The sequence below is a fragment of the Drosophila elegans genome, unplaced genomic scaffold (genome assembly GCF_018152505.1).
Source record: "Drosophila elegans isolate 14027-0461.03 unplaced genomic scaffold, ASM1815250v1 contig_149, whole genome shotgun sequence".
NCBI classification, from domain to species: Eukaryota; Metazoa; Arthropoda; class Insecta; order Diptera; family Drosophilidae; genus Drosophila; species Drosophila elegans.
This window is the reverse complement of record NW_024545513.1, coordinates 9,421,244-9,535,964: the sequence shown is the minus strand read 5'-3', so window position 1 is coordinate 9,535,964 and position 114,721 is coordinate 9,421,244. Positions and strand designations below refer to the sequence as shown.

General features: G+C 40.5%; 19 protein-coding genes across 37 annotated transcripts; 9 read left to right on the top strand and 10 right to left on the bottom strand.

The window, feature by feature from the left end:
• Window positions 1-1,961: 1,961 nt before the first annotated feature.
• Window positions 1,962-14,943, bottom strand: LOC108136502 (DENN domain-containing protein Crag). 2 transcript variants are annotated; one of them, XM_017257737.2, is made up of 14 exons: window positions 14,406-14,943; window positions 13,018-13,334; window positions 11,523-12,069; window positions 11,310-11,460; window positions 10,970-11,241; window positions 10,690-10,903; window positions 10,311-10,631; window positions 8,283-9,766; window positions 7,635-7,934; window positions 7,127-7,207; window positions 5,418-5,865; window positions 4,447-4,962; window positions 3,777-3,961; window positions 1,962-3,703 (listed from the first exon to the last, which is right to left on the bottom strand). In XM_017257737.2, exons 2-14 carry the CDS (start codon window positions 13,316-13,318, stop codon window positions 3,385-3,387), a joined length of 5,139 nt encoding a protein of 1,712 aa, XP_017113226.1. In that variant the 5' UTR covers window positions 13,319-13,334; window positions 14,406-14,943; the 3' UTR covers window positions 1,962-3,384. The 2 variants fall into 2 exon arrangements, with proteins under 2 accessions (XP_017113226.1, XP_017113227.1); XM_017257738.2 differs by lacking the exon at window positions 7,127-7,207.
• Window positions 14,944-15,429: 486 nt separating this feature from the next.
• Window positions 15,430-16,306, top strand: LOC108136630 (INO80 complex subunit C). The gene is made up of 2 exons (XM_017257948.2): window positions 15,430-15,598; window positions 15,667-16,306. Exons 1-2 carry the CDS (start codon window positions 15,472-15,474, stop codon window positions 15,864-15,866), a joined length of 327 nt encoding a protein of 108 aa, XP_017113437.1. The 5' UTR covers window positions 15,430-15,471; the 3' UTR covers window positions 15,867-16,306.
• Window positions 16,307-16,458: 152 nt separating this feature from the next.
• LOC108136629 (kelch domain-containing protein 3) lies at window positions 16,459-18,315 on the bottom strand. Its single transcript, XM_017257947.2, has one exon. The coding sequence runs from the start codon at window positions 18,029-18,031 to the stop codon at window positions 16,823-16,825; it is 1,209 nt and encodes a 402-aa protein (XP_017113436.1). The 5' UTR covers window positions 18,032-18,315; the 3' UTR covers window positions 16,459-16,822.
• Window positions 18,316-18,794: 479 nt separating this feature from the next.
• LOC108136533 lies at window positions 18,795-33,668 on the bottom strand. Of its 7 annotated transcripts, none has more exons than XM_017257821.2 (10): window positions 33,586-33,668; window positions 32,348-32,478; window positions 23,843-24,550; window positions 23,528-23,647; window positions 23,140-23,220; window positions 21,850-21,958; window positions 21,356-21,615; window positions 20,973-21,029; window positions 19,807-20,074; window positions 18,795-19,665 (listed from the first exon to the last, which is right to left on the bottom strand). In XM_017257821.2, the coding sequence occupies exons 3-10, from the start codon at window positions 24,405-24,407 to the stop codon at window positions 19,086-19,088; spliced, it is 2,040 nt and encodes a 679-aa protein (XP_017113310.1). In that variant the 5' UTR covers window positions 24,408-24,550; window positions 32,348-32,478; window positions 33,586-33,668; the 3' UTR covers window positions 18,795-19,085. The 7 variants fall into 7 exon arrangements, with proteins under 7 accessions (XP_017113310.1, XP_017113308.1, XP_017113307.1 ...); XM_017257819.2 differs by having other exon boundaries at window positions 32,348-32,483; window positions 33,586-33,667; XM_017257818.2 differs by having other exon boundaries at window positions 33,529-33,648.
• A 481-nt stretch (window positions 33,669-34,149) lies between these two features.
• On the top strand, window positions 34,150-38,561 carry LOC108136639 (serine protease snake). Of its 2 annotated transcripts, XM_041707729.1 has the most exons (6): window positions 34,288-34,317; window positions 34,398-34,491; window positions 34,937-35,170; window positions 35,815-36,150; window positions 36,705-36,924; window positions 37,450-38,561. In XM_041707729.1, the coding sequence occupies exons 1-6, from the start codon at window positions 34,303-34,305 to the stop codon at window positions 38,087-38,089; spliced, it is 1,539 nt and encodes a 512-aa protein (XP_041563663.1). In that variant the 5' UTR covers window positions 34,288-34,302; the 3' UTR covers window positions 38,090-38,561. The 2 variants fall into 2 exon arrangements, with proteins under 2 accessions (XP_017113447.1, XP_041563663.1); XM_017257958.2 differs by lacking the exons at window positions 34,288-34,317; window positions 34,398-34,491 and adding an exon at window positions 34,150-34,171.
• Window positions 38,562-38,601: 40 nt separating this feature from the next.
• On the top strand, window positions 38,602-39,819 carry LOC108136516 (C-type lectin 37Da). 2 transcript variants are annotated; one of them, XM_017257776.2, is made up of 2 exons: window positions 38,602-38,875; window positions 39,312-39,819. In XM_017257776.2, the coding sequence occupies exons 1-2, from the start codon at window positions 38,764-38,766 to the stop codon at window positions 39,764-39,766; spliced, it is 567 nt and encodes a 188-aa protein (XP_017113265.1). In that variant the 5' UTR covers window positions 38,602-38,763; the 3' UTR covers window positions 39,767-39,819. The 2 variants fall into 2 exon arrangements, with proteins under 2 accessions (XP_017113265.1, XP_041563673.1); XM_041707739.1 differs by lacking the exon at window positions 38,602-38,875 and adding an exon at window positions 38,910-39,047.
• A 2,894-nt stretch (window positions 39,820-42,713) lies between these two features.
• LOC108136515 (non-canonical poly(A) RNA polymerase protein Trf4-1) lies at window positions 42,714-49,863 on the bottom strand. Its single transcript, XM_017257775.2, has 5 exons — window positions 49,688-49,863; window positions 46,295-47,523; window positions 45,507-46,187; window positions 44,084-44,844; window positions 42,714-43,837 (listed from the first exon to the last, which is right to left on the bottom strand). Exons 2-5 carry the CDS (start codon window positions 47,316-47,318, stop codon window positions 43,097-43,099), a joined length of 3,207 nt encoding a protein of 1,068 aa, XP_017113264.1. The 5' UTR covers window positions 47,319-47,523; window positions 49,688-49,863; the 3' UTR covers window positions 42,714-43,096.
• A 143-nt stretch (window positions 49,864-50,006) lies between these two features.
• Window positions 50,007-59,238, bottom strand: LOC108136580. 3 transcript variants are annotated; one of them, XM_041709611.1, is made up of 5 exons: window positions 59,039-59,238; window positions 58,854-58,978; window positions 51,723-51,801; window positions 50,926-51,055; window positions 50,007-50,623 (listed from the first exon to the last, which is right to left on the bottom strand). In XM_041709611.1, the coding sequence occupies exons 3-5, from the start codon at window positions 51,796-51,798 to the stop codon at window positions 50,437-50,439; spliced, it is 393 nt and encodes a 130-aa protein (XP_041565545.1). In that variant the 5' UTR covers window positions 51,799-51,801; window positions 58,854-58,978; window positions 59,039-59,238; the 3' UTR covers window positions 50,007-50,436. The 3 variants fall into 3 exon arrangements, with proteins under 3 accessions (XP_041565545.1, XP_017113379.1, XP_017113378.1); XM_017257890.2 differs by lacking the exon at window positions 58,854-58,978; XM_017257889.2 differs by lacking the exons at window positions 58,854-58,978; window positions 59,039-59,238 and adding an exon at window positions 54,725-54,857.
• Window positions 58,902-64,355, top strand: LOC108136577 (protein singles bar). Its single transcript, XM_017257887.2, has 4 exons — window positions 58,902-58,983; window positions 62,994-63,395; window positions 64,056-64,196; window positions 64,262-64,355. The coding sequence occupies exons 1-4, from the start codon at window positions 58,945-58,947 to the stop codon at window positions 64,337-64,339; spliced, it is 660 nt and encodes a 219-aa protein (XP_017113376.1). The 5' UTR covers window positions 58,902-58,944; the 3' UTR covers window positions 64,340-64,355.
• Window positions 61,481-62,261, bottom strand: LOC108136579 (probable endopeptidase p60). Its single transcript, XM_017257888.2, has one exon. It carries the CDS (start codon window positions 62,074-62,076, stop codon window positions 61,648-61,650), a length of 429 nt encoding a protein of 142 aa, XP_017113377.1. The 5' UTR covers window positions 62,077-62,261; the 3' UTR covers window positions 61,481-61,647.
• A 13-nt stretch (window positions 64,356-64,368) lies between the features above and the next one.
• On the bottom strand, window positions 64,369-68,471 carry LOC108136576 (anoctamin-10). Its single transcript, XM_017257886.2, has 8 exons — window positions 68,017-68,471; window positions 67,751-67,899; window positions 67,572-67,678; window positions 66,602-66,872; window positions 66,319-66,531; window positions 64,917-65,887; window positions 64,657-64,833; window positions 64,369-64,591 (listed from the first exon to the last, which is right to left on the bottom strand). Exons 1-8 carry the CDS (start codon window positions 68,033-68,035, stop codon window positions 64,558-64,560), a joined length of 1,941 nt encoding a protein of 646 aa, XP_017113375.1. The 5' UTR covers window positions 68,036-68,471; the 3' UTR covers window positions 64,369-64,557.
• A 535-nt stretch (window positions 68,472-69,006) lies between these two features.
• On the top strand, window positions 69,007-72,107 carry LOC108136452 (mitoguardin). The gene is made up of 3 exons (XM_017257634.2): window positions 69,007-69,579; window positions 69,693-70,901; window positions 70,971-72,107. Exons 1-3 carry the CDS (start codon window positions 69,505-69,507, stop codon window positions 71,277-71,279), a joined length of 1,593 nt encoding a protein of 530 aa, XP_017113123.1. The 5' UTR covers window positions 69,007-69,504; the 3' UTR covers window positions 71,280-72,107.
• A 70-nt stretch (window positions 72,108-72,177) lies between these two features.
• Window positions 72,178-73,375, top strand: LOC108136453. The gene is made up of 3 exons (XM_017257635.2): window positions 72,178-72,249; window positions 72,335-72,625; window positions 72,686-73,375. The coding sequence occupies exons 1-3, from the start codon at window positions 72,199-72,201 to the stop codon at window positions 72,884-72,886; spliced, it is 543 nt and encodes a 180-aa protein (XP_017113124.1). The 5' UTR covers window positions 72,178-72,198; the 3' UTR covers window positions 72,887-73,375.
• Window positions 73,376-73,910: 535 nt separating this feature from the next.
• On the bottom strand, window positions 73,911-82,220 carry LOC108136450 (ankyrin repeat and KH domain-containing protein mask). The gene is made up of 5 exons (XM_017257629.2): window positions 78,730-82,220; window positions 78,401-78,659; window positions 76,966-78,335; window positions 76,371-76,578; window positions 73,911-76,294 (listed from the first exon to the last, which is right to left on the bottom strand). The coding sequence occupies exons 1-3, from the start codon at window positions 79,708-79,710 to the stop codon at window positions 77,395-77,397; spliced, it is 2,181 nt and encodes a 726-aa protein (XP_017113118.1). The 5' UTR covers window positions 79,711-82,220; the 3' UTR covers window positions 73,911-76,294; window positions 76,371-76,578; window positions 76,966-77,394.
• LOC108136375 (clumping factor B-like) lies at window positions 79,769-81,419 on the bottom strand. The gene is made up of 4 exons (XM_041709002.1): window positions 81,401-81,419; window positions 81,207-81,341; window positions 79,886-80,441; window positions 79,769-79,850 (listed from the first exon to the last, which is right to left on the bottom strand). The coding sequence occupies exons 1-4, from the start codon at window positions 81,417-81,419 to the stop codon at window positions 79,769-79,771; spliced, it is 792 nt and encodes a 263-aa protein (XP_041564936.1).
• Window positions 82,221-93,716: 11,496 nt separating the features above from the next.
• LOC108136454 lies at window positions 93,717-97,602 on the top strand. Of its 8 annotated transcripts, XR_005977678.1 has the most exons (5): window positions 95,673-95,687; window positions 96,518-96,544; window positions 96,665-97,038; window positions 97,195-97,323; window positions 97,390-97,602. XR_005977678.1 is itself a non-coding variant. In XM_041709462.1 (4 exons), exon 1 carries the CDS (start codon window positions 95,435-95,437, stop codon window positions 95,591-95,593), a length of 159 nt encoding a protein of 52 aa, XP_041565396.1. In that variant the 5' UTR covers window positions 93,769-95,434; the 3' UTR covers window positions 95,594-95,687; window positions 96,665-97,038; window positions 97,195-97,323; window positions 97,390-97,602. The 8 variants fall into 8 exon arrangements, 3 of the variants coding, with proteins under 3 accessions (XP_041565397.1, XP_041565394.1, XP_041565396.1); XR_001773965.2 differs by lacking the exons at window positions 95,673-95,687; window positions 96,518-96,544 and adding an exon at window positions 93,717-93,731; XM_041709462.1 differs by lacking the exon at window positions 96,518-96,544 and having other exon boundaries at window positions 93,769-95,687.
• A 2,753-nt stretch (window positions 97,603-100,355) lies between these two features.
• On the top strand, window positions 100,356-103,576 carry LOC108136608 (GPI transamidase component PIG-T). The gene is made up of 2 exons (XM_017257926.2): window positions 100,356-100,698; window positions 101,693-103,576. The coding sequence occupies exons 1-2, from the start codon at window positions 100,518-100,520 to the stop codon at window positions 103,450-103,452; spliced, it is 1,941 nt and encodes a 646-aa protein (XP_017113415.1). The 5' UTR covers window positions 100,356-100,517; the 3' UTR covers window positions 103,453-103,576.
• A 2,461-nt stretch (window positions 103,577-106,037) lies between these two features.
• Window positions 106,038-111,226, bottom strand: LOC108136570 (trithorax group protein osa). Its single transcript, XM_041709889.1, has 3 exons — window positions 109,945-111,226; window positions 108,549-109,107; window positions 106,038-107,793 (listed from the first exon to the last, which is right to left on the bottom strand). The coding sequence occupies exons 1-3, from the start codon at window positions 110,566-110,568 to the stop codon at window positions 106,142-106,144; spliced, it is 2,835 nt and encodes a 944-aa protein (XP_041565823.1). The 5' UTR covers window positions 110,569-111,226; the 3' UTR covers window positions 106,038-106,141.
• A 314-nt stretch (window positions 111,227-111,540) lies between these two features.
• Window positions 111,541-113,328, top strand: LOC108136397 (zinc finger protein 510-like). Its single transcript, XM_017257507.2, has 2 exons — window positions 111,541-111,777; window positions 111,836-113,328. Coding segments are annotated over exons 1-2 (1,383 nt in total). The 5' UTR covers window positions 111,541-111,775; the 3' UTR covers window positions 113,217-113,328.
• Window positions 113,329-114,721: the final 1,393 nt, after the last annotated feature.

Genomic DNA, 114,721 nt, shown 5'->3' with positions numbered 1-114,721 from the left:
TCACAGCCAAAAATTTTTAATCTGACCAAATTTTGGCAAAAAATGATGATGTACCCCCTTAAAAAAAATGCAGAAACTTGGACAAAAATAATTTTTTTAAAAAACGTCTTTCTAAATTCTGTTTTTGTGTCAAAACAAAATTTATTGTCTTAAATCGATCGGGGACGGATGGTATAGGTTGCTAGCTCTTCAAAATAGCAATTCTTTTGACTTTGGGTCTTATTTTGGCAAAGTTACAACAAAAAGACTCTTCAGAAATAATTTTGATTGAAAAATCGCCAAAAATCACAAAAAACACATTAAAAACTTGGTTTTTGTGTCAAAACCCTGGGAAATAATGGTCAAAATGTGGAATGTCATACACCGTTGAATTTGTAACAAAATTTCCAATCGAATGGCATTCACAGTTAAAATTTTTTCAGATTTTCAAATTTCTGCAAAAAATGATGATGTACCCCCTTATGAAAAAAGCGAAATTTGGGCATTTTTAAGAGAACGGCTTTCAAAAATCGATTTTTATACCAAAACAAAATTATTTTTTCTAGAAATCGATCGAGATGGATTTTATTGGACGCCAGCTGTACAAAACAGTCATTCTTATGACTGTGCGTTATATTTTGTCCAAGTTACATCAAAAAGACTCTCTGGAAATGTTTAATTTTCTTAATTCTCCAAAAACCCAAAAAACCACGGTAAAAAATCAGTTTTTGTACCAAAACTCTAGGAAATAATGGTCCCAAGTTAGAATGTCATGCATCGTTGGATTCGTCATAAAATTTCTAATAAAATGGCATTCACAGCCAAAAATTTTTAATCTGACCAAATTTTGGCAAAAAATGATGATGTACCCCCTTAAAAAAAATGCAGAAACTTGGACAAAAATAATTTTTTTAAAAAACGTCTTTCTAAATTCTGTTTTTGTGTCAAAACAAAATTTATTGTCTTAAATCGATCGGGGACGGATGGTATAGGTTGCTAGCTCTTCAAAATAGCAACTCTTTTGACTTTGGGTCTTATTTTGGCAAAGTTACAACAAAAAGACTCTTCAGAAATAATTTTGATTGAAAAATCGCCAAAAATCACAAAAAACACATTAAAAACTTGGTTTTTGTGTCAAAACCCTGGGAAATAATGGTCAAAATGTGGAATGTCATACACCGTTGAATTTGTAACAAAATTTCCAATCGAATGGCATTCACAGTTAAAATTTTTTCAGATTTTCAAATTTCTGCAAAAAATGATGATGTACCCCCTTATGAAAAAAGCGAAATTTGGGCATTTTTAAGAGAACGGCTTTCAAAAATCGATTTTTATACCAAAACAAAATTATTTTTTCTAGAAATCGATCGAGATGGATTTTATTGGACGCCAGCTGTACAAAACAGTCATTCTTATGACTGTGCGTTATATTTTGTCCAAGTTACATCAAAAAGACTCTCTGGAAATGTTTAATTTTCTTAATTCTCCAAAAACCCAAAAAACCACGGTAAAAAATCAGTTTTTGTACCAAAACTCTAGGAAATAATGGTCCCAAGTTAGAATGTCATGCATCGTTGGATTCGTCATAAAATTTCTAATAAAATGGCATTCACAGCTAAAAATTTTTAATCTGACCAAATTTTGGCAAAAAATGATGATGTATCCCCTTATCAAAAATGAAAAAATGGCCAAAAAAAGCTTTTTAAAAATATGAAAACAACGAATTTTTATAAATCGACCGTTGGTGGATTTAATAGGTCGCCGGCTGTACAGGACAAATTACAATTGTATTTATTGTATTTCGGCAGTATCATAAAAAACCCACCAGCATAGAAATCGGTACTTTACCTGGAATTTGCCAACCTCTACTATAACAATACATTTTTAAAAATCGAACACCTTTAAGTTGTTTTTATAAATATGATAAATAAAAACAGATTTTAAATTTATTTTTAAAACTTGTTTGTTTATTCTTTTTTCCCTTTTTGATTTTTTTTTCATTAATTAAATTAATTATTAAATATACATTCAGTTAAGATTCCCGAAAAAAAAGTACTGTGGCTGCATTATTTAAGTGAACGTGTCGTGTTTGGGTGTTGTCTTTAAAAACGTGGACGTGAATGTGTGTGGTACAATTAGATCTGCAAGAGTTCTCCCATCTACATTTATATACGATTATCCATTAGTTATTGCTATTGTAATCGTTGTTTCTTTTTTACTGCCCTCGATATTGATTAACCGCTTGACCCGCCCCCCAACTACCCTTCCCCGCCGAAAAGTTCGCTTAGCTAACTAAAAAACCCGAGCATTGTGAGGAAATCTCAATATAAAAAAGTGCGAGTAGAGGTTATTTTTGAAATAACCGATTGGTGAAGGGGGTAATTTCAGAGGGGAGGAGGTTCCAATTTCGATTCCGGTTCCGCTCACAATGCTGATTTACAAGACGCACATTTAGCTCTGTATATACACAAATTTGTATCGTTATATTATATATAATAAGGCAAATATGACGAGGGTCAATGAAAAGTGGAATACACATCTTGTGGAGCATCTTCATTTTCTGGAGAGACGGTGCATTTCAGTTGAGTAAGGCCAAGTAAATATACTTTATGCGTTTTAAAGGCGAACTTAATGGAAACTTAGTGGTTTCAGAAAAGGCAGTTATTAAAGAAAGAAACTTGGGAGTAAGTTCGATGTATTAAATAAAAACTGAGCATTTCCATTTAAAAATTTCATTGCTATTACACCTATGAAACGCACTGTCCGAACGTATTTATGTATTGTCACAGAAACCAGTCATTCATGTGTATGTGTGTGTGTATTATTTGATTAAGTTTTAACATCGAAAAAAAATCGTTAAGTACTTAAAAGTTTAGATCAAGTTGTTTACAAAATCATTTGCATGTTTTCACAAATTAAACATATGTCAAGTTTATGTTTTTTTCTTTTTAGTATCAGTTTTAGGGAAGGCCGAAAGAAAAAAAGAAATTAAAAATGTAGGCATGGGTGCAAATAAATTGAGGACAATAATAAATGAGGACAATATAAAAACTATTAATTTGAAAATATAATAACATCTCGAATTAAATATTTTTCATTTGAAACAATCATATTTTCATAGCCTACTAGGAATAGTTCCGAAATACCGCCCTTTTCATTTGTCATATTTTAATAAGAGCTTTGATTTCCAAGTCAAATTAGTTTACCATTGTCCAAACTATAAAATCGACCCAGCCCAAAGTGTCTGTGTGTGTGTGATAAGCGTTTTGTTGTCGTTTAAGTTTCCCTTCGTTCCCTCTTTTGTTTTATGAAATTTTTTGGTCGTCTTGTCTTTTAGGTTTCCGGATCGCCTGAAGCTCCTTCCTCGCCGCCCGCCTCCTCCGTTACCAGCTGGGAGCCACTGCGTCAGGGCAGCAGGAGCGGGCGGAAGTAGGCGCGGCAGAAGATCGTCGATGCCGAGGGCGGCAGATCCTGGTTGCGGTAGTACATGTTGCACTCGCGCTCCGTCAGCTTGTCAAACACGGCCGCATAGTCGCGATGGAATGTGGCCAGGTCCACGTTGCTCCTGCCGATGGCGGTCAGGGCCAGGAAGAGGATGTCGCGGTAGAACGAGTGCGACCGCTCCACTCCATTGCTCTTCAGCTTGTGCCGCTCGTTGGCCAAACGCTTCAGCGGCGTGGCGAAGTCGTTCACCCGGATGGCCGAAATGATTTGCTGAATGACACTGCAATGGAACACAAAGCAATTTCCCAATTAAAATCAAATCAAAATCAAAACTTCGAGGGACAACCACTCACTTCTTGTTGATCTGCGCCTGATCGGTGAGCAGCGCCTTCAAGAGCGGACTCGTCGGCTGGGTCTCCCTGTACAGGATGTACATCGGCGGGCCACTGGCCTCGCTGTGCAGGCCGAGATTGTCCCACAGACACTGGATGTGCACCGTCTTCACCTTGCTCAGGGGGTCAATGTGCTCCTTGTCGCTCTGCAAAATGGACAAGAAAACATTGAGTTGTCTATTTGAATAAATATTAGGCACTATTTACTCAGAAAAGTTAATTTAGAAATCGTATAGTAATAATTATAATAGCTAACTGCTGCAAACTAATTTTGAAATCACTCAATTTAATGGAAGTATTCTTTATCAACTATTGTTTTGAATTAATGGACTTTATTCACATTTTAGACATTATTTTAAAATTATTTGTTCTAAAAAGTTAGCCTATAAATTCTATAACTCTTATATAAGCTATAAAAAACTACTTTTTTAAATCGCTAAATTTACAGAACTTTATTAATCAATAACTAATGTTTTGAATTTAGCAATAAACTATTTCTTTTAAATCAATATTTGTATAGGAGCTATTATTTTAAGAAGTTTAAACTCTTAATTTAAAATTTTGTTCATAAACTAATAACTCTCATTGGAAAGTCAGTATTTTAATTATTATTAGTTAATTATTTACTTACCGGGACAGGCAGACAGAGCTCCGGCAGATGCGTCTTGCTCTCGATGCGCTCCATCAGCCAGAGCAGGTTCCAGTAGATGATCGGGTGCTCCTCGACGAACTCCGGCTTGATCAGCGCGATGTCGCCCTCCTGGGTGAGTATGTTCTCCAGCTCCTTGCGCAGCACCAGCGGATTCAGATACGGCACGGTCAGGCTGGACTTGTGGCTGGTGCCGTTGGCTGGCTGCTCCTTCTTGCCCCCATTCTCCTCCGACTGATTCGTCTGATCCGGATGATCCGGCTGATCCGACTGATCTGGCTGATCCAACTGAACTGACTCCTCCACCTGCCGCTCGATCTGGACACTGAGGAAGGGCACGGTGAGCTTGTTGCAGGCGTGGCAGGTGGTGTTCAGATTGGAGTCCTCCGCCGTCCAGCCACTCATGATCTCCTCGTCGTAGACGAGCACCGAGCAGTTGTGGCATTGCGAGCAGGTCGTCAGCTGGATGAGCACATCGCAATCACGATCCGCGGTGCTCTACGGGGATCGAAAGGTTATCCCGTCAGTATATAGAACAAGAAGGAACACTATACTCGAGTGCCACGACTGTAAAGCACTCGTAACTCAGCTAATTTCTAAAATATGCAATCCTGCTTGAGTGGCGCCATCTGACGAATGGCAGCTAACCAATTTCAAAATAAATATTCCCCAAAAATTCATCCCGTTTTAGGTGGCGCCATCTGTCGAACTGTAGTGGCAACACTACACACTAAGAGTGAGCTGTCGCCCACCTAATGAAAAAAAAATTACTCAAAAAATAGTTTAAAGTTTTTTGCGCTGCTTAGGCATAACTAGCGTCTGCATTTTAAGTTCCCAATCTCTGTTTTTATATATATATAAATGTATAATAGTATATAATATCATATACCTTTTTCATTCTACTAGTAACAGTAATAATTAAGTTTGAATTCGGGTTCAAACCGCCAACTCACCTCGCCAATCACACTGTAGAGGTTGTCGGGCAGAGCGGGAAAGGCGTGCATGTGCAGGGCGCCGGTGGAACTGTTCTCGCCCAGCGGCACCAGGTTGTTGTAGCTGGACTTGCGCGACTCACTGAGCCTGCCCCAGGGGTCCAGGTCGCTGGAGACGCGCCGCAACTTGCCCTCCTCGTGGACGGCGGCATCGTGCTCCTCCTGCTCCGGATTGCCGGCCTGCGGATGATGGTGGTGCGGATGCGCATGGTGATGCGCATGGTGATGCGGATGGTGCAGCCCATGGTGCGGATGGCCGTGCCCGTTGTTCGTCTTCGTCGGCGTCGAGTTGGCCGAGATCACGCCCTTGATCTCGTCGAACTTCTTGGTCAGCGAACTGGCCGCCGACTTGATGCTGCTCAGGCTCCCCTGGATCAACTCGTTCGACTTCTTGCCCGTCAGGCTGGGACTGTGTTTTGTACAAATATCGTGAATTAATCGACTTGCTATACACCGGACACTCATTAGATCTACAACGAAACGAGAATGAAGTGGAGCCAACAACAGCTGATTTCAAGGGAGAATAGTCAAAGTCGTGGCTAAGTATGAGCAATGTTTAAGTTCTGTATTATTATCTGCATAAGTTCTTTAAACAGAAAAACGAGTCTAAGAAAAAATTAAAAAAAAAACATTAAAAACTTCTATAAAATTAAACTTTAATCATCAGAAACTAGTGTAATTGTAATATTTATCACGTTTACATTTAATTAAATTTTAATTATTTTAATTTTTTGTCTCTTTTTTGTAAGTTATTATGTTTTAAAGAGATTTTCGCTTTGACTGTTTGGTTTAATAAAATTTAGAATCCAGGAAATCAACTGCTGGTGGTGCTGCCATATATGGTGGTGCGGTGCTTGTGGATGGCCGTCGTTAGTTTGATTAATTCGAGTTAGTGTGGATGCTATGCGTGGCTTTTGTCAAACCTTGAATTGCCCGCCACCAACGAAGATTTAGAAGGGGACTTTTAACTTGAAACCGTAACCGTAACCAAAGACGAAATTTTGTGGAACAGCATTTCGGGGTGTGGAACTTATGTGAAACACAAAACAAAAACAAGAGGTTAGGTCTCTGTTGTGGGTGTTTTCTTGTTCCGATGTGTGTTAATTGCCGCTGTCCACTTATTATAATACGCTAAGAAATATATGCAGCATAAACAGCCTTGATTTAAGCGTTATGATGTTAAAATGCTAAACATAAATTATTTGCTTATTTTTTAATGCAAGTACATAAACATAGACAAACAAAAATAATGTTGAAAGAGGCATTTGAATTTGATTTTATAAAAAACTTTTTAAAAACATTTTTTTAATTGATATTGAACATATATGTATAGGACTATATTTTTATTTCTTTTAAAATTGAAAACTTTTTGTGGAACCCAAGTGGAATCTATGTGTCAAAATAATTATTCACAGAGGACATTACGTGGACAATAAAATACACTTAAACATAACACTGTAAAATTTGGATTTATAATCGAAGATAAATTATGTAATATGTACTATATATTATTATTAGGACATAACCATTTAAATCACTCCCTTCACCTTGTAAATATAAATTAGTCATTGAATGCTAGGTGGATCTTGTGGAAAGCAGCACAACACACAATTGGGTGTAGTTTTCGGGTATGTGTGTCTAGAAGATCTCTAAGAAAGGTCTCCACTTACCTTATGCTCGATATATTTTCTATAATATTGGCGGGCAATTTCAAGTCTTTCTTAAGGGACAATCGTGCGGGTGAATAACGTCTAAGATATAATTATATATATATATATGTAAATAAATCATAAAACGAATGTGGCACAAAAAAGAGTTGGATTTAGAGAGAGGTAGATAAATAGAGAGTAGAATACATAGGGCTTTTCCAGATTTGCAGATCACTTTCTTAAATTCGATTAATTGATTTGGATTCATATCCCTAGTAAACTAAGTTTTGACCAGCAAATGATGTGAAAGCTGGAAAAGCCCCGTAGGATAAAGTTGAAAAACGGGGATCACTAATCCGCTTGCTTTGGTGAGTGGACGTGGAATGCATGTGGAAACTGTGTGTTCAGATGATACGAAAATCGAAAATCAAAAGGAGACACAAAGTAAGAAAGTGAGGGGGGAACGGAGGAGAAGAAGGATGAAAATGAAAATAAAAATGGACTGTGGTCTGTGGAACGCCGGAGTTACCCGAACGTCAACTTCAGCGAGGATCCGATGTTGGCCAGGCTGTTGGTCACCCCGCTGCTGGCCACCGGCATCGTCTCCGAGCGGTGCATGCTCTTCCCGATCTGCGTCGACTCGTCGAAGGTGGCGCTCCGTGGGCCGCGGAACAGGATCGGCTTGTCGCTGTATATGTTGCTGTCGATCTGCGACTGCTGCAGCTGCTGCTGCTGCTCCTGCTGCGTGGGCGTGGCACTGGCGACGGACTCCTCCTCGTTCAAGGCGCCCAGCGGATCGTTCTGGGTCACGGGCGTGCGTGGCGAGATTCTGGGGAGTGCGGAAAGGGAAGAGTATTATTTAAATATCAATAAAACAAGATTTGAATTTAAAGCAAGGTCTGCAAATAACGATTAAAAATTATTAACTTATTTTAATAAAAAATAGCCAATCACTTTTACATTTTAAAAAAATGCTTTAATATTAATAAATATTTTTGAGTAATTAGTAAAATAATTTTTTTTTAATAATAAATGTTCTTCAAGAGTATATATATAAAACAAAAAAAAAAAAAAACAATATATTATAATCATTATTTGGCGATTTTCAAATTAGAACTTATAATGATTATCGTACTGCTTCACAGAAATGGATGATTGCAAGCATTTGGAAACTCACTTGGTTGGACTCTGCACCCGCTGCCGTGCCCGCTGGGCGGCCACATGCTCGTCGACCTCGTCCTCGTCCTCGTCGTCCTCCTCGTCCGCCTCGTAGTCGCCACCAGCACCGCCGGTGTATGCCAGCCCATCGGCGCCCGCCTCCAATTGCTTTTGCGGCGTGCTCGGCGATCCGGCCGTGTACTCGTCATCGTCCTCCTCCTCCTCCTCATCCTCGTCCTCGTCGTCGTCGCCGCCGCCTATGCTCATGATCTGCTTGCGCGGCTGCTGCTGCTGGAGGGCCTTGGCCAGGATCTCGGTGTCGCCGCCATAGGTGGGCGTGTTGGGGGCACTCCGCTCGCCGGGGATAAGCAGTCCGGCGGCGCTGTTGGCCACGCCCTCGTCGTTGGCCTCGCTGCTGCCGCCCGTGACCGTCTGGCGGACAATGCTGCCCAGCTTGTAGCGCAGCCGGTCGAAGGCGGCGAAGTCGAGCAGCCCATGGCCGCCGCCATCGCCGGTGGAGGAGGCCAGACTGGTGCGCGACTGCCCGTCCACCGTCTCCAGTGTGCTGAGGTTCTGATCCTGCGAGGCGCTCAGCGACTTGTTCACCTTGGAGGCGGCCCGCTGCCGGCCGGCGCGTCGGAACTGGGCCGCCCCCAGCACCACGTTCTTGATGCGGTTCCAGCGGATCTGGCTGAGTGTGGTGCTGTCGCTGGGCCACTGGGACTCCAGCACGCAGCGGTTGTAGAAGCCATAGGTCAGGGCGTTGGCCTGGACGCCCGAGCGCTTCATCAGGTAGTGCAGACGGACGGCCAGCACCGGCAGATTGTGGATGCCGCACAGCTGCATCATGATGCGGTAGCAGAACTCGTCGCAGGTGATCTTCAGGCGACTGGCCCGCACCAGGACGTCGTAGGCGGCGCGCAGGATGTCCGGCTCCTTGCCCGCGTGCCGCGGGTCCAGCACCATCGAGGGCAGGATGAGGAAGTACAGCGAGTAGCAGGTGGCCAGCAGGTACTTGGACCACGCCTCCGGATGCTGCTGGCACCGGCTGGCCATCTTCTGCGACAGCTTGATCTCGTGCTTGGTGCGCCGCGCAATCGGCGATCCCGGCGAGAGCGAGGCGTTCAGCTGCAGCTGCAGGAACTTCGACAGCGCTGTCTTCTTGGTGCTCTGCAGCAGCTCCGGCTGCAGCGTAAAGTTCTCATAGTTGTAGGCCAGTCCGGCTCCACTTCCTGCTCCTGCTCCTCCGGATCCACCTCCTCCTCCGCCTGCCGGCGTCACGCTGTCCGGCGGAAAGATGTACTTGGTGCGCTCACTGTTCTGGCCCGTGTCCCAGTCCACCAAATGCAGCTGGGCGGGCGTCTCGTCGTAGTTGCCCACCTTTTCCGCACACTCGTCAAAGAAGCTGAGGCCATGGTCGCCGTCGGAGACGAAGGAGCGCTCCTCAATGAACCGGATGAACATCTGGGTCTTCATCATCAGCTCGAAGAACTTCTGGTGCGACTGTTTTTCGGCGGAAAGTTAATGCTCATTTAGAATCTTACATGCCAATGTTGAGTTTTTAAAATATCATTATCAATCCCTTCGTCTTAACGATCAATAAATCTTTTATACAGCTCTAGTTTCTACTTATCCCTTACCTTAGTATAATTTAATTTAAATTCTGAAATGCAATTACTGACTTTTACTTGCTTCTATTGTTTAGCTATTTAATTTTAAACTGAAATTCGTACACTAGACAGATATATACTGTTCTGTTAATATCAATGGTTGGTGTTATATTATATATCAGATATATATCTATATAATACCTCCACTTCCTTGTAAACTACTTAAAGTCTTTGATTTTTATAAATCTTATAACTGTTATGTGCTGTTTTAGCTTTTAACAATCAACTAACTTATCTGTTGATACAACTAGCGTTTCTAGTTGCTCCTAACCTTCATTAAATTTAATTAAAATTATAATTCAATTCAATCACTTCGACTTTAAGATGCTCCTAAGGATCTACTAGATCTACAACCCTAGTTCCTAGCTATGCCTTACCTTATCGCGCGACCGCAAGAAGGCCTTCAGCTGGAAGAGGGCACTCGGATCGGTGGCTCCCACGGAGGGCGCTTTGGAAATGGGCACCAGGAAGTCCCTGTAGCCGCGCAAAATGCTGGCCATGAAGAGCAGAAAGGCCTCCTGGATGCGCTGCTCCAGCACCAGCTCCCGCTTCCGCTTCCGGATGTCGCGGTCCAGACTGTTCGTGGAGTCATAGCTGATGGGCTTGGCGTTCTCCAGTTCGGTGAGCGTCTGGCGGAGCAGGCGGGCTGCCCGTTTTGGCAGCAGTTTGGGCGACAAGTGGCGCTGCGATTCGCACAACTGCAAAATGCAAGGTATTTAAGCGATTTGCAATCATAAAGGTTAGCCCCAAACTCACGCTTATGTTGTTGGTGTCCAGATCAATGCAGGTGACATCCGTGGGCGGCTCGTACAGATCGAAGAAGCGCGAGTCCACGCCAATCAGGTAGGGCAACGGGGCATGCAGCACCTCCGCCAATCCCAGTGGACAGAGCGGGATGTACGGACACTGCCACTTGAAGGGGAACAGCAGGGACACAATGGCCTCGGCCACAGCAGTCAACGTGGCAGGTCTACGGAGGAGATTACATCAAGCACATTGAAGGGGTTTCGAGAAGGGAATCATTTGGGATAGCAACCTGAGTGAGTGGATGAGTATCTTCTGTTCGGTGAGGGCCAGCAGCAGCACATGCAGACAGTTGTCGGTGCCCAGGTTCTGGAGCAGCATGTGGAAGCCGGCGCCACTTCGCGGCAGCGGCGAATCCTCCGGCTGGGTGAGCAGGATGCGATCGTTGGACTCGCTGGACAGCTGCAGGTGGATGCTGGGCGCCGGAAATGGGACCTCGTCCAGCAGCTGGGTGATGTAGCGTTCCACGGGAATGGGAATATTGACGCCATACAACACCATGCGCTGGAAAGAGAGTGGTTCACATTGGGATCATACTGATCAGACCGAAATGGAGGGGTAAACAAACTCACATGGAGATACTTGAGCCACTTGTCGAAGGTGTCACCGAAGGGATGGTGCGACAGCAGGCAAATGGCCTTGATCATGTGCAGCGAGTGCTGGCCGCCGAACTCCTCGTTCCAACCGAGCAGCTCCTTCTGCTCCGCCGACAACTGTGACTCACTAAAAAGAGTAGTTCATAGATGCATTAATTTCCACAAACAATCAGTGCAGTGGCCACCTACTCATAGTCCTCGTAGAAAGTCAAAGCGGATCCGTAAACCTTATAGGTGCCATCGTTGACCGTCAGCACAAAGGTGCTGAACACCGGACTGATGGGCTTGCGCTTCTCCGCCCCATTGACGTGGGGCCAGGCCTCCAGGGAGGCGCCCATCGGCAGGCAGAAGAGCGGCACACTCGGACACAGGTTCAGCGGGAAGTCGGTGTGGTCGACGGTGGGGTAGCGCAGCAGGATCTCCGGCTTGTAGCTGATGTGCTTCGGCCGGTACATGGACTTCTTGTAGCACAGGAACACGTCGCTGCCCACGAAGCCCTTGTTCAGGGGCTTGTAGATCAGGCAGAAGGCGTGCGGAGCCCGCTCGCCCTTGCTCTGGACGATGACGCACAGTTCGGTGACCACCAGCTCGTTGCAGGGCATGTCCGCCCGCGCACGGCGGTACGTGAGGAACGTCTTGGCCGACGAGTTGTTCACGTTGGCCACCCGACCCTCGGGCGTCTCCGCCACGATCTCCGCATCGGACATGATCCGCTCGTGGCCATCGTACAGCACACCTGCAAGAGAAGAGTCGGATTAATATATAAACCTTGAAATTGAATAGGTTAATAACCCTGCCTGCAATTCAGTTTTATTTCAATTCTGTGTATATAATCATATATGCCCTACTAAACTAAAAACTTTAGTGGCTGCCTCTGTCAAATGAAGAAATGAGTTAACGAAAGTAATCGCTCATATTTGATTTAAATAAATATCTGTTCGTTGACATTATCACGAGTAGCGACGAGATTAACAACATTAAAGTTTACTTCTGATATCAAGAAAACCAACAGAGCTTTCCTTTGATTGATGGAATCTACTCCAAACAAATATTAGTTTTCAGAAAAAAATCAACGGAAGTTGCAACATATGATTAGAGTTTTTCAAACAAACGACTTCTTCATTGATAAAAAATTTAGATTCCCATTTCCTCATTTAAATTAAGAAATCTTCTTTTGGTTTTGTCATTGCAAAGTAATGACATAAACCTGAAAAAAGTGTCATTTATAAGGCCTTAGTCATCATTTCTTATATGCATTTTTCCAGTTTTGCAGATATACGAAGTAATGAATTCAGATTTGCTCAGATTGATTTCCAGGAAATATATTTTGTTTATTTACCAAATGTTATCAGTCTGTCAGTAAATAAATATACAAAAGAAATAAAATTCTTAAAAATGCTGATAATAATTATGTTTAAAAACGTTTCAAGATTTAAATTCTGAGAGGCCGAGAGATATTTTCGACTTCTTCGGACCAATTGGCACGAATACTAACTGGCATTTATGGGACACCCCCTACTTTGACTGGAATTAGCTACTTCCTGCGATTCACACCCACCTTTGCTCTTAAACACAAGAAAATATAAAATAGTTTACGATGGTCATAAACCCCGATAAGAGCTCAATTTGCAGGAGGAGACGGATACTCTAGCGGTCAGACCTCGTCTCTGAGGTGGTCACCCACCTATGTCCACCAGTGGCGGGCGGTCCTTGCCCCGCCGGAAGTAGATGTAGCAGTCGGTGGTGCGGACCGATCCGTGGTTGAGGTTCGCCTGCAGACCCGTGGGCGTGTGCGAGAGGAGCTCGTATCCCTCGGGAACCTCCTCGCCGAGCAGCGGGAAATAGACACCGATGTCCGTGATCGGCTCGATGGTGCTGGCCGCCCGCAATCTTCCCGAGTCGTTGAAGATGTTCTCCTGCAGCAGCTGCGGATGCTCCGGCATTCCGGCCACCACAAAGTAGTCGGCGATGCGCTTCTCCTCCATGGCGACGCCGTTTCCTCTGCAAGAGACAGCCAAAGACCCGGGTTGAGTGGTTAATTCTTGGGCATGGCGGGTATGGGACTGCGACTTGCAGGACAGATAAGATAAGGCCACAGTGGATACCAGTAGGGGCTGCTCCCAATCCCATATTAATTAATATTTTTCAGTTATCTCCAGTCGGGGGCAAAGTCAATGGGACTTTCGAGGGGAGACTCGATAAGTGGCACAAGTAGTTGTGTGATTCCCATGGCTAGCAGAAATCATGGATCCTTTTTTACGCGAGTAAGTGGTAAATCGAAAAATTGGACTTTAAAAAACCGGTTTGGTATAGCATCTAGTGAAGGCCGCTAAGAATTTAAGAACCTTTGTTATACACCATGCCTTAAATGCGTTAATTTTTAACTAGACTTTTTATAAAAAAATATAAGAACACTTTAATAATGTTGAATTAAATTCAGATTTTAAATTTGCAAAATACTTTTAAGACTAAAAAAACTATTTTGAAAATACAAGGACTGAAATAAATTTTTATGGAATATTAAATAGTTAATAAAATCTAGTTTTAACATATTACATTTGTATTATATGAGATCTATAATAAAATGGTAATTAATGATCGGATTCTATCAATGTAGCTTTCAGTGAATTATGACCGCAATAAATCATAGTCATTTCTGGGTGACCCACTGGCGTAGTCAGACCCCCTTTCGGTGACCCCAGCGAGGGTTCACCGTGCCTTTTTCCGCGTGGCGCAAAATACTTTGTTTACATTGCCCGATGATAAACTGGGATTCGTATTGGAATCGCAGGCACTATGGCTGCGACTCTTATTGGACTTTGTATGCTTCGAATTTCAAATTTGTATGCTCCATAAAAGCAGCAACAATAAATGGAGCTGGGGAAACAAGTTCCGCTTGATGATTCAACTTCCTCCGCTTCCGCTTTGCAGAACAACAACAGCCAAAGTCGCTTTTTGTTTGTGTTGATTGCTGATGCGTTGTTTTTGTTTACAGAAGTCCAATTGGAGGGGGTGGGCGGGGGTTGTTTTCTGTGGGGACAGGGGCGTGGGGAGGAGAAGGGGTTAACTTACTGCACTCCCGTTTCTTGTCCTCCAAGAGGGCGGGGGGCGGAGGGGGCGTGCTGACTTGGGCAACCTTCAGTTGCTTTTGTTGTTCGCCTTGGACTGCAATTGTCGCTTTTCCTTAGCTTTTCTTCTTCTTCACACTACGTTAATTTCCACACACCAACACACACGCACACACACACAGTTGGACTACTTGAGAGTTTTCCTTTACATCATTTTCTCAGGGTTTTCCTTTTGAACTATTTAACTTAACCACCAGATGCGATTAAAGCGCGCATAATTCGTTAACGAATTCCAGCAAAATTAACCTACGTAAATACGTGTGGAGTGCACTGGACAAAAAAGTAAATTAATGTTCATTTAACTAGTCAATGTGTTCGCGACTCTGTGTGACTGGCAAAATGGCCAATCGCCTGTACGCGCGATTTGCGAACTATAATTATTGTCAAATACGAAAAAAACACAGGCACGCGACGACGGAAATTTATAACTATTATTAATAAGTTTTTGGCCTTCCCATTAGGCTTTTTTGTAGTGTTACCAGATACCGCTTAAAAAAAATCCGTTATTTTTACCAGTGCTACCAGATGGAGCTCAATTTTTTATCGATGAGCTTCGAAGCTTGCTATCGCCAAATTGTTTGCGGGCGCGCCTAAGTTGAATTCAACGAACGTAAAAATGTTATGATTAATTTAATAAACCATACTAATGATAGCTTATTTTAGTGCTAAACATAAAAAACATCAAATGCAAATTTCAATATATTTGAATAAATAATTGTTGGCGCTGTCTCCGGCCATAATTTTTTAGCAGATCGGGGTTCCACGGTTGATTGGACATCCAAGGTGGTGTTTTGGTGTCTGGATGTTTATATTTATTTATTTATATTTATCATAAATAACCGCTTTCTTTTACAACAATCACGCATGTTCAAAATGAAGGATTCCGATCTGGAGTGAGACCAAAATGCTATGCACAGTAATTCTATGTTTTCAAAGCTTGAATTTACAATCGATAACAGGCGTTGTCATCTCTAGCACGGTCAGCTGATTTTACCATCTCAATTGAAAAAATGGATGCGAAACCCAAACGATCATTTAAGCGCCCGTTTGCCTTTCCCAAGAACTGTGTGTACCGCCCACTACGGCAGATAAGCAATATGGAGCGGAATCTAAAGCTGCCCGCCGGAAGACCCACCTGTGAGTACCAGGAACAAACATTTTCCAAGGGCTTTTTACCCTACATGTTTGCTATTCGTTTTTCCCAGACTTCACGCTCAATGCACCGCCCTCGTTGGTTCCGGCCAAGAAATATTCGGACATCAGCGGTCTGCCCGCTCCATATGCCGATCCGCACACCAAGCTGAGGTTCGCCAATGCCGATGAGTACGCCTCCATGCAGCACATGCCCTCGGACATCATCAATGGGTACTTAACAGTGCGCGGCTATACGAGCGCCGTGGGATAATGCGTCTATATAGCATATATATCCCATACATACGATGTGTTCCGCCCCTGGAGGCACTGCCCGAGGCCTTGCGATCCGACCACCACTCACAATAGCCAATTACGGAGCTGCTGGCCTTACTTTTACTGGCATTGCGTGTTAGGCTATTGATTTCAAATGTTTGGCTGACTGCTTCCTGGCTGTAACTCTACATTCAAGGGGATAAGCACACTAAGCCACAAGCCACACCAATAATTCCTTCATGCTAGTTTTTGCAACTTTCTTAGCCTTAAATCTTTAGAAATTTGGGTATTTTTGACTGTAACATTGGGTTTCTTAGGTTCAAGGTGGGATTACTACCTTGGGGGTCGAAAATTGTAAAAGTTAACAAAGGAGAAATACCACCTAAGTCATAATGAAAAAATAAACATTTCAACTAGCGATACGTGCAAATTTGAAAATTTTTTGGACTAACTTTGTAGTTAAACAATATCAATTGTACTTTTGCCTTTACGTCTTTCCAGTTTTGAAATAAACATTGAATCAAATGTAATAATTTATTAACAAAATGATTAATCATAAGTTGGGCAAAAGCAAATGGCCCTTTGACAAATAAAGTAATGGAGTTTTTATTTAAGGACATTTATAAACGTTTTACAAACTACATCTCTATCATAATATCATTCGCAAGTATCAATATTATTGTGTATTATTTAGCAGCTATCAGAAGTACCAAAAGCAAGTTTCTAAAACTTTTGTAATTACTGGGGCTTCTCTCTCTTTCTTTCTTTCATTCATTCTACTCTTTTGCCATCTCTCTCGTAAACGTATTTCGAGCTTGCTCCTCCATTGTTTTCAAGTTCCAGGAACCGGACTAGTGGCTCCGCAATGATCCGTGCTTCTCCTCTCCGCCCCCAATTTGTTTTGTGGCAGTCGACTTAGGCTCTTATCCTTTTGGGTTTTATGGTTTTTGGATGCTAGCCGGCTTGGTTGATGGGCCGGCTAATACTGTTCGGCTGCGTGAGCATCTGCAGATCAGAGCGGAAGCTCCGGGGCAGCCCCGAGATGTCCAGCTGATGCTTGAGCACCACCATGGTGGCCAGCGTCTTCAGGGTGGGCTCAAAGTCCAGCACATGCAGATCGCTGTAGTCGATGAGCGCCACGCCCGCAGGAGCACCGCCGGCAGCAGTTGCCTCCTGATTGGTGGGCGAGACAGCTACCGGCGAGCCACTGGCGGTGGCACCACTCCTCGGACTGGTGCCGCCGAACAGGAACATCCTGGTGGCCATCACAATGGCGCATTGCCTTCGCCGCGCCGTCGGCGCCTTGCCGTTGGCCCGTATGAGGTTCCACAGCTTGGTGCGCGGATCGAAGGTATACAGATCGTTGAAATGCTGGTCCAGCAGGCCGTTGTAGCCCCCGAAGACGTAGATCAGTTTGTTGTAGACGAACATGCTGTGGCTGCGCCGGCCCACGGGCACCTTGCCGGCCGTGAATGGCCGGTGCCAGACCTTGGTCTTCATGTCCAGGTAGACGATCTCGTGGCAGTAGGTCTCCTCCTGGCTGTGGTACGGACTGTGCTTGTCCCCCCGGCCGCCGAAGATGTACATGCGCTCCTGCTCGTAGGCCACCGCCGCATGGAAGTCCCTGTAGCTGGGCGGCACCCCGAAGGTCTGCACGTAGCGCCACTCCATTGTGTCCAGATTGAGCGAGTGCACATCGCTGCTGAACTCGTTGATCTCGTCGACGAAGCCGCCGAAGATGAACATGCTGTTGCCAATGACGCAGGCCGAGTGGCCATCGCGAGCGCCGGGCAGGCAGCCAGTGACCGGGGGGCGGGACCACTGCGCCGTCTTGGGATCGAAGCAGTAGAGGGCGTTGCAGAGGTTCTCGTCGTTGCGTCCGCCCCAGATGTAGATGCGATCCTTGTGGGCCACCACCGTGTGGCCGTAGCGCTGGAAGGGCACCAGCGGATACTTGAGCGGCACTCCCGCCGCGTCCAGCTGCTGCGGCACCAGCGTCCAGCGCATTGTGTGCGCATTCAGGACGTGCACGTCGATGGGCTCGTTGTAGCGGTAGTCGTAGCCAGTGCAGTAGCCGCCAAAGCTGTAGATGAAGTCGCCCACGCCCACTGCCGCGTGATTGACCCGCTGCGGCCCACCGTCCAGGTGCACCGTCCACAGCATTTTGGCCACTTGGAAGCGGATTGGCAGCGGAGCACCACTTTGCTTTCGGTGTTGTTTTTTTTGGGTTTTGGGCCAGGCAAACGGGCAGAGCAGATTTGCAGGCACACAAAGGAAAACAAGTGCGCCGCAGTTGCTGCCTGGGCTTTTGGGGATTGGGGAGGAGGGGTGCGAGGTGCAAGGTGCGCGGTGCGAGCGACTGAAGGCCACACAGGTGTAAACGCAACGCTGCTATCAAAAAACCAAACGCTCTGCTCTGCTCCTAAAAAAAAATTAAATCTTTTTTTTGTTGTAGTTGCTTCGTAGAGATGTGAGCGTGACACGAAAATTCGCAAAAGACCCCGTTTCGTGCTTGATATAGCGTTGCCACACTGTCACTTAGCGAATACACCTACCATATTTATAATATCGTGGAATGCCGATGGATTCGTTTTACACTGCATACTTTTGGGCACCTTTATAATGATTTCAAAATAGTTGTATTTTCTGTTGCCCCTTAAAGAAAATTTCTGGTTCTTTCGGAAATTAAAAAAAAAAAAACAGTAATTATCACTTTAATTGATAATCCTTTTACCAAGCTTTTGAAGAGCTAGCTACATTTCATAATCCTTTCTTGCTGTAAAACTGCATTGCATTGAACGCCTATTTTTAAAAGTCCACTTGGGTTCTTATACTATCCTGAATTTTTTATTTTGGAATAATCATCTTTGGTTAAATTCTTATATGTACTATACTGAAATGAAGATAAAAACATACTTTTAGTTAATTTAGTTTTTGCAAGCTTAGTTGCGATATTTATTTACTGTTGTATATATGTGTTTATATACGTCATGTGTTTGTGTGTAAATTAGATTGGTTGTAGTACAAAAGTTATAACAAAATAAATAACAAGAAATCATTTAATACAATATTACGCGAACATACATTATATACGATGCAATCTATGCACATTTTGGTTTTACGAAGGGTGGTCCCAAAGCCCAGCCCCCAGAAAAAAAGGACAAATCAAATGCTAGGATTGCGGGTGGGGGAATGGAGGAGATCGGGATCGGATCCCCTACACATTCGTGGGCGCGTCCATTCCACAGATGACCGACTTGACCACCGACGCCGCCGAAATGGCCGCGAAATTCTGCCACTTCCGGGTGGAAGTGCCGTCCTTGTAGTCGGCAATGCCCTTCACCAGGATGAAGCTCTCCCGGCAGTTGCCAATGATGCTGTCCAGCACACTGCTCATCTCCACATCGGTGGCCAAGAGGCCGTACTTCCTGGCGAACTGGGTGCGCAGCTCGTCGCTCCTCACCAAATCCCTGCCCGATCCAATGGGTCCCAGGTGGAGGCGCAGCCTGGTGATTCCGTCCACCTCGTCGGCGGCTATGGGATGGGCCACCTCGATCACCTCGTTGTTGCCAATGTTCATGAACAGCTTGTCCGTCTTCGCGTCCGGCCGGTTGAAGTCCGCCTCCGTCTTCTGGGCCAGCGCCTGCTGGGCCTGGCTCAAGTAGTCCTCCCACGGCCGCTTCACCTGCATGTTGGCCTGCAGGCTCTCCGCGATCTGCTGCAGCGAGTCGTTCACCGGGAAGTAGGTCTTCACGTCCTCGCCGCTCTTGTACAAGTACACATACGGTTTCTCCTTGCTGCGGGATAAATAATCAAAATTGTGATTCTAAAAATCTAGCTAATGCTAACCTATTATAAAGCTTATTAAGTCCAACTAAATATTTATTTATATTTAAAGAAAAAGTTTAAAAGTATTCCTATTCTTCCGAGATCCTTACCTATTGCTGATCAGCGCCCGCTGCTTGTCCACATACGAGATGACCACGTCGCCCAGCCGCACGTGCTTCTTGTAGTCCGTGTAGTGGGGCACGCCCCCGGCCACGCCCACAATGAAGACGAAGTCGACCTTCTGGAATGTGCCCAAGAGCCGGGTGGTGGTGTTGCCCGTGGCCGTCATCGCCTCCCTGTTACTGCCCACCGATGGGAGCTTGGTGCTCACGATCCTATGCGCCCCGATATTTCCGAGGGTATAAACGTTCGATTCGCCTGCGGAATAGAGAGCAATTGGTGGTCAGTAGGTTGCCAGGGAGACAGGGAATTACGCTCAGTGTACACCAGATAGGGAGGGGTTCAAAAAAAGAAGAGCGATGATGATCAATAAATGAATCAAATAATTTAAAAACAAATAATTTTATATTATTATTTTGTAACAATAAAATTTAGAATTTAAAAACAAATACTTTTATATTATTATTTTGTAACAATAAAATTTAGAATTAAAAAAAAATAATAATTCAGTAAATAAAATTTGTATACTGTTTTGGTAATGTATTGCATTAAGCTCCTTCTCTCAAATCTTTTTTCGTACCCACATCACAGTAAATTAAGATATATGGGTATTATTAATGGTTAACCATTTTATGAACCAGGTGCGTGACGGATCTAATCAATCCGCCTTGATGACAATGGTTACATGTATGTACAATAGAAGGTCATGTCTATCCTAGGACAATCCTTTACCATAACAACAACCAAATAAAATGAAACAAAAAGCCGACGAAACAACACAGACACAAAAAGGACACGAAAGTAACAACAAATCAAATTATTCTAGGCCAAGTTCATAAGTTTATGCCAAGTTTATGGCAAGTCATTTGAGTACAGATGTCACTCGATGGTTGTGAACTCCCCGAGTTCCCCCAACCACAGAGTTTTTACTGCAAACATCGCTAAAAAAGAGTATTACTCTTCAGAGCGTTATAATAAGCTTGTATTGAACAAGTTAATTTAAAATTAAATAGTTCATATAGGATTATAGGAATTTAGTAGTTATATTTTGAAATTTATTTAATTTTAGATATAATTTTTGGGAAAACCCTATGAACTCGACCTTGAATTATGGGTGCGACAGAATTTAGATGTGGGTTCTGGACGTTTAGCTTACCGAATCTTCGTTTCTTTTTGGACTTTCTGAGTGAGTTCGTTAGATTGGGATCGGAATCTGTTACATGGGTTGGTATTTTCGGATTCAGGGGGTAGTAGGTGAAATGTTTTTTTTTTTTTTTTTTTATTGCAGGCAAGCAGACAATCGGCAAAATTGTATGCAAATTCAATCGGTAATGGCAAAATTTGCGTGGTGAAGTTTTTTTATTTTGTTTTTTTTTTTGTCCACCAGAGTTGAGTTTTTGGGGAAAACAGTAAGGGAAAGAGAGAAACAGAGAAAAGATGGTTAGCCAAGGGTTCGATTAGTTAGAGTTGGGGACGAGGCAATGCCAATCGAAAATCGGCAATTGGTTATCGATTAAAAACTGATGAAGATCCACCTACCGACTGTGGTATATCGGACGAAGGTCTCCTTGTTCTCGAGCATCGCGTCCACGGCGAGCTTCTCGCAGTACTGGGCCGTGATGATGGCGATGGTGGGCTGCTTGTTGGAGGCGATCGTGGGCATCTGCTTGACCACCTTGATCTCCTTGTCCTCGTGGTGGATGCGGGTGTACGCGTTGTACTCCATGGACTTGATCAGGCCACGCTCCTGCAGAGATTGGATCACCAGCAGGACATCCTGCTCACTCCAGCCGTAGTCCCTGGAAATTGGTGAAAGATTTTAGTACTCTAATTTAGAAAGTCAATACACTTTAGTTGCAATTTTTTTTTTAGACCTAATTCTTCTTCATTAAATTATTCATGGACTAAGAATATAATATACAACCCCTTTTAAATTGGATTCAGAATTGAGATACAACCCCAAGTTCGACGCCTTTTTTCGCAATATTTTTGTATTGACTAATAATAAATACTCATATATGTTAACTACTCACTTGGCCAGATCCTCGGGGGAGACGGGATTGGGATATGCCTGCTCGATTAGCTCCAGCACCTTCTCCTGGGTCAACGGTGGAGATTCGAACTGGGATTCCTCAAGGGAAACTGGGGGAAGAACAGGGAAGAGAAACACACGATTAAAGCACATGTCGAGGAGTCCCCCTCTTTTGATGGTTATTAATTTAGCCAGGACTTCTGTTAGCGGGCAATGACATCTACTCTGAGCGGTGGGCGTGGCTGGTTAGGCGGTGTCTGTTAGTAAAAAAATACACACACACACACACACGGCTGGGAGGGCGGTCAATTAAGTGCTCAAGCAGCGGATTTTAATTGCAGACGCCAGACAAATTGGACACTTGAGGTGTCGTCAGCACTGCGAGGACAATTGGGTGGGCTGCAAATGTTTAAGGAGGCAGGGTTTGAAAACAACGAAGGCAGTAGTTTGAGGAGCACAGAGTCTATTAAAGTTTGACGAGAACAAAGTTGGGGAGGCACTGCGATATTAAGGACTTTTTAATTGCAAACTTACAGTTTGCATTTACAGTTTTAAAATCATTGTATTTTATAGGTTCTCTATATTTTTTTCATATTTAATCGTTTGTGGTTTCTGGTTTTTGACAACTCGAGGTCAAGTGTCGGTTTAAATCTAAATTTACACCGCGACTTATGTCATGAAGGTTATGTTTTAGCATTTCTACAGAAATTAGAACTGGAACCAATAGTTAGGGATCCAAACTCTTAGTTTTTTGAAAAAGTTTTTCACATCCGGACATCAATCCAAGCAGATAGAAGTCAAAAACTGAAGATCGAGTTTCTAGATGAAAACCCCTTTGGTTTGCAAAGCTCCTTCAAACCTTTACAGTTGGGAAACTATTACAAGAGTATTTGGGGAGCCATTGACTAGCATACAAAGCCATACAGTATGAGAGCCATCTAAGAACCTATACAGTTTGAAATATATTTTATTTCGCCTTTTTTACATTTCTGTTTTTTTTTGGAGTGCACAACACTTTTTATATATTTAAAGCATTTTTTTTTTGTGAGTCTTTAGTGCGTGCATTAGTCAAAAAAAAACGAAAAAAAAAACGAACAACAAAAAAGGCGGAGAGGAAAAGTGCAACGAAGCGGATACAAAACGGAGTTCGTTGAGCGGATTAGATGGTTAGTTGTGGGAGCACGGGATCGCGGTAACCGGGCTGAGAATCGGGGGAATCATTTCCGCCTGGCGCTCAGCTGATCGGTGTACATGTCCAGCCAAATGGCCTTCATCAGGTTGTCGCCGTCACCTGTCTTCCGCTGCGCCATCAGCGCCTCCTCGAACTTCCGGTTGCAGTCGCCGTAGCAGTAGATGATGTACCCATCTCGGGCTGATCGCCGAAAAACCACCCGCACAGCCCAGAGGATAGATGGATATATAGTCAAATAGTTCATCAGATGAGAAGTCAATTATCGATGGTATACAGTATACACGGAAAAGTCAATGAAAAGGCATGGAACTTGATATTAAAGAAAAATACTTTAATTAAGTTATTCAAAAGTATGCCACCATCAATTATATACCGCATTTCCGGAGTTAAATGTATCATAACATTTATAAGTAATTTCAAATCAATTATATTTAATATCAAGTTCCATTTTTACTCAACCCTATAAAGAGGAATAGTTGATACTCACGTGGTCGCGAGGGAGGTGCGGAGGTCTCCTCCAGGATGCGTAATTCAATCTCAATGGACTGGATCTCCGAGTAACCGTGTTGCAGCAGCTTCATTATCTTCTTGATAAATCCCACATAGTCTGAAAAATATAATACAAATAAAAACAAAATAAATCAAGTCTGCTTTTATATTCCTTAAATATGTATTGTTTGGCTTTGTTTCAATTCAACTGGAGTTTCCATAAGAAGTTAAGCTTTGAATTGAATTTCAAGCAACCATTAAGGCTTTTATTTTTTTTGTAAAGGGTTTTGGGCTAAGGAATTATTGCACCTACCTCTGGGAAAGTCCTGCGGACTGACCAGCTCCTTGAAGAAGTCCTGGGCAATGTGGGCCTGCTTCTCTTCGTTGGTCAGCCAGTCGCGGAACCAGAACCTCAGGGTGCGCGACTCCTGCGAATGCTTGCCCGTGTTGGCGCTGACCAGGAAGACCCGGAACTCCAGGGAAAGGGCGGCCGCCTTGCTGGCGCTCTTCTGCCCGGCCACCGTGTCCTTGTTGATGATGATGCCCGTGTGATCGCCGCCAGCGACGTGCACCCGGTCGTTGATCTCGCCGACCAGCTTCCGTTCGATGAGGATCACCGTGCTGTTGGCCGTCTTTCCGCGGGGCGTCATCACGACCTGTTCTGTGCGTGGTGGCGACTGGCTCCTCTGAACGCCGCTCGAGTTCTGAGCCAGCGGCTCCTGGTCTTGGCCTGCGACAATTTTGCCATAGTTTTTATTGCCATTCGCTAGAACCCCGTTGGCATTTCCATTTCCGTTTCCATTGGCTGTCTGCGATTTGTTTGGCTTGGGGGGCGGTGGTGGCGGCGCCATCTGTATGTGACTCCTGCGCTCCGACATGGTGTTCCTGTCCTGCTCCTCCTGCTCCTTCCCTGTGCTCCTGGAACTGCCTGCTCCTTCGATCCGATACGATACGATACGATACGATACGATACGACTACGCTGCTGCTCCGGCGACGTCCTTGAGCCCAAACTTGCTGTTGCTGCCGAAAGAAAAGCAAAAGTCGACTGTCATTAGTGACTGGCAAACAGTGGAGATTGCCTAAGGCGGCGTAAATGTACTAACTAATAAATAATATTGTACGTTCAATTACCTTTATAATTTCGACAATTTTGCCATTTAAAATACACATTTTACAAGTAAAAAGATTTTGATTTCTCAATTTTATTCCCGTATGGTTTCTTCCTATTCAATTATCTTAAAGTTCAAAAAGTTATTATACATAAATAAATTTGTATTTCATTTAATATCCCATATTTAATAAACATTTAAATTATTATATATATTTGTATTTTTATTTAATTAAACGAACGGTGTGCGTTTATTATTGATTATGAATTGAATTTTCTAATCATCAAAACAAACTGGTTCCTAAGTGAGTTTTTTTTCTAGGTTTTCTCTGCTCTTTCTAGGAGCATTCACTGTGGCTGTATTTTTAGCCAGAAATTCGCATTTCCATAGGTCATATCAAATGATACCTGTCCCCCGTCTTTGACTCCTTTCGACGCCTTCTGATTTCGGGGCTTCGGTTCTCGCTGTCTGTCTGGCAATGGGCCAAACAAATTTAGAATTCATAAATAATTGGTGTCATAAATCCAGCCCCCGAACCTCCCCTTTTGCAGCTTACTGCGACCCAGTGACTTGGTTTCGGGCCCACGAAATAATAACAATAAAAGAAACCAAAACAAACCAAGTCGACGGAAGAAAATCAATAGGAACTTGGCAACGCCAAGTGCATGACAACCATAAAAAATGAGGGCTATAATGCGGCGTTTGGGCCAACCATCCCACATCACAAATCCCACCTGCAACCCCCAGCAATTAAAGGCAAAAGCCAACTTCCGGCCAAATGTCACCAAACAGCCCAGCACAGAGAGGTTTTTGAACTCGCCCGGGGAAAAGCGAAAGAGATGGAGGAAAATTGGTAAGAAAAAAAAAAGGGGGAGTGGCCGGAAAATGGGGTTCCTGGGGGTTGACCTGCTGCTAAATTTGCATAGGACAAACAAAAAAACCCCCACGGGAAGGGAGAGGCGAATGAACCGAGTCGGTGAATAGCGGCGAAAAGTGCAGGGGATATGAAAATTTACATTTTTCAAATGCCCGTTCTTGGAATTCGAGGTCCCAAAACAACAATTTAGCGCGGTAATTCACTGTATGGCAACTAAATTCTAAGCTAATGAGGGAAACCATTTCAAAAATACTATATATGTTTGGGTTCCCAAAACAATGGCATTAGTCAAGTCTAATGTAGTCAGTTTGTGTTTACTTTAAGCTGCCAGTTCTTGCTCAAAGTTTTTATTAATTTACCTGCAATGAAATTTATTTTTATACCCCTTACTCATAAAACAAAAAAATATAAACATATTGCAGTGCAAAGTGTTTTATAAACACTAATTCTTAAAGGAACAAATAAAATACAAAAAGCTTAAACCTATATTATATATTTTTTTTAAATCTGGTTCAGGAAAATTTGTGAAACGAGTATTGCATTTTCCATCCCCTGACAGTCTCGAAAAAGTTTATGAGGCATTATTCATTTATTCCACGCACTTAATTAGATTAAAGCGCTTCCTCCCACTTCACTTCACTTTTTTTTTTTGTCAAAGGGTGCACCACTCGAATTTCACGGCCGGAAATTATTTGTCGTCTGCAATTTCAATTAAAACAAAAGGAAAAAAAATATGAGCAGATAAACTGCACCAAAAATGGTACAGTCTACAATCTACAGTCCCGCCCCTGGACACTCCCTTTGGAAATGCATTTCTTCACTTCCGTTGGGCAATATTTTTCGTACAATTTTTGTTGTTTTTATAGTTCGGCGATCTTTGGGGCGTCGTCTGAAACAGAAATGGAAATTCCGATGGCAAGTGCCTGGCGATGCGTAACTCCCGAAGGGGCAAAGGGCTTGGCCCCCGGCGAAAACTCTTTCCGGTTGACAGAGTTCCAGTCACGTGTCTTGACACAAAAAAATATGTACAGACACAGCCACCACACCACACCACAACATAACACAACACAACACAACACAACACAACACACAAAACAAAATCAAATTTCATATTTTGCTGGATAAAAAACACATTCCTAACAGGAGGGATCCGACAGCAATTTCCGTTAGTAGTTTCCTCCGCAGCCCACACAAAAAGCATTCTATTTGATACCCTTCTTTATGGGTTCATAGATTCTAAAGACTAAATAAAAAACGTAAATATAAAACCAAAAAATAAACTTAATGCATAAAAAGAGTATATTATCAACCATCCACACTCAACAATTAAAAAACATTTTCTAGTTTTATAACCTTTTAACCATTTGATTCATTTTAAATTATTTTTATAAAATTCTGAATTAATTTTATTAGGATAGTTTTTAATATTTTGTTAATGAATCAAAAAGTAGTAGTAGTAAATATTCATTTCCAAGCGTTTTTAGAGTATTTTGAGCTTTGTTAAAGAGTTGGCCATGTGTTATGCACAGAGAATCAAAACAACAGAAACGTTAAAGTTTTAAAAATTAAATTTTATTAAAACATTAAAACAATTGCAAACTTTTTAAAGAGCAATAATAATTAAAAAACTTAATGGTTTTAAACTATTATTCTAAAATTTGCATCTTTAACAGCTCATAAACACACTAAATGAATTGTTATTATTGTCATGATTATTCTGAGTGTACCAGCAAAGTGAGGCGTGGACCAAAGCAAGCAAACTCAGTCAGAAAGTGGGTTTTCAGAGGAGCCCACACAGGAAAATATCATATGTAGGCACTAGTTCTCTATCAGCTTCTTTTGCGTGGGGTCTCATTTTTGCCCGAGGAGTTCCACTGCAATTTCTAATCGAAGGATCCACAGATTAGTTTACTTCACCTCACTTTTTTCCCAGACTAACAACACATTGCATATACAATATACAGAGAGAGTGTATAATCTTTTTGGTTTATCTGCTACAGTGTAACAACAGCTAATTACCACATAATTTCAGTTAATTTTCCCTTTGTCGCAATTAGTCGAAGGGGCGAACGTGACTCAAAGTCAAAGTTTTTGAACCGATTCGCCCGACAGACCCATTAAGTAAAGCAAACCCGGGTACTTATTTAGTGACTCACAGCGCAAAACGTGAGTCGATCGAACTTTGTTGATTTACTGCTTAATTGACAATCAACTGCGTTTGTTTGCCCCACTGGATACTGGATATGAAGATATAGGGTGGTAGGAGATTATTATACATAAAGAGGCTTCTCTATAGGGCCACTGTCTCATCCATCTGTTCTGCCCGATTAAGCAATGCAAATAGAGATGTCTGCATCTTGCCCCATCGAGCTCTAAATATACATATACTTGAATGGTCCAACATCTCTGGACATTTTCATAATCTCGTTTCATGTCAAGGTTATCCGAAAATTATTTCTCACCCTGCCTTCAAAATGCCTCAATTGTCTGGCAGTGAATCGCTCTCGGTTGTTTATAAAACAATTTGGAAATTCTTGTAGCCATGTTTTTCGAGGAGCAATATATTTGTGAAAACAAACAAAAAATTTCATTAAATTTGTTAGCTTATTAGGTTTTTATTAAAAGTTCTAGATACTTCTGACAAGTAAAACCCAATAATTAAATTTTTTATTTTATTTTTTTGTTAGAAACAGTTTATTTAAATCGTATGATTTACTTTACTCATTTACTTGTTTTAGATCCAATAATTTCAATCCCTGTTTTATATTAAACTTGAAGACCTCTATAGAGCTATAGCTAATTGAATTAGTTATTCTTGCCGTGAACTTTAATTGTCGATCGAATTTGAATACAAACTCAATCAGAATTTGCATATTTGAATAAAGTTTAGTCGGCTGAATTTGTTTTTCCATTTCGGTTAATTGAGTTCGTTTGGTTTTGTTTTGTTTTGCGGTTTGCGAACCTTATTGAGGTTGGGATTTCTCGAGGAGTCCAAAAGTGCGGTGACGTCAGCCCTTTATATATAGTATAGTATTTCATAATGATGTCTTTTATCGCCCGTGACGTAACTTTTAAGGCATTTGTGATTTTTTAAATCGGCAAACAAGTTGCGAAGTCGGGACCTGACCTTCAAAGCAAACAATCTGAGCTTGGGCAAGAGAACTCGATATCACGAGCATAATTCAAACAAAATACGTTGTGTAAGTGAGTCTTAATCTTGTTTTCTTTAGTTTCGCCACCAAAACTTGTTCATTTCTGTGGTGTTAGTCAGAATATTTCTAGTGCCATGCGTTTTTCTGTTTTGCTGATTCGTTGTCCAAGAGATCATCAAACAACAATTTGTTCCTGTCGTCAGTCTGTCTGGATTTTCCAATCGTCCGGTGATTCACTCCCAGAATGTTGCGCAAATGGGAAAAATATTTATACTCAGATAGCTAGATTTATTTCTTCGTCTTCGAAAAATCTTTCGTCAGATGGCTCACTATGACCAACTATTTATTGAGTCTCTCGTGTGGGCGACGAAAATAATAATGTTCCCTCTCGAATCTTGAATCGGTTGCTGCAATATAGTTGGGGTTTCTTCACAAGTGGCATGCGTCACTTGCCCCCTCCATCGGGCATTAGTTTCGTATTCTATGATTGGATCACTAGATCAATTAGCCGCGGATCAATACTTGATGCAGTGCGTGGGTTCCATTTTCTTCCCTCAGCCCTCGAATGACCAAACTGCACGACCATCATCGAGTTCCCCATCTTCTGGTGGCCAACTTTTTATGCCCTTTGTGCACGGAATAGCTTATTAACCAGAGATTCACTAGATATTCGACTTAGGGATACCCTATAAAATAATAAGCTGGACAAAAGTAGTACTGTCTTAGACTGAAATTAGCTCTATCAGCTCTACTTAATTATTAAATGCTTACCAACCTGACTACATTGTATGAAAATTAATAATTATATGGCTAAAAGTAGTTATAGAAGCGATTATAAAACTGGCTAGACGGCCTTGCTATCAATTTTCAACCCATGTACTCCAAATGCAATCATTAATAAGTAAAGACCAATGCGCATAGTGGACGACAGTTCAAATATGGACACGCAACGCAAGAAAAGAAAAGTCGGCTTTCCTTTGGTTACACAATAGCCGGCAATATTCTTGGAATTAGCGAGGCAAAGTTCAGAGCACACCCCTCTCTTTAAACAAAAGATAAAAAAAAAAAGGAAACCATGGTGGTTGGTGGTTTGGGTGGTGCTCCATAAATTAGAGCAACTTGGCAATATGGCCAGTCGGACAGTTTTATGGCCACGGAACATAGCACATCGAAAATGCAGTTTAGAAATGGTGAAGGCCCCCCCGGAATCCGATTCCACCCCATGCGACAAAGGCAAAGGGGTTTTTCTTTCGGTTTTTGGGGGCATATAGCTCCTTAGTGGGTCACTGGTGGGTGGTGTGGCTTTTGTTAGCTATTTCTCTGCTTCAAGGAGCGCCGATTAGAGGCTGGTTAAAGCGTCATTAAATGACCCACATAGCGGTTAATGATTGGAAATGAGAAAAAAAAAGATTTTAAAAGCCTCAAATATAATAAACAAATGAATAATGACTTAATTTTGAATAATGATATATGATAATATGATATGGGAGGTCGAATACAAGCCTTCTACTCATTAACAGCTGAAAACTATCTGCAAATCCATCCAGATCCAGGTCATATCCACACCAATGAATGGGAATTCGCTCTAGTATTACAAAACAACTTTCAGAAAGACGAGTGAAATTCGCAGCGCATCTCGAATTGCATTTGTTTATCGGCAAACAAAATGAGGTTGAACTCCCCGTCGTCGTCCCGTCGCCAACTCCATCCGTATCACTTTACACCAGTTGCAGCACACTCACGCCTCATTTCATCCATGTAAAAGTCGGCAAGAGATCGAGGGAAATAGTCGTGGTAGAACCAAAATCAAAGCAAGAGGCAGTGGAAATTATTTTTAAATGCCGAGCCGGACGTTTGACCAAGAGACTGGGAATCGGGCGACGAGCAGGAGGAGACATAGAAGGGGTTCCAAGTTGAATGAACCACTCACACCGCACACCGGCTGCAAATATATATCGAACAGATAATTATATGGGCAGCAGATGGTCTCGCCTCGGCTGGCTATATTCGTAAAATAAAAAATAGGTGTCTAGCCAACACTCGGCCGAAGTGGTTATTCTTTTGTTGATTAAACTAAAAACAATAAACATTTTTTGAAGCAAATATTTCTTCAACAGTGTCTGGTTAACCGAAATTGCTCGCCTAGAAGTCATTATACTAAAAAATGTATATGCCTTCTCAAGATTTGTTTTACATAATATTTTTAGAAGATCTTTTATTGTTTTATCTACTTGGACAAACTTTTATATTCAAGTGATTAAAAACAAAACAATTAAGCTGTTTAGCTGTCTTCCTAATTTTACAAGTTACATGTTTTATTCTACAATTGTTGTCCCATATACAAAACATGAACCAAATGTATTCTTTTAAAAACCGAATAGCCAGAAATTGAATAGTAAATCTTTAATGCAGGTTCAACTGCAATAAATGTACGATTCCAACGCCAGAAATCTTTGGTTTCCTTGTAAAAATTATTGTTTTTCCCAAATCCCAATTTGTTTTCAAAATTGCCTCAATAAACTGGAACAAAAAAAGCCGAAAAACGAAAAAAAAAAAAAAAAACTGTGCTCAGCAAGCAACAACAAATTATTCTGCATAGCCAACGAGAATGAGATCATTTCTAGACTTCTCTCACGCTTTTTTTCAGTTTCTTCACTGTGCTCTCTGTTGTATACAATTTTGTTAACCAAATGTTTTTAGCCTCGTAAAAATTGTTCAAATTTCCACCGACTGGAACACCGGACATACAACAAACTACAGAAAAAAGAGGGAAAAATGCAGGCCAAACAAATTATATAGAAACAAAGCAATGGCAATAAACTGCGACAACGACGAAACGTGGAAGCGGAAATGGATTTAGATAAACCCAGTAAGTTACAAAGAACGCAAATAATGTTATCAAAGAAGTACAAAACGTACAAAATACATAAGTAAAAATAGCAAATCCCCAGACTCATAAAGGGTAATCATTCGGTTAGTTTCGTGGAGGTCAATATCGTTATTCTCACTTAGCCTCGCTGCTCAAATTGCTCGAAATGAAATTCAAATGCAGCACGACACCAAATTGTTTATGATACCCTCGGATCGTAATGGTTGTGCACGAATTGAAATTTAAATATCAAGTTATTTGGAATACGAATACATTATTTCGAAGACGAATACATTGTGAGCTGCAAATCACTTTTACCCATGTTTCTTTTTCTTTTAATTTGAAAAATTAAATTAATTGGGAAAAAGCTTAAAACAATTCGTATGAAGTAAGACTATAATTTGATTTAATAACAGGCTAATTTAATTTGTTAGAAACAGCTAATTAGTTAATAAAAGCACAGGACATATAAAATCTTTTAATTTTTATCTACAACAATCAAAAATATTTTAAATGTTTACAAAATAATATGACTCCAAAAATTCTCCATATCTTTTTCATATGAAAATAGTAAATACTAATCATTTACATTAATTTATGGCTAAGTTAATTGGTTAACATAATCTAATCAAGTGAAAAAGAAAAAATATATTTTAAAAAAATGACCAAAAAAGGAAAAATATATAACAAAGCCCGTGTCTTGATTGTCGAGTGGGGTTTAAAAATAGCCCTCATTACGCCGCCAGGTGAAAGTACAATAAACATTGGCACCCACATTTCCCCGCATTGTACTTTGTAATTCAGACTCACCTGTTGCTAGATCGGCGAAAAAATGACGTGTTTTATTTGCCACTTGATTTGCAACCGGTTTTCCTTTTCGGTCACTTCTATTTGCTTAATTTGTTTTATGTTTTCCTTGCTGGTTTGCTTGGTTTATTCCACTACTCTAAAAAAAACGTGTGTGTTAACAACTTTTCACAGAATTCTGATTGATGCACAGCGCAAAAAAAAATATTGTGTGGAAAAAAAAAAGAATGCGAAACACGCGGAGGAAAGAATGTTTATCTTATCTTATCTGCGAGTGGGTGGAAAAGGGGGGAGTTGCGTTGGGCAATTTCTCATTATCAACTGATAGCGCAGACATTGATATTTGCTCTGTTTGTTGTTTGCCCTTGTTGTTGCGTTTTTGTTCCCCTTATTATTTGCTGTAAGTTGTAGTCATCAATTGTTAAGCACTTTGGAGCATTTCTAAATTTGCCCAATGACGTCAGAGGTTGAAAAACATTTACAAAAAAAAGGTAATAGATCAATTCAATTAGTAAGAAATTATCTGTACAAAACAAACGGAAAATGTAAAATTAAATATTACTATTGAAACTTAAATTTCTGCATACTTTGAAAGATCAATTTGATTAATATAATAATTAGCGTTGGATAGTTTTGTACATTTTACATTATTATTACTAATCTGTTTTTTTAAAGGTATTCATTATAGCAAGAATAATATTTTATTAAGTGATCTTCAAAAGATCCCATTTTTTTCAGTGTACCTGAGTCATCTGATCGCAAAAACGGTTTCAGTGACGTCATGAAAATAAATGACAATAGAAGAAAGGGATGGAGATAAAGGGTTGCACTTGAAATAAAGCCAAAAACAACAACAACAACTGGTTCACCTTCAGCTGATCAGCGAGTACTGCCATCTCCCTCCCGCACTCCATTCAAATTTTAAACAATTATTTATTGTTTTTTTTTTTTTGTTCTACACTTGCAAAAACAAAAAGCAAACACGAATTCTGACGAACCAGCCGAAAAGAAGATAAAAACAAAAAACGCACGTTCGCGAACAAAGTCTCTAGGTGTGTGTATTGAATTACGCGCTATTTATATTAATAAATTGCACACAGGCTATATTTTCACCGTTAGTGCGCGCGTCGCTTACGAAAAGGGTGGGAATCGAAGGGCGCGGGAAAAGGAGCGCGTACACTTACGCCAAAACGCCGGCAAAAACAACACCAAAGTCAAAACACGGGGATAAATGACAATACCCTTTCCAAATGCGTCTCTTTGCATCCGTTTCGTTCAAACTTTGCTTTTCGACTGACCAGACTTGGCTTTCGGTTGCGCGGCCAAAAATTCCAAAAGCCACGCGCAGTGTGACCGCCTGCGCAGCGGTACGGAAATGGCAGAAAGCTTACAGGGTCATAAAATGGTCACACTAGCCCAGCGGGAAATATCGATATTATTTATCAGTTTTAAAAAAAGTCAATTGGCAAACATCAAATAATTATAAATTTAGGAAATTTGCTTACTCAGTAAATGTTTATTTAATGTTATTTAAAATAATTCAAATTCCGTATGAACAAATTTAATGAGTAGACAGTAGAGTAGAGTTCGACTGGCATTTTAATTGTATTATTTATTATTATTATTTATTTATTCATAAACAAAACTTCCTTAATAATTGATAAAATTACAATTAAAATTGGATACAAGCTTTGGGACTGCCAACGCATTGCAATAAACTTTTAACGAGGGCTGGATAGCCAGATTCCATGTGTGACCATATCTTATTTGCCCCCCAATTATTTCAAGTTAGTTTTATCTTGGCGCCTTTCAGCAGCCTCACTGCGTGTAAACAATTAATAAGTTTAAAAATAAACCCAATAAAAACAAACGCTAATTAATAATAAAAAATGTCAGATTTCATTCAAGCTGCTTAAATCAGCAATAACAAAATAAACAATGCAAATAATCCGAGTTCAATGAGCCAACACAAAGTGAATAAGTCAATTAAATTAAACAAGAAACCGGTTGTTTATGCATTTATTGTTTTTATTTCATTTTTGGCTACTATCAGAAAAGCCCAAATGATTTGGTGTGTCACAAGTGGAAGTGCCAAGACCGTTTCATCTCATCTGGACAGATAATACTGCTTCGGAAATTGAACAAAAGCAAGCGTTTGTTTTTATTATTATTAATTTTTGGAGGGGCACAGAGAAAGAGCGCGTGCCCGTACAGAAACAAATACGATTTCGAACTGATAATCTCACACTGATAAAAAAATGTAATGTTTTTGGCTTACCAAAAAATACAAATTATTGTTCCTGAACTTGTATTATAAGTAAAGACATCGATGTTTTATTTTCGGTTTTCAATAGTTATTTTGTTAACTAAAAAATCATTTTTTTTTTACCTACCATAAACAGTTTTTTATTGATTTAAAGATATATATATTGACATCGATGGTTTAAAAATGATAAAAATCTTAAACTTTGAATATTTATTACTTCCTTAACCATACACAAATTTAGTTAATTGCTTTTTGAATATTTTCGTAAACACAATTAAATGATTTTGAAAGGCAACTAATTGATTGACACATATGTGTTCGAATAGATTTTTTCAGTGTGTCTGTTGGCTGTTGGCTAATTGACACTTGGAAGTTGCCCGGCTGGTTTCTGCTCAGCGATCTGCGATCTGGGATCGTCGTGCTGACCCCACTGCAGTCCGCATCTGGCGCTGATCAAGAACGGAGGATGAGGATGAGTAGTCGGAGTGAGATTCAGAGTCCCGGTTCCACACCCACCTGTGTGTATCTGCATCTCCTGGTGCTGCTTCCACTGCTGGCAGGTGAGAGAGGATGCCAAATAAACCTAGATCTACCTGAAAATCAGGAAAATCATCAAGTAGAAAACATAGAAAGTTCAAAACTCGATGAGTTTCGGTTAAATTTGATTGTGTTTTTTAATACAACAATTAAGAACACGAAGTTAATAGCATTATTGAACTTAAACTTTATGTTTAATCCCATTAAAAAATGCTCCGTTCAATATTTATAATTTGTTTAAGTTTAAAATAAAATTTGTTTATAATAAAAAAAAATTCAAAAATGTCATTTTTTGGTACGCATTTATTTGTGCCCAATTGATAGAATCTTTAAGTTTAATTTGTTGGATTTGTGATAATTTTGTAGCAAGCTCATTAACAAAAGAACTAATTCTTAGAAAATTGAGTATGATTTTTGTAAGATTTTCAAACTCTTTTTAAAGAAGAACAATTTTAAGCAATTGTGTTGTAACAAAACACACAATCAAGTGAAATGTTTCAAATTTGTTGCTTTAGAAAGCGGTCATCAAAAAAAAAACCCATCAAGAAAGATGTATCATGGTTTTACCCAATTCTGAAGAAAATCTTTTAAGGGGATTGTCTAGATCGCAGATCGTAGTGATTCACACGCACATTTCTCACCTAATGGTTTTTTTTTTGCACCACAGTTGAAGCCACGCCCGCTATAAGTCCACAGTCGCAGCGCGGCATCATCTTCCCCAAGGAGACCTTCGATGACTGCCTCCTGGACGACGTGCTGAGGACGAAGGGCACCTGCCGGCGCATGGAGGAGTGTCCCAGTGCCCTCAAAGGCTGGCTGGAGCGACGGGAGTCGCCCAAGACCTGCTACTTTGTGCGGTTCGATCACTTCGTCTGCTGCGAGCCGGACAAAGAGCTGCCGGAGATCACCACCGGAGTGCCGCCCACGCTGCCAACGCTGCCAACGCTGCCCACCACCCGGAATCCCTTTATCGCTCCCCTGGTCACGCGATCCAGTTTGCAGGGTGAGCAATCCGAATCCATAAACATACAAAACCACTTAAGTCAATCAGAGGTGTAATGATAATGATATTTTTTCATATAGATTTCTTTGATGAAAAATATTAATTCCGAACTTAACAATATTTAGGTATTCTAAAATCAAACAAGCATGCAAACAAATAATATGAAAGAGGTTTTTTGGTTGTATTACAATCATAAATTTTAGATAGTATTTCTTGGTTTTTTCTTTATAAATTTTAAAATTAAAATTTGTTTATAAATTGTGTTAATACATTTTACCATTACCACATTTTTTGTTGTATATAAAAATTGAGGAAGTTTTTCAAAAACCCCTTAGGGGAAATCTTTTGATTATATATTAAATTCACCAGCTTCACAAACATTATTTTGAGCAAGTCATCCTGACTAAATGCGAAAGTAAATTTGCTAACACTTACAGCTCACAATCAAAACGGCTCCAAGTAAAAATCAATTTAAAAAAAATTACCTAATTAATCATGATGTTTTTGCGGGAACCACGTGATGTAATCCATGACAAAACCTTTCTAATTTACAGCCTGCTACGAGAACAACAACGTCCAGCAGGTCAACGAGCGCGATCTGACCTTCGTGGTCTCGGTTGTGGGCGGGAAACCCACCCGGTACCGGGAATTCCCCTTCATGGCGGCCCTCGGCTGGCGCTCAAATTTCGATCAGCGGATATACTATCGCTGCGGCGGCGCCCTCATCTCCAACAACTTTGTTTTGACGGCGGCCCATTGCGCCGACTTGGGCGGGTAAGATACCTTTCTACCTTCTTCAATCTATAAATATACTTGGTTTATCATCACAAAGCGATCAGATTTATGCCGAGGTCAGGTTCATGTCTAAAACCCCTTTAGAATTTCAGAAACATAAGCTGATTATATTTTTAACTAATATGATGTGTTTAAACTATTATTGATATATGACAAGAATGGCTTTGCGATTTTGTACAATCGAAACGTTTGTCATAAATCGTAATAAAACGATTGAAACAACAAAATTCTTAAAGATATAAACAAAAAGAAAAATTGGTTTTCTTAAATTTAAAATAATATAAATATAAATAAACCTGTAGTGGGAAACTATGCTTCGAAAAGCCTAATTTATTAAAATCATTGCCATTTTACAGCCCTTTTTTTTCTAATCAATAAATATTATAAAGATCAAAATCATGGAGGATAACATATGTATAACTTTGCATGCCAACTCTAAGCTCTTTTTGTTTAATTGAAAAAATACATTAATAATCAATTGAATTTAACCCTTATTTCTTGCAGTGAGCCGCCCAGTCAGGTTCGACTTGGTGGCGACAATCTGACCCTTTCCGAGGGCGAGGATTTGTCCATCCGGCGGGTGATCGTGCACCCGGAGTACAGTGCCAGCACTGCCTACAACGACATTGCCCTGCTGGAGCTGGAGACACCGGCCAAGCCGGCCTTTAAGCCCACCTGCATTTGGGGCGAAAAGGAGGTGGCCAACTCGCTGGTCACGGCCATCGGGTACGGACAGACCAGCTTCGCCGGCCTCTCCTCCGCCCAGCTGCTCAAGGTGCCGCTGAAGAGCGTCAGCAACGAGGAGTGCCAGGTGCACTACCAGGTGGACCAGCTGGCCCAGGGCGTACTCGGCACCCAGATGTGTGCCGGCGACATTACCGGCGAACGGGACACATGCCAGGGCGACTCCGGCGGACCCCTGCTCATGCAGGACGGACCGCTGGGCTACATTGTGGGCATCACGTCGCTGGGACAGGGATGCGCCAGTGGACCGCCCTCGGTGTACACCAGGGTGTCCAGCTTCATCGACTGGATCGAGGGCATCGTGTGGCCGCAGGGATTTCAGCCAACGCAGCACACTCCCATCTCCACGACACCCAATGCAATGTCCAGGCTCGATTTCGATCTAAGGGCGGATACCTGAGACCTGAGCTCGATAACTACAAGTATAACTAAAAGAGGATACAGGAAGACATTTAGAAGTTTCTACTTCAATAATTCTATTTATTTTGGATTTTTTTCTTTAAAAAAAAAATACTTGGAAGGACAAGTATTGCCTTTAAAATGTAGGTTATAGGTTTCTAGAAAAATATTAAACCTAAAAACTAAAGGAAAAAAATATTCTAACATTCCGAAAGAGCTGGAAAATTTAGTTGTCGGAAAAAATTGTTAAAAAAAAGGAAAAATAAATATTTTAACAATGCACAAATAATTTATAAAATAAGATTTTTTTATGTATATGACTTTGCCACTCAATGCCATTGTGCCTTAAGCAATTTAAAAAAAATTAAAATTAAATCTTTTTGTCAGATCAGTAATGAAAATGTTAGTATTCTATGGCAACTCAGCAATCATCATTTTCTTCATAAATAGATAAATATTTATACCGTCAAAAAGTCTGCGTAAACTTGGCATTTGTGGGTGTTCCTTTGCAGCGGTTGTGGATCGGGTTTCTACTGTGGAAATATGCGGCTGATTCAGTTGCTTTGCATCGGGTAAACAGTTGTCCGGAATGGAGACACTTGTGATTTGGCGTCGATATAAGAGTCTAGAACTACGGACGCCGGATAGTTGAGCACTGGACACTGACCGCCGAAGATGTACCGCCCAACAACGCTCCTGTTGATCCTCGCAAGCGCCTGGAGTAGTTCCATTGCCTATTTGCCCGATGTAAACATATTCACCAACTACCGCACGGAGGTCTACAATGGTAAGTCTCTAGACTTATTTTGCATTTCATTGAAACTTGCCTTGAATTTAGTGCCAATTATATCATTTTAAAATACGATATACTTTTTTATTCGACAATTTATATATTTTAACCAAAACGGAATAGCGGGAAAAGATCGCTACAAAATAATATTTGCCAATATAGTTTATGGGTGCCAAAAAAAAATTAGTTTTCTTGTCACTCATAATTTTTAAAACGATTGAGAACTACTTTTTTTTATATAGTATTTCCAATTTAAAACATAACACGTTTAAAAAAATAAAATTCGAAGTCAATAATATTGACAATCAAAGCTTTTTGGCATCGAAAAAAAGTTGTTTTCAATCAAAATAAAATTTGTATTTATAAAATTTTTAAACTATGTCTGTTATTGCTATTGTATATCCTTAATAAAATGCCTTGCAATAAATTTCAGGCATTCCCTCTGAGATCGATACTACGCCGTTCGTGCGAATCGGGGACAACTACTACTACATTGAGCCGATGAACAAGGTTAACTGGTTCCAGGCGGCCGGCGCCTGCCGGATGATGAACGCCCACTTGGCCTCCATCGAGGACAAGCCGGAAATGGAGGCGCTGATCAAGTACATGAAGGTCAAGGGGTTCAAGAACAACGACTACTTCTGGATCTCGGGCAACGACCTGGGCACCGAGGGCGCCTTCTACTGGATGTCTAATGGCCGGCCGATGACCTATGCCCCCTGGAATGGCCCCAAGCAAATGCCGGACAACTACGGTGGGAACGAGAACTGTGTCCACATGTTCGCCACCCGGGAAATGATCAACGATGCCAACTGCAAGATCCAGATGCTGTACGTCTGCGAGGCGACGGAGCCCAAAACATTCAAGTTCACCTACATTAAGTGGTAGTTTTCAATTTGAAGGGCGGTATACTAAATAAAAATGAGTAAAAATTAAAGAAATTAAAGATTTTTACATTTTTTCGGGTAAAAAAATATATTTTTTAACAAACCTCATGCTCATTCAAAATCAAAGTAGCACCAAATTTTAGTTTTTGCCGGCTTTTATTTGTCGCATCGTTTTGCTTATCGCTTCCGTTTTCTCTTTTCGCTAATTATACAATCAGTTAGATTTACGATTTTTGCGTACTAAATTGTTACGATTCCGATTCTTACACAGCTATTGAACTCTATCATATACATGTATCGATCGTTTCATTTGATTCACTTGAATTGAATTTAGTTGCGTTAAATGTAGTTAATTAAATTTAATTTAATTTATTAATACCCACTAATATCGCGACGACAAAAAAATGTTTTCGAGTATAATGCATATATATAACAACAACGGCACACAGGACATATGCGTATTATGGAAGGATAGGAGAATATTTTGGGAGTATAAAAAATCGAAACGATAACGCAAACGATAACGAAGGATAAGACGCATGGAATCTAGTAAAGAAATGAGTTAGTTTTACAGTTAGTTCATCGGCTTACTTTCTATGCTAGGCGAACAGTGATCGGATATTGAAAAATCTACGACATAACCTCAACATTCATAGCGATTATGCGCGGGTGTCTGTATTTTTTTAGTGGTGTATCTTGTGTGTGTGGGAGTGCTTACATATGCTCTGGTACACAGTTATGTAGTCTAAGTAGTTGTCGATTTACGATTTACGATTTTCGAGTCTTACATGGCTAGATCGCTAATTCTAAACATTTGTTTGTCCACATTAATCCACAAGTTATGCATATAAATATTGTATATTTATCAATTAGTTAATATTAGTAACTACATACATATAATTCATATAAATATTCAACAGACGAGTGCATAAATTTAATAATTCTTATATGTACGTTACTCTCGGTATCGGTATCGCTATCTCATTCTCACTTACAGCTCCTAGCTTTCTTCAACTTTCTATGCTAACATTACCGTTAAGTGTCCCTCTCTGTTTGTGTGGCTGTGTGGGTGCTAATGCGCCAGTGTGGTGTATGTGGGTGTGATTGTGATGTGAGTGAGCGAGAAAGTGTGTGTAAGGTGGGCTTCAAAGCTCAGCTGCAAGCTTGTAGGAGTCATCGTGCGAAAGGGAGAGAGCACTTTGGCTTTTGCCAACACTGGACATCGCTTATTTGACACTAGGCAACAGAAAAACAAAATATTTAAAAATCTATAAAGTTCCAACTTATTTTTCAAAAACAGTGAGAGTCCTTAAATGTCTGATAAAACAGCTTTCTTCAGGAAGTAAATGGGAAACTGAAATTATTGAGTTTCTGGAAAGCTTCTTTTCAATTGTTCTTATTTGTTAAGGTTTTTACTCTTATCAATAAAAAAAATTTAACTTTATTTAGGTTTTAAACCTCTTAAAGTTCACTCGGACTGAGCGCAATTAACACTTCACACGCTTCCTATTACAACTTTCTTAAACCAGGATCAAAAGAGAAAAGCGGAACAAATTTAAAATGTACAAATTAAATTGATGAAAAAAAAAGAATGCTATCACAACCAATAAATATTCAATATTTTAATATTGCAACCTTATTTTGACGTACAACATTTTAGAGCCGTTTTTTTTCGACATTTACGATCTCATATGCAATAGAAAAAGAAGTTGGACTCTCAAAAGAAAACTTTTATAATTTCCTGCCTAGTGTTAAATATCTGAAATTGAGCTCTATTCAAGACTCGCATATAAAACGATCGACAGACATATTCATTGTCTATTTGAGTGGCTTTACAAGTTTTTTGTTTCTTGTTCGTTTTTTTTTTTTTTTTTTTTTTTTTTTGCTTTCTTTGTTTTCTCTTACAAATGGAAAGAAGAACAGCCTAAAATGTTATACATGTACAAAGTCTAAATGTTCTTTTCTACTCATCTGCTAGCTCCTTTTCGACTTGTTTTTTAAAAACCTTTCTCAAAATGGCAGTGCGTTTAGAGGGGGGCGTGGTGGGCGGGGCGGGGCGGGTGTCAGAGGGGGCGGTAACTAAGTATTTACAGAGCTCTGTGAATTCTGAACTATACAAACAAATGGCAGGAATCTATGCAAAATGCACATTGCATAATCATAATAAACAAATAATAGTAAATTAGATTAAAAAAAAAAGATGGATTTCTTGTTGTAGGTTTGTTTTTTTTTTTTGTCGTTTTTGTGGTGTTTCTTTGTTTTGTTTTTTTTTTTTTGTTTGCTTTTGTTTTAAAACACAATTGCTTTGGGTCTGGGCAAAGTGTTCGTACAATTTTAGTTGGCTCACGAATCTCTAAGCATAGTTATAAAAACTAATAATAATAATCATCGTAAGTATAATAGTGGTACTAATAAAAACATTTACATTTCAGGTATAAAACTAACTCAAAATAATAAAAAGTTATCAGAAGTTACGTGGGAGATGGCGCATTTAAGTTTCGTTTTTGGGTTTCTAGGGAGATGGGATTTTTAGCATTTGGTTATGTTACTTTTTTTTACAGTTTGCGCGCAAATTCACTTAGTAATATTAGCGTTAGAAATGCGCGCAGGATTTCCGTTGTTTTGTTCATTTTTTTTGGGGATGTATGGAGGGAGGATGGGGTAATATTTAGTTTACAAATCACTTGCTTAAAATGTAGAGCATTTTAGAAATTACAAAGTACTTTACAAGTTGTAATGCGTGTGATCATGGGTAAAAGGTAAAAGGGGGGGATGGGGAATATGGAGTTCTAGAGAGATTTGGAAACATGTGTTCGCGGACCTTAAATATGTTAGCAGCTAATTTCATACTTCAGTTTATCGCTCTTTTAAACCATTAAAATCTAATTATGAGTTTACATTTATATTTATACCGTTTTTATCTAATATATATCTATATATATATATATATATATATATATATAATTTTTTTTTTGTTGCTTTCATGTTTATTTTAGAAACAAAATGAAAAACATTTAGCGAAATCAGAGGCAAAGTTCCTAAAATTAAGCTTAGTAGGTTTACTTCGCTCTGCAGCTTAAGCGAGACAGCAATATAAAATAAAATCTAACCATTACGTTTGAGGGATTGTGGAGGAGAGGAGGGTGAAAGGAAGGATAGGGTGTATTAATTAGAAAAATGCAGCATAGTTTGCAGTTAACCTGAGAAAGAAATATAATCCATAAATATTGCTAACTCGTAACTATCTCTTTCTCTCTCTCATTCACAATCTCATATCCTATATATGCTATATCATATCTCTCATATATCATATATCATATATACCCTAATCCTATCGCTCATCCCGCTCGTTCTGCTGCTGGTCCTGTCCGGATCTTGACGAGCTGGAACTGCTGCTGGCAATGGATGACTCTGAGGATATGGAAATGATTGATATAGCCGACGATGAGTTCACCAGCGTGCCCCGCAGTGGCGGCAGGCGGTTGTTGTTGTTGTTGCTGTGGCTGTGGCTGCTGCTGCTACTGTTGCTGCTGTTGCTGCTGCTGTTCGATGCATTGCCGGTACTGATGGTGGGCGATCCGCCCACGGACTTCTGGTAGCGATTGCCGCCGCCGCCGCCCAAACGCAGATGCTGCGGTCGCTGCTGGTGGCTGTGTTGCGGCTGCTGCTGCTGCTGCTGCTGGTGGTGGTGGTGCTGCTGCCGGTGACTGTGGTTGCTATGGCTGTGGCTGTGACTGTGACTGTGATGTTGCTGCTGGTGATAGTTGGAGGAGGAGGAGTTCGAGTTGGACTTGCTCAGCTGCTGCTGCATCGGCGGTGGCACGTAGTACTGCTGGTGGTAGTAGCCGCTAGAATTGTGGCTGCCCCGCTGGTTGTAGGTGCGTCCACCACTGCCGTCTCCCCTGCCAGAACCTGATCCGGATCCGGTTGCAGAGCCGCCACCTCCAGATGTTTCCTGGACCTGTTGACTTTGCTGCTGCTGCTGCTGCTGCTGTTGATGCTGATGCTGATGCTGCTGCACCTCCTCCAGCTCTGGTTCCATGTCCTGGGCAGCGGTGTGGGCGTTTTCCGGCTGTGTTGGTGGTGAAGAGGTTATACATGTGTGCTTGCTGCTGCTGTTGCTTCTTGTCATGCTGGCGGCAGTTGCTCCCAAGGTCTTTGGGTGAAATTTTGTTTGTTGCGCTTTTGGTTTCAGATACAACCGGGGAGATGCAACTGCGGCCAGCATGGGAGCATAGCCGACCACCTGATGCCTGGGCATTAGGCAGCCGGCCACCACCAATCATCATGTTTCAAGGCGGGGGATTGTGTGCATTACCGACGAGCCCGTGGATGAGCTGCTGTTTCCGCTTCCGTTTCCGCTCCCGTTGCCATTGCCATTGCCATTGCCATGGCCGCTCCAACTGCTCGTCGATGGCATGCCGACGGCGAGCACTGGCAGCGGCATAGATATGGAGGAGGAGGAGCTCAGGCCATTCGGCGGCGACAGCGTGATGTCGATGACCTCCGGAGCACCCGACGTCGTCTCGACCACATCGCAGTCTTTGCTATCCTCGGAGTCATCTCCCGACGAGGTGCTGCCACGTCTGTGACGTGACTGCGATTGGTTCTGCGACTGCTGCTGTGCGTGGGAGGAGGAATGGGTCAGTGCGTTCTGTTGCTGCTGCTGTTGCTGCTGATGCTGCTGCTGCTGCTGCTGTTGGGCTCCGACGGCCGTCACGCCCACGCCCCCCACCACCGCCACCGTCGTCGTCGTTGCTCCGGCGGATGTGGAGGACCCGGTCACATACGGCTGGCCCAAATGGCCACCGCCGGGATGCGCGTGCCCGAGGCTATGGCTGTGCGCATGGCTGTGCCCGTGAGCTGTGGGCACCTGCACCGCCGGATGGTGGTACAGCTGCTGGACAACGGCGCCCGAGGGCATGATCACATATTTGGGCGCCCCATTGGAGGTGGCGTACGCAGCGGGAGCGGCAGTGGGCAGCGGCGAGATGCGGTCCACCACCACCAGGTGCTCGAAGTTCTCGCGGATCCATTCGCGATAGTCGATGACGTCGTCGGTGATGTGAATGATCCGACCTGTGGTGGAGGAACAAAGAAAAGCATTACAACACGAACTCGTCTATATACGACCCTATATATATATATATATATATGTGAAAACTGTTTTGTTATCATCGAGATGCTGTTTAATGTGTCAGCAGTAAAAATTTCCTTGCCAGTAATGGGTTCATCAGTCCCGGAAACTAAAATAATCTTTGATTCTAGTTTACATAATTCAAAAATTTTTGTTTTATTAATTTAGTTTAGTTAGAACTTGTTTCAACTTTTTTGCAGTCGCCTTATTACTTGAGTTTCTTTAAATATACTAGCCCTTAAAACAGAAATGGAATAAATAAAAAGTCAGTGCTGTTCATTGTATAGATACAATAAAGAACGAAAATCAATAGCAACACATACAAACAATGTTTACAAATTTCAAATGCCTAGCTAGTAATGTGATATGACTTTAAGTTTTCCCTGTTTGTATAATGTAAATACTGAATTCTGATAAGAAAGACTATAAAAGAATAATATTTAATTTATGTTAAATCCATCATAGCTCAAATGGTGACATTTTTAAAAGTATAATAGATTTTAAAGTCACCAAAATACAATGTACATAATATCTTGTTCCCCTTTCTTGGAATCAGAATAGTTGCCCTGTTTTTTGTAGGCCACAATGTTTTGCAATCACTTACCCAGTATGGAGTTGACGCGCGGATCGATCCCGAGGAGGTTGAGCGGACTGACGGCGAGGGCGAGGACGCGGTAAGCGCACTTGAAGGCCTGCTGCACCTGGAAGACGCCGTAGCTGCTCCGGCCGATATCATTGCCCGGCGTCAGCGGGTCCTCGATGCACAGGAACGAGGGCCGATGTCCGTCGACCATGTCGCGTTGCAGTTCATCCTTGGGCATATAGCGGCCACCGTTCTTTATGGAGATGCCGATTTTCATGTAGTTGAACCTGCGTCCGTATAGCTCGAAGAACTCGAGCAGCAGCACCCCCAGATTGGCTGTGTCATGGTAAATGCCACGCGGATGCATCTGCAGGAAGCTGATGCACATGAGGATCAGCGAGTAGGAGGAGATGCCGCCCGTGAACACCTCGTTGAGATCGCGGAGCAGAAGGAACTGCTTGAGCACCAGCACCAGCTTCCCCAGCACTGGATAGTCGCGCTTAAACTTCTTAATAAGCTCCGCCGACTGCACGCCGCTCTGCATGTTGAACGATATGTCTACCTTCACCTGCGTTTCCCGGTCCGTCAGCTTGATAATGGGCACGGATGCCTTGTCCAGAACGCGCACCGTGCAAGCCTCGGCAATCCCGCGGCTCACCAGCTCGAATTCCAGCGTGCGCAGCGGCAGTTTCTCCCACAAACCTAAGGGATACCAAAAAAAAAATATGATGAGTTACATAAACATATATATGATATTGGGGCTAAAGCCAGCTTTTAAACTGCAGAATTCCATGCCATTGCCAACTCACCTAGCACAACGAGATCAATATCAGAGGTGGGCAGAAAGAGGCCGGTGCGAAAGGAGCCAAAGATCTCGACCACCGCCTGTGGCCAGATGGAATGGACAACGGCCTCGATGCGCTTGACCACCTCGTTGCGGATGGCGTGTTCGCAGGGTGTGGGCAGGACGTACTGGTAGAAGTGCTCGATCTCCTCGTGCAGCCCAATGACGCCCTCGCCGTACGGATAGTCGGCCTTGCGCCAGGGCTCGCCCTTGTACTTGGCGATCATCTCCATGTGGTTGTTCATATAGTAATGGGCACCGCCGACCTTGTTCTCTGGCCGTTTCTTGCGCGACGGATTGTAGTAGATGCTGTTCGTGCGGCTGGCGGGCGTGGTCGTTGTCTGTGGCGGGTTGTTGCTGGTGTCGCTCATACTCGTGGTGCTGGTGGTGGCTGATGGACCAGTCGTGGTCGCAGCTGTGCTTGCCGCTGTGGTCGTCGCCGGGCTATTGGTGCCGGTGCCGTTGCCGTTGCTGTTGCCGGTGACTGTGCCAGTACCTCCTCCAGTTGCTGTTCCTCCTGCTCCTGCTGGTCCGTTGGTGGAAGTGCTACTGTTGACGGGTGAGTTATTGTCCCGATTTGTGGTGGAATCAGCCGAGGAGCTGGTATTGCTACTATTGCCGCTGGTGTTGGTGCCGGTGCCGCTGGTGGTTGAACTGTTGTGGCGCTGCGATACGCCGTTAAGTTGTTGCTGCAGAATCTCCAGAGAATCCGCTCGGAAGTTTAGCACACGACTTAGAGAGCTGTTGGGTCGCGATAAGTAGGATTTGCCCGTTGAATTGTTACCTATGTTGTTAGTGGAGTTGCTGCTGTTGTTGTTACCGCTGCTATTGTTGTTGCCGCTGATGCTGCCGTTGGTCGTCGTCGCCTGCTGTAGCTGCTGATCAAGCAAAGCGCCCATCTCCTGGGCATTCGTCTCCCAAATCTTTAACCATGTGCGCAGCGATGGTCCCTCCTGTTCCTTCTGAAACCAGCCAACAAATGGATCCATTCAAGACGGTTTCACACGGCTGTTGGCTGGGCGGGAAACGAGGGGGGCGCCTTTCTCCTTCGCTTCGTCCTTCCTTCTTCTCCCTGTCCTCTGCGTCCTTGTGTATAAAATATGCGGTCTCAATAAAGATCTACTGTGGTCTGTGCGGCTGTGCGTTCCACCGGGAAAGTGAATTAGCCCCTTCAGTTTTCTCAGCATTCAAAAGCTGCAATATAAAGTTCGTAGACAATATGAAATCAAATGAAATTAGGTTTACTCAGCCTACTGTAATACATTTTATTTTCCTGTCATTTTATATAGTCTGTTTTTGAATCAGTAATAATTCAGTCTTATTTACTCATTTTAATTTCGATCATTGATTTTGATTTGTACTCGTTTTAAATCCCTTAACTAATGTATGACATTAAACGCTCCAGATTCAGAAATGAAAAAAAATGATCACAAAATCAACAAAATTATGTGATTAAATATTATTTATCAATCCTTAAATAAGAAAAAGGTTTGGGAAGTTTAGGTACTTAATAAAAAACTAAGCAAAGTCATAAAGTCCCTAAAATACATTTTTCACCGGTTATTAGTCAAACCGGTCAAGATCAATTTAGCAAATTTTACAAATGAATTCGGTATGCATTATTAAAAATATGTATAGGACATTTTTTATTTATTTGTCCAACAGAGGTCTTTGATGTTTTAAGGATATTCCAAACACTTATTATAATTTATACATGGTAAAACTCCGGAAAGATCAATAAAAATTGGATACGTTAATCCAATGGAAAACAGTCTAATACCGATATACATATAGGTTAAACTGGTGGAGATAAATAAAGAAAGGAGAGGTAAAATAACAATAAATAGTAGTTGTTGTCCAAAAAGGCGTTCGCATGCAGTTCGCATTTCGTTCGAATGGAAAGCGTAAATGGCAAACATTGCAAATTATGCGCTCTTTTCTACAAATAGAAATGTCTCCCTCTTTCACTCTCTATATTTCTCTCTCCCTCTCTCCTTTTTGCAGCCAATTGCAGCTGAAGCGTTTTTAAAGGCGCCAGGCGAAAATTGTTTTTTAGAGCGCAAAAAAAATCGCACACACACACTATGGCAAAAAAACAAAAACAAAAATGGGCCACAACAAAAAGGTTTTTCACATACGAAAAACGAAAAAAAAAAACAGCTCACGAGACTAAATAAATTACTTCCAAGTGATATTATATCTCGCACCAATACACTGACAGTTACTCTAGTTTGCCCTAGTGTGTGTGTGTGTGTGCAAGGGCGTACAGGTGGCCGTAGTATGGGGGTGGGAGTGGGAGCGGGATAGCACACATGCACATGTACCGAAAGGCGGCTTCGATTATGCAAAAAAAAAAAGGGGAAATAACCGTAAAGAAAAAAAAAATCCACAGAAATGCAAAGTAAAAGCTCCACTTAACACACGCACTTATTACATACGATTTTGATTTGTTCACTGAATTTTTCTTACAAATTAAGTTGCATTTTGACAGAGGAAAACTCCCGCACACACACACACATACGCAACATGGCACACATGTACTTGTACATTTTAGGCAAATTAACACTTTCTTAATGCTGGTCAGTGTTGGTCAACGTCTTAAACTGGGCACCCGTGAGAGAGTGGGGGTGATAATGAAACGAGAGGGAGGATTTTTATTGTTTTAACCGGCAAATATATGCTGGTCTTAAATTAGCCTCATTAATTAATTGCAGCGGCTGTCGATAGGCGGGCAGGGTTGCCACCTAACGAATGAAGACTATGCTTTACAGCACTGGCCGGGGTAAATGTAAACATTTAATTTATGCAACCGCTGCAGTAATTAAGCGAAAATCAATTAAGCAGACTACTTCAATCGCCCGCTCTCTCTTGCACGTACACACGTGCGTATGATTTCTCGCGTAATTCCGTTGGAATTTTTCACACACAATTCTTCTGGTTTTTTTTTGCCATTTTACCTTGACGAGTTTTGTTCTCGTTGCGATTGCGTTGTATTTCAAGTTTATCATACATATACGCACACACACGCACACAATCACACGCACTCACCGAAACGTGCACAAAATACACATGTCGGCCATAAAAAAAAAAGCAAAGTTATAGTATGACAGTTGTTTTTTTTTTGCAGCTCAAAACCCGCCCAAAAATTAATGGAAAATTACAGTTGTTGTCGGCGTCGCTGCTTCTTCTTCTAATGTCTCTCTCTCGCTCTTTCGCTATATATCCTTATAAGCTATTTCTCGCTCGTTCTCTCTCACTCCTTGCCTCTATGCCTTTTTATGCACACTCGCACGCAGCGAGACACTCTCACACACACACACAAGCAGACGACTGGTTCTTTCGAGAATCGAATTATTACCGAAATTTGTGGAGTGCAATTATTGCAAAGCAACTTTGCATTATTTCAGATGTATAAAAAGCGACCCGTGCGATTGTCTCTTGCTTTTTTTTTAAATATTTGGCTCAAAAACGACAGCGAAATTGCGATTTGTGTGCGAACACGCGACTAGCAGTGTGACCGTTCCGCGAACGTTCGGGAACACCGTTCTATTGGCCCTAAATTATACCATGTGCTGGAAGAATAGTGGGGTCACACACCATGGGCTCCTTCGTTAGCGCGTACAACCACCCTTTATATTTTCCATTCACCAATTAGCAATTGAAACGATAAAAATCGATTTTTGCTCTACTCAATTATATTGGCTTCGGTAACAATCGGTTTTTAAAAAAGTTTAATTTGTTAATTTCAAATTAATTTAAACTAACTTAACTAACTTGAGGCGGATAGTTGATAGGTACCTGGCTGGGTCAGCTTTTTGAAGCTTGCCGCGATTTAATTTAAATAATGACGATCTTATTTCGAAGTAAGTCAAGTAAGCCAATCATGTCACTATTTTAATATTTCCAACTCCATTAAAACAGTTTACACTTATTCCTATAATAATATATGTATATATATTTAACATATTTTAAAAAGCAAAAAAAAGAGTACCATATACGATAAAAGATGGTGATGGAAATCCTTAGGCTAAGTCTCAGTCTCAAACGTTCACAAAAAACATCACGTGCCCTTCCAGTAGTCCGTGGTTGGGGGATACGCCTTTGGGGCTAATACCGCTGCACCACCACGGAAGTGGGCCGCCACTGGACCTCCTTATCCGTCACCTTGACCTGATCCAAGGTCAGAGTGCTCTCCGCGAACGCGGCGTTCAAGTTTCCGGCCAACTGCGGCTGATCCTGCGGAACACTGGTCATGGCCACATTGGTAGAGGCGTTGCTCTTCCGGTTGTTGTTGCTTTGAGGGGAAAGATATATGTATTTTAGTACTGTCCAAAAATTATTTGGTCATAAGCAAACAATAGCTTTATAATGTTCATCGAAAAACGTATTGGTACAAAGCATGTAATTTTACATACATACATTTACGTATAACATAATATTGTTAAATATTATATTTTAAATAAAAAAAATGTAGGTTTTACTGGATAGACTCTAGAATGTTATTATAAAGCATTCTTTTTTAGATTAAATTTTTTTTTCAAATTTTTAATGTATCTTTATGGTACACCATATTTTGGATTGGGTGGGAAAACTTACCTGCGCTGCTTGCGACATGCCACCATGGACACGAGCACGGCCAGAATGATGATGGCCGCCAAGAGTCCGGACAATCCGGCCACCATTGTCATCATTCCGTGCGGCTCTCCATCGGAAGTCACCTTGGTAACTGCAAAATTGAGGGAAAGCAACAGGTGAGTGGTGATTGGTGAGTGATTGACTGCGGCCTGCTCCAATTTGGCAGGTGTGAAATGTAAATTTACCCAAGGTCAACTGTAAAGCTACAGCAAACACTGAAATTATATGGCTAAATATGTAGTTTGCCTTTTAACTTCACCGCGCTTGACGGCCTTAAATATGTATGTTTAGTTTGGAAAGTTAAACAATATATGTAACAGTAAAATTTATTGACTCACAAAAAAAGGAAACATTTTTTTTTTGGGAAACAATTCTCTTTATGTTGAATGGAAAAGAAAGTTTTAAGACTTTAAAAAACACTTTTTTTGTATCCCTCAAGAACGGAATTTTGAAAATGATATATTTGAATTTTAAATAATTAAATAAGTAACACGAAATTTTAAAAATGTTTGTGTTTTGTCTTTATACAACTTTTTAGAGAATTAGTACCACTTTTTTTTGAGTGACGGTTGACGATAAATTTATGTCTCAGGGGCAACAGCCGTTGAACTTCAACTTGATCGAAATCCGATCTGATCCCATTCGATTCAAAATGCGTGTAGCGGCGGCAGCAGGTTTATTTAACTGCCGACGCCGACGCATTTCCGTGCTTTCTAAACCGGAAGAAAGGGGAACCCCCTCAAGATCAGATCACTCACTCGAATCCTCTACAACAAATCGCTTCGTGTTGGGCCCGGATTGCATGTAACCTCCCAGCTCCATTTTTAGGTCCATGTTCTGGAAAATAAAACCAACACAATTATTGTAAGATATTTATTGATTTAGAAAATTTAAAATTGTTAAATTAGTTATAATTTATAAGCTCCATATGCTATCTTTTTTGTTGCAGTGTTAAAGTTAAGAAAAAACAAGAGGAGGCCGTGAAACATCTGTGTAAATGCAGTTAGCTAACTGCAGCGATCAAACACTAATTAATCTAACGAAATACAGTGGAGCTTTTTTAAATCGAAACACACAAAAATTACATATATTTTTTTTTGACAATATCTGAACATTTTATTTTTTTTGATTTCCTTCATGCTTGTTTTGATGACTTGATGATGCAAAAATTCAGTAAATTAGAAATTAAATTTTTCGAGTTATGAAAGTTCAATTTTTTTATAGATTTAAAAAGATGAATTTTAATATTTTGTAAGCTAAAAAAAAATTTGAAAATAATATTTGACTTATAACAAAAAAAAACAGACTTTACTTCGTGTTAAAGAGTAAATAAATACGATGCTGTAATGTTTTTTTTTCCAAATTATAGATTCAATTTTTATAAATTATGGAACTTCAAGAAATGATCAATTATGGAAGACGTTGATACAATCCTTATATTCTTAATCGAAATTAAGATTTAAAAACTAAATATTAAACAAAAAAAATTGGGTTTTGCTTATGGAATATTGGATACTGAAAGTGCGGCTTCGACAGTTCCAATTATGGAATTTCTACCGTACTGGCCCAGTTGCAGCAACCACAGGCGCACGCGCAGCGGCAGATGAAAAAGCACGGAGCGGAGCACGCTCGACTTCACCGCATCGACATCGAACTGTTGTTGGCCAATCGCCTCTGCCGCTGCCTCTGCCGCTGCCTCTGCTACCGCCTCTGCCTCGGCTACCGCTTCTGCCCGAGTTGGTTATTAATTGGGTGGAGCGCAGCTAAGCGATGTCGCTTATCAGCTGAGGAGAGGGCAATAATTCTGCTCGACTTGAGATGTCAGTGATTTATTTGGCCATAATTAATTTGATTTTATTGTTTACAGACGATTTTCGGCGGCACACCGCTCAAAAGCATTATTCTTTAGTTAATTGTGAGTGACAAGTCACTAACTAGCTGGCAAAAACAGTAAGACTTCCTTATATTTATGTACATATATATATTTTACTTTTCAATGATGCGAATTTCCATGTTACCCTCTCAAGTTTAAGTAAATTTAAATAAATTTAAATAAATTACTATAACAAGTTTCTCTTTAAAGAAAATCTTTAAAAATTGACGAAATGTGTTTGCATTAATTTTGTTACATAAAATGTAAAACAACTTTCATGATTGAAAAATAATACATTTTATTATTCCTATTACGTTTGCATCTTTCCATAAGTCGGAAGCTGAGGAAGTTTGACTGTATATGTGGATAAAAACAACCATTCACCATTTGAAAGCTGTACAAACATTTTATAAATAAATTTAAAAACTAGTTTCCCCTAAAAAATTAAAATATCTTAACAAGTGCGGAAGTAGATTTATGTATATTTTTTTAAGTTCAATGTGTAATAGAAAAACAAGGGTATTTTCTGCATTTTAGCTTAATTTGTTTCACACTCATCATTAGACGTAAGTATATAGAAAGTCATTACATTTATCTAAGGGAATGTATATAACTAGGCTTTTAAGAACTACGACTGTAACTGGTGATATCTCCAAATTGGATAGCAATTTTATCTGGCACGTTTGGCAATTAGTCGAATTCACGATTCGCCGAAAAAATCGAAGAAAAACGTGTCGCAGCACAAGTCTGAAAAATATTTGGAAATAAGATAACCATAAAGCCCTTTTATTGCCATTAGAGGCTGTTAAATGGGGAATATCTCCAGTTGTCACCTATTATTTAAGGGGTTTCGTCTAAACGAGCCATTTGGAGACCCAAAAGGGAGATTGATTTGTTCATGTTTGGAATTAAAAGCTCAGAATGTTTGTTTTTTATTAGGTCCCCACATGATTTGCATGCGAATCGAATAACTATCGAAAACTAAGCAATATAAAGAGAGCTGAAAATTCAAAAAATACACTGAACAAAAATGTTGCAAAAGAAACTATTTTGTGTCATGAAAAGAATTAGTTTTTCAATTTTTTTTTTGCTAAAAATAGCAGTTAAAAAGTGTGTCTACTAAAATCTTCTCGTAAGCCTTAAAACAAATTTAAAGCACTATAGAAAATTCTCATGGTAAAAAAATGTTTCATTAACTGTCATCACTCAGTTATATTACATTTTTTTCTAGAATGAAATTCACATGGTGTTTATTTTTTAATATAATGATGCTGCTTACCCTTGTCAAATGTCAATTGACAGTTTTATTTCCTATTATTTTAAACTAGATTTGTTGAAATTATAACAATTACATTTTAACAACCTAAGCCAAATTTTGTTTGGTAATTTTTTACCGTGTCTATATTTTTAGATTGTGAATTTGTGGCATGGGCCGGAAGGAATGGGCAGTGGAAAGCTGGGATTGCATGCGAAATCGCTGGAGAAATGCGAACACGATTTTTAGCTAGTTTAATATGTACATACATAAAATTCTATGACACTATATAATATATGTAGAGTCGCATCTTCAGTTGTTGTTTTGCCACCACGCCATAAATAATTTAATTAATTTAATCATTTGGTGGTGGCAACAATTTGCAATTTAATGGCACAAATTACGGCATTAGAACGGCGTCGAAATTTTCTCATTAAAATTCGGCAATCATATAAATTTGCACATTAAAATGAATTCAGAACTTGTCTTTTATAGCACTGTCACTTAATTTCGCACTAATCAATATTGATTATCGATGATCATACGGCGAACGGGGAAACCTCAAGAGCCATCAACTCGAGTTGGTGGCTTTGATACATCCATCAAATATTAGGTAAGAACCTCTCACTTACAATATCTCCAAGGTATCTGGTATCTTGCTGATTTCTGTGGCCAAAGCGGGCGATCGTATTTGGGGATAATAAAGTGCTCGAATTTGTGTTTGAGACTCTGAACTAACGCCGCCGACACTCGACGTTCGACTAACGCGATCTACGTAAAGCCCAAACGTAACTTTCGATTGCGCCAAAAGCGGCGACTGCGACGTCGGCAGCGCAGTCCACCGATCGCCGACGAAGGGGCCTTAACCCCCTGCAGGCCAAGCACCTTAATTTGGCTGAAAAAAGCGCAGTTTATTGGTCAATATCCCAGATTTAATTCAGAATATACTTTCTGAAATATTTAATTTTGAATAACATTTGAGGGTCAATTTTTATTAATGTCGAAATGGTTTATGTTTAATGTTTCATCTTTAATTTTTCTCATTTAAGGTATAAAATTTAGTGAATATTTATCTTCAATTTGGATTGATTGAGGGACTTAAAATGTTGGCCATTTTTCGTATTTTAGGATAAAACTCTACACTTTATTTTGTTGATAAAAATCTAAGGTTTTCAAAATACAAAATATACCTTTTTATATCCTTGCAGAGGTCAACTCTTAGTTTTTAAGCCATCTGCATTTTTCCTAATTTACGATGTAGTTAAGGGAGTTAACAATTAAGAATTTAAAATCATAATTTAAACCTAACAGAATTTTAAATTTTGCATCTTTAATTTGGTTACTATTTTCTTATTAAAGGATGTATTTAGAAAACTTAAAACAATTTAAAACATAATCATGCTAAAATTGCCATAATTTGTTGCACAACACATTTCATTACTCATACGCAGTGTTGTCCATCCATAACTTTATATTTTTACACTAAACAACATTACTAAATAAATTTGTTTTTTTTTCAAATCTTTGATTATATAATCATATATAAGAAAGTAACAAATTAATAACATATATAATTAATAAATGCCACTGGGAAATATTATAGAGTCTATTAATTCAATTATCATTAATTAAAATGAATGGATTTGTATTTTTTGTTATATTTACGTATGTATTAATTGTATAAGCTATTCAATAAATGCAGTGAACTGTGGTTCTATAACCATACAGTTTCGAATGAATATTAAATAATGTCAATCAAACTAAGCAATTTGAGAGGGTTAAACAGGAGGAGATTGGAAGCACGGGGACGGGATCACTGTCAAGTTGATCTGGGTCTACTCTACGACGATTCGAAAATGATCTTAAATCTAATTAAAATGTAACGAACGCAATGGAATTGAATGGAAAATGAAATTGAAATTGAAATTGTAGCCAAATGAAAGCGATGCCAGCGCCTCAATGCCAGCGATCAAGTCAGTTACGAATGGAACAGTAGATCAAGGTGGGGGAAGATCGTCGGTCCCCTGGGGACATGATTTATCGATTTGCTTTGCCGATAGCGTATAGCTAAAAGCTGATAAGCAATAGCAGAATATCAGAATAGCAGCATAGAACACGACCCTCTGAGAGACACGAGAAAGGAATTTGTGGTACATGGCGCCTCCGATAGACACTTCAACTTAAAACCGCATGTAAGGGTGCTCACAGCAGCGGTCACAATATTAGAACTGGTTTAAAATAAAACCAAATTAATTGGTTGTCTTAATTCCTAATAAAAAAAATCCTATAGTTAATATTACTATAAAATATAAAGCAACGGTATTATATATTAGTTTTAATTTTGTATAAATTGTTTCACTACATTTTTATTTCGTTTTTTGTCTATGAAAACTTTATCGTAACACGTTATTTACCCGCTTTTTAATTAAATATTGCAATTAAACAATGATTCAAGAAAATAACTATTAAACAAAAAACATTTGCTTAATTGAAAAGTAATTTTTGTAAAATAAATTTGTTTAGTTATATTTTCTAAATTTTATACTATTTTTAAGTCATTGTTTAGTTTTGCCCCCAACATTTTGTGTGTCAGCTAACCTCCGGCCACGCCCATTTTGCCAACAAGTGGGCAACAAGTGTTTTCGCAATGACGCATGTTGACAGATTTTTAAACTGTTCTCTGTTTTCTAGCCATGTACTTTCAGTCAGGAATGGGAAGATTTTCTGTTTTGGATCCGCTTGGGCGTGAATCATCGATATTTTGGTGAAGAAAGAGAACAACAATCATATCACTAAAGATTCCTATCTGTAATCCATCTCTATAACATTTTAAAAATAGGCTAGGGCTCGAAACAGTAATAATAAAACAATCTTCATATCAATCTTCATGATTTTCCATTAAAAAGCAATGACTAAGATTATTTTTACGGCAAGAACATATATTTAATAATTAGTCTTATGAGTGCTGTCGTGTGTGCTTTAAAGATAAGATTCCAAACATAGACAACTAATCGAGCGTTTATTACTGCACTAAATCGGGGAACTGAAAGGATATCTCTAAACTGCAGAGTCACTCTACAAGGGGTTTTCCAAATTTAGTAAGAGTTTCGGAAGATATAGTAAATTAACATAGACGACGTGTGTGTTTTGTGGGCTTTCCAATCAATTGACTACTCGGACAACTTGTTTACATTATGTCAACTCATCTCCGGTGTATGGTACACGGTGAGAAATTATTTGTACTTAAATAAATAATATAATTAATACAAATTTGTAAGTTATTAGTTCAACATTTTACCTATGATAAACGGACTTTTTTCTTTTAATAAATTTTAAAATAATGCTCAGACATTTTTTTATTTATAAATATGGTATTTAGAAATATATATCATATTATTATTATTGTAGATTAATTTGTTTCATTGGAAATTATATTCAATTCAATTTGAATTAAAGCCGAAATGGTTTTTGTAATTTTTAAAAATGCTCCCTGTGCCTTTTTCATTTCTATTTTGTATGTCCCTATTTTAAAGTTATTAGTTTATTTAGTTTTCAATTAAGAATAATGTTTGCTTTGAACTTGTGTTGTGAGAAATGTGAAAGAAGAGGTTTCAAAATCAAGCAGGGTTTCTAATTAATTTTTTCGACCTGAAATACGACCCAGATAAAAAGTTCGAGTGCACTTGATTTACCCTCTCGGTTGTTGAAACATAAGCGTGCGGTTTAAAAACCCCCCGACCATACGTTTTCTGACTTCCAAAAAATCATGACAATGGCAAATGTTAGTGACGTCGAGGAATGGCAAACAAATTGCTATAAATAAACGGCAATCGCAGGCCCACTTCTAGACCAGGATCGCTGTGGATCGGATCGGATCGGCCAGGTATATGTATAATAGTCAATCAGTGGGCCCAGACGACCGGCATTATCTCCGATACTTGGCCCAGATAGGCCGTTTTGTTTACGGCCCTCCGTTTGACGGCTTTCGCTACAAGAAATTGCCCTCATCTTGTGTTGTTGTCACATGAATTTGCGTTTCAGCAAAAAACCAAAAACAAAAATGGAAAAAATAAATCAAATAGAAAACATTTGTTGTCGTTTTGCTCGTCCGCTTGTTGTTTATCAACAATTACAATGGTGGTCGTAAAAATCGAACTTTAAGTTGGGTTACTATTTACTATTTGCAATTGGCAGCTGCAGTTGGCTTTTAATGGCGAAAAGCAGTTTGTTTGGCCAACAAAAACAGAAACTGGATGTTTAGGGCCTCTTACGTGGCGCAAATTCTGCGAATTTCACTTTTCAGTTAAAAATTATACATATAACATTTTCTGCCAAGAAAAGTGAAGGGTTTTTCCAATTGATTTTATGATTTCAAATAGACTTTGTTTAGTTGTATGACCAATTTTTAAAAGCTTAAACCTAATTTAAATGATGTCCCTTTATTAAATAACTTCCATTTTCAAGTTAAAATAAAAATATATTTATTACATTTTTTGGCTATCTTAAACTTCAGCTAACAACTTTTAACCGGATAGGCACGAAAACAAAAACAGTTTTGTTTGGTAAATAATGGAAATTCCCAACGGTTCTAAACAAATTTTCAGCAGTTTAACTAATTAAACCTTAAGACGTCATTTTGACGCTATTCTGGCCCCCAAAACAAAAAATTCCTTGTATTCCTATACACAGTATAGTGTAACATATATAGTATAGACCACATTTCCGTCCGTAAATTTTAGCGAAGGTTCCCATAATAAATACCGATCTCTCAGACTCAGAATACAATTGTTTCCTTTTCTGGGTTCTCTCGCCAGATTGGATCTCGCGAAATGTGTGGATAGTGGATATACATATGTCCGATTTGGCGACTGGAATTATTGGCCCGACTGAGGTATGCAATTTATTTAATTAGATGCCGTTGGTTTTGGATACGTATATGTACGTACGTTTTAAGGTTTAAAGGCGATTTGGAGATTGTCAGGCGATCGAAAATAACACCGCAACCGAAATAAACAAAAATGAAAATTTGTCGCCCTTTTAATTTGAGCACAACAATCAGCGCACTGTGTCGACTTTTTGTTTGTTTTTTGTCTTTGCTCAATTAATGACACAACAATTTACAAGTGATTTTTCACTGCAACACGACGATGCGACGATTATTTACAGCCGAAAGTGAAATTGTTAATTTTAATCGCTCGTTTTTTTTTTTTTTTTTTTTTTTTTCTGTGTTGTTGCGACGTCAGAGGCATTTGCCCCAATGAAAAAGCCGCCCAAAGCTTTCCCCATTCTACACCCGATCGGTAAATATACATATATCTTTAAATACAATACATATATTTTATTCTTATTCTTGACTTTAAAAATAAACAAGAACGTGTAGCAGAGATCGTCGTTGTTGTTTGTCGGGAAAAGGCGAAAAATCGGAAAAACTAAATATGCCTCTCATCCCACGGCCGCTAAATGGAAGTCAAGCGATTAACTCACTCCCTTAATTTATGCACGTGCAAAATTCGTGACGAAATTGGCGAATTCCTAATTGCAGATTGCGAAATTCCCGCTCAAGCCAAACAATTTATGCAAATTCTGAACGGTTTCACTTGTTACAACATTTCTGGAGCTTCAATTGTTATAGCTGCATTTTCTCCACACTGCACACACAATAAATATTTGAAGATTTAGTTTATAGATTTCAATGATTTAAAACACAATTAAAATGAACCACTTTAAACAATAAAATAGATTGCTTGCGTTTTTACTTAATTACCACAAAATAGAATTAAAAAGTTCCGATTTTTTTAGAATCTAAAAATTACAGTTACAAATTGTACCTATTAAATTTAAAACGTAACAAACTGAAAATTATTTATTAGTTTAAGCAAATTTTTTAAAAACAAAAAATGTGATCTTCATTTTATATATAAATATTAAATACTATTAAATACTATTCATTTTGTTTTACAAAAAATTTAATAAAATAAATATTTATAAATTATTATTAGTCTTATAACTAATCAATACATATTTAAACAAAAGTTAACACCCTTTTCAGCTTATAAAGTTCAAGTCCAAAGGTTTTTCAGAAAACAAATTTATTTTTAAAGACAAAATTAAACCTTTCAGTTAAATATAAAATAAATTTTGTTTTTTTTTTTTAATTGTACTTGTATTTGTGTATATAATTGTATATATTTCATTGCAGTGTAGATGCCCATTGACGCAATCGGCAACAATAGCGGTAAGAGCAACAATAACAACTGCCGGCAGCAACAATTACTTGTGATAACAGCCACATTAATTGTATTGTCAAAAAGCATCCACCCCCACAAACGCTGCCCCTGCAGCACCACCCCCATATAAAATATATATATATATATATATACCCCACCGATCGCGCATAACCATATAAATTGCCGTTGCGACTGATAAATTACACTAATCGCTGTCGGTAGCGAACGTTTGAGCTTTGTTTGCCTGCCGCCCCTGCCACGCCCCCTCCACGGGCACGACACACGATTTATCCGCTATAGCAACAGCCGATCCGAGTATATATGCTATAGAAGTCGGTGAATAAAGGAAAGGAAGCACCCAGAAAGCTGGGGGCAGACAAGATCTACAGGGAAAGTGAAAGTACTTGGCAGTAGCCCTCCTGATTTATTACTTTCACTTTCATATTCAAATGGTTTTTAGGTTTCGCCCGATTCAGTAACTCATTTAGTTTATCATTAAGGGAAAGAGTAGTGTGCCTAATAATACCAGGATGTTTTTATACAAAAAGCTAACCGGTTTTATGAACATCTTAGAAATCACTCTTCTATCAACTTTAGTATCTTTAAATATTGTAAACATTAAAGACGTTGAAGATAGTATATGCATAGAAATAGGATTTATAAAATTAAATTAACGATAGATTTTTGAACAATTATTTGTTAAAATGATGTACGTTAAAACAAGCACATACCAACTTTCTGTACTTCAGGTATAATAGTTCTTAAGTGTGTTAAGTGTTGACATTTAAAATATAATTAACTACTTCATGCTATCAGAATGCCGACATTGTGGGATCCAGAGATCCATATATATGTTATCAGCGCGTTTCTTAACCGGTAAAAGTTAATCGGTAGAGTTAAAAACAACTCAGAAATCACCTCTTCCATTTAAGGACTATACATATCTCAAAATTATAATCTTACATTTAAATTGACGTTAGTATTATTTCTTAAAATTATATAAGTGTCTAACGTTTATAACAAACAAATGCATAACAAATGCATAAAGGTATTATAGTTCCTGGGATCTTGGATCATACCTAAGCCCATGAGATTTTGACATTAAATATATATGTGTAATTTCTCATCTTTTAAAAAACACTAAGGAATTAAAATACGAAATTTAATAACCCTAGAGGTTTGAGGGTTTCTGAGATCCAAATAGATTTATTTAAAATCACATTTTTTGGTTTATGCGAGAGTCCGACCCAAATTCTATGATCAGCCGTATGATCCGTATCCGATTGCCATTTCCGATCGAGGTGTGGAATTGGTGGAGCACTAGAGCACTAGAGCGACTCAATGCTGGGCTTCTTGTTCCTGTTCATGCCGAGGTAGCCCCACCAGGATCGCCGGGTCCTCGACTCGTCGTCGACAGGTTCAACAATGGGGGCCACCGAGTCGGAGGTGTTGCGAACCACCATCATGTGATCCGTGTTCGATTCCAAGCTGCTCTCACTCGACTGATTGGCATTGGCATTGGCATTGGCATTCGTATTCGCATTCGTATTCGTATTCGTGTTGGAGCTCCTCCGGCTGGCTGACTTTCCGGATTTGCCGGATTTTCCGGATTTGGCAGACCTGGTGGTGCGCACCGTATCCGCGGAGACCTGGGGCACATTGGCCAGACTGGGCAGCGGGGTGACGCCTCCGTTCCGGGTGCGTTGCTCCCGCCGATTGGCACCGCCGAAGAGCTTGGTCAGGTACGGCATGCACATCCTGGAGTGGAAACTTTTAATACAGAATACAGGAAGCAGAAAGCAGGGAGTAGGATGCAGGATGCAGGATGCAGGATCTCTTGCCACCGGCTGATAACTAATTTTGGGGAATTATGATCTACGTTTTTCTACGAACAATTGAAATTTTGATATGACTTTTTGGCTGGCATCGAAAGGAGAGAATGACACCTGGCAAGACAGCTATCTCATGGAGTAAATGAATACAAAAAAAAATACAATTCTAAATAAATATTAATAAATATTGATTTATATATATAATTACATTTCGGCTTAAGGAACACCCTAGTTTTTCTATTATTTTCGTATTTAAATGTTGCAAAATTATTTTGTACTTAATTTCGTTATGATAACAGACAAAACTTAAAAACATTTTAAATTTAAATTTTTTGTTATGATAACAGACAAAACTTAAAAACATTTTAAAAAGCGAAGGTATTATTTTGAATGTTTCTTAGAGCTGCAAAATTATAGAAAATAAAAAAAATAATACTTTAATTATTTTAAATTGTTTTTAACCCAAAATTTGTTTAAAAAACTAAAAAAAAAATTATTGACTTATGTCTGTTTAATAGCTTTGAAAGGTTAAAATTCGAAATTTAAAGAATATAATATTTTGTGTTACATAAAATTTGACTTTGTGTCTTTTCAATTCATAGAAGTTGCCAAACGTAACATACCAATTGAACTAAAAGAAATTAACATTTTTGAAAGAAGTAAACAATGTATGTTGGAAGCAACATTTAGCTAAAACCTAAGCTAGAAATTGCTCAACGCTGATCTAAATTTAACTTCAGATTGGGGAGGATTATGTGCGAACAGCACTCGAAATGCAACAAAATGCGCCGCTTGGGGCACACACATGTTTTGGGGAGTTATTTATAGAACCGCATCCTCAGCCACAGACAACAAAGCGGAGCATCAGCATCTCCATCTGCATCTGCAACTGCATCTGCATGCCTAGAACGGAGATCAGTCGAAATCAGACCATGGCCTCGTTTGGAGTACGGGGAATGGGCCAGCCGCTGGGCATCCGGATCTGCTGCTGCCGTGTGTGCACCTGCATCAACTTCGGGTTCGTTCTGTCGCGGATCGGACTGTTGAAGCTGATGCAGCTTGGCCTGGCCATGCTCTGCGAGGGATTGCTCATCCGGTACGGCGTGCCGTATGCCGACTCCATTGGCCAAGCCCTGACCAGCTTTCTGGCCACTACGGGTCACTGCTTCACCACCACCGGCATCCTGCTGCTCTGCTACGCCTTCTCCGACAAATCCTACAGCCTCATCCGCCAGTCCCTCTTTGTGAGTAGCCTTGGAGTTCTAAAAAACTCGAAATATCATACACAATCCAAGTGGCCAAGCAAACAAACCAACTCAATTCATTGGAAAGACTATGGCTATTAATTTTTTTAAACTTTTAATTCCATCACTAAAATTAAAAAGTATTGTTTTCTTTTTTTCTGAACTATTTTTAAAGCGAATTTTCGTAAAAACAATTATCTTGACTGAATGGATAAATCATTTAAATTATAATTTGAAAAAATGAATAGACTTCGAGAATTTACAGTGATTTTCTATTTTACTAACAAATATCATAAAGACTATTAAAGTAAGTTAATTTTTGCAAGTATATTATTGCTTTTAATCAATATATAACTAGTCTTTGTAAAAATGAGTGTCTTAACTAAATGGAAAAACTATTTAAGGCGCTTGTTATTTTAAGTAAGCCTGTTGTTTTTAATAAATATATAATGAATTTTCGTGAAAATAATTTCCTAGAAATGTAGACTTAAGTTTGACTAATTTAGTTATGTCTTTTAGACAATTGTTTTAGTCAATGCTCCATATGTATTAAAGGGAAGTGTTTTTATTATTTAGTTAACTATCTGAAATTTTTCAATTCATAGATTTAGTTTGAATTTTGCCACCACCCTGATGTTGTTGATTTTCTCATGATTTCAGGAGACCTTGTTCAACGGCCTCGCCAGCTGCATGTACTTCAGTTCGTCGAGTTACATGGGATTCGCCTGCGTGGTGTGGCTGCATCCACAGTTCCTGGTGCGACCCGGATTCTGGGCGTATCCGGCCATGACTGCCTGCTATGTGAGTGCCAGAAAGTCAGAGAGTATAATCCACAAATTTCAAGCGCAATAACCCTTAACTTTCAGTACATGGGCTATGCGGCGGGCATTTTGCATGCCCTTGATGCCTACTTGGCGTTCCGGCATTTTCGAGGAGCACGCTAATCCCGGCCAGAGAAAAGCTCTATCTTCAGTTATTGGTGGACATAAATGTGTATTATATAAGAGTTTTAGGTTTAAGGCACCTTTCTTCCGATGGTCTCGAACATTCACAGTAAAAGCGCTTAGTTGTATCTTTATAAATAATAATAATATCCTTCAAAATGGACTGGTTTGATTAGCACCAAAAGGAGTGACAGATCCGGCGATTCCAAGGGCTCCTCTCAGGCCATCTTGTTGGCCTCCGCCTTGAATTTTCTGCAAATGCATAAGAGAATTAGTTTTGGATTAGCCTCCACGGCAACGATGAGTTTGCGACCCACTTGAGTTGCTTGAGCGCCTGGCTGGTTTCATAGTCGGCCTTTAGTAGCCCGATGCGCACCCAACGCGGTCGCTCGTGGATGACCTTGTGGATGAGAAACTTGAGGCCCAGCAGCAAGTGTTCGAAGATCACAAACGAAAGGTCCGGCACCGAGGGCAGCCAGTGCGAGAAGAAGTCCCTTTTGGCCAAAGAAAAAAAAAGAAAGAAAGAAAATCGAAAGAGTTATTTAGAGTTTCAAGCTTTCGAAAAGCCAAAGCTCACTTGACATTCGGCTGGAGGAAGAGCAGGCCGCAGTTGCTGAGCAGCGACATGACCGAGAGCAACTCGAAGGCCAGCTGCCAGGCGCCGATGTTCTTGGCCCGCCTCGCAAACGGCCGCTTGAAGATGTTGCACAGCTTCCACATGTCGATGTGCACGGCAAAAACATTGTTCAGCAGCGCCCCGATGGCGGCAAACGGGGCAACGGCGGCAAAGAGGACCACGTAGCCGAACTGGATGCACACCTGCAGGTAATCCTCGTACGTGGAATGATACTCATCCAGGCCGGACTCGTAGAAGGACTGCTCGTAGCGCGGCAGATCGCTGATCGAGCGCAGCTTCTCTTCGGCCACCTCGCGATGCCGGAACTCGGCGTACTTTTGGCGCAGCACCGCCAGCAGCGGTATGCCGATCTCCTGGGCGATGCAAAGCAGCTGGAAGACCAGCAGCTGCATCATCAATTGGTACTTCAGCTGGCGCAGATCCTGCAGCACAAAGGCAATGTAGAACTGCGAGAAGAAGTTATTGACGATCTCGAAGAGCATCAGCTTGTTGACCCGATGCCGATCGTACTGCGATCGCGTGCGATGATTCTCCAGGTTGGTTAGGAATGTGGCCAGCTTCTCGTAGGCCCACGAGAAGATCGCAATTAGCACCGATTGCACGATGACCGGTATATACAAGAGCCACGATTCGGGTCCGAAATCTGCCAGCACTTCGGCCTCAATCTGGAACTGGTAGAGGGCAAACCAGCCCGCGGCGACCACGCAACCCAGGACCACTGGATACGAGATGCAGTACATTTGCAGGTACGTGTAGCGCATCGGATAATGCAGCGTCATCTTGCCCGTAATGGGATCCGGTTTCATCTGGCCCGTGTACGCGGAACGCGGTTTGTCCAGGCTGCTCATCTCGATGGTGCCCCAGCGGTATGAGTAGCCGGCGCACCTGCGCTTCCACAGCTCCAGAAAGATCTGTAAATATTTTTGAGGGTTTTGGGACTTTAACGATAGACTATGATTCAAATTTTCGTAATTAATAAAGTAAGAATTAGCATTTAAATGACCGAAAATATCTGGGTTACATTACGTTTAAAGACTTTGGCTAGCTTTTTCTAGAAAGGTAGTTATAAATGTTATTTGAATATATGACTATAAATAACACAAAATAATACACTTTAAAGATTAGTGATCGTAAAATTAAAATTTAAAAATCCCCAAAAGTAAAATACAAACTAGCTATTTTTAATAGCGCACTTAAAAGTTTCCAACTTAAGAGCACTTAAAAGGTGCTATATTTAGACTTTGTCACACTCTAGCATTATAAAAACTGAAAAGAAATTTCCTTTCAATTTGCAAATAGTTTACTTTGCTATCGTTTTGATTCAGTAAGTGAACCCACTCACCGTGGTCCATATCACATAGAAGCTGCAGACCAGCGAGATATTCAGGTCGAATACCCATTGAAGAATACCGAAAACAGAGGGAAACACCAGAGCCTTTGTGTAGAACTCGATGAAGCCGAAGTAAAGGCCTATGCTGGAACCAAAGTAGTTGCGGATGTCCTCGATGGGCAGCTTGGTGCGTTTCAGGTTCCAATTGAAGCGTTCCAGATACAGCTAAATGTGTTTACAAAAAATGATATCATTTTGAATACCCTGCTCATTAAAAATATAAAAAAAAACTCACGATATCGTGCAGGGGAAACAAATCCTCGATGTAGCCCTTTTGCAGATACGACTTAATGCCATCCTGGATCACGTCCTTGATCAGGACAGGTATCTCGCAGTAGCGCAGGATTTGATCCTTGCCCATGCCCGGCAGAAGGAAGTCCGAGATGCAGCCGTGGTTGAACTTCTGCATGCTGTTCGTGGTGGTCATCTTCTCCAGCTCGGCGGCATCGGCCAAACGCAGCAAGGTATCCACGCTGGCCGAAAGATACAGGTACTTTTCGGTTTTTCTGCATGGAATTATGTACATTGAATTTATTAAAAGAGAACTTATATGTGTATTAACAAAACTATTTATATCTAACAATATTTATTAAAATGTTATGCTTTTATTAAAATACAAATTTTATTTAAATTGTATTTCTAAATCAATAATGAAATTTAATAAAATGTTGATAATATTTTTTCTGCCGAATTATAGTTTTGAGTGCTCTAACGATTTGATAACAAACAATTTGAAATCTTTGTTGAAATCATGTTTACATTTGTTGATCTATAAACAATGCACTTTTGATTATATAAATATTGGCTTTGTTTAGTTCGGTGCGTTGAGATTATCCACAATATTTTCGTGATTGAGAACCACAAACGTGGTATCAAAGATATTCCTTTTTTTTTAATAAAATAAAGTTATAATTTTTTTTCATTTTGTATCACACGGATAATTCGACATTTTAAATTTTAAGTTTAAAATTTCTTTTTTCTGGCAATTTTTCAATCTCTGAAGTGGTACTGTCCTTACTTTAAATTAATTAATTAAATTAATTCAAATCTTATTTTTTCATATTTTTTTTGAGTTATATAAATCACTTTTGAATTCTTGACTATTTTTTTTTTTGATTTATGGTTAACATATTTTTTTGGCAGTTTTAATGGGATAGAGTGGATTTTTTGGTATTATCAAGGCCTAAACCAAAAAGCCTGCTTACCCCACGATCTCCAGCGTGGTCTGGATGCCAAACTCCTGGATGATTTTCTCCACATCCTGGCAGTGTCGCAGCTTGGCCTTTTCCGTGAAGATGATGACGATGTGCGTCTGTTTTTGGAATGGGAAGAGGTTGGGTGTGGTAAGAAGATACCTTTTGGTTAGAGGCATTTTAAAACTGACCTTGTCGAAGGGTTCCGAGTCTAGGCCGAGCCCATCCACGCCCTCGCCGGAATCCAAGGTCCGTTGGCGCTGCAGTGCCTCCAATTTCAGACTGCGCTGCCGGCGGAACAGCTGGTTCTCGATGATGTTCCGCGTACGTGGTCCTGGACCTGCATAATTGTTTATGAACAATGGAGTAATGGAGCACTTTGCATTCCGGATTCATCTCTCTTCGTCATCTGGGCATCTGAGCATCGAACAAAATACCAGATCCATTATGCACTCACTTTTGGCATCTTCGGACATCGTTTACGGGTGACGGCTGATGACGAGTGGCGTCGCTGAACTAATAACAAAATATAACAATCACATCCACATTGAATCGCAGAAGAATATCGCAGAATTTCTCTTTCTTTCTTTTTGCTCAACAGATGAGTAAGAGCGATCATGTGCTCTCTCACTCGCTCTTCCGTGTGCGTGTGAATGTTAATTGCGTGTATTTTGGCCCGTGCCAATGCCAAAATACAGAATTTTTAATAATAATGCCAAAATATTTCGCCTTTAGCGGTTCTTGCCGGTTCAAAGTGCTTTGTTGTTGTTGCTGTTGTTGTTTGTTGTCGCTGCTTCGTGGCGTGTGACGTCATCGCGGCCATTTTTATCGAAGCGGTATGTTTAGCTGGCAGCAACACTTGAGAGGAACAACAAAAACTAAGAGTCATAATTGATTTAGTTTTAATTTGTTTAAATTAGCAACTATTTCCCCTTTCCCGCCAATTGGGAATTGCAGCAAATCAATCATTTATCGATTACCATGTGCAACTCTGTCAGAGATGCGCAATTGCTGCACACTGTGACTTAAAGTCACGGCAAACAGTGACCGAAAAACGCTAAGCAGCCGTGACCACCAGCCGGTGCAAAGCGGTTTTAACAGGTCTGAGAGAAATGACCCAAAATTATGATTGGTAAACAGTTGACAGCTGAACTATTTTCAGTAGTATACTGTTCCACCTCGCTACAATATTTCTAATTAATGCATTCAAACTAGAATGTTTTAATTTTTTGACCAATTTCGTAAAAAACTGCGATAAACTGCGATGTTGGACCCAAATGTTCGCCAAAAATAACAATATTTGTACCATAAAAATGAAAGTAGTGACACAATTTAGTTCTTAATGCCAAAATTAGTGCTTTATGTCAAACAACAAATTTACGTGATTTATATTTTTTTTTTGCCGCTAGACCTATCGAAATCACACCTTGTGATATCGAATCGCGATAGGCCTGGGAAAGAGGGGGTATAGGCCTATCGGCCGCTCCGCGCTCTGCTCATCTTTCCTCTTCTCTCCCAGAAACATTGTGATGCAATTTAATTTTGTTGTTTTCAGGCCTAAAAGTGAAAGTTTCCACTGATAACAGAGGCGAAGTGAAACTCCGCCCAGTCCCCTAGACCACTGGAGTTCCATAGCCGGAGTTAATCGATTGGGTCACCACCAAAAGCAGCAGCAGCAACAGCAGCAGCATCAACAGAACTTGACCCATTCCAAAGGGCGCATTCCGCACATGGGGCGCAGGGTCAAAGCCGCGCCAGAAAGACCGAAACCAAAAGACACTGATAGCGCCAGCCGATGAGCGGGCATCGCGGAGTGGGCGCAGAGGTCTAACCTCAAAGCACGACGAGCACGCATCATCGACGCACCCAGAGATTGCCGTTTTCCATTCCCATTCCCAGCGGAACGGACTCTCAGGATTCACCAAGGAGTTCCCCTCGCCGCAGGATGCAACGCCTCATGCCGGCCTCCTGGACCAGTGGCGGCAGCCTGCTGCCCTTCCGCGTTTCCACCACCACAAAGGTGGGTACCAAACTGAGAGTACTCCTAAGAAGGTTGTCCTACAACCTTTTGGCAGTTCAAAGACAGTATAGATACATTAAACTGCTTACTAATTAGCGTGATCCCTTTAACAGGTCGTCCTCTTCTCGCTGACGGCCGGCGTAGCTCTGATGAGCGTCCTCTCACGCTTCCTGCGGCGCCGCAAGCCACCGCGTCCGCCTCGAAGGGCCAGGAAGTACACGGGCCGGAGGAACCGTAACAGCATGCGCAGCCCCAACGACCTCATCTCGATAGCCGGGTCCAAGGCCTCGGCGAGATCGGGCAGTCCGGTGGGCTCCACACTGGCCTACTCGGACCGCCTGTCCATGGCCTCCGGTTCGATTGGCGTCGGCGTCTTGGGCGTACAGAATGCCGCGCCTGGCGGTGGCAGCGGCGGCGGCGGCACCGGTTCGGTGGTCACCCAACTGACGGCCCAACAGCTGGGCATGATGGGCATGGAGGCGCTGGACACGGTGATCAATTTCTGGGAGGATGCCCTGGCGGCACACTACTCGCCCGGCGGCCTGCCCGCCCTGATGACCACGGCGGAGGACTCGGAGTTCTGCCGCGAGATCCAGAACCTGCTGGAGATGGCCTACACACTGCAGGAGCAGAGTGAATTGCTCTTCCTGGACCAGCGCTCGGTGCTGTTCCGCGAGGAGCACTCCATTGACGAGGCCGAGGAGGAAGTGGACGACGATCGGCGATCCCGCAAGTCCGGCAGTGTCCTCAGTCGAGCCGGTTCCGATCCCAACTTTGATTCGGCGGAAAGCTTTGCCTCCGCCTTGGACCAGGTGGCGGATTTGCGGGAATTCGACGGCTTCATCGAGACCTCGTACGAGGAGTATCCGCTCTTCCAGACGGCGCTCAAGCATCACGATGAGTACACGGTGCCGTGTCGCACTATTCGGGCGGAGCTGATGCACTGCAGCACCGACACCGAGTATCTGGCCAAGCTGCACTGCGTTCGGTTGGCCTTTCAGTTCCTGTTCAAGGATCCGGCGGTGGGCCAATGGATCTGCGATGCCGGCCGTCAGATCCTAACCGATCTGCTTTGCCTGGGCGACAAGGACACCAAGGAGTTCCTCGTCGGCTACGAGGACATGGTCAACTATCTGCACGACAGCAGCAATTGGCCGTGCATCCAAATGGAGCTGGAGCAGCGCAATGTCAAGGCGATGACCTTCTACGACATCTGTCTGGACTTTATCATCCTGGATTCGTTCAAGGACCTTGATGCGCCGCCGGCCAGCGTCACGGCAGTGGTGCAAAACCGCTGGCTGTCCAACGGATTCAAAGAGACGGTGAGTATGAAACTCCCAAGAAGTCAATACAGATTTACTCATGCCTCGTTTGGTTTGTTTGCATTCCAGGCTCTCACCACGGCCGTGTGGTCGGTGCTGAAGGCGAAGAAGCGCATGCTCAAGTTTCCCAACGGATTCATGTCGCACTTCTATGTGATATCCGAGCAGATATCGCCGCTGATGGCATGGGGCTTCTTCGGACCCAACGAGAACCTGCGCGACATCTGCCACTACTTCAGGGAGCAGCTGCTCGCCTTCCTGGGCGACATCTTCAGCTTCCAGAAGAGCCGCTTCACCACCATCGAGGAGTTCTCGCAGGATGTCCTGCAGCACATGCAGACGCGTGTCAACAACATTGGCGTCAAATTTAGCCAGTAGTGTTTGGCATTCACTTCAGCCTTTCAACCAACCATACTTCTTGGACTTTAACTTTTAACTTTTTACAAACCCGATTGGTTCGGTAGTTTCCCTAAGAAAAGCTCCACACAAGTTGACTAATTTTAAAGCCTCATGCATTCAGCCACACGACACCAAACAAATCCACGCACCGTCATTGTATGATTAAGCTGCATTTAAGTCGCCAAAAAAAAAAAAAAAAAATACAACATTTGTAAAATAAAACTGTTTACCGCCCGTTCCGAGCAAAAATCCAGCTGCGATGCCTCCGATTGCGTGGAAGAAGTCGGCCTTGGTAACCGACACGTCGCATACCCTTTACTATATGAGTTCAGTGATTTATACCACATACGCTGACATTACCACGCACAAGAGAAAGTACTTAAGTCAGAAATTAAACATGGATCAGTTATATATTTTCGTCACTAAAACCCCTGAAAGCAATTATTAATATTTTGTTATAATTATTCATTATTCACAATAAAAATTTGTGGAAGTTGAAAATATACATAGCTTTATGTTAATCTTTATGATCAATTTATTACTTTTTTTAAAAAACGAACAATTTAAACAATTTAAGATATTAAATAAGTACTACATGATATAAAAATCGGATATACTGTGAACGAAGAAATCCAAACATTGTTGAATTATTTGAAATACGTTTTTTTTTTTTTACCAAACTAACGACCAATCGTTCCTTTGGATGATGATCCCGAATTTCAAATATTATCCCCCTATATGAGAATGTTTTTTGTAAACTAATTCTGAATTATGTGAAATATAGTGATCAGATAATGGCAAACCGAAGTAACTCTCGTTATGTAGGGTATTGGGCGAAAAGTGAAGTTGAGACACCAGACGGTAGACTCAGTCGAAGCCGGACGCTTTCAGTGACAAGATGTGCAAGGAACTGGGTCTCTGTTGTGGTCTCCTATCACTCGGCGCCTTCGTGAGTTCCTGCCCAGCTGCATTTGCCTGCCAAACCGATCCAATCCACGTTTTCCACACACACACACACACACACACACACACAGATCTCCTGCTTTGTGGTCCTGCACATGCTGAACAAGATCATCCACATCCACTTGGACACAGCCATGCATCTGAGCATCCCGTTGGAGGCCAATGATGTTGAGGTATTCGGCTCGGGATGTCAAAACACGCTGATCGTAAACAATCTGGATGCACCGCATCTCAGCTGGCTGGAGCTCTTCTACATGCGCTGGACGGTGGTGTTCACGCTGATCTACTCCTTCACTGCCACGCTCCTCAATCGGGCCAAATACCTGGGCGACTTTCAGATTAACCTGGCCACCTCCAATGCGGTAATAAACGTAGATTGGGATTCGGTGTTCGTATATAAGATGATCTACTCTTTTCACCAGATGATACTGATGGGCTCGCTGCTGTCGGTGGTGCTACTATTGGCCACTGTTGACCTCCATCATCGTGAGCACTTTATGAAGCTGTGGTGCAACGACTTCATTATCTACCATCTGTACTACATCGCAATCACCACCGCAGTGTCGGTGGTTTTCTTCATCACCCACTCCTGCCAGAAGCACCTGAGTGGACAAACTGTATAAAACTCCCAGGGGAATCTTAGCAATGCAAAGATGTTGGCCAACTCTATATTGAATCCTCCAGCATTTGTAAAACATCTTTACTAGGGAAGCAGCAGCACCACTACCACTGCATCGTTTACAACCAGTAAAAAGAGTAAGCCAATTCAAAAATTAATCATTCACCATTATGCGAGTGAATGAATATAATTAACCAGATAAGGCAAAGTAAAAAAAAAAAAATTCAACCAAATTATCTTTAGGCTCAGATAGGGCTAACTGCATTAGGATATATGTAAGTAGAACCGCTGCATCGTTTACAGCCAGCCTCAAAACACTAAGCAATGCGTTTTGTTAAATTACAGGGACTATATTTACTCAAATAAACAAAATCCATGGGTGGCACCATTTATTTCAAATATTTATGTTTAAATTCCCTTGGAAGAACGATGATGGGTAAAAATGAAGCCCAATAATAATAATGCGCATACGTTTTATGTAATTTGATTTTTATTCAAACAATTTGCTTTTATTTGGTTGGTTGGTTTGTTTTCTCATTTTTGTTTGTTTGTCGTTTATTTGAGTGTTGACTGCAGTTCAGGAAAGGCATTTTCACGTTCCTCGAATTTTACTGTTGCTTAGCTTATTTCGTGTGATTTGGAAACTAGGGTCTAAGCGTTAAACTAAATACATACATCAAATCAGTTGTTGTCGTTTATGTTTTGTGTGGTGGTGGTGGTGGTGGTGGTGGCCCTTTTGTTAAATATGAACAACCAAATGTTTTTCACGAAACGTTCAATATGAGAAATCGCCAGTTTAAGATGGCCCAAGACTAGCTTTTTCAAAAACCTAGAGCTTCGCAATAACTCTGGTATATAATTTATTGCTTCAGATGTGAAAGATGCAGCAAACAATCTCAAAACTAAAGTATACCTTCCTCTTCAGCTTTATCTTCCTCTTCGCTCCTCTCTTCTCCATATATATATATATATAAATATATATATATATATATTTAATGTATAAATCTAACTTTTAGTTTTTTTCTTGCTTTCAACTTATGCACTTAGAACTAGTTTCAGGGATTAGGGGGAACTATAAATCTTAGTGGATATAAGTTAGCCAGCTAGTTGGTAATTGATTTATCATACGGTAGTTTTAATTATTCCGATTCTCGCCTTATTATAGACTTTTGTAGACTCTCCCACCGAATTACCATGGATTGTGGTGGATTGGGGGCTAGCACGTTTTGGTAAGGTAATTTCATCTTGCTTTTCGTATTGGATGCGAGACCTTTAAGGTCCGCCTCTGGCCTGACTCGATCTCCGCTGGCGAAAACTTCTCTCTGTTTTCTTAGGATCTAATAAATAAATGTTTCTTGGTTTTGTTTTCCATGTTTTGTTTTGTTTTGTTTTGTTGTTTTTTTTTTTTAGATATTTTCTGTTTGATTTAATATTTATTTATCCGTTTTGTTCTCTGCTTAATGCAAAGCTTGCTCGCCAGCTCTATCAGTTATTTATTTATTATTTTGTATATAATTAATTGTTGGTATAATGCAGTCTTTACGGCAAAACAAAAACAGAATTATGCTATTTGATTTCTTAATTTGTTTTTTTTCTTAGTTATCATCGATACTTGCATCATTTCATTGTTCTCCTTTAAATACATAATAATCAAAAATATATCTGTATACTATATTAATATTTAGTTTTGCTTTTTTAAAGTTCATGAAACCAAATACACTTATTTAGGCCTTTCGATCTGTCTGTTTGTTGATGGTTGTTGTTGTTGTTGTTGTTTAAACAAAAATCGGGTGAAAGTACTAGGTTCAATTGAAGTAATTTACAATCGTGATTAACAGATTACTTCCCGCATTTAAATGGATTTTCATTCGTTCTTTGTAATTTCCGAAGGCAGTTACACGTGAAGACTTTACTCTATTGTTGGTTTCTTGCTTTTGTTTGTTTTGTGATTTGTTAACAACTATTTTATGTACATTTAGATTGCTATATGCATTTTGGCTTACAATTTAGTATTCCGTTTCTCAACTAACTTAGGACTAAGCTTAGTGGCTAGTTAATTTTGCAATTGTAACACGTTCGGGTCTGTTTCGACCTATCCACATTCGCATACACAAAAAATACATTTCGGCTCCGATCTGGTCAATATCCTTCTCCTTCTCTTTATCTTTCTCTTTCACTATACCTAAACCTATCTCTTTCCTTTCCGCGCTAGTTATTTGTTCCCTAAAGGCATTTTCATTTCTCGATTTCGTTTATGCAAATCAAAAATACATTTTTTAAAGAAATGTTTAAATTATTAAAGAAAAACATTGATATTTCTTACATTTTGTTTTTTTAAGATATTTTGATTATGCATAAGTTGAACGATATGAAAGTTTGTTCTATGTCAAGCACAAAAGAAATTGAAAGTTGATGTAAAGAACGAGGCAATTCACGTTTAATTGGAAAACATCAATTTTGGGTTTATATATGTACAAAGTTCGGGCTCTGGTCTGGAAGTACTATTTCAATGATTGTACAATTGGCTATCGTATCTCTTTTTTCCTATTTATGGGTGAAGGCACGCCAAAACATCTAGAGAGTTTATTTTATGTTTAACGTGAGTATTTTCTTTTTAAATTTTTACCTCTTTTACAACAAAAACATTATATTATTGCTTATGATTCGGATTTACTTTCTGATTTTAACAACACAGGAACAAGTTTGTAAATCTACGCTTAAGTTGCTTCCACTTTCGTTTCTTTAAAATAATGCGAAATAAAAATAAAAACACACTACTACATACGAATATATATGATAATAGTTTCTAAGTGTTGCATAAACCTAATTCCCGAATTCACTATTGTTTTTACCTACGTCAATGTATGCTTAATTCGACGAGTTTATGCATAACCCAAAAACTACTATCATAAACTAAAAATATTTACTTGCTGAAGTTTTAATTTGTTATTATTGGTTTAATATTGACCAGATATTGGTTGTGTGTGTATTATAATATAATTATAATTGTATTGAAATGTGGTTTTGTTTTGTTTCTTTTGTTTCTTTTGCTTCACACGAAGCGCTTATAGCATATAAAACTTAGATCGAAAACAAAAAAAATTGGATGAAGATACATGAAAAGTTAATTAGTTGTTTGTTTATCAGTTAATTAGTGTAATTATTCTAGTGTTTTCTCTTGTCTCTTCTTCCTGTTTTTGCTTGAGAATTTTGGTTTGTTTCGGAAGAACTTGGTCTGAATTTAAGTTCAAACAATAAAGTAAGCGTGCGATCCAAACTGCTTGACTGCCAACTGCTTGCTCGCCTCGCACTGCTTGCTTTTGATAAGTCGTATGTGTGCGGATCCATTATAATGCGATCCATTTAGGTTTACAGTATTTGTTTAGGCGGTGGTCTTGCTCACATAAATTACCTATTTTAACAAAAAAAAAAAATAATAATAATAATAATAAAAAACTCAACGCAATCCACAGGTTTTGGTTACATACGTAAGACGCTGGCATACGTATTTCATAACGCGTATTTTGCTGTCAGTTTTAAGTCTACACTTAAATTTACGTTGTGGTAAGCTCTGTGTGTTTACCATATGGATGTTTTTGAGGTTGCAGGGGATATTTCGGGGTCGAAATAATTTATATGCTATATGCTTTTTTGTTTCTGCGTGCTTATTTAAGTTATAGTCGTTTAAACGTAAATCTGCAAGGAGAAAGTCAAAAAAAATATGGATATTAGTAGGAAGCCATTATCTTAAAAGTAATTTTAAATTCTTAAAAGGATAGGGCATTAATTACTGCTCTAAATCATTTGTAAAATCAAATTTTTAAAACTAGATAACAGCAATTTTAAAATGAATTTAATTTCTTTTGATGGAATCAAGTAATAGTTTAATACTTTAAAAGATTTAATATATAAAATAACCGTATTTTTCATTTATAAAGTTTTTTTGATGAAAATGAATCGATAAAAATGTATGTAAAGAATGCCCAATGCTTTTTAAACGACATAAAAGCCGAAATTTAAAGGCCAAAATTCGGAATACGAAAACTTAAAAATGTAAACGCTTAAAATATGTATTTGACTCACCTTATAAGTTAAATATTTGGCTCTTCGTTTTGTTGTTGATTTTGTTTTTGTTGGTGTTGCTGGATGGGGAATTTTAGTTTCGCTTTGGATTCATGTTGTTTGATTGCTCTTCCATCTCAATTTTTTTTGTTTTCGGACCAGCGTCTTGTTCTTCCTCGAGTTCGTTTAAATGCGGCGAACACAAACAAATGTGTGATGAAAAATGGCTTAAACGAACGAACAAACGAATTGGGTGAAAAGCTCTCTGGGCTTTGTGTTTGTGTGTGTTTCAATTCGTTTCAATTCGATTCGTTTAGTTTTCTGTGTTTTGTTGTTTGTTTTGTGTGGCACGTTGTTTGTTTGTTTCATCGTGCGTGCGTGTGTGTGTGTGTGTTTCCATCCATCTCTTATTTAAGTTTTAAATGTTTTGGCATGGCCAGCGCTAGTAGCTTAATACTGGAGCAGGTCCAACTCGTTCCTGTCCTCCTCCTCGATCAAGTCGTCCACCTGGAAATCGCTGGGCGAGAAGCTGGTCTGGCGCATCATCTTCTGTTGTTGTTGTAGTTGTTGCTGCTGCTGTTGCTGCTGCTGCTGATGTTGCAGATGCTGCTGCTGGTGCTGGTGCAGGAAGCCACTGGTGGGTGCAATACGTGTGCCCGGCTTGAGCACCATGCCCGTTGGCACCTTGGCCCCGCGCATACGGGCATTGGCCAGAGCGGCCGTCTTGAGAGGATTACGCAGGTATGCCGACTGGTTGCTGCCCAACGACGATGAGGCAACATTGAAGGCGACTGAGGCTGATGCTGATGCTGAGACTGAGGCTGATGATGATGACGAGGTGGTGGCAGCAGTGCCCGAGGCATTATTAACGCTGCCCGTAGTGCCGGGATCATTGTAACGCGGACGCTTGTTCTGCAGCTTGGTGGCCCAGCATTCGGTGGCCCGGCGACGAGCATTGGCACAGATATTATCCCCCGAGGATTTGGCGGCTGCTGCCGAGGTGGAGGCGGAGGCTACCTTCTCACCCTGGAAGGGTATGTGACGACGCTCCACCTGCGTACGCTGCATCATCTGGTGGTAGCTCTCCAACTGCTTAAGGCGCTCCGTGCTATCAATAGTGGTGGACATGATGCCCGAGGTGGCCGGCGTATTGTCACCCGGCAGCGGCTTCGTGTGCGCCGCCGTTGTATTAATAAAGATATTATCCTGGGCGGCCACCTTGTTCTCGGAGACGACCTGGCTCTCCAGCTCGTTGGGATCGGCGCCACCGGTTTGCTGTCGTTGCTTTTGGCGCAAATGCTGCAGCTCCTCCGGCGAACGCTGCTTGCGGAACTCGAAGACCAGCGGATAAATGTGCTGGATGGCCGACTCCACATGGCTTACGCTGGCCGCTGATGGTCATTAAAAACCGTAATTAGAAATGGATCGAGGGGAGATGATGTATACACCCACTCACCTGTGACGGTTACGCTACCGGTGGAGAAGATCTTGAGGGTGGCCTTTGGATCGGGATCACGCATCTTGTAGGTCACACCGGGATGCAATTCCGGCTCGTAGCTGGCATTCTCGCGATGACGCTCCGAGAAGTTGACAATCTTGATGGCCCACGGCATGCTGCAGGTGCCCAGCACATTGACAATCCGGAAGTTCTGGAAGCGAGTGGGAAACCCAAGCTTGCCCAGGCATCTGGCATAGCGACGAGCCGCAACTTTGGCCTAAAAGATGAAACATATTGTCAATTAAAGCGTCGGCTTACAGAAAGATATATACGAATATAAACCATACCATTGACTCGGAGGTGGCACCCGTACAGGTGATCCTGCCCGACGACCAAATCGAGGCCGTGGTGTAGGGATGGCGCAGCTTCATGGTCACCATTCCGTTCTCGCGACGATACTCCACATTCGAGCCCTGGAGGGCAATATCACGTAGCTTCAAATGGCAGCCCACGCTGAAGGAGCAGACCACATTGTTGATCACAATGTCCAGCTCGGGCTCATCGTCGGAGGCGTTGCCCTCCGCCGAGTTGGTGGTCAGTGCCAGTGGCTGATCCTGTGGTGCACTGCGTTTGCTCTTCTCCTCGTCGTCCTCGTCCTCGTCCTTGTCCGAATCACCATCCCCATCTCCATCTCCATCTCCATCTCCATCCCCATCACCATCCACCTCCATCTCGTCCTCCTCGTCGTCGTCGTCGTCGTCCTGGATCACAGTTCCCGGCTGCATGTCCTCCTCCTCCAAGAGCTCCGTTTTGGCCTGCAGCGAACAATTGCCATTGGCGGCAATGGTGGACAGCACCGTGGCCCTGTCGCTGTTGCTGCTGCTGCTGCTGGTGAGGAACAGACCCTTGTTGCCATTGGCCAGCACAATGGTGTCGCCGTTGACCAGTTTTCGCTGCAGACTGGGTCCGCCGGCCGTTTGCACTTTGCTGAATTGCGAAAAGTAACGAACGGTGCCGGCGGCAGATGAGGTGCCGCCGACCATTGTTGTTGTGCCGCCGCCGCCACCGCCGCCACCGCCGATGCCGCCGATGCCGCCGCCTATCAATGATCCGCTGAGCTTACCCGTGGCCGCCACCATGCCAGCCGTCGCCTGACGATTGGCCATGAAGGTGGAGGAGGGCGTCAGGTAGACACGTGGCGCATTGGCCAGCACCGCCGAGGAGACGACACCGCCCGTGGCCGCCACACCCACTCCGGATCCGCTGCTGGCCGCCTTAAGGCCGCCGTTCAAGTTGGCCACCGGTATGCTGACCATTTCGTTTTGCATCGGCTCGCACTTGTCCCGCTTCTCTTGAATCCAGCAAAGAAGATCGAGTTTCCTGCACTTAACTTTGCTGCGCTCCTCCCAGCAATATGGCGATTTTCTTTTGCGTGCAGTTCGTTGTAAGGCAGTAGCAGTAGTAATATCTGAACCCAATGATATACCCGAATCTGATTCAGACTCTGATGGGGTATCGTTCTCTTTCAAAATTGGAGCTCTCTCCTTCTTCTGGTAGTCAGAAGGTGTGGAATCGTTAGCTTCCTCAGAATCTGCACCTTGATCTCCGTCCGCGTGAGAAGTTGAAGTCTGGTCTTCGTCGTTGTCTTCTCCGCCGCCCTTAGGATTTTGGCGTTGCTCTACGTTGCTTTCCTCAGAGCTAGAAGGTTCGCGTTTATCGTCTGGATCGGAATCCGAGTCAGTATCGGTATCGGTATCTGTGTGACGATCTTCTGGAGAAAAAGGCTCCTGTTCTTCTTCCTCAGAATCTTCGTCCTCGGTATCTTGTTCTGATTCCACAACTCGCTCAGTTTCTAAAGGTGGTTCTAGGGAATTATAATAATTATCGTCTAGTTGATCATGCTCCTCTTCTTCAGCTTCTGAAAAACAAGGCTGTCTTTCCTCCTCTGAATCTTCGTCCGCAGTATCTTCTTCTGATTCCACAACTTTCCTAGATTCTAAAGGCGCTTTTGGGGATTTATAATTATCGTCTACTTGAGCAGGCTCCTCTTCTTCGGATTCTGAGAAAAAATTTAAATTTTCTGAGTGCTGTCTGTCTAAAAGATCTACTGAAACATCAGGGTTTGGTTCCTCTTCCTCGTTGTCTGATGGTGGCTCGAATTTGACAGTAGAAGCTTCACTATCAGATTCAAATTCATGTGATTCTTCAAAGCGGCCCGATGCGATATATTCCCTGATTTCAATTACTTGCCGATTGGTTAAGTGTGGGTATCCATATGTTGAATGATCAGATTCTGAGTCACTAGCTTGATTGGTGGGCCAATTCCTGAGCGCTCGCTCTTCTTGGTTCCAATCCCGGTTTGAATCTTCAGCTGATTGTTCAGATTCTGAGTCACTTTGCGATTCGACTCCTTGCCATGGGCGTGGTGTTATAGTATACTCCTTTTTTTTAGACTTCCTGGGGCCTCGCCCTTCTTCGTTCAAATCACGGTTTGAATTTTCAGCTGATTGTTCAGATTCTGAGTCACTTTGCGATTCGACTCCTTGCCATGGGCGTGGTGTTATAGTATACTCCTTTTTTTTAGACTTCCTGGGGCCTCGCTCTTCTTCGTTTAAATCACGGTTTGAATCTTCAGCTGATTGTTCAGATTCTGAGTCACTTTGCGATTCGACTCCTTGCCATGGGCGCGGTGTTATAGTATACTCCTTTTTTTTAGACTTCCTGGGGCCTCGCTCTTCTTCGTTCAAATCGCGGTTTGAATCTTCAGCTGATTGGTCAGATTCTCCGTCACTTTGTTTTTCGGAATCTGAATATAAGGATGCACGGTCTAAATCTTTGGATGTTGATGTTGATGTTGATGGTTCAGCTTCCGATCCACTTTCTTCGTCAATTTCCGACAAGAACTCTTGGATTTTATCCTTCTCCTTGTTCTGTGAATTTTCGGTTTCACAGTTTGAATCTTCAGATGATTGTACAGCTAGAGATGTTGATTGTTCAGCTATAGATCCCTGCAATAACGATCCTGTGCGAATGTCATCGTCTTCCTTATTATCATTCTCTTCCTCTTCTTTGGATTCTGGAGACTTGATTTCACTGTCCGAATCTTCAGGTGCTGGTGCTGATCCTTCAGGATTTGGGGAATGATTCTCCTTTTCTGGTTCTTCGCCAGATAATTCAGGTGTTTGTACTTGAGAATTGAGAGGTGGATCTGCGACTGATTCTTTAACAGATTCTACGGTTTTTTCAGCAGAAGATTCGTTGTTTCCTTCTTCTAAGAAAGGAGTCGAAGAAAGAGGTGAATCTGCGCCCGATTCTTCTCTTCCTGCAGAAGATTGGTTGTTTACTTCTTCTAGGAAAGAAGCCGAATCTTCAGGTGCTGGTGCTGATCCTTCAGGATTTGGGGAATGATTCTCCTTTTCTGGTTCTTCGCCAGATAATTCAGGTGTTTGTACTTGAGAATTGAGAGGTGGATCTGCGACTGATTCTTTAACAGATTCTACGGTTTTTTCAGCAGAAGATTCGTTGTTTCCTTCTTCTAAGAAAGGAGCCGAAGAAGGAGGTGAATCTGCGCCTGATTCTTCTTTTCCTGCAGAAGATTCGTTGTTTACGTCTTCTAAGAAAGCAGCCGAATCTTCAGGTGCTGGTGCTAATCCTTCAGGAATTGGGAAATGCTTCTCCTTTTCCGGTTCTTTGCCAGATAATTCAGGTGTTTGTTCTGCAACTGATTCTTGAACAGAGTCTACAGCTCTTTCTGCAGAAGATTCGTTGTTTACTTCTTCTGAGAAAGGAGCCCTCTCAACGTCTTCTTCGTCCTTTCTGCCGCTGTGTGTATGGTTTTTTTTTTAGATTAGTTATAGCCCAGGCCGTCTACTATCTACGATGTATACATATATGGTCTTTAGTATTTAAGCCTACTTACAAACTCCCCATCGCTAGGTTCCTTTCTTCGTCTTCTCTTGCTTTTACCATATAAACTTAGTACTAACTTGTTTTGTTGTTGTATATAAGGCTAAATGTGATTTTTTGCTTGGTGTTCTTTTACAAATTCTTCGCTTTGTTCTGTGTTTGTGTGGGTGTTTGTTTGTATGCTTACTCTTAAGGCCAAAAATACTTCGATCTGTGTGAATTTTAATTAGAATATTAGTGTTTGCAGTGTTGTTGTTGTATGTTTCCTTATGCTAACTACTCTGTGTTATGATTATTTCTAGTCTTCCGTTCTTTTCTCCTTGTTTTGTATTTGCGGATTTGTTTGTTATGTTGTTCCTTTGTAGCAGTCTGAAAGTAGAATCGAAATAGATAATTGGTAAGTGGAAATGACGGAAATTGGGAAAAAGGAAAAAATTTAATGTGTCAGCTGCAAATGGAATCCATAATTCCGAATACATTAGACTACTTGCCTCCGTTTGCGGGCTAATGATGATTTCACTGAAATAAAACCCCTATATCCAAATTAATCCAATCATCCATCGACCACTTCACTCGCCCCGGAAAAACTCCAGCAATACGCAGTCAATATCGCTGTCGTACCAGTGGAGATGTAACTCTGAATGGCCACTACTAAATTTTTATTAAAAAGAAGATTTATTTTCAAGTCTACTCGGTTGCCTCTCAAAAATGGTTTGACTCGGCTTAAAGTAAAATGAAAAGGTTCCCCTGTTAACAGAAAAAATAATTATTCCCTGTCAGCTTGATATTGAGTGATTTAGCGAAGGAATTGTTTTCTAATAGCCACGATTTTCATAAAAAAAAACTCTGTCCATCCTTTGAAATTATACATTTAGAACCGTGTTCATTTTTGGATTTAGGTAAGCTTGTTTTAAATGTTATTTTGAGTCAGGATCTTGTTAAGAGGGCATTCTTGCCTATTAGCCTAAATTTTAGACATTTTTTCAAGACAAAAAATAAGGCCATTTTTATATACATTTTTTTATCCGTTTATTGAAATTTTGAGAATAAAAATATATATAAATATGTAAATAATATATCAAAATAAAATTATTTCTAGACTAAAAGGACCTCCTTGTCATGAAAATGCGACTATATCAAATTTTAGCCGAGGACACTTTTGTCGCCTGGCCCTGTTAACAAAAGTGGCACTTAACAGTGGGTAAGCAGACATTCGTTTAGGAACGCCGAAGTACGCTGACCTTAACATAGATTTTAGTAGGCTAAAATAAAGGATGGGCGGAGGAGGGTAACAAAAAGGAACAAAAAAAAGGTGTTTGGTGTACATTAATAAGTAAGTATGTATGTATGTCCATTATTTCTGGGTCAAGGACGCGCTCGGAAAAGTGGAACAATCTGTCAATTGAGCGCAACGTCGCTACAGCAAAATAAATTAAAAGAAAAACAACAACAGCGGTGACGAAATGTATAGAAGCAACAAGAAAATCAAACAACAACAATAGTTATGCACCATCATCGAATTTGCTGGCTAGCAAATGCAACACTGCGCTATTTTCGGAGCAAAGTGCAAATGAAAATTGTTATTGTAAATTAGCAGCAAATTGCCATAAATTACAATAGAAAGCGTTGATGAGAGCGGAAATATGTACAAATTGTATGTATGCACATATGTACACTTGTATGTTTGTATTTCACAAATATAAAAATCTATTTCCACATAACTCTGGCGACCCAATTTTCTGTGGAATATAATCTACAGTGAAACTCCCATTAAAACATTATTGTAATTCTTAAGCAGTGAATCAATAAACATCAGAGAGTTATTTATTACTAATGTACTTTGGTTTACATTATCCAATTATCCAATTATGTTCTAAAATTAAACATTTGAAAAAAGATGTTGGTAGAACAAGTGCAGTGAATTTAGTGAATTAATAGATGCTTGGGATTATCCAGTTAAAGTTTGCTCCAATTCTTGTTTCTTTATTGGGAGAGTCACGACCCCTTTTATATATTGTGAATCATTTACAAACAACAAAACAACATATGTATGTATGTATGTTCATACATACTTCAAAACAACATTTTCTTTTTACTCTCATTAAATTCATTAAATAGCGCATGAAAACAAACAACGAAATTTTGTTCGTTCTTTGTTATTTTTTATCACTTAAACAATAATTACTGTTGACATGTTTATATTATGTCAAATTGGCTAAAAACTTGTAACTAGTGTTAATATACACAAACGTAAGCCGTTGTTTCCGGTTCAATTTAGACCTCATTTCTCCAACTAAACTATTGTTTTCTGTTTAGTTTCACAAATATGTAGCGAACATTTTTCGATATTAACCGTTTGGCCTGAATGCACCTTATGAAAAGGGATCACGGGATTTGGCGTACCTGTTAACCGTTAGATACATGTACATAAGTGGTTTTTACTGGCCATTTTTTAATTTGGTTAAATATTTTTTTTGCAAAGGATCAAGATATTGAATTATTTCGCGTTGCTGCAAGCCGTTATTTACTGTAAATAGTAATCAGCAAACGTAACGAAACAAAACAAAACAAAAACGAATTGAAACGTCACTTGCACAAACACAATTGATGCGTGCGCGCGTGCGTGCGTGTGTGTGCGCACTCACATGACGTAGACATTTGACAGTTTGTTTTGCTTTTTTTGACAGTTATCGCTATCTCGCGCTCTTTGCGCTCTTTTTCTAGCTTATGCTCTCTCTCACGTCGACTATTTTTAACAGCTCGGCAACAGAGGCGACACAACAACAAAGAGGGTCAAAAATAGGAAGCAATAAAAGCGAAAACCAATGCACAATAGATGCAAATGCCGCTCATTGCTTGAATTTCAATAAAGAAAGAAAAGTAGCAGACAGCAGGGAATGCGAAAAATGTACCAAAATATTTATTCGAAATCAAATTTAAACACAAACACAAATGCATACATATGTATGCACAAAGATTCAAGCACACTCGCGAAAATAAACCGAGAGAAATGAAAAATTTAAATTTACGCAAAATGTATCCCTAGATATACGAAAAAACAAACAAAAAGTGGTAAAATTTCAGTTCATTAACCCAAAACGAAAATGAAAACGAGAACAACAGAGTGCAATGTGTGAAAAGGGAGGAAGAGGGGGAAAGGAGAGGTAGATAAAACAAAAGGCATTATACTAATAATAATAACCAACGACACAAAAACAGTGAGCACACGGCAAACAGAAACAAAATAAAGTGAACTGCAAAATTCAGGTTCAAGGTTAAGCGACAATTCACAATTGTCAATTCGCAATTCGCAATTGACGGGCGCCATATTGGGTGGATTTTTGTATTTCTTCTTATGATTATAAAAATCTATGATTTTTCGAGACGGCTGCTTGCTTCAGTAAATGCTCTCAAAATGTGTGGTATATTAGTTTTAACTCATTGATTTGCAACGTTTTTTTTGGAAATGATGTAAATATAAGTTTATGGGTTATAATATCCGAGTCTTGACTGTACCCACGTGATATATATTCATTTTATTTTTTTATAATGGGATTAAAAGCCGATTGGAAACTCAGTGTGCCTATTCGTTTATCCACGTTTTTTGCGTTATCTAGCATAGAAAATTTGAAACTGTCTCGAAATGACTACGAAGACATTTTCCCACGATTCGTATTGAATAGTTCCCCTATTTAACGCCCCCTTTCCGCCCACAAATTTTGCAGCACTCAAATTTCACTGAAACTCGATTCATTTTACAGTCGAGATTATTATTTTGTGGAAGGGTTTCGAAATGTGAGCTACGTGTCTGACAAGAGGAATCATAAACTACAATAAAATATGCAAACGCAAACATATGTACATACAACAATATACATATAAATGGGGACATTTATTTATTATACGTACATACATATGTATATATGTAAATACATATTTATTTCCGTGCCATATTTAATGTTTGATACACATCAGTAAAAGAAACCAAAACGGGTAGTGCTTCGTTTATCTGTACATTTATTTTGTACGCTACAAACAGAATTTAACTTAACTCGAGTGTAAAAAAAATTGTGCTTGTTTTCTACTAAATAAAAACTGATTTGGTAGTAATTATAAATTCAGTTAAATTTATAAACTAAACATTTAAAGATCATAGTTAAGAAAAAATTAGTATTGGGAAATTCTTAATAAAACTCTGCTAGTCTGGGATTCTGATTAATAAAGTTTGTAGTTCTTTACTGAAATACATTTTCTATCAAAATCGTCATAGCCGTTTTTCTTATGTTCAATTGTAACACATAAAACGGTGCATTTTCAACGTGACCGCGTATCATAATCACAAACACAATTACCATCCGGCGGATATAACAAGTGCAGTCACACATCCGCGCAACATGTACATGTACATACGCTTACGTTCGTTTTCATGCCCCAATGGCGAGCCAAGGAGACAGCGCGAGGGGGGATGAGACGAGAGGTGTGGCAGCACATGTTTCGCTCCCTCTCCAGTAAATTCTTGCAGCGGTAGGTGAATCACGTTAAAAACAACAATTCCATTTCACCATCACTGCAAGCGACAGCTTATCTTTATAGTAGCATTTGCAGTGTTTTTGGTGCGTAGTAACAGTGATGTACATCATTTTAGATATGTTCTACATATACATATGTATGTAGATATGGAAAAAAAAAACAATCCGAAAAAGGCAATTTTAACTATTTTCTAAAAATTTAAGCAATTAGTCAAGGCGGAACGCAAACCCTTTTTTTTAATTTAGGATAATCAGAACAGTATAAAACAAATTTGAATTAATTAAGCGATTTTATTGGAACGAGTTAACACTCAGCTGAAACGGTTAAAGTGACCCAAATTCGCTGTTACAATGACTAAGCCAAAAAAAGAGTAAGCAAATAAGCGCCAATCGACGAAAAATGACCCTGTTCAATAAACATGACCAAAAAAGGCAGACAGCTAATTTTTTTTTTTAAGTGTGCAAGATTTTGTACATAGAATATTTATTGATTTAATACAACACTTGATACACATTTTTATGACATCTTGGATGTAACAAAGCGATGGAAAATGAGAAAAGCATGTGTCAGCAGCAAACATGCAAAAATCGAAGGATATATTTAAAAAGGGACAAGGACGCAATTGTTAAATGCTGACTTCAGTAAAGTGCACAATTCGTTAGTTAAAAAATAAATCGCGAAATACAAAGTTCATAATAATGAACAGTTTGATTGAAGTCAATATTTAATCAAAGAGAAAATGCAGCTTACAGTAGATGTAAGCCAAAGTGAAAATGTGATTCACTAAACTTTTATAAGCGCTTGTTAAACGTACAGATTTAAGAGTTAGTCACGGTTTTTAAAGTGACCTCATCGATAAGGATAATTCATATGCAGAAAATTCCAGACTTTTAAGCCAGATGTTTTGCAAATTGGGAAAATTTCGGAATAGATGTTTAAATCATGAATTGTTTTCTTAGATTATTCAACTTTAATAAACAATAATATTATTAGGTTAACAACAAAAATCAGAAGAAAGATTTTCGATTAATCAAATTCGGGGGCTAAAAATTGTACGTTCTTCACATGTATTTTACAAGCGAATTTCAAACGAAAATATTTCAGTCTCACCCCTGGATTCCCCTATTGTTGAAACATATGGACTTTCAGACTTATCTGTAATAATTTTCGCACTGCTAATTTAGCAGTCACGTTTCCCAATTACAGCATCTATTTTAACCAGGCTCTTTTGGTGCACATGGTAACCAAATAAGTCATGCAAGAAAAACCAGTTAGAGAAATCGAGAAGAGAGGGGCTGAGTTTTGTAGAGAGACGACCGGCTTTTGGGCTTCGTCATCGAAATCGTTGCCAATTCTTCGCATTACTCAGAGAAAAACTTTTGCACGTGTTGTCGAGTGGTTAACAGTTGCGATTAACATTGCCGCCTTAACGTGACCAGTTAACATTCGCGATTAACATTACACTTGACATTGGCATAATCGATAAGGAATGATCGTTTAGCTTACTCACCTCTTTAAAGTCCTTAATTATTTGAATGGTTACTTCTTATTTTCTTGGTTGAAGATGCTGGAAATCTCGACCGGAGAGCCTGTAACGAAAAAATGAGGCAAACAACGTTAGTGAATTTGGTAGTAAAAAGAAAATCACAAAAAAAATAATGCAAAGCAAACAGCTGGTCAAAGACAAAGGAAAGAAGCGAAACAGAAAAATAGGCAGGAAAGAAAAATCTGCCCAGGTGTGCTGAAGATACAAATTAACATTTGCATGTGTGTACTACCTGCAAGTGCAGCTGCGGTCAAGGTTCTAGCATTACTTATTTTAAATCGACAAAAAATACCAAAAATGTTGTTTGACCGACTGACCACACTTACAACTGTTCAAATAATATGACTCATTTTCTCGTCTTCAATAAAACCATTTAAAACATTAATTAAGTTTTACATAATATAGAGAAAAGGGGATATTTATCAATTATATTGCAAAGTGAAAATTTCTTTTTTTTAAGAGTATCCTTTCTGTTCAGTTTGTTCAAGCAACTACTATCGATTTTGTTTGGGAATCGCTTCAGAACAGGTTTGCACCAGAGGCCTGTTGAGCTATTATTGCGGCCGCTGCTGTTTTTGTATCTGAAATCCAGAGGGGAGCTACAAAATGGGTTGACAAATGCCTGGGACAGAGAAATATCCAAAGACCCGGAGAGCGGAAATGCTGCGTGCACGAGAAATCAACGAGCTCTACAAAAATCCCATTAACAAGATAGAAAAACAAACACCCCAGGCGCTTACACAGCCACATAATATATGCATGTACTTTTGTATGCTTAACTGCATGAATACATAATTTGTTCAGTGCACTCAGTCGACAATGTGTGACTCAATATATACTAATAATTCCAAGAGAGTATGTGCCTGTGATGAGAAATCCACGACATGCTCCACATTGCATGCCATTGAATATCCACAGCAATTCAGGCATATACCAGTGAATATAGGGACAAAGTAATAGTAATGGCATTAAATATAAATATAAAAGACAACCCCAAAAATTTGGTCACCGTCGTCTCGGCCTCAAGTCAATGAACTGGTATATCTTCGCCAACCCTCTCCCTTTTTTAACCACTCCTTTTGAAAAAAGGAATACGCCGAGAAGAAGGCGAAGTAACGAAAATAAGTCGATGACATGTCCTCCACAAAAAGAAACGAAGAAACTATAGTACGCAGACAGAGACAGCTGTCGATTTGTTATGATTAACCGTTATTTGTTGGGGGAAAGAAGAGAAGAGAGTAACTTCAAGGCCCCCAGACAAGGGCAATGTATTTAGGCTAGTATACACTCACTTTTGGTAGCTACGTTTTTGTAAGATGGTATAGTATTCGGGATAATCTTTTTTCATTCGGGGCTTACTTAAATATATTATTTTAATGCATAAGGCCTTAAAAAAAGAATTATTATTATTATTAATTTAATTACCCAATTCTTGAAATTCTCCTCTAAAAGAATAGGGGTTTTAACATCATTCGGGCACGCCGAAAGCAGGATAATGAAATCAATACACCCACCCAACGCAAAAGTTCAAGCGGCCCAAGGGAAAAGTTCGTTGCGTTTGTTGAGGGATTTGTGGGGGCAGGGGGATTATGGTCAGGCGAGACAGGATAAAAAGTCAGACGGAAATTAGCTTTTATCGCTGACCTTGGGGCTGTTCGTTGTTCATGGTGTACATATAAAAAAGCGAAGTATATCTAGGTATGTATGTATGTATTAAAAAATATGTACATACATACATATGTACATATGTATGTTTTCATTTGCGTTTAATGTGGCATTGCTGTTGGCAGAAACCATGTGTTAATTGATTGCGTTTTGGCTTAAACTGCTAACTCGCTGTTACCACAATGCGTGTATTCGTTTACCAACACAACAGAAATAAAGTAACGAGCTCCTTGGCAATGAGTTTCCCCATTAAACAGTTTTATAGAAAAGTAGGTTTATTAATTCAATTATAATTTTCGAAATACAAATTAATATTATACGATGTTTAGATAAATACAAATTTCAACTGTCGATGATTTATAAAAAAAAGGAGCCTCCTTGCAAATTTATTTTTGTTACACTCGATTTCATACATATGTACATATCAGTTAAGAGCATACTTTTTTTTGTAGTGTTATTATGCTTTTTTCCACTCAGCTGACGTCAAAAAATAACAAAAGTTAAGAAAATTTAATCGGTTTTCCATGGGTGTGTACGCACATCTCTTCGAAAGGGGGTCGGCACTTCATAAAACGCTATGACACACTTATTTTTCTCTCTGTCGAAAAATGTTGTTCTCTTTGTGTTCTGTTTTGAAAGAAGACGCCACAAAGAAAGCGACCAAAATGAAGGCGCAAAAAAATGAACAGTTATGCGGAGGAAAGTAAAAGTCGAAATCAATGAATTTATATTGTTTGTTTTGGAATGTACATATGTATGTATGTGAAATGGGTAAAAACTCATTGAGAAGAAAATAACCGGCAAGGGGCAAAAGCAAGGTTGTGTTTGTACAGTAAAAACCCCCTTTAATAAGTTTTTGATTTAATAATAAAAAATTAATATGGAAATATATAATTTCGTAACTTATAACTTTATTATTTAAGAATGGCATAAAAATCGTTTTTTATTTATAAATTTAAAATGTTGGAAACTAGTAGTTAATAAACATGCAAAATTTTAATAAGGCTACACAATAAATTCAATAGTTCTTACAGCCCATTCTCATAGTTTAAGTGTTCACTGTATCTGCCATTTTGATTTTGACTTTTTCTTTTTAAGCTTCATTTTCGTAGTTGACTTAAATCTCTCACAGCAAACCATCTCCCATCTCGTTTGCACGCAGCAAAAAAGTTGGATTTACCGTTGCGTATTTTATTTTTAATTTTTATTTTGGTTTTGCTGCCGATTTAAATTGCCCACAAAAAATAAGCAACAATAACAACTGGTTGATGATGACGAGTAACAACAAACGCGACAAAAAAATACCAAAATGAGTCGCTCTCACAGTTAAAAAGACAAAGAGAGAAAAAAAGAATCCAACTATTCGAGCCAAAATAAACAAATGCTTCAATATCAACTATCTGGCAAAAAATTTGCTGGTGGCTTATCGCCTTATCACAAACGCTTTAAAGCACATTCTTTTCCCACGTTACCCCATGGTACAACAAATTAAATGTAAACTACTAAATAAATATTTGTAGTTAAGATGAAAAGAAAATCTAATAATGATTCCTTTGATACTATTAACTTGCTACTGATAAATCGTTACCACATTTTAAATGCTCCATTTAAAAGGAATATTTACTTTTAATGTAATCACCGTCAATTATTATCTGTTTATGGTAGGTTTTCTGGGTAGGGAACAAAAGCAAAAGCACAACTAGCTCATTTAAATGACGTCACGCTTGTTGTTTTAATGTAAAAATGACAGGCACTTGAAATAATTTTTTATATACATTTGTGCCGGCGGTTTTCTGAAGACTGACAGCGAACTGGGTCAATATCTTAATTAATTTTAATAGGCTTAATTTAAAGACAAAGGAAGCGAGCACTAACAAAGTTACATCAATCATTTGCGTATTGCAATCGGGTGGAAAAATAAGGGGAAGCCATGTTTTCTGTTCTACTTTTTGAAAAATGCGACCTCATACAAAGAAAAACAATAGCGGAAATATATACATATGTATGTATGTATGTTTGAATGTATATAAGTATCCAGCAAGGCTTCAGAACAGAATGTTTGGGAAAATTATACAAATTATTACGGATTATCACAAAAATGCTTTGGCATTTAGCAAAACACTTTTTTAATATCCTAGGATTATACCCGAAACATTATAGGAATCGAATCATCATTTTTTCAGACTGTAATTTTCATTTTTACTCTTGGCTATTAGGGATTAATAAAACTATAAGCAGATACTTCCAAACTCACATCCATATATGCACAGAAGTATTTACATATGTCTATATATACATATGTACATATATATACCATCAGAATCAGAATTTAGCGATAACAACAAAATGCAGGCACATCTGATTTATGCGGAAAGAGTCGGTAAAAGGGAGAGCGCGATCAAGCCGGAAGTAACGTTTTAAAGACGAGTGTGTGTAGCGTAACAGATGCATTTAACAGTAACAACAACACCGATCGTTGACAGGTAGGGCTTATGTGCTTATGTATCAAAGGGAGTGCGAGCGAAACCGACTAACGGGAGAGAGGGATAGGGGCAGCAGAACTGCAAACTGCGATTTATTTAGGGTTGTGTGCCTGTGTAAGTGCGCTCATAGCGCGCGTATGTTTGTATGTGTGCCAGTCTGACCTCATTGGCAAACTAAAAAAAAATTAATAAAGAATAGCATGAAAAAGTGTGGAATACGGCAGAGCAAACGAAGGCGGAAAAAGAAGCCGCACCTAAAAAACATCTATTACATCACTAGGAAAATTGACACAAGCATTAGACACATTTACATACGGACAAAAAATTTACAAATGTGTCCGTGAGTGAGCATGTTAAAACGGAAGCAAATTGAGCATTGAAAAATACACTCATTTTGACCCCTCAAACATGTGAATTCCAATAAATAAAGATAAGATTGTGGGGGAAAATAAACAATGTGACCATAAATGTGAAATTTTGTGGGCTACAAACTAATTGTTAGTCGTTATAATCAACACGAACTATGTTCCCAATGTTTGGGAGAGTAATATTGGTTTTAACCACTATAAACGAAAATACTTTTTATAAAAATTAACAAAAACTATATTCGACTAAAAGATGGAGTATATAAATTATGCGTGATATACCCTCTAAAAAATAATACAATAAATAAGAAAAAAAAACCCTACTTGAATGTCTACACAACTTAAATTACTCATGGTACGATACAACTAAAAATAATGTGCCAGGAATGCCGAGTGTGATGGTCAAACTCTGTCAGAAAACTTGGGTATAAACAAGCTTACAAAATAAAAAACCTAATTTTGTGGACTGCAAATGGAAAAAATGTATAAATTAGAGTTACAGGTGCTCGAAGTAAACCGACTAAATATCTACGGAACAAAAGTGTACAAACGAAGAGCTACAAAATTGACTACAACTACACTGCCAGAAACTTATTTCGAAAAAATCATTGAAAATATTGCCGAGAGAAAGCGCTCCGGCGAGCGGCCGGCGACAAAGCGACAAATGAGCGCGCGGCGAATTCAACTCGCTTCACTTATTTGGCATGGGACGTCGACGTCGGCAGCACAGCGAAGTTCGTTGAAATTTTGAATGTGTGACAACGCGATTCAGTCCGCCGCCAGCGCGGACCGAAGTGGTATTTGTTGAAAAAATATATAGCGATTTACTGCAATGGTCGGCACGGCTCGATCTCGTGAGCATAGGCTAAAGTCTTGCAGACTGAGCAACAGCAAAGCGGCGGCAGAGGCCAACAAATTTCGCCGTCCAAATTACTCACACTAAGAAGTTCGAGCATGAATAGTGTGTGTGCCGACCACTGGTTTACTGGGAAACGCATCCCTCTCTTTCGTCCTTCGTCTGGCTGTCCCTGCCTCTCGCCGCCACTGTTATTTTCTCCAACAACATGCTAGCTCGGAATGTTAGAAGGCTCATTTTGATTGCCAAAGGACAAAGATTTGTCGCTGGCACTAATTCCTTATGTTAACAAATAGAGCGATGAGTTACAGCGGGCAAAATAAACTATCTTGCCACTGTAGGGAGAAGTAAAGAAACGATTTCTTGCAGGCTCTTTAGAAAATATATTTCACAATATATTTAAATGCCTGCGAAAACATCAGTACCATGTATATACTTCTGAACTTTAGGCCCAATGTGCCAAATACACAAAGGCACATCAAAAATGGCTTAGAGAAGAAGAAGCAGCCCCGCGTGTCGTCATCCCCTCCCACAAAACTCTTGAATGTATTGAAAAATGCAGAAATTTGTTGTTTGGTTTTTAGCAACTCATTTTTTTTTTGTTGGTTATTGTTTATTGGTTTTTACTCACTGCTGAAATGTTAATAACAGCCCTCGTTACTGTTGTGGGCACTCTCTCTCTCTCTCTTTTATTTTTTTGTGGTTTCAATGAAAGTGCGCCACAAAGCTGCAAATCGAAATTCGTAATGATTTCATTTGAATTTTAAACGAGAACAAACATAAAACTTATGAATTTCAATGGAGCAAAAGAAAATCAAAATAAAAACAATAAATGAAACTGAAATGTATGCAAAACGAGTTATGAAATGAGAATGAGAGAGCTAAAGGAAGTGTGCGAGAGAGAAAGAGCGCTAGTTACAATATTTGATTTTGTACGAATTTCTCGTAAACTTAACTAGGCGTACAATAGATAAATTAACTAAAGATACCAAAAAAACACAACTAAAAGGAGGTAAAGAAAGAAAAATCAAAAAGTAAAAGAATGAAATGAAAAAATATCACCTTTTTTGTCGCTTCTCTGTCTCGTTCTCTCAGCTTTGCACGTTTACTCTCTTTTGAGGCTTTGTGGTTGTCGCTGCTCTCTCTCCCGTCCGCTCTCTCACACTCTTAGTTGCTGCGCTATCTCTTTCTTTCCCGTTGCCTTGCAGCGGAGCTCTGCTGCCGTCTCGCTTGCACTTGCGCTCCGCTGCTCTGCTTCTGCCGCCGAATTCGCTGTTAACTTCGTGCTGCCCTCTGCTGTTTTGTGGTTTTTGCTTTAATGTTTTCTTTAACGATTTTACACACTTTTTGATTGAACGTACTACTTAGTTATTCGCTTGATACGCTCGTGATTGAACTGTTTTCGTTATATACTCTCTAAACTGACAAAAGGGGAGTTTAAAAAGGGGGCATACCCGAGTCAATCTAAATTTGGAGCAAGCAAGACAAGATGAGACGACCCCGGCGAATTGGCACGGCGAGAGCGAAGCGCGGCGAAAACGGCACACTGGCATTGGCCATGGCAGCAATTGTCGCCCGCCTTCATTGTGTGAGTCGCGATAAACGCGAGCGAAACGGGCGGCGCGTCGCGACTGAAAACCTCGTACCGGACAACGCACACTAGCACACCAAAACTATATACATATACGGGCGAGAGAGCGCATGCTCTCCGCCACACACACGTTGTTCTTCGTTCGCTTTTGTGGCGCCGCGCGAGTTTTGTCGCAGCAGCAAACACGCAATAAAAGTTCAAAAACAGTTGAAGTATACCGCGACGCGAGTAAAAATCTTTCCTTCGACGTCGTCGCTGTTCGTTTGTAGTAGTTGTTGTTTTTGTTATGTGTCTGCTTTTCCGCGAATTTTCGTGTGCATTTATATACATGCGTATATATATGCATATATGACAAGCGAAAAGGTAAAAAAAAAAAAAAAAAAACTTGGAACGGCGTAAACGCAAAAGTTAGGAAAATGTGTGCCAAATGTCTAGGAAACCCCCCTTATTTTCTTTTTGTTTAAATTAATCCGCATATCATGGTGTGCTGCGGCTGCAAGTCATTTTGTGTTGCTCGCCGACATTCTTGCTTGCTCCAAAAAAAGTGTGAGTTTTTGAGTTGTTTTCGTTGCGTTTTGTTGTTGCATTATTATTGAATATTTGTCAGTATCGGTACCAGAGGTGAATGTAGATGACCAAAAATAAATTCTGAGAGCACAAGTCTGAGCACACACGATACGTCTCGTCTCTTCGTTTGGCCGTTTCACTTTGAGCAGCGTGACCGTGGTGCGTCGTTAAAATATGCCCGACACTCCATGCCAAACGATCCCTAGCGCGTTGTGCAGTGTTCCGCAAAAATACTAAAATACCCCGAAGCCGAAACTCGGAAAACTTGGGAAACTCGGGTAGCGTCGTTGACTTCAGTTCAATGTTTAAATGCAACTTTAACACTCAGAGTTAACTGCTTCCAAATTTCCCCAACAAATCACACAAATAAAAAGGAAGTTCTTTTAAAAATGCGCCACAATACAATGCATCGCTAACATACCAATGCAGGCGATTTCCGCAGACTCGAACCGACTTAAAAAAACAGCTGTGCCTTTTTCAAATGTTTTGCACGTTCTTTGTTAGAGTTAGACCTTCATTTGTAGGTAAAAGACTACCAGTTAATAACATAATTCCGATAGAGATGGACTGCATTGTTTTTAATATATATATATATATACATCGAACAACACAAATAAATATAATAGCCGTATTTGGCTCATGAGAAAAACGTGGTACGTTACTCAAAAAATACCAGATGTTGGTTTACCGCAGTCACGAACCCATTTGACAAAACAGCTGTGTTTTTCTTAAATGTATATATGTATATATATATATTTCTGTTTGAGTTGCAGGTTCTATCTGCTGCAGGTCCGTCATCTATTTAAAAACTATGCTATCCGTGCGGTCTGACTTGTTTGAGCGATATAAGTTTTAAATTTCAAGTTGGTTCCCGCCAAGGTTCAAGACTAATATGCTCTTGCGACGACAACCAATTGTATTGTAAAAATAAGAAACTAACAAACGGCGACACAACATACACGTGCCGCGTTAAATCCTGTAAAGCGCGAGTATATCTGACGGAGGACGAAAGACCACCTATGTCACAGCCATGGAGCCCAAGATCTCAAGTTGAAAAAAATCAATGCGATCGAGGAAATCAAAAACAGGTGCGCAAGCTCACCGACAAGAAAACGGATCTCATACAGATTTTCAACGACGTTATGGAGTAAGTACTAGACAGTTGTAAACTACAACAATTTAGGCATTTTATTTAGTTTATTTCGTAAAAGCATTTTAAGTTTTTAAAGGAAGCACACGTTCTTGGATTTCAAAGATTTCGATCGGACCTGCAATAACTTATCCCTATTTCATTTATTTTAAGATACACCCAGGAAGGAGCTGAAATTGAAATTTCGTACGATAATTGCAGACGGACATTGCAACGTAAAAGAAAGGAATTCGGAAATCTAAAATTCCAGGGCAAACGCTACACAAAAATCTAAAGTAATGTGTAAGTTGTATTTGTTTGATTTTAATTGTAGCAAAAAAAAAAATATATATATATTTATACTTATAGGATAATGGATGACAATGAAATGGTTGAGCCGACACTGCGCCTAAATGAGTTATTCCACAAGCAAAGACATTTTCCATTGGGTACAAATAGATAAGATAAGATAAGCCTTGTTTTTAAAAACAAGAAGCAAAAACAAGCTGATGACTTCTATGAAGTTAAACCAATTATACCAATAACTGTAATAAAATGTATTTATTTACAAATGAGTCTGAACCGAATGTGTGTCCTGTATTTTCCTATAAAAAAAGGGCTTAATAAATTAAGCCCTAGCTTTGTCTGTCTTAACTTTTGCCTAAATTCGGTGAAAATGTCTAGGAAAAACAAAAGGAATATATTGGAAATATTATCAATCAATTAAATTTCAAAACTTTTCTTCTTTTTTTATTATTTTCATGTTGACCCTGTGTTTTCTTATACATTTGAGTAGAAGAGAGCGACTACCCTGGCTTTTCAGCAATTCAATAAAATTTTCAGCAGCCTCTGGGTTGCTGAACTGCTGAAATTTCAGCCAAAACTGAGGGGCTATTTTGCGTAGAAGCGGACGGACAGACGGACATGGCTAGATCGCCTCTCTTAATGATGCTGATCAAGAATATATATACTTAATTGGATCGGAAACGTCGAAAACTTCTGACTAAAATTATAATACCACCCTCTGCAAGAGTATAACAAATACCATAACGTACTCACTTTTGAAGCTCTGGACGACCAGATTTCTTGATTTCACTTAGTGCCTTCAAAATCGTTGTGGTATTGGTTTATATTAATCACAATCCTATTTTTAATCACTGCGACTTCAATGCAAATTTTCTATTACTTTTTTTTTTTTCGCCCGTTTTTTTTTTTTTTTTGCTGTTAGTTGATTCGTTTCCGACAAGATGAGAACTTCAACTGAAAGCACACAGCCATTTGCTTTGACAGGACACTTTTCAAAGCCTACTAAAGTTTTAAAAATTTGTCATTTGCTTAGATTTGACACTTCTCACGGCCTACTAAATTTTGAAAAATTTCAAACAATTATAATATATATAATATTATGACAGATTTTAGTAGTTAGCTAAAAAAAAAAACTTGCATTAAAAAAAGGCAAGTAAAAATAGGTTTGAAAAATCATAAATTGCCAAGATTTAATTTTGGGTATTTGCTTAAATTCGATGAAACTTCTCTATTGCCATTTATTTGGTTATTATTTCATATTGACCCAGTGTTGTCTTATAAATTTTAGTAAAAAAGCGACTACCCTGGATTTTCAGCAGCCTCTGGGTTGCTGAACTGCGGAAATTTCGGAGTTACAGCAATTCAGACCAGAGATAATTTTTAAAGAACATCTAGAAGAGTAACCCTGGATGAATGCTCTGCTTAACTGCCTGAATAAACCCCTAAGATTTGACAAAGACTTTAACCATGAAATTATACCCTTCTTTTAAATAATTTAATTTGTAATTACCACTAGGAACCTCTTTAAATTGCTGACTCATTTAATATCTAGTAAATACCCCAACGTACTTACTCTTGAAGCTCTGGACGACCAGATTTCTTGATTTCACTTAGTGCCTCCAAAATCGTTGTGGTCTTGGTTTATATTAATCACAATACTATTTTTGATCACTACGGCTCTAATGGAAATCTTCTATTCGTTTTCTTTTTTTCGCCCGGTTTTTTTTTCTGCTGTTAGTTGATACGTTTCCGACAAGATGAAAATATCGACTGAAAACACACAGTCATTTGCTTTGACAGGACACTTTTCAAGGCCTACTAAAGTTTTCAAAATTTTGCATTTCCTTAGACTGGACACTTCTCAAGGCCTACTAAATTTTTAATAATTTAAAAACTTAATTTTATCTCTATCTATTTTACAGCATTGTATTTCCGATAAATATTATAAGAGATTTTAGTAGTAGTCAGTTAGCTAAAAAAAAAACTTGCATTAAAAAAAGGCAAGTAAAAATAGGTTTGAAAAATCATAAATTGCCAAGATCTAAACTTGGGTATTTGCTTAAATTCGATGAAACTTCTCTATTGCCATTTATTTGGTTATTATTTCATGTTGACCCAGTGTTGTCTTATAAATTTTAGTAGAAGAGCGACTACCCTGGATTTTCAGCAGCCTCTGGGTTGCTGAACTGCTGAAATTTCGGAGTTTCAGCAATTCAGACCAGAGATAATTTTTAAAGAACATCTAGAGTAACCCTGGATGATTTGATTTGTAATTACCACTAGAAACCTCTTTAAATTGCTGACACATTTAATATCTAGTAAATACCCCAACGTACTTACCTTTGAAGCTCTGGACGACCAGATTTCTTGATTTCACTTAGTGCCTCCAAAATCGTTGTGGTCTTGGTTTATATTAATCACAATACTATTTTTGATCACTACGGCTCTAATGCAAATCTTCTATTCTTTTTTTTTTTCGCCCGGTTTTTTTTTTTCTGCTGTTAGTTGATACGTTTCCGACAAGATGAAAATATCGACTGAAAACACATAGTCATTTGCTTTGACAGGACACTTTTCAAGGCCTACTAAAGTTTTCAAAATTTTGCATTTCCTTAGACTGGACACTTCTCAAGGCCTACTAAATTTTTAACAATTTAAAAACTTAATTTTATCTCTATCTATTTTACAGCATTGTATTTCCGATAAATATTATAAGAGATTTTAGTAGTAGTCAGTTAGCTAAAAAAAAAACTTGCATTAAAAATAGGTAAGTAAAAATAGGTTTTAAAAATCAGTAATTGCCAAGATTTAATCTTGAGTATTTGCTTAAATTCTGGAAACTAACTGGTCATTAGCATGATGAGAATGTTATGTTAAATTAAAAAAGATGTTCTAAAAAGCTGTTGCAATATATATTTTATTTTTATTCTATATCAAGGGGTTATCTATTACCCACCCTCAGGATATTTAATTTTTGCTGTACATTTCTAGTCTAACAATAGTAATTTTAGTATATTTTTTAGGGGTTCTTTGGTATTTTTTCACGGATGCGATACGGTCTGTCCTCGTTTTTAATAAATATAAAAATAACAATTAAAAACACTTTGTATATTAAACGAGTGCCTCCCAGACATCGGTGGACATAATTAATACCGTTGAGCGAAAGGATTTGGAACGGCCGATGGACCAGGATGTTTCCGGAGGCGCTTGTCTTGTTGTTGCTGGTCGCCTTTAATGCCGGTTCGTGTTCTTCGCTGGGAAAGGATGACGAACGATTCCACGAGGAGCTGGTGGTTCGCCCACTATCCGGTGACCATGTCAACACCTATTTCCAGTTCACCACCCGCTGGCATTACGGGGAAAAGGATAATCGTGAGTGCTCCAATAGTGTTCCAATCCATTCCAGAGTGTGGTGGTTGCTACCAACCGGTGATTGGGGAGCCCTAAAATACAGTTTACGCTCGCTACAGTGAACTATTTTGAAATATCGATACTTGTAGCTCCCCCACCCCCCATTCTAACGGTTAAATGTCTTGAGATCTGCCCCAATATTTTGTTTTTATTTTATTGGCCACCATAAATTAATATTACTTTGTTTTTACTTAATGTTTACTTGAACTTTAAACATTATAAACTAATATGAGTTGATATTAAAACCTGTTCCATCTGCTCTTTCAGTTTACCATTCTTAATTATCCGTAGTGGATTAATTAAATTTAAATTAGGATATAGTACGTAATCCATAGCAATTTTCTATATTGATTTTAAAACCTTTCTTATTTGTAAGGGAATTTGTAATATTATAATATAATATGTAAATCCACTGTTCATTTTAAAACCTTCCCCCCGTCTGCTCTTTCAGTTTTGCAAACCCATTTAAATTAACTTGAAACATTATAATGTAGTATATAATTCAGTGCCCTTATTTATCCAAACTTTATTATAATGTTTACATAATTATGTAGTTCTACGTTGATTTTAAAACCTTTCTTATTTGGTTTTTCAGTTTACCAACCGCACTTAAATAAACTTGAAATATTATAGTATAGTATATAATCCACTGCCTACTCATACATATGTTGATTTTGAAACCCATCCCCGTCTGCTCTTTCAGTTTGGCAAACCCATTTAAATTTACTTGAAACATTATAATATAGTATATAATCCAATGCCCTTATTTATCCAAACTTTATTATAATGTTTACATAATGATATAGTTCTACGTTGATTTTAAAACCTTTCTTATTTGGTTTTTCAGTTTAGCAAACCCATTTAAATAAACTTGAAACAATATAATATAGTATATAATCCACTGCCTAGTCATACAAATGTTGATTTTGAAACCCATCCCCGTCTGCTCTTTCAGTTTACCACACCCAATTGACGCCGCGTGTGATTGCGGAGCTGCTGCAGCAGTTTGCCGTGAAGGAGCTGCACATTGGACTGACCCAGGGACTGTGGCGCTACGAGACGTGGGGCTACCCCATTGTGGAGGCGACCAGCGGGGCGGAGATGTGGGCATGGTTCAGTGGTAGCAATCTGACCAATGGCAACGTGGATGGCCAGTGGAAGGAGCTGGCCAACGTGTTCTCCGGCGTACTCTGTGCCTCCTTGAATTTCGTTGACAATACGAACAGTATTGCACCGCGGCACTTGATCCGTCCACAATTCATGCCCGCCAATGGCCAGAGATTCGTGCGATACGCAACGTTGCCGCGCGAGATTGTGTGCACGGAGAATCTGACGCCATGGAAGAAGCTACTGCCCTGCGGCAGTGCCTCCGGCTTTGCCTCGCTCCTCAATTCTGGGCATGTGCACAACACCAAGTACCATTCGCTGGGCCTGAAGGTGCGGGTGCTGTGCGAGGACCATGACGAGGACAACTGCATCGTGGAGCTGACACAGACCGCCAATTTGGTCTACGATCTGCGCCTCTTCGAGCTGAGCAACAATGACTTCTCACTGCGCCGCCTGTTCGGCATGGGACTGAATGGCTACTGTGAGCTGGCCTCGAGCTCCAAGATCTATGTGCAGCGCAACGAGCAGGGCGAACGCTTCCAACTGGTGCCGCCGCCCATGCACGAGGATGTGCGTAGCATCCGCGGTGGCCATAGTGTGATCTACTCCGTCTACGACATGCACGACCAGTTCCGGGATGCCGGCGAACGGCTGTTCAATGTGGCCTGGTTGTCGCCCAAAAGCGAGAATCGCCGACGTAATCTGGCCAGACCCTCACTGCCGCCCGTCACGGTCCATCGATATCTATTGGGGCATGGGCAGGAGCGGGGCAGGATCGTCACCGAGGTGACCAATTCCCACTACGATGCCCTGCCCATTATGGTGCAGGAGGTGGTGCCGTGGTATGTGCATGCCTACCTGCACACCCTCTCGATCCGAAGGAAACCGCAGCGGGTGAATGAGTACGGCCGCCAGCGGCTGCCCTTCAAGCTGCTCCACTATACGCCCGGCAAGCAGCGGGAGTTGCCCTCGCACCTGGAGATTGGGTTCATGCTGCCCGGCCAGACGTCGGCGCTGATCACCATCGATGTCGATTATCTGCTGCTCAAGTGGCTGGAGTATCCGCCGGATGCGAATCACGGCCATTATATCGGAGCGGCCATCGTGTCCAGCCAACTGCCGATGGGACGCAACTACACCGCTCTGCCGCCGGAGGGGCATCTCTTCGAGCACTCGTTCAATGCCACGCGACCCAGCTATGTGTTGAGTTTGCACACGGAGGCGCTGATTGTGTCGCTGCCCACGCCCGACTTCAGCATGCCGTACAATGTGATCTGTCTGGCCTGCACGGTGGTGGCCCTGGCCTTTGGACCCATCCACAGTGTGGCCACCAAGATGATCATTGTGGGCCGTCAGGCGTCGGCGCCCAAGAACTTCATCAAGAAGATCCTGAACAAGATCTTTCGACGCGGCAAGGCAGGCGATCAAACGGCAGCAACAGTACCGCCAGAAGCTTCAGAAGAAGTGACCTTAAACGCAGCCCTATCATCGGGATTGGGATTGGGATCGGGAGTGGGTTCGTCGAGAGCACACACCACATCATTAAGAGCGAGTGGTGACCAGCCGCTGCTGGAGGATCTCGACGAGGAGGAGGAGGAGCAGGACTAAGAGGTGATAAGCTCCACGGGAGTCGTGATAAGCTCCCACCAAAAAAAAAAAAAACCTTTATAATTCCAATAAAATAAATTACCGAAAGTATTCGTAAAACTCTCTCTTGAGATTTGGAAAACAATCAAAGGGACTATCTGCATTATTCGGGGGTATATGCAAACAGTATTTGAAGTTTCGTTTATAATTTTAAAACTGATTTTTGAATCTTCGAAAACTTTTATAAGACCAAAGACCCGAAACAAAATTCGAAAGTCTCAGGAAATCACCAAAATAAGATGATCTTACACTCAATAAATTTAAAAATACATTTTTATATTACTCCAAGCTGAGAAGAGAAACCCAAAAATAAAAGTGTAAGATAATAAGGTAAATACATATAAAAATTATTAATATAATTTTAAAAAAAATCCAGAAAAATTTGTGTTTGATTTAGAATGATATGATTTATCATATATTCCTTTATAAATCTATAAAGTATATTAAAAGTATTTTTACAATATGTAAACTTTCAAACTAAATCCCAATTAAAATAAAGCTAAGAGGTAAATGAAAACACAATATTTGATTTTATAACTTTTTCAATGTTTTTTATTTTTTATTTTGCATTTCGAAAATAGAAATTTCTAAATGCTATTTGATATATAATACATATATCTAAATGTTTTCTCGATGTGGATCATGAAGTAATCGGTACGGTACGGTATATCGAATCGGATTATATCAGATCGGATTAGAGCAGCGCAGAAATAGCCAAGCTCTCATTTAGAGCGAGAAAGATCGTATGCCTAGTGGAACTTGAGGAAATATATATTTAATATTATATTTAAATTTTACATTGCTAGGAAGCTCCCAAAAACGGTTTCCAAAATAATTTCCTTCTCTTAGGGTTACATTTTAGCTAACCTTAAATAATTTCTTTATTTAATAAATAATTTAGATATCAATTTGGAACTCTACAGCGCAAGCAAAGAATTTTAATAATTATTAACAGTGCCTACTAATAATGTTCAGTTTCAGTTTCAGTTTTCATGTCAAATAGTTCCGAATTAATTATAATTATTCAAGGATTTGTTACAATTATTGACATTGCTTTTTATCTGTATAGAGAGTGCTCACTGTACTCTGCTCGTTATCCTCTTGGTCAAATTTCCAATGATTTCCAACATTTCCCAAGCTTTTCTTCATAGAATATTATTTTGTGCTTCTTGAATTATTTTAAATGTTAGATTTATTCATGATTTTCGCTTGCTATTTATAGTTTTTATAGCTTTACTTTAAATAGTAAATTTAAGCTTATCGTATAAATATATGTGGATTTTACAAATTACATTATTTCACTTCAAAAAAACTATTGGAAGAAAACGGGTACCGAGGATAATTAAAATGTAAAATTGCTACACAAAAAATGCATGAACTTCAAAAACAGACATCTACAAGAACACAAAAATAAAAAAAAATTCTTTAAATAGTTAGGGGATTATTTATGCTTAAACATGCACTATTTTGCTGCTTCATCGTCCTGTTCCATACACTTAAGTATATATATGTATAAATCGTTTAGAATTATCGTTTTTTAAAGAGGAGCGGAACCTACTTAAGAGAGAGAATTAATTATATATAACTAGGATGGGTCGATTGCTATGGATAAGTAAAAACTGCAAAAAAAAAAAAAATCAATGGACCATTATAATAGTAATAGAAACTTGGGGTAATTCTAGGAAAACCCTTAAGGTATTTAAGATAAAGAGACTACACAGCCAATTACAAATCTAAAAGTGCCGTGGTCTGATTATAAATATATATCATATATCGGAATAAATAGTTTCAAAAATTACAAAAACCTGCCTACAATTTGGGGTTTCCTTAAGTTTTGTTTCGGATTCGCTTAAAGCGCTTTACAATACATGGAAACTGAGACTTTCATGACCGAACCCGAACATTTTTTGTTTTTGTTCTGTCTTCCCTAGAAATCGACCCACCCAATTTGTGTGGTTTTTTGGGCCTAGGACACGGTTTCTTGTTCGCTTGCGCATGCTAATCTGCTTACTTAAATCCTAAATCGCTTCTCTCAAGACGCACTACACACACACTGTGTGCTCTTCTTGTTCTAGAATCTACGGTTTCGGTTCGATTTCTTGTATGCTTCTACTACCTATTCCAGTTTTGTATTAAATCTTTGCATTAAGTTCGTCAGCTTGACCAGAATTCGAGGAAAAATGGTTGTGCCTTCTATTTGGGAACCCCAAAATTTTGTATCCTCAATTCTTCGTCTAATCGTTTTGTGCCGTTCTTTCTTCTACTTTAAGTCTTATGCTTATGCCTATGCTCCTCTCTTTCTCCTATTCGTAAACCTACTCCTACTTCAGCTTCTCCGGTTCGTACACTTAGCCCTAATCGTAGTCCTCCTCCTGCTCTCCTCTGTGCTCTGATATAATTCTTAGTCAAATGCCTAGTATATCTCAATCTTTTTCGTCCATCCATTGCCCGCTCCTCCTCCTTCTCCTCCTCGTCGTCGTCGTCGTCTAGTTATGCTATTACCCCGCTGCACATCCTCCTCCAAGTGGATATTGTTGTTGTTGTTGTTGTTGTCAATGGCAAAGCCTGTGAATCCGGTCCAGCTTCGGCCTGAGAACTACTTGTTGTGGAGACAGCCAGGCGGCAGCGGCGGCAATAGGCTGTCCCTTCCTCATTGAGGCGGCTGTTGGCCGTAGTAACCGTATGCACCGGTGGGTGGTGGCCCTTGCGGTGCTCCCGGCGGCGGCATCTGTGCCCCGGCGGGCCGATAGCCCTGATAGCCCTGCGTGGGCGGATATTGTGCATAGCCGCCGGCCTGGGGCGGCTGATGGTAGGCGTGGCCGGGATAGGCGCTCCCCGGCGGCGGCGGACCGTACGCTTGCGGTGGTGGCGGTCCTCCGTACGGACCTTGTGGTGCCCCCGGTGCCGGTTGGTATTGATTCGGCGGCATCGGCGGTGTGGCGCCATTCGGTGGCGGTTGCTGGCTGCCTTGGGCATTGGGTGCTCCTCCTCCCACGCCAGCGGATCCTCCAGCGGACGGCGGTGCCTGTTGCTGCTGCTGTTGTTGTTGCTGCTGCTGCTGCTGTTGCTGCTGATTGGGCGGCGGCGGAGCACCGGGCTGCTGATTGTAGTTGCCCGGAGTCGAGTATGTGGGCTGGACTTGCGTGGGCAGTGGTGCCACTCCGGAAACCACAACGCCCGGTGGCTGTTGCTGCTGCTGTTGCTGCTGGGGCCCGGTGGCATACTGCTGGCCAGCACCGCCGGGTCCGCTGGGACCTGCTCCACCGCCAGCACCTCCCTGCTGGGGCGGCGGCGTCGATTGCTGCTGCTGCTGCTGTGCGTTGGGTCCATTGGGATTGGTGTTGCCGGCGCCTGCTCCTCCGCCCACGCCTCCTTGTGGCGGTGGCGTTTGGCTGGGCGCCGTGGTGCTGTAGGCACCGCCCGGCGGCGGTGGTGGAGCTGCTCCGCTGGTGGGCGGTCCACCCGGGTAGCTGCTGCCCGGCGGTGCACCCGCTCCTCCGCCACCGGCCGCCTGCTGCTGCTGTTGCTGCTGTTGATAGGCCTGGTAGGGACTCTGGCCGCTGCCCGTGGGCGGCGGCGGTGGTCCATAGCCACCGGGTGGTGGTCCTCCGCCCGCTCCAGCCTGACCATACTGGCCGGGATTGGGCGGATAGCCCGCATAGCCCATGGGTGGCGGTCCACCGGCGGAGTTCTGTGGCGGCGGCGGTCCGTACTGACTCTGCGGCGGTCCCGGCGGCGGTTGCTGGCCGCCAGTGGGCGGTGGACCGTACATCTGACCCGGTGGCGGTGGTCCCGGCGGCGGCTGCTGTTGTTGTCCCGGCACCGGCGGTACCTGCTGGCTACCCGGTGGCGGCGGATAGGCTCCCGGCGGCGGTCCCTGACCGGCAACGGCATTTGGCTGATAGCCATGACCGCCAGCTCCGGCCGCCGCTCCGGCTGGACCGTGATGGTAGCCACCCTGGGCTGCATTCGGGGGCCCCGGGGGCGGTGGACCATAGCCCTGGGTGGGCGGGCCGTAGGGATAGGCGCCCTGCGGCTGGTACTGCGTCTGCGGCTGTGGCGGATAGCCCGGATAGTGGCCATGCTGCTGCTGCTGCTGCTGCTGCTGTTGCTGCTGATAGCTGACGCGGTACGGGCTCTGGGGCGGCGGTACACCGGGTCCTCCGGCACCCGGCTGTGGGCCCGGTCCGCCGGGACCGCCCTGCTGCTGCTGCTGCTGGTTGGGCGGCTGTTGGCCACCGGGCTGCGGTTGCTGTGGATTCTGGGGTCCAGGCAGGGGTCCATTGTTGGGACGCTGTTGATCTGCAAGGCGGAAGTTGGGCAAAATTAGATGGATTATGGGTCATAGGTTCTTGAAAACTAAACAAAAACTATTTAAGAAGCAGTTGTTTAGTTTTCAAAAGGCTAAAATTGTCTTAGCGAATTACACCGATTAAATTACAATTAAGTATGTATTATTTTTGCTTTTATACTTGTCTTTTACCACGTCAGCCAAATTGGTATCTGGAACCTGTTCAGTTAGTTATTTTTTAGTTAAGGATGTTTTCTATACTACAAATTTTAAAAAGAGATTTAATATTTGTCTATGTCTACATATGATTTTCAAATGAATTATATTGATTTTTATATATTTATAAAATGGCTTGCAACAGATTTAAAAAATCAACAATATCACAGGGATTTTTCGTTTAAACTTCAGTGCAATCGGGTCGAATTCATTCAACAAATAGTTCATCCACACCATGGACTCCATTTCTATAAACAAAATACATTGATTTGTTATCATTAACAAAGAGTTTACAAAACCAACGAGATCACGGCGGATTATTCAAAAAATTTCAAAGTGTCCGCTCCAAATTCCCTCAAGAGATAGTCGCTCCACGACTCTCCATCTTGCATGGTGTTAACTTCATCTTGATTGGTTACATCTAGCATGACTACATCTTGCATGGTTAAATCTTGCATGGTTATATCTTGCTTGGGTTTATCTTGCTTGCATACGTCTTGCTTGGCTACTTCTTCATGGGCTACATCTTGCTTGGTTACATTACACTTACTGGGCGCTGCATTTGGATTGATGACGGACTGACCCGGTCCCTGGTTTTGACCAGGTCCCTGGCCAGGACCCGGTTGACCCTGGCCCTGGGCGTTGCGGTAGACGGGATGCTGCTGCTGCTGTTGCTGCTGGGACTGCGGACCCGCTTGGCTGACCTGCGGTCCACCTTGTTGTTGTTGCTGTTGGCCGGCGGCCACGGCTGCTGCCGCCGCTGCTGCTGCTGCTGCCGCCGCCGCCTGCTGCTGCTGTTGTTGTTGCTGCTGCTGCTGCTGCTGCTGAGATTGCTGTTGGGCGCCCGGCGGCCCAAGGCCGGGATGTGGCTGCGGCTGCTGTTGCTGCTGGGCACCGTAGGGTGGCATCTGGACAGGCGGTCCCTGGGGATCGCCACCGACGTGCTGCTGCATGCCCATCTGGGGCGGACCCTGGCCCGGTTGTCCCGGCACCGGACCCTGGCCCACCTGCTGCTGCTGGGGCGGACCGCCCAGCATTCCGTGCGGTCCAGTTTGCGGCGTCTGCTGGCCGCCCTGCTGCATCGCCTGCGTTTGGAGGATGTGCGGCGGCTGCGGGAAAAGAGGTTGCATTAATAGACGTCCAAAAAGGATAACATATTCATAAGTTTTTATTTGTTATCCAATAAATAACATTAAATATTTCGCCCAAGCAAAAACTTTTTAACTTTTTAAATACTGGTAAAAAAAAAACATTTTATAAGTTCAAATTTATGTTGTACTCAAATATTGTTATTGTTTTGGTCTATTAATTATATATTAAGGGCAAACCTGGAGAAATTATAATATTGCCTATAGACCAAAACAATAACAATATTTACTTTCCTGCTAAATTTATTGAAATTAACTAGATAAATAAGAAGTTGAATATAGTGTTTTTATTTTGATAATAATTAAGAGAAAATGTACTGACAGTTATCATATTTGGGCCAAACTTAATCAGTTTAATAATACAAAAAAGAAAATTGCTATTTTTAAAGTTACAAAACTTGCGTAGTACAAACAAAGCCTTAAACTTGCCAAAATGTGTGCTTTTGTCTGGGAGACGCTTTAATTTGGGCTTAATTTATTTTACAATTGTTTTAATTTATTCATATTGTTCAAAACCTTTCCTAATAAAATAAGGCAAAGTTTACATTCCATACAATTAAAAAATAGTACAGCTTGTAAAACTTGTAAAATCATTTTAGTTGTATAGGTTTTATAAGGTAAGTAATTTTCTATGAGTTAGCAATACTGTCTACTAAACTTTGGTTATAATTCAATTTAGTAATTAATACAGTGTTAAATGGCTTTAAACAGATGATGTGAAACTAACATATAATAATGGAGATATAGTTTACTTAGGCCTATAGTCCTATGGACTCTAGCTATTTAGGGGTCACCCACCGGCAGTATTTGTGAGATGTTCATGGCGGGATCGGCCAGTTGGGCGAGGTAGACCAGATTGCGATGCAGGGCGACATGGTAGGACATGCACTCCTGCGCCTTGCCCATGCTCTGGAAGTCCTGGATCGTTTGGATGAGCCCGCAATTCTCGTCGAGCATCTTTTGTATCTGCGCGGAGTTGACTTGCGGCGGAACGCCTCCACCTCCACCGCCGCCGCCTCCTTGAAGATTGGATTGGCCACCGCGTGGTGTGGATGGTGGGGTGACCATTAGCCCGCCACCGATTCCGCCTCCTCCGACGCCGCCGCCCGAGATGATGCTCCCCGGTGATCCTGGTACGCCCATGGGTGGTCGTTGTTGTTGTTGCTGCTGCTGCTGCTGTTGTTGCATTCCCATGGGCAGGATGCCGCCACCTCCGCCTCCTCCTCCACCCCCTCCGCCAGGACCAACTCCAGATCCTGGCGGCTGTTGATTGGGGGCGGAATTAGGAGGCGGCTGTTGTTGCTGCTGCTGCTGCTGTTGTTGTTGCTGTGGCGGGGGAGGCTGCTGCAACTGCTGCTGCTGCTGCAGTTGCTGCTGTTGCGGCTGCTGCTGCGGCGGTTGCGGCGAATAAACTGCAGACATTTTACTGGCTGCAGTCTTCTTCTTCCGCTTAGGGGTTTTCTCCTGTTTTTCCACAATTTTAGCGGTTATATTAGACCGTTGGGGAAAGGAAAATTTTCGCAGTGTGCGGCGTTTTCTTCACATACACACACACGCGCGCTCTCACACCAGCACAATCACACACACGCACACGGACAGGGGCACACGACAAACGGCACGCACACACACACGTACACGGGGGAAAAGAAAACGAGAAGTTTTCCAGTTGCGGCCAATGGAAAAACGCCGGCTATGCGGATAAATTACTGCTATATCGATCAGTTCTATACCCTCAAAAGTTGGCACTCGGAGAAAGCATATTTTTCCTCAATTTTTCGACACTTTTTCGCAAATTGCAAGGAACGGAACGACGCTAGAGGTGGCAAACATCGATGTCATCGGCGTTGGTGTGTGTGAACGAAACGGAATGCGTTAAGGGCGAGAGTTTTTCAAAAAATCCTCTTTTTTGCTGATTTTGCGATTACCGAAAATTTAATCGCCACTGCACACGCGACCCCCAAAAGTGTGGTGCTTGAGTTTGCTGCCCGAGTTACGATTTGTTTGACGCTATGCACGATTTTCGGACACTTTTACACGGGCTTTTTTTGTTTTTATCGTCGACTCTTGTAGAGATGGGGGGACATCGATGCCGACATTTGTGTTATCGAAATATCGGTCCTATCGATGCTTACCCGTCTTCTCTGTTAGTTCGACGTTTCGCTTACATTTCGATGTTAGTTCGACGTTTCGCTAACATTTAACTGCAAAACTCAAGCCCACCACAAGCATGTAAATTGTAAACATCGATGCCAACATCGATGTCATCGGTGTTTTCATAATATCGGTCCTATCGATGTTTGGCAGAGACTTTCGATGTTTATCACTCTCAAGCAATCGGCCCACATGTTTGGCTAAATATTTAACCTTGCTTTCCTAGAAGTGCGCTTTTAAAATGAAAAGAATCAAACATATTGTTACGATAATTATTAACTAAAAATTTTTGATTTCTATTATTATTTTTAGAAGGGATATGTGTTTGGCATATGTTTTCAGCCCTTATTACTATTTATTAGCTATTTTGTTAGCAAGAGTTGGCAGCACTGGTTGCGGGGATTCAACAGGGTGACTAGTGCAATACTATAGTAAACAAATGCGTTTGTTTTGTCCCATAAAATGATTTAATGAAAAGATGTAAGTATATATATTTAATAATCAGTGAAAAGCATTTATTTTGCTGCTTTTATTCTAGGGCAATGCTGCACACATGTCGGGCTTGCATGGGAAGTTTCGAAATCATGGTCAACATATTCGATGTTTCCCCCGACTTGGGCATTATAATTTCAGATTTGATATCTCAGTGTACTGGATACCCGGTTTCTGTAGGGGATTCCCTTCCCGAAACCATCTGTAAGCCCTGTCTAAAAGAAACAACAAGTGCCTTTAGGATAATCAAAAAGTACGAGAAGAGTTACAAGTTTTACAAGCAAGAGGATAACGGCCAATTCAAAAAAGATATAGATTTACTGGGGAAAGAAAACAGCAACATATTGCATAATTCGGATAATGCCGAGGAAACGGAAATCCCACAATTTAAGTGCCAAGTAAATATAAATGATACCGGAGAAAATTTGACAGAAGAAAACTATTTCAAAAAAAATCGGTTCCAAAGTCAAGTTAAGATAGAGGATTTACCAGAAGATGGGTCTTCAAAAGATGATGTCCTCCAAGGCCAAGAAAATATGGAAGTCCCCAAAGAAGAAGAGTCTTCAAACCATAATCAGTTTCAATCCAATGTGAATATCGAAGATTTGCCAGAGAAACGGTCTTTAGAAGATCACCAGTTGCAGTGCCAAGTGAAGATGGAAAACTTCGAAGAGGATTTGTCTGAAGAAGTGGATGCAGGTGATGACCTAATTCAGGTGAAAAACGAGCCAGTTGAAGAAGACCTTTCAGAGGACGAAGACGATCAGTACGATAACGCAGTAGAGACTGAGGACGTCGAGGATGATGTCCAGGATAATAATGAGCACAAAGAGGCCCCTCGCAAGCACAAGTGTCCTCATTGCCCGAAAAGCTATTATCGCTCGTTCGCTCTCAAAGAACACATCATAGTTCATACGCAGGACAAACCCTTTCAATGTCCCCACTGCCCGAAGCGATTCAAATCGGCCAAGTATCTCAAAGAACACAACTCCATTCACACCGGCGAAAGGCCCTTTAAGTGCACCCATTGCACGAAAAGTTATCGCCGCAAAACCTGTCTTCAGCGGCATATTCAGACATACACCGGCGTTCGACCCTTCAAATGCACCCACTGTCCAAAGACTTTCACAAAAGACTATGATCTTCAGTCGCACATTCGGAATTACTCGGGCGAAAAGCCATTCAAGTGCTCCAAGTGCCCCAAATCTTTTGCCACACAGTCTGTGCTAAACGTACACAACCGAATTCACATAGGCGATAAACCATTCAAGTGCAACCTATGTCCGCGGGTGTTTCTTTGGAAGGCAAGTTTTGAGGGGCACATGCGAACACACACTGGATGCAGCACTTTCAGGTGTTCCACATGCTCAACTACATTTGGATCCGAATATTCTCTTAAGCGTCATACGCAGCGAACTCACAAATGATCTTTTACCACTAAGATGTGATCAGTGATCACACATTCTACGCAAATAGAACAAATGTGTACAAGAAAATCATTTGTATGATTTCATTGTTATTTATTTGGCTATATTTAAATTTTTTATTGTAATAAGAAAGTCTATATAAGAAGTTTATTTTTATGGTTTCAATATAATTTTAGCAATTTATTTAGTTATGTACAAAATTTAAAAATCGTATCGTATTTTGCTAAATTACAATTTTATATTGTAATAACAAATAAAAAAATTCTTTGGGCAGTGGTATGTTTTAACATTTTCTTCAATCACTTGTAAATAATTGCTGATATGAATAAAAAAAATGTTCTTTCTTATTTAAATCAATCGCTTGGTGAACTTATAAATCTTGATTTTGTTGACCCCAATTTTAAAAGTTTGCTGAACTGTGTATGTTGCCATAAGCGGTAATTACGAGAAACCCCACAGATTCTGGTCTATAGCCTAATGTGAATTTGAAGTGGGCCAACATATGTTGCCATGTCTTGTGTGCACTAAATAAAATGCAACTTTTCGCCGGATTATGCGCATGTGAGTAGAACACGAAATGACTTTTTTCTGTTATTTCGCTGTGGCAACTGTTTCTGCGTGTGCATAAGTGAATGAGTTTGAGTGCATACACTGGAGGAAAAATCATAGTTGAATTTGAAGGCTAACACTTTGAAAGGATATTCAGAAAAGTTTCAAGACAAAATAAATTGCATAATATCAGTAAAAATAAAAGATTTGTAAAACTAATTATATTGATGATATGGATTTTATGGGCAATGCCCTAAGGCTTTATTTTTTATTGTTTTTTACTGATATCTAGGGATGTACAAACATAATTTAAGAAACTTGAATAACCATGATCTGTGTCTATGAATTTTTTGTATGATTTCCGCTAAAACTATGTTTTAGCTTAGGCAATACTACGATAAAATGTTCATCAGTATACTGATTCCTATAGACATGCATAAATATAAACAACATTTAAACAAATTTTTTAATGATTTGAAATCATCTATATTTTTTTTTTCCTCTGCATGTGTTTGCCTGCAGCTTTTCACTTTATTCATGCATAAACTTGCCTGAGAAAGTTTTCGCGTGGCAAAAAGTTGCCACGCGGGATTTGCTTGGGTTGCGAGTCGACCCCGCAACCCCGAAACTCCCCATTTTGGACACATGCAAATAACATATCGATGCTGCTTTTTCAAATAAACCCAAACCCAAACCCAAACCCAAACCCATACCAAAAACCAAACCCCTACACACTCCCATCCGATGCCACGCCCCTTTTTGTGGCTTTCGTCTGTCGCCTGTTGTCCTAGAGGGGATTTAGTGGCATTGCCGGAACGTGCTGTTGCACATGCATCAATTTGGGTGCCACCGCAGCCCCCATTTCCGCAGCCCCTTTAACCCCTTTTAACCCCATAGCACACATTTTGCAGACCCACCCCACACGCACATTAACCCGCTGCCTGCCCGCTTGACAA

What these genes read in the sequence shown, in the direction of transcription:
- LOC108136502 (XM_017257737.2), bottom strand. Translation starts at nt 13,318, where the DNA reads ATGGAGGAGAAGCGCATCGCCGACTACTTTGTGGTGGCCGGAATGCCG. An exon ending in TCTTGCGGTCGCGCGATAAG is followed by an intron (nt 9,767 to 10,310) that starts GTAAGGCATAGC and finishes GCCGAAAAACAG; the next exon opens with TCGCACCAGAAGTTCTTCGA. An exon ending in TCTACAGTGTGATTGGCGAG is followed by an intron (nt 4,963 to 5,417) that starts GTGAGTTGGCGG and finishes CGATCCCCGTAG; the next exon opens with AGCACCGCGGATCGTGATTG.
- LOC108136630 (XM_017257948.2), top strand. Translation starts at nt 15,472, where the DNA reads ATGGATGCGAAACCCAAACGATCATTTAAGCGCCCGTTTGCCTTTCCC. An exon ending in GCCCGCCGGAAGACCCACCT is followed by an intron (nt 15,599 to 15,666) that starts GTGAGTACCAGG and finishes CGTTTTTCCCAG; the next exon opens with ACTTCACGCTCAATGCACCG.
- LOC108136629 (XM_017257947.2), bottom strand. Translation starts at nt 18,031, where the DNA reads ATGCTGTGGACGGTGCACCTGGACGGTGGGCCGCAGCGGGTCAATCAC.
- LOC108136533 (XM_017257821.2), bottom strand. Translation starts at nt 24,407, where the DNA reads ATGTCGGAGCGCAGGAGTCACATACAGATGGCGCCGCCACCACCGCCC. An exon ending in TCCGCAGGACTTTCCCAGAG is followed by an intron (nt 23,648 to 23,842) that starts GTAGGTGCAATA and finishes TATATTTTTCAG; the next exon opens with ACTATGTGGGATTTATCAAG. An exon ending in CGTCCGATATACCACAGTCG is followed by an intron (nt 21,030 to 21,355) that starts GTAGGTGGATCT and finishes CCCATGTAACAG; the next exon opens with ATTCCGATCCCAATCTAACG.
- LOC108136639 (XM_041707729.1), top strand. An exon ending in GCTGCTTCCACTGCTGGCAG is followed by an intron (nt 35,171 to 35,814) that starts GTGAGAGAGGAT and finishes TTTGCACCACAG; the next exon opens with TTGAAGCCACGCCCGCTATA. An exon ending in CACGCGATCCAGTTTGCAGG is followed by an intron (nt 36,151 to 36,704) that starts GTGAGCAATCCG and finishes TCTAATTTACAG; the next exon opens with CCTGCTACGAGAACAACAAC.
- LOC108136516 (XM_017257776.2), top strand. Translation starts at nt 38,764, where the DNA reads ATGTACCGCCCAACAACGCTCCTGTTGATCCTCGCAAGCGCCTGGAGT. An exon ending in CCGCACGGAGGTCTACAATG is followed by an intron (nt 38,876 to 39,311) that starts GTAAGTCTCTAG and finishes AATAAATTTCAG; the next exon opens with GCATTCCCTCTGAGATCGAT.
- LOC108136515 (XM_017257775.2), bottom strand. Translation starts at nt 47,318, where the DNA reads ATGGATCCATTTGTTGGCTGGTTTCAGAAGGAACAGGAGGGACCATCG. An exon ending in TATTGATCTCGTTGTGCTAG is followed by an intron (nt 46,188 to 46,294) that starts GTGAGTTGGCAA and finishes GGTATCCCTTAG; the next exon opens with GTTTGTGGGAGAAACTGCCG. An exon ending in GCTCATCCACGGGCTCGTCG is followed by an intron (nt 43,838 to 44,083) that starts GTAATGCACACA and finishes CCACCAACACAG; the next exon opens with CCGGAAAACGCCCACACCGC.
- LOC108136580 (XM_041709611.1), bottom strand. Translation starts at nt 51,798, where the DNA reads ATGGACCTAAAAATGGAGCTGGGAGGTTACATGCAATCCGGGCCCAAC. An exon ending in ATTTGTTGTAGAGGATTCGA is followed by an intron (nt 51,056 to 51,722) that starts GTGAGTGATCTG and finishes TCAATTTTGCAG; the next exon opens with TTACCAAGGTGACTTCCGAT. An exon ending in GCATGTCGCAAGCAGCGCAG is followed by an intron (nt 50,624 to 50,925) that starts GTAAGTTTTCCC and finishes TTCCCCTCAAAG; the next exon opens with CAACAACAACCGGAAGAGCA.
- LOC108136577 (XM_017257887.2), top strand. Translation starts at nt 58,945, where the DNA reads ATGTCCGATTTGGCGACTGGAATTATTGGCCCGACTGAG. An exon ending in GAATTATTGGCCCGACTGAG is followed by an intron (nt 58,984 to 62,993) that starts GTATGCAATTTA and finishes CCGCATCCTCAG; the next exon opens with CCACAGACAACAAAGCGGAG. An exon ending in CGGCCATGACTGCCTGCTAT is followed by an intron (nt 64,197 to 64,261) that starts GTGAGTGCCAGA and finishes CTTAACTTTCAG; the next exon opens with TACATGGGCTATGCGGCGGG.
- LOC108136579 (XM_017257888.2), bottom strand. Translation starts at nt 62,076, where the DNA reads ATGTGCATGCCGTACCTGACCAAGCTCTTCGGCGGTGCCAATCGGCGG.
- LOC108136576 (XM_017257886.2), bottom strand. An exon ending in TCTATGTGATATGGACCACG is followed by an intron (nt 65,888 to 66,318) that starts GTGAGTGGGTTC and finishes AAATATTTACAG; the next exon opens with ATCTTTCTGGAGCTGTGGAA. An exon ending in TTCCTCCAGCCGAATGTCAA is followed by an intron (nt 64,834 to 64,916) that starts GTGAGCTTTGGC and finishes TTTGGCCAAAAG; the next exon opens with GGACTTCTTCTCGCACTGGC.
- LOC108136452 (XM_017257634.2), top strand. Translation starts at nt 69,505, where the DNA reads ATGCAACGCCTCATGCCGGCCTCCTGGACCAGTGGCGGCAGCCTGCTG. An exon ending in GCGTTTCCACCACCACAAAG is followed by an intron (nt 69,580 to 69,692) that starts GTGGGTACCAAA and finishes TCCCTTTAACAG; the next exon opens with GTCGTCCTCTTCTCGCTGAC. An exon ending in CCAACGGATTCAAAGAGACG is followed by an intron (nt 70,902 to 70,970) that starts GTGAGTATGAAA and finishes TTTGCATTCCAG; the next exon opens with GCTCTCACCACGGCCGTGTG.
- LOC108136453 (XM_017257635.2), top strand. Translation starts at nt 72,199, where the DNA reads ATGTGCAAGGAACTGGGTCTCTGTTGTGGTCTCCTATCACTCGGCGCC. An exon ending in TCCTATCACTCGGCGCCTTC is followed by an intron (nt 72,250 to 72,334) that starts GTGAGTTCCTGC and finishes ACACACACACAG; the next exon opens with ATCTCCTGCTTTGTGGTCCT. An exon ending in ACCTGGCCACCTCCAATGCG is followed by an intron (nt 72,626 to 72,685) that starts GTAATAAACGTA and finishes TCTTTTCACCAG; the next exon opens with ATGATACTGATGGGCTCGCT.
- LOC108136450 (XM_017257629.2), bottom strand. Translation starts at nt 79,710, where the DNA reads ATGCAAAACGAAATGGTCAGCATACCGGTGGCCAACTTGAACGGCGGC. An exon ending in GTGCCACCTCCGAGTCAATG is followed by an intron (nt 78,660 to 78,729) that starts GTATGGTTTATA and finishes TTCATCTTTTAG; the next exon opens with GCCAAAGTTGCGGCTCGTCG. An exon ending in CGGTAGCGTAACCGTCACAG is followed by an intron (nt 78,336 to 78,400) that starts GTGAGTGGGTGT and finishes AATGACCATCAG; the next exon opens with CGGCCAGCGTAAGCCATGTG.
- LOC108136375 (XM_041709002.1), bottom strand. An exon ending in AACATCCAAAGATTTAGACC is followed by an intron (nt 80,442 to 81,206) that starts GTGCATCCTTAT and finishes ATTTTTTCTCAG; the next exon opens with AATCCGAAGAAGAGGAGCCT. An exon ending in GAGAACGATACCCCATCAGA is followed by an intron (nt 79,851 to 79,885) that starts GTCTGAATCAGA and finishes CATTGGGTTCAG; the next exon opens with ATATTACTACTGCTACTGCC.
- LOC108136454 (XM_041709463.1), top strand. Translation starts at nt 95,435, where the DNA reads ATGCTCTCCGCCACACACACGTTGTTCTTCGTTCGCTTTTGTGGCGCC.
- LOC108136608 (XM_017257926.2), top strand. Translation starts at nt 100,518, where the DNA reads ATGTTTCCGGAGGCGCTTGTCTTGTTGTTGCTGGTCGCCTTTAATGCC. An exon ending in TTACGGGGAAAAGGATAATC is followed by an intron (nt 100,699 to 101,692) that starts GTGAGTGCTCCA and finishes CTGCTCTTTCAG; the next exon opens with TTTACCACACCCAATTGACG.
- LOC108136570 (XM_041709889.1), bottom strand. Translation starts at nt 110,568, where the DNA reads ATGTCTGCAGTTTATTCGCCGCAACCGCCGCAGCAGCAGCCGCAACAG. An exon ending in ACATCTCACAAATACTGCCG is followed by an intron (nt 109,108 to 109,944) that starts GTGGGTGACCCC and finishes CTTTTCCCGCAG; the next exon opens with CCGCCGCACATCCTCCAAAC. An exon ending in CAATCCAAATGCAGCGCCCA is followed by an intron (nt 107,794 to 108,548) that starts GTAAGTGTAATG and finishes TCCGCCTTGCAG; the next exon opens with ATCAACAGCGTCCCAACAAT.